The 121,896-nt window shown below is 48.5% G+C and overlaps 3 protein-coding genes and 2 long non-coding RNA genes across 13 annotated transcripts in view; 3 read left to right on the top strand and 2 right to left on the bottom strand.

The window, feature by feature from the left end:
* The first annotated feature begins 1,021 nt into the window (after positions 1–1,021).
* On the top strand, positions 1,022–46,007 carry CORO2B (coronin 2B). 4 transcript variants are annotated; one of them, XM_037394415.1, is made up of 14 exons: positions 1,022–1,270; positions 8,386–8,475; positions 14,577–14,643; positions 23,711–23,914; positions 36,350–36,466; positions 40,566–40,715; positions 41,086–41,250; positions 41,832–41,948; positions 42,047–42,151; positions 42,460–42,556; positions 43,095–43,207; positions 43,883–43,973; positions 44,083–44,222; positions 44,826–46,007. In XM_037394415.1, exons 3-14 carry the CDS (start codon positions 14,593–14,595, stop codon positions 44,955–44,957), a joined length of 1,482 nt encoding a protein of 493 aa, XP_037250312.1. In that variant the 5' UTR covers positions 1,022–1,270; positions 8,386–8,475; positions 14,577–14,592; the 3' UTR covers positions 44,958–46,007. The 4 variants fall into 4 exon arrangements, with proteins under 4 accessions (XP_037250312.1, XP_037250313.1, XP_037250315.1 ...); XM_037394416.1 differs by having other exon boundaries at positions 1,023–1,270; positions 23,714–23,914; XM_037394418.1 differs by lacking the exon at positions 14,577–14,643 and having other exon boundaries at positions 1,023–1,270; positions 23,714–23,914.
* A 7,155-nt stretch (positions 46,008–53,162) lies between these two features.
* Positions 53,163–75,994, bottom strand: ANP32A (acidic nuclear phosphoprotein 32 family member A). 3 transcript variants are annotated; one of them, XM_037394419.1, is made up of 9 exons: positions 75,803–75,994; positions 64,318–64,808; positions 59,933–60,082; positions 59,660–59,782; positions 57,958–58,156; positions 57,653–57,751; positions 55,979–56,076; positions 54,799–54,859; positions 53,586–54,596 (listed from the first exon to the last, which is right to left on the bottom strand). In XM_037394419.1, exons 2-9 carry the CDS (start codon positions 64,399–64,401, stop codon positions 54,535–54,537), a joined length of 876 nt encoding a protein of 291 aa, XP_037250316.1. In that variant the 5' UTR covers positions 64,402–64,808; positions 75,803–75,994; the 3' UTR covers positions 53,586–54,534. The 3 variants fall into 3 exon arrangements, with proteins under 3 accessions (XP_037250318.1, XP_037250316.1, XP_037250317.1); XM_037394420.1 differs by lacking the exon at positions 64,318–64,808 and having other exon boundaries at positions 75,803–75,992; XM_037394421.1 differs by lacking the exons at positions 57,653–57,751; positions 75,803–75,994 and having other exon boundaries at positions 53,163–54,596.
* On the bottom strand, positions 72,510–74,029 carry LOC119151066. The gene is made up of 2 exons (XR_005105290.1): positions 73,945–74,029; positions 72,510–73,619 (listed from the first exon to the last, which is right to left on the bottom strand). It is a non-coding gene; the product is annotated as an uncharacterized LOC119151066 (long non-coding RNA).
* Positions 75,995–76,196: 202 nt separating the features above from the next.
* On the top strand, positions 76,197–108,457 carry LOC119151065. Of its 4 annotated transcripts, XR_005105288.1 has the most exons (5): positions 76,275–76,381; positions 77,305–77,435; positions 77,696–80,070; positions 82,093–94,016; positions 106,768–108,457. It is a non-coding gene; the product is annotated as an uncharacterized LOC119151065 (long non-coding RNA). The 4 variants fall into 4 exon arrangements; XR_005105287.1 differs by having other exon boundaries at positions 76,197–76,381; positions 77,696–82,201; positions 106,768–107,993; XR_005105289.1 differs by having other exon boundaries at positions 76,268–76,381; positions 77,310–77,435; positions 77,696–94,016.
* A 7,635-nt stretch (positions 108,458–116,092) lies between these two features.
* The window catches only part of NOX5 (NADPH oxidase 5), a 9,316-nt gene continuing 3,512 nt past the window's right edge, over positions 116,093–121,896 (top strand). Inside the window, 9 exon segments of the mRNA XM_037393816.1 lie at positions 116,093–116,215; positions 116,749–116,899; positions 117,758–117,968; positions 118,328–118,562; positions 118,937–119,090; positions 120,061–120,236; positions 120,568–120,750; positions 121,249–121,381; positions 121,849–121,896. The exon segment at positions 121,849–121,896 is cut by the window's right edge and continues 194 nt beyond it. Coding sequence (XP_037249713.1) covers positions 116,096–116,215; positions 116,749–116,899; positions 117,758–117,968; positions 118,328–118,562; positions 118,937–119,090; positions 120,061–120,236; positions 120,568–120,750; positions 121,249–121,381; positions 121,849–121,896 — 1,411 coding nt within the window. The 5' untranslated portion in view covers positions 116,093–116,095.

Below are 121,896 nucleotides of genomic sequence, written 5' to 3'. Positions count from 1 at the left end.
AAAATGTGAGAAAACACCTGTGTTTTGTGGCTGGTGCAGGGATGTGCCAGGGTGCAAGGCCTGGTGCCACAGGCCATGGCTAACAGGGATGCTTCAGTGCCTCCTGGTACCCTGTGCTCCTGAAGAATTTGTTTTGAGTTGGTGCCGTCAGGATGGTGGTTTGCTCAGCGGTGAGAAGAGGAAGCAGGATAAAATTACACAGAATTTATTCCCTCATCAGTGACTTGGTGGCAGTTGTTTGGGCCCCAGTCTGTGGAGGTACCTGGGCACCAAGACACTGGAGTCTGAATAACCCTGTGGGTCTGAGCGCCACCTCCAGCCTCGACCACCCTTCGTTTTCCTAGAAAATGGAACTGATGGCTCAGGGACAAAGCAGCGGTCTCTGGTGTTGTCACTTGTCACTGTCTATAATGGAAAAAAGACTGGCTTGTATGTGAAGGGAAATAAGCACATGGATGGGTGTGAAGGGACATAAGCACATGGATGGGTGCTTGTGGGTGCTGTAGGACCCCATGGCGATGCCCAGCCGGGCAGGAGCAGGCAGCAAGGTGCAAAGCCTGCAGCCCATCCCCAGCTCCCGCTGCAGAAAGTTGCTGACAAAACCAGCGCGGTGGGTGCCACGGCCGCGCAGCCCCCCGGCGGGCAGAGCCCCCCGACCCGCCTTTCTCTGCAATCGCTCCGGAGAGCTCTCCGGAGAGAGGAGAGCTACTGCGCTCCCAGTGTGGGTGCGCTGGTTTTACTGGTCCCCCCCGGAGCTCGGTGATGGCCTGCCGGCAGGGGAGCCCTTCCTGGGCCGCCACCATCCCCCTGTGCATCCCCCGGGGGGGGGGGGCAGCAGGTGCCTGCCCGCCTCCCTCCCCCGGGAGGGGGAGTTCGGGTCGGCAAAGAGTTAAAACACGGGTTTTTCTCTCCGCGGAGCTGCGCGGCACCCGCGCCCCCCTCCCCCCGCCCCGCTCCTTGGCTGCCTCCCCGCCTGCCCTGGCCCCCCCGCGGGAGGCGGCTCCGTCACCGCGCCGCGGGCTGACATCACCGGCCGGGGACCCATCGGCTGCGCGCCCGGGCGGGCTGCGGGCTGCGGGCTCACCCGCTCCGCCGCGGGGACAGCGGCAGCAGCGTCCCTCACCCCCCTCCAACCCCCCCGCGGCCTTTTCCTTCTTTATTTTTTATCCCCCCCCCCCCCTTTCTTTTTCTCCACCCCCTCCTCCGCGCATCTCCCGCTCCCGCGGAGCTCTCTCACCCCTCCGCGACATCCCGCATGACTGTCACCGAGGTAAGGACCTGCCTCCCCTGGCTCGGGTGCTGGGCCACCCCCCCCGCTGCCCGCAAGGTGCCTCGCTGGGGACTGCGGAGCGCGGCCGGGCCGCCTCCCCCCACTCCCTCCTCGCCCAGGTTCCTGCTTTATATTTATTTTATTTTATCGTATTGTATTTTATTGTTTTCCTCGCGTTTCCCGCTCGCTCGGCCCCTCCAGCTCGCAGCTGTGCTGCATTTTTAACCCTTGGAGCAGCCGGCCGGGAAGGCCGGGGGGGCTGAGCATCCCCCGCGGGCGCACCCCGCCATAAGCCGCTTTCCGCGGCCGCTCGGCAGATGCTGCCCAGACCTCTACAGGTGGCTGCCGGCTTGTCGGGGGGGGTGGGTGGGGGGAGACCTCGGGAATGGGGCTGGGGGGGATTAAGGAGCGAGGCGGGGGGGCTGCGGGGTGGAAGGGGCTCAGCAGTGGCTGAGCAAACCCACCCCGCACAGAGCTGCTGGGTGTGGGGGTGATGCGGAGCTGCTCAGGTCCCCCGAATGTGCCCTCTAACCTTAAAGCTCGGCTTTCCCAGATGGCTGCCACTGGTGCGGAGGGGAAAGTTTTGCTGCCTGAGGACTGTTTCCCATTCCTCCTCATCCTCACGATCCCTCATGCCTGGGACCTGTGAGTTCATCACTTCCCACTCACCCCATCCCGCAGCAGGTCGGGCTCCCGTCGCTGAGGTTGTACCAGGGGGATGCTGCCACCGGGGTGGCCCAGAGCACACAGCATCCTGCTGAATCAGGGTGTGTTATGGCATGATATGGCAGTGTCCGGAGGATAAGGGGCCACCTCCAAACTGTGGGAGCCACGAGACTTTGGGAGCAGAGCAGTCCAAGCTGGACCTGCTTGGCCCAAGCCCTCCTTCTCGCTCTGTGGTCCTGACATGAAGATGTGGTCGTGACGATGAGTCTAATGGTTTCATACACTGGAGGGAATACAGTAGCCCCCTTGCCTCAGGAAGCCCTCCCAAGCGAAGGGCTGCCTGGCCCTGCGGCGGGCAGGGTCTGGCTGTAGCTGGAAGCGTCTCAGTGGGCTGTGGTTGCCATCCTGGGAATGGGACTGATGGGGTCCCTGCAGGTGTTGGTGCCACAGCACTGATCTGGGCTGTGACACGGCTCACGGGGCTGTAGCACAGATTTGCTGGGGCAGCGGGCATGGTGCCGAATTAACTAGCTTGGTGCAGGCAGAGCAGAAGCAAATGGGACTGAAGCTGTTGTGGTCCTTCTCAAAGTCCTGAGGCGGGATGTGCCCAGGGAGGGCAGCAGTAGCTGTGCTGTTTGCTGCCTTTCACCACATTGCTGGCCTCCCTGGCAGGAGCAGACACACATATTGGCATGAGTGGGGGGGGGGGGCGGAGGGGGGCACCCAAAAAGCCTGAAGAAGCTCCAGAGCCCACATTAGTGTGTGCCCAGGCTCCCCAGTGAAGATGCTGCTGGGGAAGAATCACTTTCTCCCATCTTTGTCCTTAGCAAATAACTTGGATTTTGCCTGCTTGGCTTTGGCTGGGCAGTCACCACCAATTTGTTGTTGGGTATTTCTGCGCGCCTCGTGCCACATCGTGCTGTCCCACAGCTCCTGCCAGCTCCACAAACCCACCAGCACCTGTGTGCAAGAAAAAGTGTTTCCAGCTCTTCTGGATGCTGAGAGAGGGACTGATGGACAGACCCAAAAGGTCAATTGCGTTGAAAGAACTACAAACTCACTGATTTCAAGTGTCATGGTTTTAAGCCAGGCTGACTAATTTGTAGTGCTCATTAACAATTTTTTTTTTTTTTCTGAGTGCAAATGGATTTATTCAGAGCTATGCTGAGAAGAGGCTGCAGGGCTGTAAGGAAAGCACCTTCAGCAGGATGGGGGAGGGCTCTGCTGTTAGTTTTCAGGGAATGGACGTACAAACTGGGAAGATCTATGCCATGTGCACCAAGTATGCTGTTGCTAAAGCACTGGAAAGCTCTAATACACTCTATACATTTTATTACCTGCAATATGGACTATCCTGATGCAAGCTAAAGGAAACCCAAGAGCAGGCTCCTGACCTGCCACAGCATCGGTGCCGGGGTCTTTCCAAGAAAGTCAGGGCATGGACCCCAGCACCGAATTGGTGAACATGCCCTTCTCTCACCGGTCCTTCCCCTGGGTGTGAGGCTGGGACATATGGCCTAGGCTGATGGAGTGAAGGAAACAGAAAGTGGCATGAGGACCTGTGGGAGAGGATATGGGGGTTTTGTGTGGTTTTGCCTGCCAGGAGTCTGTGCAAGGTGGAGACTCCAGGAAGGGTTTGGTAACACAAGGTTGGGGGGAACGGGGGGGTTTGGGAACCGGGAATCAAGTGTGTGTTCCCACAGTGGGGCAGGCGAGGGGGAAGCTCCCCCGGGGACTTCTGGGGTCTTCACATCCTGCCCAGCAGCAGGTGTCTAACTAAAACCAGTAAAGCCCACAGCTCCCAGTGCTGTCAGGAACAGGCATTTATAGCCTTCCTGCAACAACTCCTCCCACACTGGGGCCGCTTCCCAGGCCGTGCTGGAAACAGGAGCCATGGGTAGGATTTTACAAACTTTGCAAATATTCCCGAGCAATTCATCCTTAGAGGAAAATTGATGTGAAAATCAGGTGTGGGTGCATAAGGCCAGGCAGAGCTGTCCTATTGCAAGCTGGAGACATGGGGAGGCACAGAGAGCTTTTCTTGGGGTGTGTGGGGGGCTGGGGGAAGGCAAGGAAGGGACAGAAATATCTGCTGTCAGTATGTGTAACAAGCTGGTTTCATCTGTGTCCCAAGCCACCCCCCTCCCTCCCACAGGAAGAAATGCAAGCAGCTGCAGCATGTCCCCAGACCTCACTCTTTTGGGGGAGTTTGCTACCCGGGAGACTTTAGGCAGGTTAAAAATAGGATGGAGAAAGACCAATTGAAATGCAAGAGCCCATGTCTCATGCCTGGGGAGCTGCCCAGATTCTGTGACACCTTCCTGGCATCATTGCATTGCGTGGCATGGCATAGCATGGTGTTGCATGGTGTGGCATGGTGTGGCATAGCATGGCATGGTGTGGCATGGTGTGGCATAGCATGGCATGGTGTGGCATGGTGTGCCACACCAGCTCTGCTTGTCCAGGACTTTCTCCAGGCTGTGCAGTAAGAGCTGGCAAGGTGGTGGCCTTTAGCTGAGAAGGTGCTGTAGGAATCAGGAGCAATGTCCTCCCTTCTGTAGATCAGCTGGTCCTGTGAGGGTCTGGGGCTCGTGTTTGCTCTCTGTTGCTTGCAAACAGAAAACCAGCCCAAATGCATTATATATAAAGAAAAGGGTCTGTGCTACGAAGCTAAACAAATCTACTTGCAAAAGCAATAGGCAAACAGTCCTGACAGGCCCAGGTCTCGTGGCAAACGTGGAATTTCTTGATGGCTGTCATTTACTGGGGCCGGGTGAGTAATTCCTCACCCCGGATGACTTTCAGCTTTATACCAGCAAGCAGGAAGAGCACAAAGCCAGGTTGATGGCGGGCGGGCAGTGTGGGGCTCGGGGGAGAAGGGATGTGAGTCACAGGATGGAGAACAGAAGCGGGAGGAAAGAGCCCACGGCTGGGCTCTCCGAATTCATTTGCCGTTGAAAGGATAATGGGGTCTTTGGGGATACCCAAGTGGGAATCTTGTGGTCAGGGAAGGGCTAGGCAAATATAACCTCTGAGCAGGGGTTGTGCTGGGTGTATTTTGGCAGGCAGAGGCATGGCAGAAGTCCCTTGGTGCTTCCAGCTCCCACCCATTGCCAGAGGCTGTTTCCAAAGCTCTAAATATAATTAACCACGAGCACAAGTTAGTGGGGGCCTGGGGGCGTGTTAATTTGGGGAATATAGTTTTAAAATGACTGGAGGTTTTTCTAAAGCATGCAGTTTGAAAGAGGATGCCATCTGGGAGGTCCCATGGCATGCGTTAGTCTGAATTATCCTATGCTCTCCTCTGGCTTTATTATGTATTAATTGACATTAGCCATTGAGCCACGCTGCCTAAATAATGGTTCATCCGCATAGTTCAGCAAGCAGACGAAGCCAGAACCAAAACCTAGAGAGGAAATTGCCACTGTAGCCTGTTGTGATCGAACACAGTAAATAAATGATGCCCTAAGACGGGCAAATAGCAATTACTGCAGAGGCCCTTGGGTGGGAGGTTACAACATCGTGACATCCCTGATGGCACGGCGCAGTGTCCTCGCCTCATGGGTAAGGGCAGCTTCGGAGTGTCTGGGGCAAATGCTGATCCCATGGAAATGCTGATACTGGTTCGATCAATAGGAAGCTTGATTGAAGGCACTGGGCCATGATGTCAGGGAAAATGGCTTTGCAGCAATTAGGCTTTGGACAGCACAGCATGACTTTATTTCTGGGGAAATAACAGGTGAAGTCTTCTCTAGGCAGTTGGCTAAAAATAAAGTTGATGAAGCACTGTGTGGGCTCTGCGAACCAACTCCAAATAGCATTAGTAAAACTCATGTTAATGGATTAGGTGCAAGATAACCAACATCTCTAGAAAATAGATGAACGGGATTTACCATTGCATGGGGCTTTGCTCACGCTGTTCAGAACAATCGGGCTCCTTTGCTGCTGAGCCCAGCCAGGGCTGTGCACTGGGGACGGGGGCTGGGTCCCCACGCAGGACCCAGTGTCACAGCGAGCTGCTGGCACGGTGCTGTGACGAAGGGCAGATGCTCTTCCCAGCAGGAGAAGGGCACGGAGGCAGCGGTGAGGGCAGGCACAACCCACAGAGGCTGTGGGAGGAGTGGGGCATTTTCTGCCTCTTGCTGCCGTAAAATCCATATATTTTTAGTTGGGGTTCAGCAATGTGGCAGCCAGAAAAGCCTTGCTCATTTGGGCTGCCCAGACAGATGTTGCTTGGAAGTAATTATGCAAAATGGATTCCTGAGGTGGGTTCGAGGCAGGGATGGAGGGATGGTGGCTCTTGTAGAGGAGCTGCTTTGCAGCACCTGATGGATGGAGATCATGTAATGGTGCATGGTGGCACAGCTGACGGGAGGTAAGGGGGTCGCGTTCCTTACCAGCTGGACCGGGACGGAGCAAGGCAGTCAGTACTGAATTGTTAATCAAGTACAGAACAAGTCCCCTTGTCTCCAGCAGTGTGGATGGTCACTAACCTTTAGCTTTGGTGGGATTGCTGGGGGTTAGGAATAACGGGCCGCTTTTAGTCTAAAAATGGAAGCTCCCTGTTTCAAGAAGTATTACTCTCATCAAAGGCAACTTGTCTGGCCTGCGGCTTTTTAATGAGTTTTAATTGAGATTCAATGCAGCATTAATCTGGCGCTTTAATATTGCCTGTCTGTGGCCAGCAGGCTCGCTGGGCTCTGTAATTCATACCCTGCAAATGCAACGCAGGGTCAACCCCCCCCTTCTTCTCCTTTTCATGGAAATTTTATCAAATGATGAATAGTTCAATTCATTACCCAGCTAGCAGAGAGCTCGAAGGAGTCGAATCCTGGATTCCTATCTCCCGAGTCAGTGTGTAATTACCCAAATCTGGCAGCAGGCAAAATCTACGTGACGGAGCCAGCTGCTAGAGTCCCCCACAAATCTGTGAATCCCATCGTTCCCGGGCCGGGAGGGAACCAGTGCCAAGCTCAGCTCCCAGAAATCCTGCGCTCCTTTGTTCATCACAAAGCTGTTGGCAGAGCCCCCTCGCTGCGGCTCCCTGGCCGGAGTTGGTCTGCAGAGCCTCGAGCATCGCTCTGAAAAGCCTCGGGAACAAAACTGCCTGGGGAGAGGCTGTGTGGGGCAGTGCTGGAGCTGCCAGGATGTTGCTTGAGTTACAGAGAGCAGAGAACTAAGGCTAAAGCCTTCAGACCCGAGCCCAAACCTGCTGTGGCATGCAGCTGGTGAGCACGGCAGAGACCCTGCTTGATGGGAAATCTGGGCATCCTCGAGCAGGGCAGGGTGACAGTCACCTCGCTGCACCAAAAATGAGGCTTTCCAACCTGTCGCTCCATATTTACAGAAAAGCACTGCTGAGGAAGCTCCTGCTCAGCACCAGGATGGGATGTGTGCTTGAAAGCTGCCCTCTCCATCCGATTGCTGACCACAGCCCCCATCCTCCTGATGGGATGCAGACCTGGGTTTTCCCCTCACAGTGCGGTGGTTTCTTCCACCGACAGCCTGCTGTGCAAATCCCTCAAACAAGCTGCTGGGCCTTATGGAAAAATCCTCACCCACCCCCCGTGCTGAAGGGTCGGGAATAGCTGTGCTCCAGCCAAAAAAGCCGTGGCGCAGCAGGGGAAGCTGCTGGGGCCAGCGGGTGGCTGTGCATGTGCCTGCCTTGGGGACAGGGGGGTGTCGGTGCTGGGCATTGCTGTCATAGAGTTAATGCTGTTTGGTTTTGGTAATGGGAGGGACCGAAAAGGCTGGTTCCCGGGGTTGTAGGGGTGCTGGGGCTGTTGTCAAAGCTGGAGGCATTAGCACCTCATGGATGAGGGTCCTGTTGCAGCCCAGCCCAGCCCCGGCTGCCTTCTGCTCTGAGCATCCCTGCTCTCCGCCTGTACAATAGCTGCTATAAATTCCCCAGGGAATAATGGCCTCTCTGTCCGTGCACAGGGCCATTGCTGCGTGCCTGCCCCAAGGCACGCTGGCCCTTGCAGGGCCTGGGTGGCTCTGGAACGATGGGTGCCCCATCCTGGCCCATCCGTGCTGGCAACACTTTGAGCGTGGCCGTGGTGCTTGGCTGTCCCGTGGCTGCAGGACCCACGGCTGCAGGTGTGCTGGGGCCATCCCTGTGCCAGCTGCTGGCACCCAGAGCCTCTGCACCGCGTGCTTTGGGGCTCGAGATCCCCACGGGTGAATGAGGGCTTGCGCAGCCCATGCTATGAAATCCCTGCTCACAGCTGGGATGAGCAGCAGTTTCGCTGTGCGGGGCCGGTGATGGGGGGGGGGGGTCTGGAGCTAATCCTGTTATCACTGGGAATCAGCTGCCCGCGGCGGCACAGGCTGCAGCGGCTGCACCCCGGTTTGGCACCCGGCATTTCTTGAGTGCATTTGGCGAAGTCAAAGTTCAGGCTTCGTGCCTGGTGGTGCTGCGGTAACCAAAGGGTTTCCCTTTCTTCCAGGGTCGAGGAGCACCCACGTTTCCCTGAGCCCCGCGTCCGTTCCTGGGTGTCAGGAGGCACCCAACCAGCCCGTGGAGCAGAGCAGGGCAGGTGAGGACCCCGTGCTGTGCCTGCGCCCTGACGGACCCCAGGGCAGTGCTGGGGAGGGCCAGAGAGGGATGGAAACAGCCTAGGGACATGGTGCCATGCCCAGGGTGGGGGTCTGCCACAGCAGCCCCTCTTGCCCAGCCCTAGTTCCTCTGCAGGTAGCTGGGCAGGTGGCTGCACGGGCAGGAGAGCATTTTTTTATCAGCCACTGGAGTTCTCCTCCTCCCAAAATTTCACCCTGTACCCCTGGTACATCGGGTGAGAACAGATCCATGGAAGACTCAGTCCTTGTGGAAGTGCTGAGTTCTTTAAGCCGGTGGTGAAAAAGCTGAGTGTACAGCAATATTGCTGGGCAGCGGTGTGCAGCGAGCATCCCGTGAGGGCTCAGCCTGCGGGATGCCAGCTCCCATGCCTTCCCGAGGGGTTCACAGCTCCGGGTTGGTTCACTACAAACCTCTGGCAAAGAGAGTCACATTGGCCACTCTTGTAATTATATTAAGTGCAAAGAAACCCGATTCTGGAGCACTGTGTGCTAAAATGCAGGGAAAACCAGGGAAAAGGCAAGATGTGAGGCTGAGGTGAATGCGTGCACATCACGGGGCAGGGGAGGAATATTGCAACGCGTTCCTCCTTGAGCTTCCCTGCGCTTTTGTTTGTGCCTGAATAACAAGTCTCCATTTTGCCTCTGTGGATGGTTTTCCTCTTCCTGGGAGCCGGCACACAAGGCAGGGCTTGTCCGGGCTCCAGCTCCCTGGCGGGCACCTCGCGGGCTGGCAGCGGGGGGGTCGGTGCCTCCTGCACCCCGGCCCCGGCGTCCTGTGACCTTCATCCACCCAGGCTCTGGCACTTCCTCGTGCTGGCCAGGAAACGGTTTTCTGAAGCCTGAAATATTTAGGAGATAGTGTTTGTTTTTCTTCTTCTTTTTTTTTTCTTTTTCTTTTCTTCTTTTCTTTTGGAAAACTTTTGCCCCCAACTGGGATAAACTTCCAAAAAACCCTCGCAGTTTTGTAAGCTGTCCAGGAGCGAATGGCTCCATGCAGGAGCAGCTGGGATGGGAAAGGAGCTGCTGGAGCCTGGGCTGCGGGATGCTGCCCTACACCCTGAGGAGCATCCCGGGGTGCTTGTTTCAGGAGAACATTTTGGGGATTTTGGGTAGAAAACAACAGTGAGAGTGAGGTGTCTGAGCTGCTCACCCATGCGCTATCTCCCTGCCTTGGAAAAGTCCCATTTGCCAGGATAAAGAAGTTTCTGTGGTTGACATCCTGTACAAAAATGGGGCTTTGTAAGGTTTTCTTTCAGGCTATTACAAAAGTAGAAGTGTTAGTGCTCCCAGCAGCCCTTTTTGCCCCAATATTTTTACCCTCACCCACCCCATAGCATCTTCCCAAGCCATTTCTTACCCGTGGGGTCCAGCAACCACCCCTCTCCCTGCTGTCCCCCAGCCCTTTACTGCCTGTGTGTATGGCTTTCCACCTCTTTACAATTGAAAAGCAGGTGAGTTTAGGAGGGGTTGGATTTATGGCCTCCTCCCACTGGAGGCTTTCTCTTGTTATCCAGGCAGCCCCACTTATTCTGCTTAAAACTGCTGGATCCTGGCTGGAAAAAAACTGTTGTAACCAAGTCTCCAGTAACAAGACTCAGTCTTCTTGATGACCTGTGATGTGACGTGAAATAACACTCATGGATGAGTGTCTGGCTTGGTTACCCACTCATCTCAACACATGAAAAGAGACTTTTTTCCCCTCTCTGAGTTTCCTAAAAACTTCTCAAGTTGAGAAAAAGTATGCAATATTTCTGCCCTCAAGGAAACATTATTCCAAGCTGGAGGAGGGTAAAATCCTGTGGTCAGTGACCCAGGGCAGCTCCGGGGGCCAGAAATACTTTGTGCTTCATCAGGATGTTTCCGCCAGCTTCACAGGGTGGGAAGTAGTTGGGAAACAGAGTGGGAGGAAAATTGTGCTTGTTTACAGAATTTATTGATGAGCGTGAGATTTGTGTTTCTTCTCAGCACATGGGTCCAGGAGAGGTTTGGTTTGCCTCCCCCAGAAGGTTTCCTGGGGAGAAAATGGTCCAAAATGGGGCCCCCACTAGTCCCGCAAATGCTGGTGCCAGGGATGCTTTTTGCATTGTTCCTGGGCGGTCCGGGATGTCTGTGGGACCATGTGAAGTGCCCTGGGAGGGCAGGAAGCAGCACTGTGGTCAAGGAGGGATGGGGACTCATGGTGACAGCCTAGTCCCATGGCCAGGAGACATCTGGCCTCGCTTGGTGCTTTTTTCCCAGCGACTTGGGAAGAGGAGAGGCTCTTCCCAGGCAGTCAGGGGTCTGTAGAAAGAAGACATCATTGAAAAGTTGAACTCCAGGGAAATCCCAGTCACTTCCTTCCAGGCTGGAAAAAACTCAGCTGGCAGATATCGCTTCAGAAATGTTTGACTGTCTTTTGTTTAGAACGCGTTATTGGGATTAATCCTTAATATTGGTAAAATCAATCTACCGCTCTTTACAAGTTGGATAACCATGGAGCTCTCTTCGCTTTTTCTCCTTGTCTGTGCACTAAGGACCAGTGGCTTTCCCACAGTGAACTGTGCCTGCCAAAAATCCTGTCTCAGGGCCCCCCTGGTCACTGTTAGGGAGCTGGGATGCACCCCCTGCCCCAACGGGTGCAGAAGGAGAGATCTGCCCTGGCTCTTGGCAGCTCAGCTCCAGTTGGGGAGACTGAGTCAGAGCAGTGCTGGGGGGGTCGCTGCCCTTGGCTGTGTGACTGCCTGCCTGGCGTCCCCAGTCTGTCTGCCTGGACATTGCCCCAGTGCTAATACCATCACAGCATCACACGTGTAATCACAGCATCGTTCCTGGGCGCAGAGTGCTGCTCATCCTATTGGTGCTGGCTGCTGCAGAGCACCCACCGAGGTGCTGGAGGGCCAGCACAGGGCAAAGCTGATGCTGGATTTGCAGCGCAACCTTGAAAATTGGCTTTTGGAGCATCCCAATGTGCTGCTGTCCCTGGCCCCTTTCTCTGGGCTGCTCTGGCAGGGCTCTGGGCTGGGGGCATGTGGGGCAGAGTGAGCCCAGGGGATGCCCAGGCTCCTGCCTGCTCACCTTGGTGTGTGACCTCCTCACGGGGGGACATCACCCCATGGAGCTTCACAGCAGCCCTGATGCTGCTCCCTTGGTGACATCTGGGCATGGGGCAACTCCAATGCATCCCTTGAGCGCAGCCACTGCTCCTGCAGCACTTGTATCTTGCTGTTGTGTCAGCAGGGTCCGACCTGCTCCTCTGCCGTCCCAGACATGGGGAGAGGTTTGATGTGTGGATGCATTGGTGGGGGGCACCTTTCTGGGGCGCAGCACAAGCGGATGGGGCCGGCCCACCTGGGAAGGAGGCAGCCAGGCCACGTCAGCGCTGGTGCTCCTGCACTGCAAGGCAATTGAATCCATCATCTCACCATTTGCTACAGCAAACAGGCAAATGCCAACCCCCGTGGGTAAGGACACAGTGAATTCAGCATCAAACCCCAGATCTGTGGTTTTGTAGTGCAACCTTAACCCAATGTGCGCTCTGGGGGCTCTGCTGGGCCCATGCTGCGGATGACCCTCGTGCCAGCGTACAGCTCTCCGATGGGCTGGCAGCATCCCCTGCCATGGAATAGCCTGTGAAACGGGCTGCTGCTACTAGCAGGGGGCTGTGAGACCTGAGCTACACCCCCAGCCACCTCTGCTTTCCCCTCTGCCATGCAGTCTGCAAGCTCGTCCTCACCGCTGCCATCCAGCTGTGCCGAGTGAAGCCCAGCAGGACAGAGAGGGTGGAAACATGACAGCCTGTTTTGTGGGAACATACCCTTTCCTGAGGCCCCACTCAGTGCATTTATTCCGGTGTTTATTAGAGCCCAAAGGTGTTTCCTGTGGTGGGTGCAGATCTAGAGCCATTCGCTCAGCTTCCCTCTGCTGCTCCAGCTGTTTGTGCCATCAGGCAGATGCACAAATAAGGAGAAAACAAGATTTGCTGCTTACTGTAGGGTTTGGGTCTCCAAAGTGTTGTCAAGAGCAGGATGAAGGGCTCTCCCCTGCTCTGTGGACTGTGGGGTTGATGGGGGGAGGGGCATGAGGTCTCTTGTCAGCAGTACAAATGTGCACGCAACATGGGACAGATGCTTCAGCACCCTGTCCTGTCAGGAGATGCTGAAAATGGAGCTGGTGGGGTGAGATGGGAGCAGGATGACCCTCTCCCTGCATGGCTGATTCTCCTCTCTTCCCGAGAGAGGAGGGGGCCAATGGCACCTCATCCTGCTGCGGGCACATAGCGAGGGATGCTGCCTTGTGCAGCATCAGCTGGCAGGGACGAGGACCAGCGTGCCCGTGGCTCTGTAGGCTGCTGAGCTCTGCCCACATTAGGTCAATAAAGCAAAAATTATGTAATTGTTTATCAGCCCTCAGCTTTTTGTGGGGGTTAAACCTGTATCAGAACCAGGAAAAAAAGTTTCTTCCCACAGAGGAGACTCTTTTCTCTGTTCTTGAACATTTATAACTAGTTTGTGTTATGTATCGTAACTTTTTTACTGGGGGGTTGAAACATGATTGGAAAAACTTTATTTGAAAGAAAAAGCATCTCCAGGTTGCGGATGGCATTTGGGACTGTGCTTCTGGCAGTGGAGCATTGCCAGGTGGTATTTCTGCCTGTGGGCAGCCATGGAGGGGCTTGCATGGGTCTGTGTGAGACCCCAGGGCAGGGACACGGCTGGGCTGGTGCTGGGGGGAAGCAGAGCTGTGACCAGCCCCAGCCCAGCCCAGCAGCCACCGCGCGCTCACTTCAGCGGGAGATGGATGAGGTCCCGTGGCACCACTGATGTTATCTTGGAGTCATGACTACTGAGCCATCCAAACCATAATAGCTGCATGGAGGCTTAATGGGGAGATTTATTCTTCGTTATTGTCATAGTTGTCTGTAATGGGATGTACGGTTTTGCCTGTCTCATAAATACCCATAATCTGCTTTTTAGTGGTCAGTATGCAATCCTGAACTGGCCTCGTACAACTATTAAGTCCCTTCTTCCCTTCCAGCCCCTGTAACTTTCCCGGGCTGGCAGGACTGGGTTTGGGGGCTCTGATTGTCATCGCTGCTGTGCTGCTGCATGTTGTCAGCCCAGTATGAGTGTGCAGGGTTCCGGCCAGTGTCCCCGAGACCTGGGGCTGCTCCTCAGGGGGACACGTCAACAAGCTGTGTCCATCAGCCTGTACTGGATTTCATGCCAACTGCCTTTTTTTCAAAGGGCAAGCAAAGGCTTCTTGCAGAGAAGCACAAATTCTAAAATTGAAGCCTTTGAAAGTGCTCTATTTTAAAAGTTTGCTCCCCAGCAGCGTGTAAAACAGCTTTTCCCTGTGGCTCAGCGCAACCCCCCATTTCTGGTGCTTGCAAAAGCCAGTTGCGCTGAAAATATACAGCAAAAAAGCGTCCCCCTTTCTGTTTCCCCAAGGAAGGGGCTGCCCCTCGCCTGTTGCAGCCACCGCAGCCCTGCTGCCTTCTCAGGCTGTCCCCATGCGGGGTTTGGGGCCAGATCCTGCCCTGGCTGTGGCAGGTGAGGTGCCCATGCCGGTGCTCTGCAGGCTCTGGGCGAGCATCTGACTTGCCGGCAAACTTTACCTGGGTGTATGAATAGATGTTTCTTTACATGCCACTGCTGATCCCAGGGTTTCTGGACAGGCTGAACAGCACGTGAACTGGGTATGAGTCAGGTAATGTGCCGTGTACATAAATGCTTCCATTTGCTAATGGTCTCAGGAGCAAAAACTAGTTCTGGTGGAATTGTTTTGTTCTCTAGAAGAAAGTAGGTGGCAATGCATCATTATAATGGGGCTGGCAGTCGCCAGGGAGGAGGAGACGGGGGTCGGTGTGATGGCTGCTGCCTGTGGCTCGGGGGGCTCAGCCCCGTGCCCTGCTGCTGGCAGTGCTCTGGTTTGTGCAAAAACCCCCCAGGAGCAGCCCCGTGGGGGTCGGATCCTGCCATGCATTGCCCAGTGCTGCGGCGCGGAGAAGCAGGAAGGGTTTGTGTGTTTTATCTCAGCCTCCTGGGTGGTGAATTGAATGTTTTTGCTTTCCCTCTCTGCACAGAGCTCTTGTCGAGTCAATGAGAGACCTCCACAAGTCTAGCGTGCTGGGAAGCAAGCACAGCAGCCTGGTGAGTGTCCCGCGCAGGGCATTTTAATAAGGCTGGGACAGAGAGATGCATAGAAACAGCAGCTGAGCCCAAGCGAGCCAAGAGCCCAACTGGCTGGCTGTGCTCTGAAGGTCCCTTGGCACAAAAGAGAAACCACTTAATTTACACCGGAGACTTGGCCTTTCTTAGCCCGTTTGCTTTTGAGTCAAGCTCGGGCTGCAAACTGGCTCAGGTGCCCCGGCCGAAGCACCAATCCTGCAGCAATGCTGAACCTGGACTTTCAGGCACGTTTGGTGGCTGAATTACGCCTGCACACTGCGAACATGTGTTGCTCTCTGTGGTGGAATTGTTATTAAAATGAAGAACGGGATGTGCCTAAATGTTAAATCTTACCGAGCCTCGTTAGCATGAAAGCCATTAATGTGAACAAAAGCTGTTTTCAAGGTTGAATTGAGAAGCATCAGAGCATTAGAGTGCTGGGGAGATTAAAATCAGCATTTGTTTGGCTCTAATCTAATGTGCATGGAACAATAAGCATTTGATGACTAATTTTGGCAATCCTGGGTATCTTATAAAAATATAGCTGTTTAATTTCAAGCTTTTCTTTAGGGAGTGGATTCCAGCAGCATAAATCGTACATACATGCTTTGCTAACGCACCGGGCATGCACTGAGCAGATCCCATCCTCCGCATCCAGAGGAGCCTGGGCAGGACACATCTCGGGGTGATGGTCCTGCTGCAGCCTGAGCAGCTCTGCCAGCTCCAGCTTGTGCATTTTCCCTTCCGAGTGGAAAAAATACTGGTTTGCTCAAGCAAAGCGAGCGGGGATGGGGTTGGGGCGAGGAGGTGGCTTTGCAGGGGCTCCCCCACCGCATAGTGATCGCAGGGGCAGTGTTTTGTGTTTGCCAGCATTGATTTAGGCTGTGAGCGCAGCCCTGCTCATCCCAGGGCTTCCCAGGCACGGGTGTCCTGCCTCTGGCTGTTGCAGGACCTGGGGTCCCCCTCAAGTCCATGGCTGATATGTACCACGTCCTTTGGGAAGAGGTTTAATCCCCCCTTGGCCACGAGGCTGCTAAATCCCCCAGTGCTGATGCTCACAGGGTGTGGAGGGGCATCAGGACCAGAGCAAGGTTGTACCCACCTTGCAGGGACTTTAGGGGCGACGGCTCTGTCCCGGAATGCACATGGCAGCATGCTCAGGAGTCTGGCATGGCAGCGAAGCTGGTGGTGGCTTTTTCCTCTAAAATAAGCCCCTGGTGAGCTATTTTGATATTTTCTTCCCTGCTGTCTGCAGGAGGGAGCTGTGAGGAGTGTGCTTCGGTGAGGATGGGGAGGGGGGTATCAGGCAGCCCTGCACTTCCTACAGATGAAGCCATCTCCTTGGTTAAGACGTGCCGAAAAGCAGCTCCGTTTTTTGCCCAGTAACACTTTGTTGCTTTAATGGCTGATTGATACTTGAAATGTCAAACTTGAGCACCGCTGACCTTTCTGACAGAAAATAACTCCTGCCCAGTGGCTCGCAGGGATGTGCAGGCTGCAGGTCAGCTCGGGAGCGAAGGAAAATCACCCCACACAGGGCGGGCACAGGGGCAATGAGGGGGTGGGTTTCAGTTGTATTTGGTTTTCTTGATACAAAAGTGTACGTTGAATTTAACTGGAAAGCCCCGGGTAGGGAATGCTCACCAGAACCTCTGCCTGCGCCTGGAGGAGGCAAGACAAAAAGGAATAATGTGATTTTGGAAAGGCACTGTCTCCTGGACTGCCACAAAACCCCTCCTGAAAGCCCCAGATTTTCTAAGCAAAAAAATGAGTGTTGGATTTCCTTTTCCCAACACACTTTTTCATGCAAATATCTTTTTTTTTCTTGCTAGCCAACCATAACCCTGCGACTTAACCACGGGCAGAACAATAAGTCAGAGAGTGGTGATGAAAGAGCACTGGTTTCCCATTAAAAAGTTCTCTAAGGCCATGGGAGATGCTACGTGTCATCGCGGTAACCCCAAGAGCTGCTCTAAGTGCCACAGCCCCCTTGTCACCCTGCCAGCACGCTGCTGGGGGGCACAGGACGAAGGAGAAAGGCCTCCCACCGCACTGGGGCTGGGGGGGGTATTGCTAACCCCCCGAATGACTGCTTCATACAGCTGAAAAAAGCAATCAGATTCTCTGAAAGCTTTCACGACTGAGGCAGATTTAACAGCGCTATATGTAGGATATATAAGATATATAGATTTTTTTAGGGATTACAGTCCACTGTGCTGTGTGACTGCCTATTGCAGCGTTCGGGGCTCTTTGCGCAAGCTCTCCCTCCCGGCTGCTGTTGCCAAGACTCCCGATGCTTGAAAAGATGCATTTAAAAATAAACACATTGAGACAAGAGCTGTGTCCTGCTGCTGCTGGTAGGCAAATGCTGGAGCTGCCAGCAGATCAGAAAAGCCTCCAAAGAGGGGCTGGGTTTTTGCTTCTTGGTTCCTTTTCTTTTTTCCAGGCAAATAGCAGCGCTGTTCCCAGGGGGTGTGGGCAGAGCTGGGCCCCGTGGATTTTGTGTGTGCTGACGGGACATGTGGGTCAGATCCGCCTGCCCCACGGCATCTGCTCTGCCTGGCTGATGGGGTATGTGGGGTGGGTACCAGTCCTCCATCCTTGAGAGAAACCTGCAAAAAAAAAAGTTGCTTTTTTTTTTTTTATTAAAGCCATTACTCATGAAGCTGTTCTCTGCTGTAAAACTGAACGGAAGCCTGAAACACCCACTTAAAAGCTTATTTCCCCACCCTGCAAGAAGCAGGAGCTTGCAGGCTGCCCAGGATGGGGCAGCTCTGATCCCTCAGCAGCCAGAGGGTTGCTTTGCTCCTTGTCCCGGGGAGCTCCCTGCGCCGCTCGGGTGGATGCCTCCATATCTTGCTCATGTGATACATGATGCAATATTGCATCTTCAGCCCAGTGATATGTGATGCAATATTGCAGCTCTTGTGGGGGAAAAAGAGGGGTGTCAGCTCTCTGCAACTGCCATGCATGGGCCAGCCTGCGCTCTCAGCAAGGAAAACTTGCTCATCCCTTCCCTGGTACGGGCTGCAGCTGCTCCTCAGCATCGTCACCTTAATCCAACCCCACTACGTATGGGAAGTCTCCTGCTAACCAACCTGCATTTCATGCTCCTGCCCATCTTCTTCCCATACCTGCTTTTGCAGTGGAGCAGGATCAGAGTAAGACATTAATGCAGCTCTGCAAAGGTGCCAAGGAGGGCAGCAGGCTTCACCTGGAGCTGCAAACCAGTCTCCTTGGCTGTAGTATTGTGCCTGGGGGCTTTCCCCATCTCCATGTCTGTGTGTTTTCCTCTGATTTTGAGGAACAGCACAAAACCCAACGCAATGACAGGCACAAGCAATCCAGCAGTCCTCTGCATTTCTCCTTCAATACTCCTTAAAAATATTTTTGCTAACCGAGGGATGCCCCCCCCAAGGCTGGGTGCCTGGCTCGATGCGGGTGCCCGGCGGTGGCAGATATCATTGCTCTGATTATGAAACCTCAATGAGACGCTTTGTTCTTTTGTTTGGAGATGAGGAGCGGGATGGCAGCGCTGCCGGCCCCCCCCTCCCCAGGGCTGCTGGGGGAGCAGGGGAAGGAGAGGAAGGGGATGAGATGCTCTGCACTGGCCTGCATCCCTGCTCAGGGCTTCCCAGCACGCCTGTTTTCTGTGCTCACTGTTGTTGCCAAAGAGATTTCCACCTTCCAGCTCAGGATTTTGGGACACACTCTTCCCCTCAAGCACTTAAAAAAGTAAAAAAATTGCAATGAGCCTAAAAACACTGGAGCAGAGCAGAGAATTTTTCTGCTTTTTTCATGAGGTTAATGCTGATGCTGAATGTCGTGATTGGGGATGTGATTTATTTTATTGCCGCACTTCAAAGTGCTTTATAGGAGTCTCGTTTTTCATGTAAGTTCTGCTCGACCCAAAACAAGGGAGGAGTTTTGTAATGAAAGGAAAAACCAGAGTCCAAGAATAATGCAGAACTGGAATGAACCTTGGAAATGGTGGCACATTAGTCTGATTCTGGAGATGGATGGAAATGACTCCAATAAATCAATAATATTTTTTAATGCCTCTCAGCCATTGGGAGTGAGGTGATGGAAAAATAAAAATGCCCGTTACCATCAGCAGAACATAGAGAATTACTCAAAAAGTGAGTTTTATAAAAATTATATGTTGTAGGATTGTAAATGCTCTGGATAATAACTTCCAGAATTGCTGGATGTGGCACATGGCGCAGTGATAGGAGCTGGTCTGTCGCTGCTGGGAGTTGGATCTGAGCTGGGGCCGACCAGGGATATCTGTGGCTTCATGCAAGTGCACCAGGGCAGGCGGTTTGTAGGAGCTAAAATTAGCAGGATATTTTCATCTTCCAGCATCTTCTGCCTTCCCAGAGAGCAGCCAGCAGCAGCGTGCCTGTCGGCTGCGGGGTGGTGGTTGGGGTCTCACAAGCATCCCTGAATTCACCCCGAGTTTCTTCTTTGCATTTTTCTCTTCTAGAGCAGAGAGGAGGGTGTTCATAGGTGGGGAATAATTTGTGATGAAAATGATAGGTTCTGAACAAACACAATTTTGCAAAATGTAAGTTGAGTAATTTGTAAGTGAGGCAAAAAAAAAAAAGGCAAAGAGGTTTGGGAAAAAAATCTGAGGAGTTTGAAATGCTGTTCATTTCCACAGTTGCTGAAATGCAGATGGAGAAGGGTTTAAACTCAAGGTGAAGACAGCAAATGCAACATTTCTCTTTAAGTTTTGGGAAGGCCCCATCCCCTGGGTCACGTCGATGCCAGCACAGCCGGGTCCGGTCGCAGCCACCTCTCCCCACATCCTGTGGGACATGAGATGCTCCGGTCTCCGCATGTGAACCCCCATGCGAAGCCCCCGGCCGCTGTCCCCGTCCCCCTGGCAGGAAGCGTGGGGCACAGAGGCCAGCGTGGGACTGTGGCCGGGTCGCTTTTTCCAGCCTTTCCTCTCCTGCTTTGTCTTGCCCGAGTCGAGCTCCTCTGGGGAAGGGGCTGTTTTCCTCCCTGACTGGGAAATGTCACACCACCTGCAAAATACTCGGTGCCGGAGGGGAATGCTGAGCTGCATCCCGCCGGTGTCCAAAGCATCCCCCACATTCCCCCTCCTCTCCATCCCCTCCTTGTCTTCAAAAGCCTTCGTGGGCTCGGCCAGGAAATAGGATGTTTGTCCAGCGCTGAGCTCCAGCGTGTCCCCTCTGAGCCCGGAAACCCAGGGGAGCGAAGGAGCACACGGAGGGAAAATAAATAAGTAAATAACAAAACTATTTCCCATTTGAAACTATACCTCTACCGTGGATTGCAGAGGCTGCGGGATACAAGATTTTCATCCTCCTGGCTAGAAATTCGACTTGTTTTCAACAATTTTCCATCATAAAGTGATGTTCCTTGTGAAATCATGTATTTTGCTGGGAAGACTTCCCACATGCAACCCATCGGCCGCCGTCTTTGCAGCATGAGGGCGGTGTATCACCCTTTGCACATTGGTTTTTCATTGACTTTCTTCTTCCCGGCATCCCTTGGGTCACTTGGTGGCCTCGTGCTCTTGTCCCCATCCTTTGGGAGCAGCCGGGTGCTGGGGATATCTTTCCAGATCAGGGCTGTGGTGTCCCCGGCAGTGCAGCCACAGGCTCAGTGCTTGCGGCCACCATGGGCTACCAGCAGAAACCAAAGGGCTCCTGCTCCTTCCCCCATCCCCTGGGTGCTTCAAAGTGCCATGAGAGAGGTTTAAGCATATATAGTAGGGAAAAATAAGTGGAGGAATAAAGAATAAATTAAAATGGGAAAATAAAGCTAGCATCTGCTTGGAAACTTGAAGTTTTCAGCAAGCCAGAACTGAAACATCACTCACAAGAACACCTAGATGGGATAATGCAATGGGAAACTGGTGATTTTGGGGGGGGCAGAGTATCTTTCTAGGTTTTTACTTGTAGGCAATGCCTCCTGCAACCCAGTGGGCTCTGTGGGGAAAGGGGTTTGGGCTGAGCGTGGCAGCCCAGGGTCGGCAGCACCTCCATGTGCCAAACCTGGAGGTGTAAACAGTGCCGCAGAGCGAGGAGCTGCTTTCCCTGGGATGCTTTCCAGCCGGAGAACACAACCTCTGCCAAAGCCATCCACTGAAGGACCAGACACAGATGATGTGGTGAAAGCGGACTTTTCCTGCACGCCCACCTCTTGAGCACCTTGCTCCAGCAACAGGACAAAACGCCGGCAGGAGCAACCTGCTTCAGAGCCTGACAAAGGGGCAAAAGATGCTGAGCTTTTTATTTTTCAACCCCAAATCCCCCATCAGCTCCTTTTCCACGCTCCTCCCGCACTGCAGCACCCTCTCCACCCAAAGGCTGATGCTCCCTGCAGCTGGTGGGGCTGGGACCCCTGTGAGCCCCCCAAGGCTCTCCCACATGGCGCAGGAGCTATTTCTGGCATGGGAAAGCCTCCGCCAGCTGCAAGACCCAGAAATCTGCAGGGAAGGGCTCAGCCGGGAGCCGGCGGCTGCACAACGCCGGCTCTGGGCAGCCTGAGCCTCTTGCCAGGGATTTTGCCGGCGTTTCCGGCCGTCTGCATCCCCGGGGCCGCAGGGCGACATGACGCTGTTTGCAGGAAATACTGACTGAGGCTGAAGGAAAGAAACTCTGGATTTCTCCAGTGAAACAGGCACTTGGGCTTATTGCTTCCGCCCAGTGTGGCGGGGGCTGCGTGGAGACTTGCCCGTTTTTTGGAGAAAAAATAAAATAGGGAGAGCTGGAAAAAAAAAAAAGAGGGATGCAAAAGTGCTGAGGTCCTGGAAGCAGCATCGCCCTGGGAGCTGGGGACCACAGTGAGTAGGGAGCATCCATAGGACACACGTGAGGACCCGCGTGAAGGGTAAAAACACATTTCCAGGCTGCTTGGAGGTCATCTGTGCTGGCGCTTCATTTGGCAGCGACTTGTTAAGTTGAATTTCTGGATGCACAAAATATTGGCAGCCCCTTTTCGGCTAACCCCACGTGGCAGGAGGGGTTTCTGCAGGGGGGGTGGGGGGGTTTTTTCCTGTGTGGGGATATGCTACAAGGCATCTGAAAAGTTTGAGTGGGGGAAGGATTGAGCAAATGTCCCTTTTGGTAGAGTTTGGGGCTTTTTTTGCAATAGGTCCAGAGCAGAGGGGCACAGCCAGTAGAAAGTAGAGCAAAGTCCTGGGATCACAGAGCAAATCTAGAGCTTAAAAATATCAAAATAATTTTTTGTGCTTTTTGAATATTAAAAAAAAATTAATTTCAATATGAAAACTCATCTGTTCAGACAAAGGAAAATGTAAGACTTAGTGAAAAACTTGAAAGCCACTCCTTAAGCTGTGGTCAGGGTGTTTTTCCTTGCCCTGCCTGGCTCCGACCGCTTGGGTAGGTTTGGCAAAGATTCACAGCGCTTTGTTGGACGTGAGTCTGCATTTCTTCAGAGCAGAAACCTTTCCAGCCAAAAAAAATCTCTCTGCCTTTGTTTTGGGTTAAATCCTTAAGGATCTGTGTCCTTTTTCCTTGCAGCCTGGGGATTGCCAATAGCATTGCATGGCAAACGTGCAGCCGTGGTGCTGCCGTGCATCCCCAGAAGGATGCTGCCAGCGTGTGCTGCTGGTGAGATGGGAATACCGCTGGGATTGTGGGTGTGGTGGGTGGATATGGGGCCAAGGGGAGGCAGTGGGGTCCGTACCCTCGCACAGGTTTCCTGCAGGCAGGCTGTCGAATGCTGTGAAGAATATCAGCACAGCAGAGCTCTGCTGGTGTGAGGTCCATGCAACATGTCCCATGATGTCAGCCCTATAATGCACAGTGTGGGCTTTACCCGCTACTGCTCCTCACTGTCTTCTGCCCCACATCCGTGAGTTAAGCCGACGAGCTTGTTCATACGAGCTAGAAGTGGGAACACTACTGTTTCCAGTCTTAAAGCGTTCCCTTTTCCTATTCAGGAGCCACTGCTCAAACATGCCGTGCTCCCAAACGCATGCCCGTGGCGTTGAGTTCGGGGGCAAGCAGGGACTCGGATTTATTTAGGATTAGAGCAGCCACTGGCGCATTTCTCTGGTGTTACCCCTCGCCGAGAGATGCTCTCAGCAGGTGACCCAGCGTTTAAGGACATGCTTACACGCTCTTGTCAATAGATGCTGGTTATGAAGACGTGAGCGGCTGTGAGTCCTCAGGCGTGTGATTACCGGGTGTGTGGATAGAGCTGAGGGCTTGTGTTGCTTTAAGGTGGCTTAAACGCTTATGCTCTTCCACACACTCAGAGTGCCTTAAATCTTTATAGATTTTATCATGAACACCTGCGCTACCATAAAGATTGTTCAAAAGATGACTGAAATGAAGAAGGCAGTCTCTCTTTCTCACTTAAAAAAAGCAAAGTAGTGAGGACAAGCGAAAGCACGCTCATTTCTGTGCATGCAGCTGCAGCACTTGGACTTGCTCTGGGAAAGCAGGGTGAGCTAGTGAGTCCTTAGGATTCCTGGTCCATCCAGATCAGCTGGTGGGTCCTTGGGAGCATCATCAGCAGAAGTGACTGCAGCTGGCCTGCAGCAAGTGCTTCTGCGGTGTTACGGGTTAGCCCACGCAGGGAGACCTCTGCAAAATAAGCTGAGACAGCTGAACGCAACGTGTACCAGCTCTCTGATGCTCACTCCCTGCCTAAGTGCTCTTATTCTGCCCTGATGCATGCTTTCATGTGGTCCAAACTAATCCATTTCCAAGCCATCGCATTAAAAGCCTTAATTCATTTGTCATATGCACATGAAGGAGTAGTGCTGTGTGTTCTAGATAAGCAGTTCATGCTGAAAAGGAGATCAGCTTAAATTTTGCAACAGTAGAGAGCCTTTTAATGCCTTTTGTGAGTAGTACCTTGCACCAGGGAGACATCTTACATTTTTTCAAGGGTGTTTTATTTGCAGGTCTGGGCCGCCTTGATACTGCCATGCCTCGTCAGGCAAAAGCCCTATTGCAGCACAGGTTGGAAACTGGAAAGCAACTGGGAAACAGACCAGGCGGGGTATTTTCGGGAGGCTAAGACCTCTGTGTTTGCCCAGCAGATGTCATGGCGCCCGCAGTACCGCAGCTCCAAGTTTCGGAACGTCTATGGGAAGGTGGCGAGCCGGGAGCACTGCTTCGACGGCATCCCCATCACCAAGAACGTCCACGACAACCACTTCTGCGCCGTCAATGCCCGCTTCCTCGCCATCGTGACAGAGAGTGCCGGTGGGGGGTCCTTCCTCGTCATCCCCCTCGAGCAGGTAAGAGGTTTGGCCCCGGCAGAGGTGACTCTGATCCAGAGCTGGTCCCTAAGTATGGGTGTGTGGATGCTCGCTCCATCCGGGAATCCCCTCCTGCAACAGGATGTGTTGAAGACTGCTGTCCTTTACTGGGGTTTCCTTGTGCAGGAAAGGGAAGATTTACAGCTGCCTTAGTGAATTGGGTGTTTTCTTTAGGAAGAAAATGAAACATTTGTTAAAAGCGTTTTTGGCATCTCTCAGTGAGCACATGCTGGCAGGGTGGGCACTGGGCACATCTCCACCCTGGCCCTTCGCAGTGGCAGATGCCACTTGGGTTTGTGACCCTGGTATTTGACCGACACAGCTTTCAGAAAGCAAAGGAGTCCCCATGGGGCCCATTGTCCTGCCAAGCAGGTAGCAGGTCCTCGCCATTTATTTGAGCTTGTCCATATCATCTCAGCCCTCAGATGTGATGCCCTGGACAGCCTGAGAGGGAGAGCACAGCTGTGCACCCAGTTTTCCTGTTGCAAAACCCCAGGGCTTTTGCTTTGTGCACTGCAGCAGATGCCACCTCACACCAGATTTATTTTTAAGACTCCATCACCGAGCCGTAGCCCCTTACAAGCAGCCGATGCTCAGGAGCCATGTGCTGTGCAGAGGGCTCTGGGCTTCGCTTTGCGGCTCTACCCATCTAAAGCACTTTGCAGGGGAGGAGCGCACACACCTCTGCACTATTAATCCTGTTTGCAGCACATACCCCTTGTCCCCACCGTGCTGTGCTTTTGCTGCCCCAGCTAAGACTTGCCCCAGCGCTTTGCATGAGTACCCATGTGAATCAGCACATCTCTTGCTCATGCAATTTTAAACTCCCGTAAATTCAGCTGATGCTTCAGAAGTCGCCCCATGGGACCGTGCTTGGTGTGCAGCGGTGGCTCCTGGCTGGGCACTCATCCCCACAGCAGATGCAGAGCTGCCTCTCTTGCAGGAAAAGCCAGACGGCAGTGACCTTGAACATGAAATAAATATTACCTTTGCTTTGCTCCTGAAATTTCAGCGCAGGGCACCACTGCGGGGTACCACGGTTGCACTGATGCTGTTGCTCTCCAGTTGGTGCTCCAGCCTGTGGACTGGCAGCTCTGAGTTGGTACCCTCATCCCATCACCGGGCACCCTGCCCTCGTGCCATGGCTCTTGGGCTGCAGGAGGGGACACAAATGCTCCCAGTCACTCATTCTCAGAAGGATTTTTGACATCGGATAAGCTGCCATTGCTCCCCTTAAGGATGCACCTACTCCATGTAACTTGAAGACACGCCATCTGCACGGGGAGAAGGTGTTGTCTCTCAGGCTCCTGGACAGCAAAACTGCAGCACCAAACCCACTGGGAGGGGAAGGTGACAGAGCCGGCCACAGTGGGATGGAGATGAGCTCCCTTCCGAGCCCCTCTGCACCCCATCTCCCCATGCCCTGGCATTCCTCTTAGACACTTTCCCCATGAAACATTCCCATCTCTTCTGAATTTCTCTTTAATTTCTGGAGTAGAATCGGCTACAGATGGAAGAAATTATAATCAGCGTTTTAATTGCAGCGCACAGCTTGACTCTTATTAATATTCGAAAAAACAGGAGCTTTGTCTGAGCACTTGGAGCGCTCCAGACTCCATCTCTGCCTCCCTCCCTGTGCCACCAAGCCGGAGCTGGGAGGATGCCTATCCACACACCACTTGCTTGTGATCCTAAATCCTGAGCTAACAACCTGGTATTGCCAGAAAATTACCCTTTTTTTCCTGGCAAACGTAGCCTAGTCCCAGTGGGATAAAAGCAGAAGGAGCGCAATGCCATTTGCAACCTGTTTTGGAGGGATCGTCAGCTCCGTGCAGAAATCCTGTCAATATTGCACCCAATAAATCCCAGCCGGAGTAGACCTCGGCACTCCATGTCAAGTGGTTGCACACGCCTTTGTACAATATAATAATTTCATTTTTTTTTTAATAGGGACTGATTAGCTCATTAAGAGTAAACTAATTTTCTTTGGAAATCAGCAGCCCTCTAATTAATTGGCATCCATATTTAGCAGAACATAATTAAGGTAACCTAGATACTGCAGATCTACTCAGGATTTGATTTGCTGCCATCCTTTTTTTTTTTCCTTCCCCATTTCTGCCCTCTGTTCTGCTCAGAAATGTTCACCAGAAACCCCTCTGCTTTATGCTTCAAGTGACAATGCATTTGCATACATTGGGCCATATGTTCCTCTGCCTGCACATCAGAAATGCTGGTTCCTCACTTATTTATGTAACGAACTAGGGGATGTGTAACCACTTCTGCAAGGCTGTGTGGGTTAGAGGGATGGAGCACGGCTGCATTTTGTTCCCCCATCCTCCCTGAGCCTGTCCCCCCACCCTGTGCTGCAGCAGGATCCCAAATTCTGGAGCCTTGGCCACTGGGAACCAGCCTCTCCCCAGCACCGCAAAGGTTTTGTGCTATAAATATTCCCAAAGAGTGGGCGAAGGAGAGCTTGCACGCTGATGCCTGGGCTGAGGCTCAAGGAGTTGATGATTTGCTCCCCAAACCTTAGCAATAGAAGGATTCGGTCCAGGCTTCAGCTGAAGGGGAGAGGAGACCACAACAAAAACCTCTGTGTATTTTGAGTCAGCAATAATCGGTTGGACTCCGTCATCACAAACAAAACCTAGTCCTGCTCAGATGGCATAATTCTGCAGGAAAGCAGCTCAGGGAAGCGATATCCCTGTTTGTAGTCCAGCATGGACCACACTTCTGCTCCATCCACTCTGGACATGCTCCTGGCACCAACTGTCCCTCACGAGCCATCCCTCATACTCCTCACCTCGTGAAGGGATGCGTGGGTGGAGAGGGGCTGAGCAAGAAGAACCTGTGCAGTTACAGGAAAGCCAGGATTTGGGCTCCATTTTTAAAAAATCTGTGCAAAAATCCCAGAAACATCAGGAATGGTGTGGCTACATTTTTTTTCAGCAGAAAATGCGCTTAACTGGGGAGACTGAGATGGGACATTTTAGAGCCCAGACAGCAGTGCTTTCCCCAGCGCTGCACATCCCTCAGTGCCAACACTGAAGCCCAGCATTGCCACCAACGTCATCAAGTCACCTACAGAGAAGCCTTCACATCTTCTAGGCTTTCAAATGCTCCTGGCTTTTATTGGTAGCAATGAAGCATTTCTGCTCCTCTGAAAGGAAAGCCACGGCTCTCACATCTACATGCAACCCCAGAGCTAGGATGAGGCCAAGCAGCCCCAGGAGCACCCACCCTACCCCTCCTAGGGGCTTTTCATCCCTAAGCTGTTGTGTTCAGCTTCAATCTGTTTAATTTCCAAAATGCTTTAGCCTTATGCAAAGGCATGGGATGCCTTAGAGTGCACTAAGGGCCAGGGAAGGAACAAAATACATATAGTACTTTTTGAAGATGCTGTACCTGCAGCCCTAAAGCCAGAGAGCTGTTCTCCTCCCAGTCCTATGGCTGGAACAACTTTTAGCAACAGTTATTAAATTAAAAAAAAACAAGCAAACAAAAAAACCAACAAAAAACCAGCCAACCTGGTGTATTCACGCAGCAGCTCACCTACTGCAACCAGCACCAAGGAAGCCCAGAGAGCCCCAGGGCCTTAAGCACCCCCAGAACTTTTCTGACCCTGGGCTGGCTAAAATAGCTGGGGAAAAAAAAAGCTCCAGCAGCATGTGGATCTATCTCAGCTGTGCCTGATTTAATTAGCTTCATTTAAACCGGGCTGGGGCTAAGGAGGGCTGTTGGGAGCAGCTCTAGGAGGGGAGGAGGTTGTAATGCAGCTTGCTGGGGTCTCTTAGGGCAGTGTTTGCAGGGGATGGGTGGCTGGCATTGCTTTTGCTGCAACAGGAGGAGCTTTGTTTGTAGAGGGGATGAAGACAGCTCCTTTTCCCCACCAGACAGGGTTATCTGCCTGCGTGCCTGGAGGAAGCAGCAAGCAGGAAGGGGGAGTCTCTGTTTACATGCAGGAGGCTGAAGTCCAAAATTGCGTGTGCCAGTGCTGCCTGTTGTAGCAGTGGCTGCCTGTGTGTGAGTTGCTGTGCCCGTGGCATGGGGCTGAGTGTGGGGCAGCCCCCTCCCCCTGCTGCAGGTAGGGCTGCTATGCTGCTGGCAGTGGGTGGTTGTGCCAGTGGTGTGTGCCCTGGCATGCAGAGGTGTGAACAGGGGGGTCCTGGGGGGCTGGAGGGGGAGCCAGTCCCTCTCTGTCCCTGTGGGACACTGGTGCCCATCACTGCTGCTGTGGGGGTCTGTATAAGCCTCTCTGGAGCAGGGACAACCCAGGGAGGTGACAGACCCATTGCTAATCCCTTTGGAGGCCCCAAAGCTCTGCAGCAGCCCTGGGGAGACAAGGACAGGGACAGCAGTTGGGCAAAGCCTGTGCTTGCCTGTATTGCTTGTCCTTTCGTTACCCAGCACAAAGGGGTACAACAGGGGAGCAGCCCCTGCTTCACAAGGAGCAGTGCCACTGCCCCTTGGCTGCTGGGTTGGTGGCTGTAACCTGCTGCCAGCTGTGTGCCGGGGTGGCAGCTGGCGAGCGGGAGGAGTGGGCTGCGTGCCCTGGGCAGCCTGCCCTGGCTCTGGCATGGCTTGTCTTGGCTCAGGGTCCTGGTGGCATCTGCTCTGCCTGTGTGCTCATGGTACCACCCAAGAGACCCCCATGCATGCCCCCCCCTGCCGTGGGGACACCTACTTGCCAAAGGCAGGCAGAGAATGGGCCAGCCCATCACATAGCTGCTTTCCTCGCTTCTCAGAGCTGCTGTGCTTCAAAGTACCTGGAGGTTTTCTGCAGGCAAAAATACAGAATTTGCTCTAGTTCTCTGTACATGAACCAATTTTCATGTCCTTAGAGCTTTGCTACCTTTAAACTCAGGACACAGGAGACTCCCTTGGTCTGTGCTACTTTTTTTGTTTTCTGTGAATTTTTCTCTGATTCTTAGTCTGCAGGAGACATTTGCTTTGACCTAGAGTTGGCCAGGAGAAAAAAAAAAAACCCAACAAAACAGATGACCTGAGACTTACAAAAAAGCTGACACTTCAGTGTTACAGCTCCACATTGGAACACCATCTGATGTCCTTGCACTTATCAAGGAGATAATGTGAGAGCAGCTGCGGGAAGCCCAGACCTGGGCCCTGGCTGGTTTTAAGCACCTGGATCAGTCAAAAAGTGTTGGTGTAAGATTTTTGTGCTGCCCTGAGAGTTGGTGATGGGTCAGAGGAGGAAACAAGGTTTGAAAATGTGGGTCCTTGGGCTTGGGAGGGGAAAATGTGGATTTTGCCCCACTTAATGCTGCTGCATTTGCAGCAAAACCTGGGGAAGCAGGAGCTCAGCTTTGCCTGGGCCAGCACAGTGCAGCCCTGCCTGCAATTGCCTGCCCCCTCTGCCGGTTAAAATAGAGAGAAACCCTGTCCTCGCTGGGGAAAAGTGGCTTTTTGTTACCAATAAACATGGATTTATTTTTCCATGGATTTATTATTCCATAATCCAATTTAACAGGGACATTATACAGGCTTTTGTCTTTTTAATTAACAAGCCTGAGCCTGGCTACTGCTTTTATGGTGCAGAAAAGTACTTCTGCAGCAAGGCTTCAGGGTTATAATCTGTGCAAATTGTTTGTCAAAAGCTGCTGTGCGCCTTGCTTTGTGGGGTTTAGGGCTATAGGGCTCCGTGGGTCCAGTGTGGTTGGAGAAGCTCATCTGACAGTTACCCCAACAGCCCACAACAGTATTTCTATTTGATTTAACACCATTTCTGTCCGCACAGTAGGAGTAACTGATATTTAAACCTTCATCCTGGCAACAATGGCGTGAAGCAATGCTGATTTCTTTTCCCGCTTTATGACTTGCATGGTTTAGTTGTACGACAAAAAGAGTAAGTCTATAAATTGTACTTTCTTATGGCAAGTGACCTGATAAATCTGTGACAGTTCATTCCAAAGCACCCCTGACCATGGGGTTTGCCAGGGACAGCGATAGCATCATCACTCCGGGGGGAAACTGAGGCAAGGGGACTGGTGATGCTCGCTCAGGGAGCGTGTCACGGGGGCTGAGGCAGAGGTGCCTTCCAACTGCACCGCTGGTGGAGCAGCTTCTGCTGGGGCTGGGATGGCTGGGAGTGCTTGCTGGGCAGAGACGGTCACTAAAACCTGCTTGGATTGCAGCCTTCCCCGCTTTCCTCCTCTCCCCACTCACGGCGAGGCTGGCTGGGGAAGGTGCCTGTAGACCCGAGGGTGCGGGAGATGCACAGGCAATAAAATTTAAGGTCTAAGCAGAAATCCTGCCCGGTTCGGTGCACCCCTGCCTATTTGCACTGCTTGTTTAAGAACACAAACACTGTTTTAGCAGGGGCTGGGGGAGCACATCTCCATCTCCCTCCCCTTGCTGAATATCCCAGGTGTTACAGGCTGGGAAAAGGGGCGGCAGCTCTCACTTGGGGCATTATTTTCTTGGAGGTGCACATGTAGCTAAACAGCTTCTTCACTCAAGAGTGCCAGAACAGGAGCTGAGCTTTTAGAATTTGTTTACTGGAAAGTTGGCTCTTGGTTTAGTGTTTTACTTACAGCTGCCATTCACAAGAGCAGTCGGGAAGCTTGGCAGTGTGTTCACCACAACCTGGTTACTCTCTGCAGGACCCAGAAGCACATTCAGACATTTCCAGTGCCTGGAGTTAGTGTTTTGATGAACAGTTTTGTTGATGGCATGCATGGAGTTCTTCAGTGGTTTGGTTTTTTCTTTTTTTCTTGTCTTTTTTTTTTTTTTTTTAAATGGTTTTATATTACTGAGAATCCCTGGACCAGCTTCCAGCCAGGTGACTTGTGGGCCCCATCCCTCCCAGGGTGTGATCCTGCTGGGAACATGTGTGGTTGTCCAATCTCCTCAGCCTTGGCTGGCTCTGGCCAAACTGGGGCCGTGCAATCGCGCCCATCTGGTGGTTTGCATCTGCTGGAGGCTGGATGAGCAGCCTGGCAGAAGGGAGGCTGCTGGGGGAGAGCGGAAAAGCTGGAGAAAGGCTTGAGGTATCTGTTTTTATATTTATTCAGTTGTTGGAGAGAAACATCCCCAGTAGCAGCATCGTTCCACCTGCACGTGGGAATTTCCTTGGGGAATTTTTTTGTGCAGCTGCACAAACTACTAGGGCAGCAAGTGCTGTCTCCTGGTGCAACACCTCTGCTGGCCAGTAACCCGTCCCCTCGCGTTCAGGCTCTCACCACTCTTTGCTGGAATAGCTCGTGTTGCAGATGTGATGCCCAGATGTGCCGAAGCCCTCCTCTTGCCCTCCCCCTTCCCACGGGCTCTCAGCTCAGGCTGGTCCCTGTTACCGTGTGGGGAGATGTGCAGCCGGCAGCGCATTGTGGCAGTGGGTTTTCTGGGTCCCCCAAGGGTTTGTCCAATTTCTCTCTCACTTGGCTGGTTCTGTTACCGGGTTCCTGGTGAAGATGGGTTAACCTGCAGCGATCTTCCCTCGTACCCAAATCAGCCAGGGATCTACTCCAGGTCAGCAAGATCTGTCTAATTTCCTCCTCTTTGGCTCTCAAGTAGGAGAGACCTTCTTTAAAAAGACAGCAGTAACTGTATTTACTCTTAATCTCAGCCACTAGAGACTCGTGTGTACTCAAGGATTTCCTGGGAAACCCTGTAAATCCCCTACGGCTCAGGCAGCGCTTCCCTGATCCCCCTCTAAGAGCTAATAAGGGGTTAGGGAGCATCTGGGGGAAGCTGCTGGGCGGGAAGGGTGGCCTGGCTGGTCCCCAGGGGCTGCTGGTGGGTTTCCCCCGCCTCCAGGAGGTTTCTCACCCATGGACAGGTGCTGGAACTGCTGGTGTCGATGCCAGATGGATGCTGCAATTGTTTATGTAAAGTTTTCTGTGTGTTTGAGGGTAGAGTTGAAGGTTTTCGCCACACTTGCAGAGCCTCGTAGGAAACATGAGGATTTGGAAACATTCTGGGCTTGTAATTCCAGGGAACCTGGTGAAAAGCAAGTTTTATGAAATATATTCAACAGATTTATCTGAGTGTCCTGCTGGTTGGTTGTAAATCAAATGTGGAGTCCTGCCATCACCAGCCTGAAGCCTGTGGTGCTTAGAGGGTTGGAAGTGATAATGCTGCCCATCACTTGAGTCTGGTGATGCCAAGGGGTTCACTGAGATGGGCTCCATCAAAATGGCTCGTGAGCTCACAGCACTCACAGCAATGCTTTGGTTGCTTAAAAGTGGTGCTTCTAAGAGTAAAGAGGCTTTGCTCCTCCCGGCAATGGTGTTCCCCTTCCTGGGGCAGTCCAACCTCTGTGGACCGTGCATCCATCCCTCCTGGGCTCCACGTGCTGCTGGTCCCTCCACCCTTGCTGCTCTTCCAGCTGTTTCGAGGAGAAGGCTTCCTTCTTGGTCACCAAGCTGCAAAATGACTGAACTAAACAGACTTAAAAATTTCATTGTCCTTTTCCCCCAGATATCATACAAATAACTTTCTCCTTTTTAAGCGCTCCTAATTGCTTCAGCGAAGGGAGGGCTTTGAGTGGCTGGAGTTGCTGGAGGATTTGCTCCTTCCAGCCCATGCCGTGCAAAACATCAGAGCTGCTGGAGTCTGGAGAGCCACGGCACGGCATGCTCTCACTGAAGGGATGGTATCTGGGTCACCGAGCTTCCCGTAGCCAGGGGTCAGGGATCCAGTGATTAGGATTCACCATGGCTTAATGCAGAGCTGCTGGCACAGTCCCTCTATGAATGACTAAATAAGAAGCTATGGCATGTATTCCTGATTTTTTTTTCTTTTTATTTCCTTTATTCAGCTCTTTCTCCTCTTCCAGGTGCCCTGAGCATAGGCACAACCCACCACTGCTCCGGCGCAGGGACTGTCCCTTGCCGCGGGCACTGTGGCAGCTCCTGCGTGCTGGCTGCATTCAACTAATTTTAATCAAAACTCTTGATTTCTTGGGCAGGAGCTATCCCTAGTAACCAAACTCTGCTTTGTCCTCTTGAAAGCCTAATGAATTTTGACAAAACCCTTCAAATCTACTTTGCAAAGGAAATCACTCGGCTGGTTGCTCAAAATTAAAGTGATTGCATATTAACTTGTGCCGTTAAAAGGTCTGTCCGCCTGGAATTTAACAGCTGTTGCATGAATTTCTGCTCTAGACTGTGTTAATAACGTCATGCTAATGCAAATACGAAAATAGGGGGAAAGCTAGATAATCTGAGCCATTTGGGTGAGCAATGTCTGCTAGCACACTTATAATAACCGCTAAAGCTGTGCTTTGCATGCCATTAATTCACAGGAGGGTCCTGGGTGGTACTGGGAGGCAGAGCTTCGTGTGCTAATGAGGCACCGAAGCCGCTGTGTTTCCCTCCACCTTTTGTGTCTCACCTTGAGGTTTTCCCTGTCCAAACCTTGGCTGTTTGTCCCAGGGCTGCATCCCTGCAGAACTGTGGGGTTTTTTTTTCCATTTTTCTTCATAGCTTTTCGTGGCAGGGTTTTTGCAGTGGAGTTTGGGTGAAGGCAGGGGCTCTGTGGGTCTCCCCAGGTGATGGGCAGCTCTTGCCCGATGTCCCCAGCATCCATCAGGATGAACAGCCCAGCAAAGGGTGCCTGACTCACCAGGGCCCCGAGGAAACAGCTGCTGAATGTGAACAGTTTTAGATATTGAGATGTTTTTAGTGAAAAGCAATATTTTCCTGAATCTTCCCCTCCACCCTTTTTGGAGAATTCAGTTTAGTGGAAAACTGATTTTTTTGATCAAATCTGTTTTCTGGGCTCCGCACTGGAAAGACTTTATTTAAATGAAGGGTTTATCTCCTCTAATGATTTCCCTTGTGTCATGGCCCGCGTACTCTCAGCACTTGGTCAGGCGATGCTCCCCCTTTGCCTTGCTTTTCCTGGGGACCATTGGCTCCCAGCATGGAGATCTTGGTGTCCTGGGAGGATCCCTGAGATGCTGGGGGGGCATTGCCCCCCCCCACGCAGGTCTGGTGTGACAGTGACTTCCCAAGGGGCTGTCTTTGCCACTGAGTAAAAGAAAAAATTAAAATCCATGGCTGATGCGTACTTCAGTGTATTGTCCTTCCTGTGGGATGCTCCAGTGTTTGCAGTGGTGCTGGATGTAATGTAGAGAAAGAAAAGTCTGCTGGGGGGATGAGGGGCTGGGGGGGATTCAGGGGACTGTCCCTCTGGCCGTCGCATCATCCAGAGCTGCCAGCTGCCAGAGGTTTGGGTCACCCTGGCAAAACTGTCAGAAAGTCACTTTGCTTGTTTTTATCCCTAAAAACCTGAACTGATTTATGATCGTGCTAATGAAACCCAGGTCTGGGGCATTAATCAGGAAAATGCCCTTTCAGCTCTTCGGTAACGTCAGGAACATTCTGTAGGTCAATCGCTGCTGCTTATCTGGGGCGAAGCTGCCAGGTAAATGCGGGGAAGAAAATGCATTAGTGAATGGGAGGAGGCAGTTAAGGGTCCAGGGCTGACGTGGCAGCTCAGATCCGAGCCAGGTTGTTGCTGATGGGCAGAATTATAAAAATTTAGACTCTCTGAGTGAGCCAAAGTGATGCTGTTGGCAGCTGAAGGAGGAGGCGGGTGCAGCTGCCCCATCCCAGCTCTTCCATCCATCCCTGCCCTGACACTCCTGAAATTGGCCCTAATGGAGGTTAAAATCGCACCAGCAGCTATCAGTCACCACAGGGAAAGTGAACCCTGCCCTGTATGGGTAGGAAATCTGCATAACATGCCCTAATTAGAAAGAGGCTCATGAGTTAGAAATCAGTCTTGCGTTAAATGCTCATCACAGACCAGCTAACGGGGATGTGATCCCGCGCCCGTCACACGCCGGGGAATTAACGAGTGTTTGTAAGAGACAGCACGGGGGGCAGAGGGGCAGGGCTGCCAGCCACCCTGTTAGCCAGCCAGCGATGGAGCCGAGGGCGTCCGTTTCTTCACGTACTGAAGGCAGTGAGAGCAGGCACCTTTTTTTTTCTCCTTTACCTTGATACCTGAAATGACCCATGTGACGAGGTCCCCAGTGTTTTAAGGCCAGCCTAGTTCTCATCTTATAGATGGGCCGTGTCCAAGGGGTGGCTTAGAGCTGTTGTGGCAATGGGAGCAGGAGCTGGCTTTTCACTCTCATCATAACGCTTATGAAAAGTCTTTTAAAATTGATAAAGCAGCTGGGGGAGAGTTGTGTTTGCCTGTGTTTCTCAGTGCCTCATGCGATGGTTTTCTGCATCTCCATGCCTGCCGGATCAAATCCAGGCTGGCAGAGCCACTGTGCCCGTGCATCCCGTGCTGCTCCCGGCTGGCATTCACCGGAGCTGCGACTGACCGTGCAGTGCTGCAGCAGGCACCAAGGCTGCCTGGCAATTAGCAGCCACGTCTCCCTGGGAGCAAATTCATTGAAATAACCCTTCCCACCAGCAGCAGCACAGGGGTGAGCCCCTGGGCCTGATCCAGCCACCCCAGAACACGCCTGGCCATTGCCCTTAGCTGCAGATGGTAAAAATGCAGCGTGTTCTCTTTGGTGTGTTTCTTTGTTCATGTTAAATGGAGCCAGGAGCTTGATACGTTAAAAGGTCAGTGCTGGAAGGGCTATGAAATATTTAGTGGCTGCGTTGTGCTGACCTAGTTAGTTTGCACGCTCCAAGTGTGCCACTACCTCCGGGCTGCGGCGAGGAGCCAGAGCAGGGGAAGGAAGGGCAGTGGGGTGGCTGGCCCCGGAGGCATCCTGCGAGGTCCCTGCAAGGAGCAGGGGGTCCCTGCAACCCACCTGCCATGGGAACCTGAACAGGAGGCTCTGCTGCGTGCTGGGCATCGTCCTCTGCTGTGCAGCTCAGCACGTCCTCGCTCTGCGGGGGTGTCAGGAGTAGACCGTCCCTAAAAGTCTTGCAAGGTTTTCCATCCATGTGGAGGATCCCATTAGGTTAGTAGTGTCGTTAAGCAGAGTATTGACGATCCTGAAGTCACTGGGGGCTTGTCCTGCAGAGACCTGTGCATGCCTTGCTCAGCATCACTTTCCAAGTCTGGGAAACAATGCTTCCCAAACGCTTCATGCACAGCCCAACATCTGATCTGCCTAGAGACCCAAGGATTGGCTTGGAGTCTCTCGAGTCCCCTCCAGCCCTTCCACCCATGGTTTCAGACTGTCATGCAACAATTTCCTAGGGAGCTTCCCAGCTGGCGGTGTCCCCTCCTGGGGCTGGGCAGGGCAGCCCCGTGGGGTTGTGTTTGCAGAAACCCCTTTGCATACACGGAGCAGCTACAGCCCCCCCCGTGACAAAACCAATCCCAGACTTGGCTGGGTGTCTCCTCCTGCCAAATATCCCATCCCAGGGTCAGTTGTGGAGCTCACTTCCACAACAAGGCTCCAGCCTTAAAAAGACCAAACTTATCACTAAATTTTTTTGTTTGTTTGTTTGTTTCTGGGTTTATTTTAAATTACAGACAGGCCGGATCGAACCCAACTACCCCAAAGTCTGTGGTCACCAGGGCAATGTGCTGGACATCAAGTGGAATCCCTTCATTGAGAACATCATCGCGTCATGCTCTGAAGACACCTCGGTGAGCTGCAATGCTTTGGGCTGGCACCTCCATGGAGCCATACAGCTCCGTGCACCCCCTGCCTTTAATTTATAGACCCGGGTGATGCAGGAAGGGGCTGCTGGAGGCACTGCGGGTGGGTGATGGCTCAGCTGTCTCAGGAACGGAGAGGGGTAAGAGATTGATGTAGAGCAAAAGGCAAATTTTGCCAATCCCCAGCTGCTGTGCCAGTGGTGCAGGGACTGTGGCTGGTGCCCAGCTCCTCCACTGTCCCCAGTGTCACTTATTGTCACAGTGCTGCTCTTTCTGTGTCCCTCACTGCAGATAAGCTGTACAGCTGTGCACAATGAGGTCTTTTTTTTTTTTTTTCTCCCCTTCCTTCAAACCCAACAGCAATGCTATTATTAATCCTTGCTCTCGGGGACTGCAACTGCTCTTGTGGCCTGATCCATCAAGTGATATGAGCCAATGGCAGTTTTGCAGGCTGGGATAATGAATCAGGTCATCTTTAAGTAGCTGTTCTTTGCATCCTCCTCCTCTTTATTTTCTGAACACAAACAAGTCCATCCCAAAGGCTGTATCATAAAGGGAAAAAACCCTTTGTATGAGGGAGAAGATTTGGGATGATCCAGTTTTTAAACCAGTTACAAATCTGCCTTGCCTGATCTATAGCATTTCACTGTATTATCACCTAATGTCTCATCCTCTCCTTAAGTTCAGTATATTGGCATTTTTTTATTAGCTGAGAGCTTGTCAAGGAAGATATTGAGTGGGGAAAAAGAGTCAGATCCTGGCCATGAATCATGGTGAGCTGTCTCCTTTAAATTGTAACCTTTTATATGCAGTCGCTAGGGAATAGGAGGTGCTGGGAGGGAGGGAGCATACTGGGAAGACTTCGTAAGACATCATTAAACTTGGGAAATTAATTGCCCCTGAGGCTGTCTGGTGTGTGTGGGGGGTGTCCCCCCTGATGAGGAAGAGTTGGAGGGGAGCATCCCTGCGGCTGGGTGGGCTTCTGGCTCCCAGTGCCACCCCATGCCCAGGGTGCTCATGGGCAGGTCTTGCACCTTTGGGCTCTCTCTTGCTCCCAGGGGTTTAACAAGCTTCAGGTCAACCGTTTTGTCAAAGAGAGAGGATGATCAGGTCCTTGCCAAGTCCGAGCTGCAGAAAACAGAGTATTTGCATGACATTTGTCACCTGGGTACACCATCCGTCCCAGGCTGGGGGCACCGCCACTGTGGGAGACACGGAGGACCTGCCACATGCACCGCTGGCCCAGTGATGCTGCTGGCTGGTCCTGCTCCAGACTCATGTCTTTCTTCCATAATGCCCTATGCAGAGAGGATGACGTATGCAGCCTTGTCCCCGGGGCATCACTGTGGGTTAATCCTCTCCAAGGGGTTGATGAGGATTTTACGTCTGGGCAGCACCTGTTATTAATGCTGCCTCGCTGGAGAGGGATCGTTCTTGCAGGCCACCCGGGTTATCGTGCTGCTTGAAACCCCTCCTGTAATTATTCCCTTGCTATCAGACCTGTATCCGTTCATACCTGTCCATCCCCGCTTGGATAACGGCGTCTGTCCTCACCTGATGCTCTCCTGTGGGGTGCCAGGGCCATTAATTCATTATTTGTTCTTGTGGGACAATTAGCAGCAGGGCTGATCCTCTATAGTTCCGGGTCCCTGCCACGGTGCTGTGAGCTGCTGGAATGATGTGAAGGCTTTTTGGGAAGGAGCTTTTAAAGGGCAGGACAAACCAAGCGGGAAGATTAAAAGGGGAATTACCCAATCTCCGTAAGTGTTTCAGGCTCCGCATTTTCTCGTGCCGGAGCTCTCCGTGCACTCGGGCACAGTGAGCTGATGTGGCACATGCAGCTGCGGGGAGGGGTTCGCAGCACAATGTCTTGCTTGCAGGATACAGCTCTCCTTGGAAAGAGGCGTTTCAGGGAAAATTTTATCAAGAGGGTTTCTTGAGACGGGTTGGGAGAGGAAGCCTCCAGTTCCATAGGCTGCATCCCGCGCTGGCTGCTCTCCCTGGTGTCACAGGAGGAGGTAGAGATGCTTCTAGGGCTGTTCCTCTGGGTCTTTTTTTAATGACAATTTTCTGAAAGCATCATTTCCGTCCCAGGGTGGGACCAGGTTGTGAAACGCAGCATTGGATTTTTGGGTTAGCTCCAGCTATGCCTACACTGGCAACAGAACAGCATTAGTACTACAACCAGTTCCAACACGTCTATTTTCAGGTCATAGTGACCGTGGTAATGGGGAAACCTGCCTAAAATAGCCTGTCCCTGGCACTCACCCCTTTTTTTTTTTTTTTTTTTTTTTTCACAAGACACAAAGAATGATGCAACTTCGTTAGGAGCAGACTGCAGAGGTGATGCTGTGCTGCAAAGCCCCAGCGATGGTTCTTGGCTGAGCACAGATGCAGGACACATTTAATAACCAACCTTTAGGCTACTTGCCCAGTGCAAGGCAAGAGGTAGCTCCTATCTGAGCAGACCCTGACAATGCAGGGAGCCCAGGCATCGCAGCTGAGCGCAGGAAGGTTTCCCAGTGTGTATCCCCTGGGTTTGATGACACGTGCCCTGAGCAGCGAGCATGCAGCAGGCACTGCGCCGGTGGGCAGAGCTCGCTGGATGCATTTGTGGATGCAGATCGCTGGAGTGAGGCGCAGCCAGAGGTTTGGTAACAGCCGTTTCGTAACCCACCGCTTTCATAACCGGTTCCTTCGACATCAGGGTTGTGTTGCTTGTTCCTCATGTTGTGCCTTGTTTGAAAACCGCTGATGCTCTCAGAATTGTCCCTTGGAGCCAAACCAGCCTCTTAACCACGTCTCTCTCATAATGCCGTTTCCTCTGCATGCCACGCAACCCAAGAAGCAGCGTCTTTCACCACTAAATGTGCAGGTTCAGGGAGAAAACTGACAGCTCCACCTGTACATCCCTATGCAGATTTTTCACTTGCATACTGCAAATTAAATTTTGTGTCACACACCCCTCCCCTGCTGTAGCTGCTGAGCTGGATGGGGCAACCCTTGTGGGAGCTGGAGTGGGAAGAGCAACCGAAGGGGCAGCAGGATCAGTTCTCTCCAGGCAGCAGCCTCCCAGATATTCCCTACGTTTTGGCAAAGCTTTATTTCAGCTCAGTGATGCTCGCTGGGGCAGCACAGCCCCGGCCACCGCATCTGCTCAAAGGCAAGCTCATCTTTCGAGATGCTGGTGGAGGAGGTGAAAGGGAACGTGCACAGGCTGCATGCTGCATTCAATACGGTTGGGTTTTTTAAAATGAGCATTACTGAACGGTGGTGTGATGTGTCTGCAACTGGTATCAGAGCGGGGGCGAGGCAAGGGCTCCGGGATGGACGGGTGTGCTGGCCAAGGCAGCCTGCCGTGGGGAAGAGCTGAGAGTGCAAAGCTCAGCGGTTTCATCTCTTCACCTGAGCCATGGGGACATGTACACACCACCAAATGCTGCCAGGTTTCGGGTGGCTCTGGGAAGCCGCAGGGCTGGCAGGACCCTGGGTCTTGCTGCTCAGACAAGTGCAGGGTGCTCCGGCACGGAGCAGACTGAGGGTGGGTAGATAAATGCGCCCTGTCACTTTGGCTTCGTACTGGTGACCTGCCGGGGAGATGAAAGCATCTATACTGGCTCTCTGATAGCATTAGCTGGAGCTGTTTAATTGAAGAAGAGACACTATAGAAGCCTTATTCTGTCTCAGTGCATCCCCTCCTTTTGTTCAGCAAGCAGCTTTTCAGGCTTGTTTTTAACCCAGGTTCTCTCCCCTGGTGGGTAGCAGCTCCTGGTGAGGCTGGTGGCAGCAGGGGAGTCTCCCCTGGCCCTGCTCCTCCGTGAGCGCTGCTTCGTCGGGTCCTTCTCCTCAGCACCCACAGTTCGGGGCGAAACCATTGCCTTGTTTTGGGCTACCCTTTCCCCCCAGAGCTTGCTGGTCTGATGGGATGGATTCTCTGTGCCTTCCCCCTGCCCTCACGGGGACCAGATCACCTTGGGACAACCATTAGTGCAGGATGAGGCCGCTGGCGTCGGGACATGGCAGGGATTCAGCAGCTCAAGCCCCCTGGGGCTCCCAACGCCCTCCCGACGCCTGCCCCATCCTGCAGGTGCGGATCTGGGAGATCCCCGAGGGTGGTCTGAAGAGGAACATGACGGAGGCTGTCCTGGAGCTGTACGGGCACAGCCGGCGCGTCGGCCTCGTCGAGTGGCACCCCACCACCAACAACATCCTCTTCAGTGCTGGCTACGACTACAAGGTGAGCTCTGCCCAGCCCCGCTCCTCACACTTGGCTGCTGCCCTTGCAAAGGCTTCCCGGGCTCGTGGCACGGGTGGGAGCCACCCGCATGCAGCCATCGGCGTAAAATGACCCACTGTGTCTGCAGCAGGAGGTGCCTGCCTGGTGCGAGGGTCTTGCACCCGGTTGTAAGGAATTTCTTCATTTTGCACAAACAGCAGCTGCAGGGCAGCCCTGGGAGGAGGGAAGGGGGCTCTGTAAGTGACAAGCAGGGGGGATTTCAGCCCAAACAGGTGATATTAAGACACCTGAAGTGGATGTGGAGGTTGCAGGAGGGGTGGGAGGGTCTTCAGGAGCGGAGACCCCAGCGCAGCCTCCCCACTTCCCACAGGTCCTCATCTGGAACCTGGACATTGGGGAGCCGGTGAAGATGATCGACTGTCACACAGATGTCATCCTCTGCATGTCCTTCAACACTGACGGCAGCCTCCTGGCCACCACCTGCAAGGACAAGAAGCTGCGGGTTGTGGAGCCGCGCTCCGGCAGGGTCCTGCAGGTGTGGTGCTTGTGCTGGGGCAGCTGCATGGGATGGGGGGAGGATTAGAAATAAGATCTTGGGGAGGAATCCTACTGAAACGTGTCAAAATGTTTGCAAGGTACTGTACGTACTTGTGATGTGATGTTTTCCCACATGTCAGGATCCACTGTGCCACTGTGGGGAGCGGCTGGTTGTTTTAATTCAGTGGAGATGAGGAGGGCTCAGCCTCATCCTAAGCACAGGAGTTGGAGGGTTTATTCTTTTATTAATTATTTGCGGAAAGTAGCAGAAATTTGGGGGTGTGTGCACAGAACGTTCTGTAAAGAGCCACGGTTTGGAGGAAGACGGTGCTTTCTCAGTAAAGGTGATATCTAATATTAGGGAGATGGGCGTTTTTGTTCTGCACAGGGGACAGGCACGGGATCACGGTACCTCAGCGCTGTCTGCCGCCTGGCCAGCACAGAGCCAGCGTTCCACTGGGACGAGGCGGGAGGGGTTTTGTGGGGGTGGCAGGTTGGGGTGCCTAGCAAGGGGAGAGGCTTTGCTGGGGCAAGGGCCAGGGAGGGGAGGCTGCCAGCTAGCACAGCCCTGTCTTGCAGGAGGCCAGCTGCAAGAACCACCGCGTCAACCGGGTGGTCTTCCTGGGCAGCACGAAGCGGCTGCTGACGACGGGGGTGTCGCGCTGGAACACGCGGCAGATCGCCCTCTGGGACCAGGTGGGTGCCGGGACCACCGCTCTGTCCCCATGGGGACCCCCGCTCAGCACGAGCATCGGGACATCTGGCCTAATCAGACACTTTTTCCTCTTGCACAGGAAGACCTGGCCATGCCCCTGATAGAGGAGGAGATCGACGGGCTCTCGGGTCTCCTCTTCCCTTTCTACGATGCTGACACTCACATGCTGTACTTGGCGGGCAAGGTACGGGCATCCCGCAGCATCCCCTGGGGAGATGAAGGGGCCTCTCTCCAGCAAACGGCTGTGCTGAGCCCCAAGCACTGCGTTGCGCAGCTCTTTGCCCACGAAACCCTGGTTTGGAGAGGTGCCTGCTGCTGTTGCAGGAGTGGACAGCATCCCACCGGGTGATGCAGAGGGCTGCAGCATCCCCAGCCTGTGTCCCCCCAGCATTCCCCAAGGACGGGGTGCTGGGGGTTGTTCTATGGTCTTTTTTTCAACCTCATGTTTGCCAAAGCAGTAAACAGTCTCCCTCTTCCCTGTGCTCGCTCCAGGGTGACGGCAACATTCGGTATTACGAGATTGGTTCGGAAAAGCCCTACCTGAGTTATCTCATGGAGTTTCGCTCCCCAGCCCCGCAGAAAGGACTGGGTAAGGATGGCTGTGCTGCTGATCCTTCGCTCTGAACATGCAAAAGGTAGATGATGGAAGGTGCTTAATTAAATGCCACAGGCAAATGGGTTTGGCATGGGTTTGGCGGGTGCCATGATGGCTCTGGAGCATCAACACGGGGCTGCAGTGCTTGCAGGGCAGCATTCACATCGCTATGCCGTCCTTCCAGCAGTGATTCAGCCAGTCTGGGTCCCAGCCAGGCACACACCTAGTGACACCCTTCCTGCTGTCACCCGTACCACAGCTTTACCAGGGGACATCAGTCGGTGATCCCCGTGATTTGTCCTGAATAAAAGCTGCTCATCCCTTTCCCGATGTCCCTGCAAACACCCGTGGTGTGGCCCACGTCTGTGCCCCCGGTCCCAAGTGATGGCAGGGATTAATTCAGTAAAGACCCGGGTCTCCTGATGGAGAGCGAGGAGCTGTTGGGGTGTTACCTGCTGGGGAGGTGATGCGTCCCAGCTGGCTGCCCGGGGTTTGCAGCACCCGCGGGTTATTGTCTGCGCCTCCTCCGCAGGAGTGATGCCAAAGCATGGGCTGGACGTGTCGGCCTGCGAGGTCTTTCGTTTCTACAAGCTCATCACCCTCAAGGGGCTGATTGAACCCATCTCCATGATCGTGCCGAGGAGGGTGAGTCCCTCGGGGTGTGGGGGCGAGGCAGCGTCCGGGGTGTGCAGAGCAGGAGTGGTGTGATGGAGATGCCCTCGCTTGCGCTGTTTGCCTGACCAGTCCAAAGGCTGGGTCTCTGCACTAGGCTTAGACCTCCCAGTCTTTACGCTTCCCAGGCATGGAATTCCCAGGGGGCTTTTACCCCAGGCTTAATGGGAATGTTTTAGGAAGTGCATCTCTGCATTGCTCCTTACCTTGATGCAATCGTTCTGTGCAGAATCAGCTCAGTCCACTGCAACAGGTAACCAGGGGCTTGTCTCACCTGAGATTTAGGGACTGTTTCTGGTAAAATACATCTGGGAACCGGAGCAGGATTTGGCGGATGGAAGCAAACCAGGGCTGCGTGGAGGGGCCGGTTCCAGGCTCTGCTGCAGCTCGGCAGCCGCTCGTCCTCCTCCGGCGGCTCCGCTCTGCTGCTGGCCAGCATTGTCCAGATTTGCTGCATGCCCCGAGCAGGCAGCGCTGGCGTTTCTCACCCAACTTAATGGCGCAGACACCAGTTTATTGCTGCCCTGGGCGGCTGCGTTGCTGCATGCCAAAGGAGTGAGCACAACTGTTTGCAGCACGTTGCAACGTGTAGTTAAACTTGTGAGCATATTCACGGAGGCGGTTGCTTCTCTTTCCCCGTGTTTTCAGTCGGAAACGTACCAAGAGGACATTTACCCGATGACTCCGGGTACGGAGCCAGCCCTCACGCCAGATGAATGGCTGAGTGGGGTGAACAGAGGTAAGGCCACTGGTCACGCTGGGCAGGCAGCACGGAGCCCCGAAATGGCTGGGCTGTGGGATGGGGCCGCAGCCCCCCCTGACCCCCTCCTGTGCTCTGCCCTGCTCAGATCCCATCCTGATGTCGCTGAAGGAGGGCTACAAGAAGACATCCAAAATTGTCTTTAAGGCACCAGTGAGGGAGAAGAAGAGCGTTGTCGTTAATGGCATAGACCTGCTGGAGAATGTGCCGCCCCGGACGGAGAATGAGGTAGGGCAGCGTGGTCCTGACATGGGGACGTGAGGGGATGGTCACTGGCTGAGGGGGGGATGTTTTCTGGAAAAGCTACCACTGCAGGTCTCTGCTTGTATTCCCAAACTGAGGTACCTGGGCACTGTGTTTCCCTGTGGCTTGAAGCATCCCACTCTACATTAACCACAGAGTACCCAAAAGGGGCAGCGTGAAGCTCCTCCATTTTATTTATTTTTTATTATTAAAATCCTTCTCCCAGATTAAAACCCTCATCCTGGCCTAATGGTTGGACTTGATGATCTTAAAGGTCTTTTCCAACCTAAGGGATTCTATGATTCTCTGGGAACAACATACGGAGGCGCTGGGGAACCATCAGCGCTTGGACCCGGAAGGAATTTGTTTTGCTGGAGCTGAGTTTGCAGATTGGGTGCTTAGGGCATCCCTGGGCTGGAGGGTGATATATTAAATCCGAGAGCACAGGCAGCACGGCAGATGAAGGCGTGTTGCAAAAGCAGTCGAGTTATGAAACGGCCCCAGCGTGGCTCCGGGGGCTGGCAGGAGGGTGAGGGCCCAGGGGTGAGCAGCCGGCACGGTCCCTCCAGCTCCCTCCTTCCCTTCCAGCTCCTTCGGATGTTCTTCCGACAGCAGGATGAGATCCGGCGGCTGAAAGACGAGCTCTCACAGAAGGACATACGGATCCGACAGCTACAGCTGGAGTTGAAAAACTTACGTAACAGCCCGAAGAATAATTAACTTCCAGGGACGTTTTATAAATAAACTTTCTTTGTTTATACTCGCTCTTTAATTTTATTGTATCCACTTACACAGAATATGAGCCAGAAGTCAAGTGACCTGCCAAGAGCCCACTCGCTGACTGGAAATACGTCCTCCTAGTCTTGCCTAGCACTAAACCCGCTATAACGGAACAGCTGCTGCACGAGAGGTGGCTGGGGCGGCCGTGTGCCCTGGCGATGCTCTTGGAGTAAGTAGACGAGCCGTGTCCCCTCCGTCGGGATTAACCGGCACGGGGGAGCCAAGGCGGCGGTGACTCGCAAGGAGAGCGTGATGCTTTGTTGCTATTAATTTTTTTCCTATGCAAAAATGTGACAGCGGGTGCAGAACTGGAACGGGGGGTGGGGAGGGCTTAGTTGACAAAAGCTCGCTGCGGCGGCAGCAGCCTCAGACCCTTCCCATGGCAGCGGGAAGGCTTTGGCAGGGGCAGCCTGTGCGTGCCCCGGGGGTCCAGCCTGGGGAAGGGAGTTGCTCCACATGTGTGCGTGCATCCACGCACACGCACCTCTATCCTTAAAAAAAAAAAAAAAAAAAAAAAGCTGTGTTTCCTAACTGGAGAGGGATTTTTGCTCACTTTGCCTGGGCAAAGAGGGACTTACCGTCCTCCTGTCCGCTGGGATGTGTGCCAGTGACGTAGGGAAGAGGAAAGGATGTCACCCAGCTCGCCCCGAGGGATGGACCCGGCGGGTTCCAGAGCTGCATGGGCGCTCGATGGGTCTAGCATGTGTGTACAATCACAGATTGTTGTCGATTAGGCCTGTAGCACAGGGAATGACACCAAATACTGCTAGTTTACCTATATATATATATATACATATATATACATATTTTCACTAAATCAAGTTGCTGAACTGCCCAGCACTACCAGTGCAGCGGTTTCTCCTCTCCATTAATTTACATTGTGCCCCGGGCCCACTGCTTCCCCCTCTTTACGTTACATGTGCTGTCATTGCCTCTTATTTATGCTACCACGGATTAGTGATGAAATAAAATGTTTTCAAGATACCAAAACTTTGCCTGTTCCTTTCTTTGCCGGAGGGCTGGCCCCCACCCGAGGGGGGGTGGTGGGATGCAAAGGGGCGTTTTTGGCTGTGCACAAAGTCGTTCTCTGCTTGTGCTGCTGCTCTTCCCCCAGGGTGGGAGGTCCCTGCAGGGCTGAGCGATGATGTGGGGTGGCTGCAAGGGGCTTGGGTGTGCGACACAAGAAGCAGAAGCCCTGACTGTGCAGGGACAAAGTGCTGGGGACTGGGCTGGGCAAGTGGCACCTGGGGAGATGCTTGCTGGAGGCAGTTTACTAGATGGGGGAAGCAGCCGAAGTTGAATCATGGAATCATGCAATGGTTTGCTTAAGAAGGGACCTTTAAAGGACCCCCCTGCCATGAGCAGGGCCATCTCCAACTAAATCAAGGTGCTCAGAGCCCCGTCCAGCCTGAACGTGAATGTTTTCAGCGATGGGGCATTGGCCACCTCCCTGAGCAACCTGTGCTGGTGCCTCACCACACCCATCATAACAAATTTCTTCCTTATATCTACTTTGAATCTCTCCTCCTTTAGTTTAAAACTATCACCTCATTCCTATCGCAACAGGCCCTGCTAAAAGTCTGTCCCCATCCTCCTTATAAACCTCCTGTGCCAAGATTGGACCTAAATTTGCAGGTAAAATGCAGCGGTTCTGCTGCTGCCCCTGCTGCCTGCGGTGCTGCAGTCAGGCATGCGTGAGCAAGAGGGTAGCACGAGGGATGCTGAGATGGAAATAGAGCTGTAAGCTTTATTTCCTTTTTGTTTTCTTATGTTGAGGAATGTGTTATCGTTTGGTGTCAGGACCGGAGTTTTCGGGTTTTATCGTGTCTCATAATTGGAAGGAGAAACTGCTATTTAAGCACATCTCGGCTGCCTCGTGCAGAGCAGCAGTGGCTTGGTCCTGGTTGAGGTTATTTATGTCTTATGGCCTTAGTCAAAGGGGGTGTGTTGGGACTTATTGCATGAAATTATCTCTTGTAAGGGAATAGCCAACGTTTCTCCAAAGCCCCTTGAATCGATGCAAAATGAGCCCAATTACGGCTGCGGGTGGTGATGATTAATGAGCCAGTTAGCATATCTGCAAACATCAGCACAAATCCGGTGGCAGCTGCCGCCTCTGTTGCAGGTGAGGGGGATGTCTCGGGGTGCGCAGGCAAGTGATGCAGGATGCTGCCCCACGGGGTGGCTCTGGGTGGGCTCCAGCACGTGGCATTACCTTTGCAAAGCGCGCTCATGGAGCTCCCGAAACATTTGGGATTTGCCAAAAATCTCCAGCCCAAGTCATGGCCGTGCAGTTTCCAGGTTCTCGCTGCTCCTCTTGCACCTTTCCTCCCAGGCTCCCCTCTCTCGGTAACAGCTCGAGCTTTTCCCAGCATTTCCCCCTGCACCATCTGGGCTCTATTTAAAGCAGAAAAGCCCATTTTTGGGGCACTTGATACATCTGACTTCAGCACAGATTTCCCTGCACTGCTGCAACCTTACGCCTCTCCCATGGAGCAGGGGTCCCGTGCAGCCGGGTGCTATCCTGCATCGCTGCAAGGACCCACTGCAGCACCCCTCATCCCCGGGGTTTTGGGCCACTGGGGAACTGCGAGCCCCGCTCCCACACTGTCCCACATCCTTGCCTTTTGCTCTTGATGAGCCTGTGGTTGTGTTGTGGGTTTTTCAGACGCTCCTGGGTATCTTGCAGTATTTTCCAGGGTCTAAATGAGATCAATGAGTCTGTAACCTCCCAGCTTTTTTTCTTTCCCATCCTTCTTGCAGACATCACAGCATCTTTAAAGCCTCCCAATTCCTCCCTGGTCCTGCACTGGTAGCAGAGCTGATCCTGGGACCAGCTCCTCCAGGACCCCTCCAGGAACTTTATCCAGCCTCAGTAAGTCACAAACATCTGATTTAGCTGCAGCCTTTCCCAAGCTGTCCCCATCCAAACCCAGGCTGGGGTCTCACCCTTCCTGTACTGCTGCTAATTGCAATTACCTCTCCAGCACAGCTGACATCTTCAGGGATAACAGGTTTTAAGCAAAAAGGATTAAAGATCTCAGCTGTCCCTAGCAGACAGCCCCTTCCTTCTTCAAACAGGGCCATGGGGTGATTTCTTTCCTACTTTGTTTTTCCCCTCCATATTAATGCCGTCCCTCTGTGCTCATCCTTATCAACCTGACCTACTTTCTGCTTCCTGGAGATTTCGCTTTGTTTGAGGCTTGGCCTCCTCGTACGCTTCCTAGCTGCAGGATTATTGTTAATTCTCTGTTCCAACATTTTGTGAGTGCCTACTTGAAAAGATTTCTGGTGATTAAAATACCCCTGAATTTATAGCTGAAGATACAAGATCTGGGTTTTGAAATCTAAAATGAAGTAAATGCAGAGGAGAAGCCACTATGTGTTTTAGTTTAATTAAATGGGAGTTTCCCATCAATTTGCCGAGGACGATGCTCATTCTTCCTTAACCTCACATCCTTAAAAATAAGGGGTGCTTTGCACTTACAGAACTTGGCCCCGCTTGGTTCAGCATCTCCAGCCGTGCACTCAGGGACCCTCTGTTGGGAGGGCAGCTCTCTCACAGCAAAAAAAAAGTAGAAATTTTTGCAAGTTGAGTGCATTTTTAGAAATTACACACTGCTGCCTTTGACTTACAGCAAGATCACCAGAATGCAACTTTCCCTTCCCCTCCCAGAGGTTTTCAAACACCAAAAGGGGAATTTGATGCTGAAAGAGAGCTGAAGCCCCATCAGGATTTGTGCAGCAGGCGGCTGCTTCTCTGGGCATCCTGGCAAGCGCCAGCCCCGTGCCACATCGACCTGCTTGCTAGGACTGATGGCCATGCTTGGGCGTACCTGCTCCAGCCAGGTGTGGCTGCTCCAGCTGTTCTGCAGCATCTGTAAAGGCTCAGCAGGGAAACACCCTGTTGCCTGCCCTACTGCCCAGCAGCAGCCAGCTTCTGGACAGGGCTGGCAAATCACAATGAGACCAGGAATTACAGCAAAGCTGGGATGTTTGAAGAAAGGACGGCTGGTGGGCTTTCACGGGAGGGTGTCCAGGGTGAAATGCTCATCTGGTGCTACCTCTGTGGCTGACTCCCTCTTGGCAAGTGCCAAGTGTCACGGAAAAATAAAAACTCCAAACAGAAAGCGTCAATAGCCTTGCCAAAAAGTTCACCGGGTTTATATTGGCTCTAGGCAGAAGGAGCAAAACCAGCAGCGACAGCAACCAGCTGACAGCAGAAAAGTCACTCGGTGACGTTACCCGGACCAGACGAGTGCTGAACAGAGCAGCAGTCAAATTACGCTCAGAGAAGCACCAGTATGAGTTAGTGGGAGATGCTGGGATAGAGGAAGCGGTCAGTTTTCCAGTTAAAAGGGGAGTGATAACTGCACTCCCGAACCACACACCCCTTGTCTGCCTCTAGCCTGTGCCCCCAGCCTGTGCTTACCCCCCGACAGATTAATCCCCCTCCCCATTCCTCCGTCCCCTTGCCCAATGCATGAAGCACAATAACAGCTGAATATTTCAATCCTCCCTCGGCGATCCGTGCAGCCATGAATCAGGGTGCTGCTGCTGCCAGAGCCTTGCCTGGAAGAAGGGCGAGGGCTGCTGCAAGCGAAGCTGTGGGTTGCGCGGGGCGATTGCTTCATCCGCCACAGCAAAGCAAGCATTCGTCAGCGTGAAGCAGAGCAGGAGGGAGGAGGAGGAGAGCTTCCCCAGCTCTGTTTCGGGAGGCAGCAGGAATTATTTGCAAGAGGAGAGCAGTGAGCCGAGATGCTACACTTGCTGCCCTGGCCGCTGGGCATGGGGCAAGCATCGCGGTCCTTCTCTCAGACCCACCTGCCACCAGCCTTCATTCCAATATTCCCAGGCTGCCCACTTACCTGCTGCTACAGCCGAGCTGCCAGCCATGGTCCGGAGGAGCTGGCAGGATGCAGGCAGCAGCATCACACGCTGGGGCATCCTCCCTGGCTGCAGCAGCAGCTGCTGCCAGCCCAAACCTCTGCCCAGCCTGTGCTGCTGCTGCTGGGGTAGGTGCATCAACACATTGGCTTCAGCAACTAAAGCTGACGTGGCCTCCAGACAACTGAGAAAGTTATTTTCCCATCAGGAAGAGCTCCATGGCGCTGGATCGCTAATTGACTCTCATTTTTTAAGTACTCTGCGGTACATTTCTTCCCTTAATGTGGACTAAAAATCCTCAGCCATCTCGTTCCTGATGTAATCATCAGAGATTTCTCAATTTCAGCATGGGATGATTCATTCTTACTGAAGCATAGGATGTGTTTAAAGACAACCGTAACAGATTCTTGGTCGAAGCTGGGATTGTCCTGCAGAGGACTAGGGCAGCGATTTAATACAACCAAAAGCATCGCAGGGCAGGGTAAGACCCAAGACTATCAGTTTCAGTCCACTTTTGGCAAGGATGGTCGGTCGTTACAGCTGGTTGCAGACCAGCAGATTTGCCTCTCTGTATCCAAATCAAAGTGATCTGGAATGTATTTGTGGTCAAGCAATTCACTGGCCCCACCTTGGGCAAGAGGATGAAGGAATAGCTTTCCCCGACTATCACAAATTCCTAAGTTTTAAGGAAATACCATCAAAACGAGTGGTGAAGGATCTGCTGCAGAGTCCAGACAGAGCCTTGGCTTACCAGAGCCAGCAGTTAGCACCTCCTGTTTCAATGGACAATGTTGACAATCATTTGGGCTTAGAAATCCTTCCTGACCTTCAGCAGAGTTCTGCCCCTTGCTTCAACCACCACAAATAGTTCAGGTACAAGAGTGCATTATCAAATCAACCGAGGAGCAGCCGTCCTCGAGGGTGCCAGAAATGCAAACACCTAAGCCGTTATGTTGTTAGGACCATGTGGATTTGCAGTCCTCTCTGTTCAGCTTGGCACATAACGATTTTGACCAAAAGCATCTTGTCCCCGGCTTGCACGTGCCCGTTGACAGGCACTGCACAACCCCGAGCAGCGCAGGAGAGGTTGGGTTTGTGAAGAGGGGGCACAAACGAGGCTGGAAAGCCCCAGCAGCACATTTCAGGCGGTCTGAGTTTTAGAACAGGTTCAGGACAGCAAAGCAACGTAAAGCACCCCAGGAACAAACTCTTGGGGACTTGTCTAACATGGGAGGACTTTGCTTTTCCATGGAGAACCTTTCCCCAGCACCTGTCAAGTTCCAGATAACGCTGAGTTTCATGCTACACTCAAGGATGAATGCACAAAAGAGAATAGTTTTGGTATCCGGAAAACACCAAGCTCCGTCCCCATGGTCCCTGCCCAGGCAGATCCATCAGCCCTAGCCTGCTGCATGGCCAGGGCTCTTCAAATTGCCAGGTAGTTAGAAGGCAAACCGAGAGCAGAAAGAGCAAAGTGACTCAAAAACTTGGCATTTGAACAAGCTGAACTCTCCCACTAGTCATTTCTGACAGTATTTCTACCTGGGTTTTCCTGCTGAACTGTTATAAAATACTGGGGTTTGGGGTTTTGCCAAGGGTAAGTTGCTAAGTATCTTTAGCCAGCACTTCCATACACACAGAGCACTCAGGAAAACAAGCCCTTGGTTCTCAGCCTGACAAGACTGTACTTACACACTACGAAACATGAAATAACAGTGGAATTAACCACACTGGGCAAACCTCGGGTTTTGTTTTCAGTGGCAGCAGGCAGGCAGAAGTCACTTAGTTTCCCCCCTTCCCAGCACACGCAGGCAAAACCTTGCTGCCGATCAGACACCTGCCTCGGAGCTTCCCTCTCATCTCCCGGGATTAGTGCTTCGGCAGAACTGGGCGGCAAACAGGACTCTTCCTTCAAAGGGAAAGCAGTAAATAAAAGGCATGGGTATCAAAGGTCTTACTGCTGCAGTTTTCTTTGGGAAAACTAATTAATTCCAAAGCAAGGTCCGAAACAAATAATGGTATAAAGAGTTGAGCCACTTCGATGACACCTGGGCCACTCACTGCTCACACAAGGTCAACAGCTGAATGGTTTCTGAATGCTTCCAGGGTAAAACTGCTTTGCTAGCCAGCAGGGGCTTGCTAGCGCCCATGGGTGACAACGGTTAAAGCAAACGTCACTTCAGCATCACCGTGTGAGCTGGGTATTGCCGCATCCTCTGCGTGGAAAGGGGATGCTCACCTGGGCATCTTCAGGGGACACAGGCTCATCGTGCAGGAAAAGTCAGGTCCAGTCGCTGCAGATTCCTTCTAGCGGCTCGAGTAAAATTTGTGTCTTTGGAAAACTGCGTTGCCCAGAATAAAGCCGAACTGCAGTCTTAAACTAAGTTGGTTTAGAGCGACGCAAAGGTTGGTTGGGTTGCTGCTCCACAGCCGCAGGCCCTGCCCCGATTTGCTTTGCAGGAGCCTGACCCTGCCCTGCCAGTTCATAGTTTCAGTTTCACAGCAGCAGATCCCGTCTGGGGAGGGAGCAGTTTGCCCAGTTGGATTTCCTCTTAAAAAAAAAAAAACCAAACCAAAACAAACAAAAAAACTCCACCCTACACAAACCCTTCAAAACAGTGCAGCTTCCCACCTACAAAAACCCTTTTTTTTCCCCAGAGATCCAGTTGAGAAGAAATAGGCGATCCTCCACGGCTTCTCACGCTCTTGCACGGCACAGAAACTGAATTTTAAGTACACAGAATATGCTACTTGCTATGGCCTTCACCTTCAACACACAAGACATTCACAAGAGAGGAAAAGGTGGAGACTTTAGCTCTGGACTGGCAGTAAGTCACAGCAGACAGCCCTTGCCTCAGATGACCAAAGCTCCTAGATACACTGACCCAGCACTCGCACACCGCCCCGCAGCACTGCGCTCAGACGAAGGAAATCAAGAACACTTTCCTCCAGGTCTGGATAAACAGGGACAGGGTTACACAGCACACATGGACACGCTTTACCGCAACAATCATACTGGTAATACAGAAGAAACCGGCATTCTGAAAGAAAAATGGCATACCATTATTTGCATTAAAGCCACAACCTCTCCCTTGGTGTCACCCAACCATGTCTACAAGTAGTTTTTATGGAGCAAAACATATCATCAAGCTACTAAAAATATCAGGGAATTTACCAGAATAGCTTAGTAAATGCCTTTTTAAAAAGGTATGCAGTTCCTTCCCAGTGGCCCATTTTACTCAAATAAGCCACAGAAAAAATTGTATAAAAAGATTTATTGAAATTCATCAATGACAAACAGACATAAAACTCAAAAGTTTGGCTCTTCTGGGAAAAAAAAACAAAAAACTATTGCAAATGTATTTATACAGATGAAATATTGACTAGGAAATACAAGTCACTTCTAAAGCTATTTTAAAGAGGGATATGAAAGTAAAACTGTACATTCACTAGGCATTTTCAGTCATTTTACTGACTTCCACTAGGTAAGAAAATACAATTTTGTATTAGTATCTCGTGCTTGAGTGTATGAAAAGAAACCTCCTACCCTACATGCTGAACTGCCTCCTGTATTTAGGTTTGTAAAAATTTTCAAAGTATATAGCACAAGTGGAAGTAGTTTCTCATCACTTAAAATTGACTAGGTGTTATATATTACAGACCAAAATAGTACACACCTTATTTAAAAGGGTTGAAACATTTTTTTATTACAATTGTCAAATTCATTTCACTAGTAACTCAGGAATTAGGAACACTTTTTATATATATTTATATATATATTTAAATGCCTGCCATTTTCAGTGTATTGGCTATACCCTAGCCAAAAAAAAAAAAAAACCAAACCAAAAAACAACCCCAAAAACAAACAGAAAGGAAAACACACAACACACAGGGCAGGGAGGGGAGGGGGGCGGGGATTGCAAATTCACCCCACAAACCAGATCCAAAGGAACACCCCAAAAAAACCAACAAAAACATTTGGTCACTATTTACAAACAGCAAAATAAAAGGTACCTACAAAAGCAGGGAAAGCATTGGCTGAAAATGGCAGTCATTCACGGACAGGCAACAAAGAAATCACTTTATCAATATGCCATTCTCACACCTGTTGCTGTGGAAGGATGCCTTGCCCAAATTTGCAGCATCCCCCAAAAAAATGCTTACGATGTATTGAGTGACTGGCAGTGGTGGAAAAATCCCAACAACCAATGCTATTGAGCTGTCTCAGAACAAAGTATGTGTATTTGGGGTATCATCCACTGACCTGAAACTCTTTTGTCTTTTTTTTTTTTTAAAAAAAAGATGTCAAACTATCCACTCCGATAATAAGAAACAAATTACCACTTGGTTTATACTTACTATTGCAGTTACAGGGACTAAGAGAGGGAACAAAAAGAAAAAATTTAAAATGAATAGGAGGAGGAGTGGCAGTAAAAATAGTATTTTATTCCCTTGCCCACCCAGTCTGCTTCTCCCTCTCGTTCCCACAGCAACATTACAATCAGGAAAAAAAAAAAAAAAAGAAAAAAAAAGAAAAAGAAAAAAAAAAAGGTTGGGGGTGTGGGGAGGGGAAATACAGGGTAAAAACAGTCAAATCACAATAGGAAATTTTCAAAATAGGTTATTCAGTTTAGTCATCTTCATCCCCTTCATCTTCAGGTTCTCGTTTTCTCTTCTGTCCCCGTTCTTCATCTAGAAAATAAAACACAACTTGAATTATATGAGTGTTCCCTCATGCTGCTGAGAAGTTGAACAAGTTCAACAAGCTTCTACTTTAGCTACTGGCTTGCTATCAAAGAGCAGGCATACAAACAGCCTGCTTTTTAGAAAATGGTAATGTAACTTTTTTAAGCAAGTATTATTATGTCTAGCAAAAACTGGATTGCTGCCATACCGGGCTCTTCTTCATCTTCATCATCATCTACCTCACCATCGTTGTAGCCTTCTTCATCCTCCTGGATTTAAAAAAAAAAAAAAAAAGGATTAAAAAAAGTCAGTTTCAGTGCAGCACCTTTCACAATTTGGCAATATCCAACACCATTTTATAACAGAGAGAAAGCCCTTGAAGCATCTTAAACAAAAACCAAACAAAAAGGCAGACACTTCCCACGCACTTATATAAGTGCGGTTTTTTGGTACAGTGTAACTGGACTCTGGCCCAAGTTTCATTGCAGAAAATCACAAGCAATCATAGCAGCCACTTCTAGCTTCAAGCCTTCAGCAAGAAAATGGTTTTGTACTTCACGCTGACACGCTGCTGCAAATTCTGTTGTGATGACCCCAGTTTAGTAAAACATGGTGACTGGTCAGTAGAAGGAGTAGGTGCAGTGCTTAGGGGCACGGTTTAGTGATGGACTAGGCAGTCCTGGGTTAATGGTTGGACTTGATGATTTCAAAGGTCTGTTTCCAACCTAAATGATTCTATGGGTCTAGGGGCAGACAGGGTTAAAACACAAACAGATATCTCCAGAGCCTGAGGAGCTGCTGCCAGTTTTGAGAAGAGGCTGACCATTCAGGAGTGGCAGTTAAGGATCTAAGACTGTTTGGCCAGAGGACAGATAACATGACCTCTTACAGTCAAATTTTAGCCCCATCCCAGTGATTCTGCCAACAGCAAAGTCTCACCAGACTGTAGCTGGCTCAGCACAACTACACACAGAAGCTGGGCTACGCTAAGAATTCCAGCATCCTGAACAACCACAAGGTACATGCCCAAGGAGGAACCTTGCCCTGAGAGCACAGGGTCAGTAATTCACATACCACTCTCGTCTGGAGGAAGGCTGTAACCCCAGCCCTTCTAAGAACCCACAAATTAGGTCTGTAGACATTCCTGATAGTAGTTTTGATACCAGCCCAATAAACAGAATGATTTCATGTCAATGGTCACTAGATGGCAGCTGGCTCATAGACAGGCAAGCCTCAAAGCTACCCCCCACTGTGATGCTTCTCAAGTAAAAAGGCAAGCACATGCCTGAAGTACTAAAAGCCTCTAATATTTGGTCCATTTCTTGCCGAACTATTCCCAGTTACAGCACGTTCACTCCACACCCATTATTAACTGCCTAAATCCTTACCTCTTCCTCTCCGCTCACATCCTCCTCTTCTCCTTCCTCCTCTTCCTCCTCGTCTTCTTCATCTTCTACTACCTGAGCATCATCATCATACTCCTCTTCTGTACAGCCAAACAAGATTAACCACTCAGACATTTAAAGTTTACTTTTTTTTCAGCATGGCCACCTGAGATCTGACCTCCTATCGCCACAAGGAGCAAACTGAAAGCATTGCTTAAGGGCAGTACTGTATTAAAGGCAGTTCTCCAGCTGCTAGGCGGGGCTACTAGGTGCAGTCCGGTGCCTCTTTAACCCAGTGACAGGGTAGTGTGGCAGCTGCACCCATGCTCTGAGCTGCTCTAGGGCTGCAGGGGCCTTGACAGTAAGTCACTGCAGCCTCGAGAGTGCTTTAGCTTCAGCTGCTCCGGTTCCCACTACTCATATGCATTTTTGAGCCCGTAGGATGCTTGCAGCTCTTCATCTGCAAGTGTCCATCTGCTCCCACCAGGGATGGAGCAGAACTTTACAAGCCAACCATGCACTGGGAACCCTCCCCAAGGGACACCCCTTGCCTTTATATACTGCCAGAGCAATACAAAAGGATCACACATCATCCATCTTATGGCTTTGCAATCTCTTTTTCACGAGAGGAAAGAGATTAAACGCAACTTAGCCCAAGCAACAAACCAGAAAGTGTTTTCCATGCTGCAGGAATGGGTTTTTTTGAGCTTTTTCATGCATTTGAATGCAGGCCCAGACTTGTGCTCTGATGAGAACCTGTCCCTGCTGAACCTGTGTGCTGCTGGCTGAATGCACCACTCTGCCAGGCACTGCTGCAGCACTCGCCCCTCTCACCAGAGCTCACTCACATTCAGCACTCGAGGGAAAAGTGCAAGTCCAGCTATTCTGCTTTTGCTGTGCAGCTGGGTTTGAAGAGTCTAGCAAATTCCCCAAACTCAGCCAGATACTCATCCAACTGGTACACTATGCCTCCGAGGGCAGTCTGCTGGGGAAGGCAGAACCGCACCTACTGCACATGGAACCCACCATGTGTTTTCCTAACATTAAAAAGTTGCTTGCTGCTTTGTTAGTGCCTTTCACAGAGCTTGCTCTAGGCAGACTTCAATACGTACACTCTCCTCTCTTCTGCCTTATCTCAACTAGTTCTTCTCGATCTCACAGAGCAGCTACAAACTCCTGTAATGCCATGGCTCCCTCACTTAATTCCTCGACCCAGCTATTTTCTTCTATGCCCAACCTGGCTCTCCACCTCTCCCTTCTCCATCAGGCCCTACACAACTGCCCATGCTGTCCTGACCGTACCGTTCCTGGAAAACTGCAGCGTGTGCACACCATCCTTTCTTACCCATTTCTGCCTTCTGTCCTCACCCCCTGGCATGTACTGTTCCCTGAAGTCTTTCAGTGTCTTACTCCTCCTCTTGGCCCCTTTCTTCTGCCACCCTTTCACTCCCCACCTTTCACTAGACAGAAGACTGAAAAAGTAGCCCCTTCGGGCCCTGCCCATCTCCTCGCCCCTCGTTCCTTCAGAGGGCACCAGGATCTTTCTGCTTTACATCGGTCAGGAAGGAGCTGCTGAGGACACCCTTCTGCCAGCAAGCCAGAGCTGGAAGCAAAACATACCACGCAGCACATCAATCTTTCAACTTAACGTACACCAAGTACCACAAATTCACATACCGTCTTCATCTTCCTCCTCGTCGTCTAAGCCCTCCACGTAGCCCTCTGCATCAGAGTCTGGTGCTTCTTTGTCATCCCGATCTTTCACTAGAGATAAGACTGAGAAAGTAGCTCTTTCAGGCCCTGCCCATCTCCTTTCCCCTCGTTCCTTCAGAGGACACTGAGGTACTTCTCCTTTACATCAGTCAGGAAGGAGCTGCTGAGAACACCCTTCTCTTGCCAACAAGTCAGAGCTGGAAGCAAAATGTACTAGGCAGCATATCGATCTTTTAACTTACGTACACTAAGTAGCATAATTCACATACCATCTTCATCTTCCTCCTCGTCGTCTAAGCCCTCCACGTAGCCCTCTGCATCAGAGTCCGGTGCTTCTTTGTCATCCCGATCGTAGCCATCGAGGTATGTGAGTTGCGGGAGGAGCTTGAATACGTTTTCTCTATAATCATTCAAGTTGGTTACCTCACAATTGAAAAGATCTAGGCTCTTCAGGTTTTCTAACTTTTTCTGCAAAGGAAAAAAAAAAAAATATCTCTGAAGTTCAGTGTTACAATAATTCTCTACAAAGCAGAGAATGCAACAGCAGCCAGGGTTAATGTGGTCAAGAGCTACCCATGACAAAAGGGTCATTTTGGTCTCTTCCTACTAAATTGGTGTGGAACAGAAATCTGCAATGCCTGGCCATTGCTGCTTTGGTATCTGAGAGTGGAAAATCAAGTTCAGCATCTCACAAGTAGAAGACTGAAGTCTAGAAAAAGGCAATGGTGCAAAATCATACATGCTGTGAGGGGGCAAGCTAAGAATAAATGGTAGTCCAGTCAGTTATCCCAAAAGCACAATGCAAGATACCTGGAGTCAGCAATCAGGTATATTTAAACTACTACTTTCAGTAGAAGAAGAAACAGACTATTCTTTGGACACATGTATTTTGCTAAGAGAGATTTTTAAAAATTTAACAGATTTTACCATAGCATTTGGAAAAATGAAAAAAGGCATAGAAACCGAACAGGAATTAAATTCCCAGTTTTAATATTTTTTTGGGTTTTGTTTCTTTTTTGGTTTTTTTGAGGAGGATGAGTTGGTCTGCATTGCCCATGGCATTTTAAAGTACTAACAATAAAAGCACAAGCAGTTGAGGATTTGTATCAAGTCTTATGAAGTACCTCCCTACTGGAGTTTAGCATGCGGAGTGACGGTGACATCAAGAGAACTGTAAGTCTGAAACTGGGAGCAGTTACGATCCTCCCTCTCATCTGTTTGCTACATGCGTTTAAGAGCTCTGCTTTCCCCTTCTGCTGGGGGAAAGGAGATCCAAGATGAGAACCGCTCCTCTAGACATCTTAAGAGGAAGTATTTGTGAAATAAGCATGAGCTAAAACTTCATTTCTGAAGAGCAAAGGGCACATAAACCAAAACCTAGAAAACAGCACTACCAGAACTGTCACTTGGATGCTTCTTGGAACCACCACTGGACAAACTTGACCTCAGCACTTGAAATAAGTAGTATAATGGCCGTGAGCAGGAGAGATAACGGAAACCAGCAGGAGTCAGTTGGAAGCTCAGCAACCTCTGCACAGCTGCCACAAGCCAGCCCAGCATGGAAGCACACGGTGCTGCAGCTGGCCCCTACCACCACCAGCGCGCTCCACGCCCCTGGCAGAAGTGGTGGCTGGTGATTGTAGACCCAGTGCTTCAGGGAAACCACACCGAGCTCAGGAAGAGCATCTGGGGGACAGACTGGCATTCCACGCCAGGGTGGAAAGGCTGCAGTGCCCGTGGGGCAGCCCGGCCCCGGAGCAGCAGCCACTAGAGGGAAGCAGCCGCTCACGCTGCCGGCACAGCCCGGGGCAGCGCTGCCCGACGCCCGGCGCTGGGCTGGGCCCCTCGCACCCCTCCGCTGAGAAGTGGCAAAGACACTCCGCTGCAAGTTCCTTCGGACTTTCCAAGCCCATAATGCCTCCACTCATCACAAAACAGGGGTTGATTTCACCCTGTACGGCATCAACTTACCAGAGGTTCTATTGTACCGAGATCTTTTATTTTGTTGCCGCTTAGATTTAGATGCATGAGGTTCGGACACTTTTCTGCCAACACTTCCAGTCCTCCTGAGATTCTGTTGTCGCTTAGCTCGAGCTAAAAGGCACATAAACATCTTGAGGTTTTAGTGCAAACATGTATCATAAGACAGTTTGGTCAGCTAATTATGTTTTTATACAAACAACTATTTTACACATGTGGCATACAGCAAAGAGGGAGGGATATGACACAGGACATTTTATTTACCTTCTTAAGTTTGTTTAACTTTGGTAAGTTTGCAACTGAGGCTAAGCCTACGTTGATTGTACTCAAGAATTCCAGCTCTTCAAACTCATCTGTAAGGCCTTCGATTTTGCCGTCATATGACCTACAGTTGTCAAGAACGAGTTCTTTAACCTGGAAAGAGAACAATGCAAAAATGTAAGACGTTCTGCATGGAGGATAAAGATTTCACTCACAAGCAAAGGATGACACAGATCAGGCAAAAATGAAAGGTATTCCAGTAAACTGGCAAGTATGCAATAGGTTATTTTCAGTATCTGATCCCTACTTTTGCTGCTACGGTTAGCAGTGTCCCAGAAATACAAATTATTTGGCTTTGCTTGAACTGCTACCTTTGTGTTGTTCTATAAGCAGTGTAAACATTAATAGTGGCTTAACCAATTTGGTTCTTAGAAATAGCATCATCTTTTTTAAACGCAACGAGTAAGTGTTCTAAAAAATAGGAAACCAACCTATTTTTAAACTAACCTACAACTCTGACACTCCGTACAACCCATGTGCTATTACAATGTACCATCAGCTGTTAAAATAGGTTCTTTCTGCATGCAAAAAATTATTTGAGCTTTTCAAGCATGGAGAGATCACTGCTCAGATGCTCCTGAAACCTAAAGTAGGGTACTGGTGATCCTGAAGTGGGTCTTGCTGGAGCCCACCCTCATCCCTCCTCATTAGGGCAGCTTGATGACAGTACTTTAGGGGAAGATATCCATGGATTCTTGGGGAATTAGAAGGGATGTGTCAGATGATGCTGGCAGGGGAGGTTCAGCAAGCACAGCTGCTGCTGCAGCAGTGTGCCCCTTATCTCCCTTGTCCTGCTGCAGCAGGGAGGCTGGAAGGGAGAGAGGCAAAGATAATGTCCCCATGGGCCTGAGCAGCACAGGGCTTGCCTGACAGCCAAAGCAGGGCAGTCCCACGGGTGGGTACAGCAAGTTACAGCCTGCAGGGTTTTGTGGATGGTTTTAAACAGAGCACGGCTCTTTTTGCTGGTGCTATCTTCAACGGACACAAACCAACCACATCAACACAAAAGAGCCCTTAAATATGCCCCACCCTGAATAAAACTGCTCCTTTTCACCCTAAAACCAACTCAGCCTTAGAGGATTCATGTGCCTTAGTAGCCAACGCGAGTTTTCCTATGCTCTGGGGAAGCTTTGCCACTGAGGACTGTGACCCCACAGCAAGGGCCCACCCATTCCGGGAACATCCATACATTTTCACACCAACAAGAGAATTTCTGGGGGTTATTTATCCCCTAAAAAACACCCAGGAAAACCCATCCTTCTGCAGACCCTGTCCTGTGCATGAGGTTTCTTCAGGGGTTTGGAAAGGGAAGGTGTGCTGCTTTACGCTGAGGATGGGATCAAAAGAAGTCTGCAAGAATGGTGTATGCAGAAACACGAAGCAACTCTTCAGTTCACACCAAGGACAGTTAATATGCAAATATTTAATTTTCTTAATTTTTTTTATTACTGTAATCCTGCTGCACAGAGAAGAATCCTATGTAGCTTTATAGCTCCAAATAACATCCCTAGATTTCTAATTAAATCCCAGGCACTGAAGTCAATAGGGAAGTCAGCCCAAAGCAACACGAGAGTACAAGTGATTCATTGAGAGTAGGAGGATCAGCGTTAGACAGGAAATACATTTTCCAAGACTCTACAATTTTCCTAGAAGAATTATGATAGGGAATGACTACACAAAAGTCTTCCAGAAGAATTTGAGGCTAGTCAGAAGAAACCAGAGTGAAATGCTCCTGATCCCACATATATCTATTCCACTGGGGGGTGGGCAGAAGGAAGCAAAACCCGAAAAACTAACTACAGAAAAATCCTCTTTGCTTTGAAATTTAGACAGCAAGAAAGCCATTTTAAAGGCAAACATGCTTATCTTCTTACTGTACCAGTATCTTGAGTATCAGGAACCTCCAGTGAGATCAATATGGGGACAAACACACACTTTTCTCAGTCATCTGCTTCACACACACACAGACACACACAGAGACGAGTTCCCGCCCCACCCCTAAAAAAAAGGAGGGGGAGGGGGGGAGACGAACGAAGTAAAATAAAAAAAGCTCCACCCTAAGCCCGGAATGTATAGCAGCTACATCTCCCCATTATCTGTGTCCTTCCCCAGCAGCACACGAGGCCCCTGCCTCCCCGTTATCTCCCTTGGCCAGCGAGGTGGTTCATCTGAGCATCCACCTAGGGACACGTCTCAGGGCGAGGAGGGCAGAGGAGCATGGCTGCACCACGATGCCGAGAGGAGGTTCTCTGCAGAAAGGGGCTGATCTCCCCATGCTGGGGAGCTAGCGCTTTGCAGAGCATGGGTTGGTTTGTTCTTGGCTTTTTTTTTTTTTTTTGCCTTATTCTCTTTGCAAAGGAAGTTTGCAAGAGCACACGAAGGAAGATGAAGCAAGGCGGGAGGGAGTTTTCAGGGAGGGAAAATGCTCACAGCCGCAGCAGCCAGCACTTGGGAGTCAGCTCTGGCTCCAAGCTATGCAGCAGACAGACCAAAGGCACAGAGTGAAGCAGCACCTAAACCTCACACTGAGAAAGAAACGGCATCTGCCTTTGCCCCAGGAGTTGGGACATCCATCCCTTCATCCTCCCCATGGGCAGGGTGGAGAAGCAGCAAACAGAGAACTGGACAAAGCTTCCTCAGGGGTAGAGAAGAGATTTGACGGGAGCTAGAAATATCACTGGATGCAGAAGAAAAATACTTTAATATGGCAGCAGAAGAGCCAACTGGCTTCTACTTTTAGTTTGCTCTTTTTAGGGCAAGACTGCCGATTCCTCTCCGCTTTGCAGAAAACTTTGATACAGAACTCTTCTTTGCTGTGCCCAGTACAGAGATACTGGGCAAAGGTGCAGTCAAAACAAGTCCATGGGGAAGCTCTCATGGAATAAAACCAACCAGGTTTGCAAGTGGTAGAAAGCTTGGTCGAACTGAGGAGCTCATATAAGAAACAGCAGAGCACAGACTCCTAATGCCCCACAAGCGCAACCGCAGTAACATAATTTTGGTGCTTATGTGGTCAGAGGTATATTAATGCACTGGATTGCTTCTGAAAGAATGTGACTGCACAAAATAAAATTCAAATCAAAATTAAGATGGCTTTATGCTCTTAGAGGTTTTAGAATCCCATAGAAAATACACACGTGCAAAACAAGGATGAACTGGGCTTGTAGGGCTTCTCCCAATTTCACTGCCACGTGCACGCTCACTGCTGCTGTTGTACCCAGTTCTCCTGCATACAGTACAACCAGCAGAAACTACCACCAGCTTAGTCAGTTTTGGTAAGTATTAAAATCACCTGCAGCTATTTGCCCATAGCCTCAGCCTGCAGTCTTGTCCACCCCGCATCCCACTCTCCTCCCCTTCCACTCTGACTTGCCATCTCCTCCTTAAGAAGCTGCTATTTTGCAGTTAACCAGAGAGGCAACGCCATCCCCCCTGGGCGAGGGCATTGCTCCCCAAGGCCCCTCTGGGTTGTTAATGGGGCACTTTTCCAGCTAGCCGGCTGCTGCACAGAGGTCTCTTCTCAAATCTTAGTCCCCTTGTGAGATGTTGGGCCTCATCCAGGCATACTACAACCCTGACAGTTAGTAAGCACATAACTGTGTCAGTATACAGAGAGGGAGAAGCGGAAAGGTGACCTTAGTAAAGCTACATTCCATCTAAAACAGCTCACTACCACAGACGTATGACAGAAGGGCAAAAAACCTATTCCCTGTTTGTTTTTCAGAAGTCTTTGTAATCTTAAGGAAAATTTGAGCTCCTGAATCACTCTCCAAACATCTACTGAACTTCCCTGAAAACACACAGCAAGACTACGGTTTTTACATTTCTTCCCTCATCTTCTGTCACTAAAACACAGAATAAACCTTTGCCTGATGCAGGTAGCCCGGGCAAGCACCCTTTTCTGAGTCTTGTTACACACCTGAACGAGATGAGCAGGCCTCAAGCTGGTCTGAACCAATCTAGTTGTATCACGCTGCAGTCTCTGTAATACTACAGACACACAGGTGAGCAGTGAGAATTAGGGGGGACAATCCGAACACATTTGCAGAGAGGCTAAGGGAGAAAGCGCCCTCAGCTGATTTGTGTTTCACTGCATCAAAGACAAGAAGACACAACTTGCAGAAGTTGTATATTGTTAACTTTATCGCTGTCTATGCCACAATGCATAAACAAATCAAAGCACTAACTGGAGTAAGTACTAATAAAAGTACAAGACAAACCGCATGACCCATACTTACCTTCTCAAAAACCTGCTACATAGCGAGAAACAGTGGATGAACAACATAGCACAGATAACCAACCACCACAAATGACCCCGCAATACTCACCTGAACAGCGAAGGTGGCACCCGCAGGTAAACGTCTAGCAGAAAACCTAACACACAGGTGGCTAGGCTGGTTCCTATAGTACATACCCACGTCTCCGATAGCATTTACGATAAGGCACCGCCAGGTGCTTGGGTAGGGATATTACACATCATACGGCTCCAACTGCCAAGCGTTTCTTGCCCAGCCTGCTGTTCTGCCTTGTCCTCTGCATTCCTGGGGTGGCTCAAGGCTCTGCTGCCCCTCTCCCCCGTTCAGCAGGTGCCATCTGCTCAAGCAGGTGCTTCCTGGTTGTCTGTGTACTTCTGCTTGAGCGTTGCTCCATGGTTTGCTGCTATCAGTCCTCACGTTTCAGCAGTCACACATAAGCAAGTAGAGATTGCTGCTTCTCCAAGAAACTCTTCAGGCCATGCCCCTCGGACCTGTTCTCCTGTGGCCATCTCAGTTTCTATTTCTGATAGTCCCAGACGCTTTCAGCACATGACATCACATCTCTGTTAACGCATGCTACACAGTTAACCGTGGATTACAGCATCCCCTGCATCTCTACATGATTCATGACATCACACTACATTACTGCCTGCTTGATAACCGGGGACTCTTATCTGTTTCCTAGTATGGTTACTACATTAAGCTGTGTTCCCAACTGCATATACAACACCCTTAATATAGCCATGGGGTCTACTGTGAGACTCTAACCTATTCCTAGGGTAAGTACTGGCAGCCATGTGCCAGCAGCCACCAGATTTCCTGGGAGTCCTCAAAAGTGACATCTGGGACCTGCCTGCTGTGCACAGTACCTAGCAGACCTCCTCCTGCCTCCCGTTCCCAGTGCAGGCTGCCTCACTGGAACGGACCCTGCTCTTGAGTTACCAACACATACACAGCCAACAGAATGTATTACACACAAGCAACTATTAAGCCACACATGTTACCACCTTAACCTTCATCTACATTTCCATTGTAACAGATAAAAAGGCCAAAGTCTCTACTTCAGAAAGCCTACAACCCATGGGCAGGGAGATCCATTAACTGGGACTAGGTGCCCAAATCCCAGTCTGTAATTGAAAGCTTAACAAGGTGACAAAAGGACACAGTTGCGAATACAATTTAAAAAGACAAAAGGCAAATTTACATGTATAAATACCATTCTTCTGTCTTTACAAGCAGGAACAGCAAAGGCTGCAACATCTCATTTTCAGCACAAAGAACCAGATGCTTTTGAAGTGTACATTGTGTATGGTACCCTAGGACCGGAATATCCTAGGATGTGGCATTTTTATTGAAAAAAGCAGGTAAAAATGAGGGTGTTAACTCTGTCTTGCACTGCTCCCAACCAAATGATCTGGGGGAGCATGGAGAGACATGCATCTTAACTCAATGGAAACCTCATTTGGAGGAGAGCAGAGCTGTGGGAAAGGGGAAGAAGGGAAGGGAGAGCAAGGGAAGCCTGTTGTAGTATGCGGAAGTGAAGTCGAAATTACTTCTTAAAGCAGAGACAGTTTTATTCTCTCCCAGACGCACAAACAATTCTTGAAGACACTTGGGTTTCTGTCTTTGGGAGATTTTTGGTCTCGAAAGTCCATACAAAGCCCTGCATCACTCCACAGGAAAGAACAACTGTTGCTGTCTACTGTAACCAGACTGTCAAGACCTGTGTCCTCCTAGTTCTTGTACTGATTCTAGATCCATAGGCATGCAGATTTGGGGATCCTTGAGCAGAAATGGGTCACGATACATTTCTATTCCACTCAACTTGTGCAAAGTTTAAGAGAAGCCAGCCCTCCTCCACAGTCACCATGTTCTCATTTGTTGGGGAAGACATGGCTTTGACAAGGCTCAAGATAATGCCCAAGTCTTGAGGGAGCCCATCATTCATGCTTAGCTCCACCGTGATGGTGAGGATATGATGTTCTCCATGCTCACATTACAAGCTTCCTCCAAAGTTACTACTGGAGGATATAAATGTTGCATGAACTTCCATTTCAGATACTATCTGGAATGTGCCTAGGCCAAAAGATGCTTGAACGAACAGCCTACTTAATACCTTGGGCTAACAAAGCTGCTCCAAAGGCTCAAAGACATGATGCAATTTTCTACTCTAGGATGATCACCAAAATGTAAACAACTTGAAGAACTCCATTTTATTTTTTTTTTTAAAAAAAGGATAGCACCACATGCCATTTGCGACCTTGCATCCAAGACACATCTTCAGCTGTGTTACAGCCCCCTGTGCTATAAACACAGAGCAAAGCCAGGCTATGCGAAGTTCAGCTCCTGGTGGAAAACAGCGATGGAAAGAGGAGTGCAGAATTATCTCTAGCCCCAATTAGAGCAGCTGCTGGGCTGCTGTAGATCAATTAAGACGGACCTCAAGAGCTCTTCAGCCTTTCCAGGCTTGCCAGAGCACTGTCCATTCAGGCTGTACCCCCTCGTACCTCTGGCATGCTGCCCACAGGCAGGGGAGGGGAGGAAGGCAGGTGCTGTGGCATTGACTACGCTGGCTTGGTGCCATGGGGGATTCCCCTTCAGCAGAGCAATCCTCTGCTGCTCCTTCTGGGCAGCTCAGCACTGCCCAGTAGAGATGTTCAGGGATGAGGATCTAGCCACAAACAGAATTAAATTTAACAGGGAAGGGAAAATTTCAAGAGCATTGATATCTTCTTCCTCCCCCCAAGATACAGTAAAAAGCAAAGCAGAATAAAGGCACCAACTGCAGGTGACGGCAGGAAAGTTTTTTTCCTTACCAAACAAACATGTGATTCTGGATTTTGATATATCCCTTCGAGGCTTTATTGTAAGTATCTGAGATGAAATAAATAGATCTAACTCATTTGCAGTACTTGTCTTAACTAGTCAGCCAACAGCCATTTACCTTGCACAGGCTCTGGCCATTACCACATTGGGCAAAGAATCTGCAAATCCCGGGGCAGGGAGAAGCGCTATACAAAAAATGGCCACATAACACAAATCATTTCCCTTCAGATATGGGCAAGGTATCTAGCACCCAGACTACTTGAGAGCTGTATTAGCAGAGGCAGTGACCGACGGCTGAGAAGGGACTGGCTGGGATTAACGCATATACCTTGTAATTTTGAGCAGTGCTCCATTACCAGCATTACAGACAGCAGGTACAAGCACAGAGCCTCACCACAGCTGAACGGCAGGTGTCTGTCAGGACTTCAAAGCAGTTCAGGCTGAAGGTTACAGGATTTCCCCACAACCCAACACAGGTGGCCCTTCCACCAGCACTCTGCAACTGGCCCCTTCCACTGCAACCCACAACTGCTGAAAAAAAAAAAAACAGCTTTCAGTGCAACCTGGTTCAACGGCAACCCGCTCCATTGCTAGCTGTTTTGCCTATTTTATACTCACTCAACCGAGCTGGAACTCTAAATTCTTGCAACACGGTCACATGAAACTACTGCCTGACCTCAAAATTCAACTAGGGGTTTTCAAAATGATGCAACCCCACCAAACTTTCATTCTTCTGCATCTCTTTCTCAGAAACTCCCACCAACGCTTTTAAATGCATCAGCGGAAGGTTTCAGAAGCCCAAAACTGAACTTCCAGCACCATGTCGATGTAGTTTTGGTGCCTCTTGTATTTTTCACTACCAGCACCAATACACGTGTGTGTGCACAGATCCTAATACCACCGTCTTTGAACTATAATGACATGGTTCTCATACAGGTTTACTCTGTGTTTGTAAACTATACCCTAGCAAGCGCTTTGTATTTAATGTAGTTGATCCAACAGTCACATGATAAAGAAACTCAGACTTACTCCACTCGAGGGTACAACCAAGGAACTGCATGAAAACATTTGTATAGGGACCAAAAGCAATCCAGTGACAACATGGGCACCTCTGTGCACATCTGTCACAGTCCAGACTCAAGCAGCTTGTTACATTGCTGTACCCAAGTTTAACGTGATGCAGTAAAATAGGAGTTTAAAGACACCTTTCAAACTCCCCTCAAGCTGGGCTTCTGTTTCACTTCATTCTCCCAAGGATGAGCACACTTCGCGCCCTCTGTTTGCTGGCCACTCTGCATGCATGGAGTGGGCCCTTTATCACTTCAACCCTGGCAAAGGGAAAGGGAGCAGGGGAGGAGAGACGGGAAATTTTTGTTGTTTTATTTGTTTGGTTGTTGTTATGTGTGTTGGTTTTTTTTAAATCAAAGCTGCTCTGTGTTCAGAGACAGCTTAAGGCGGCTTGCACAGTTCAGAAAAAAAATCTGGCTCAGTATCAATACATTTACTTTTTTTACCCTCTTAATATTTTACATAGCATAGCTATAAACCCTGAGAGCAATACATATGGCTCCAACTAATTTCATGTTCCTTTGCTCTGTTCTCTGAGTAACTAAAGGTCCAAGTGAAACACATAAGTGGCAGAAGAGACTTGGCAATTCCGACTACTTCTTACACTGCTATCTAATTATGAGGCACCTCCAGTACTAAAAAACTTCCAGAAATAATAATCTGCCATTGCCTTTCTCAAAAAAACAACCCCCCCAACAAAGAAACCCCATGAGTCACATAAATATACTACCACACATTTACAAGGGTCAGTATAGCCATATGCACAAGCAACACACTAATTAATAAATCAAGAACACACTCTAGTGACATGGAAAGCTGTTTCATTCAAAAGCATAGAGCCGGTTTTTGGGTTTGTTTCCCCTGTTAGCATGGTAACTCCGTAAAAACTCCAAATATTTCTTTAGACGGGCTGTTTCAAATACACAATTAAATTGCTTGATCTTTGCATTAAATGCTTTTCTAATATTCACATTAACATTGCTTGCTTCCCTCTTTTCCACAGAGGGTATCGTCCACTGCAGAGCACTTGGCTCTTGTCCTGGCTGGGGTGGGTGACACTGCATGGGTCACTTCAGCTCCACGTCTTGCTTTCTCTCTGTTTGAGAAACAGAGTGCCTCATACCACATTCAAAGTGCTTTTCATTCACTGCCAGCTATTATTAAATAAAACAGAAGCAAAACAGGAGATTGCATTGCACCTTTAATTTAAAAATTTTGCAGTTAGAAAGTTTAAGCATTTAGCTGAACCGCTTAGTTTGTTCAGTTGCACGTACTCTGAATTGCCCTCAGCAACAAAGGACTGATGTAGAGACATACATAAAAAAGAAACACTGCATTTAAATGAAGACTAATTTTAAGAGCTGCATATTTAATATGGAAAGCAGTCTCTGAAGATGTCAGCTGCTATAGAATGCACTGGCAAATCTTACTTGCAAAAGATAAGCTTTTCCTAGCTTTTTTTATGGCTTTGAAGGGAAACTGTTCAATAGACCAAGTCAATGGACAAATGAGTGCTCCAATAGAGAGCACAACTTTTACACACTGGCGTAAAGGCAAACCACTCAGGCTTTTTTTTTTTTTTTTCTTTTTGGAAGTATTTCAAAGGTCATGCTTACATATGCAAGGGCTTTGGGACTGATTTTAGCAACCTAGTAAATTTTACAGGCTGTGTATTTACTAGCTGTTTTGTCTGAAGGATAGCAGAGCAGGAGAGGATACAGGAAAAAATCATATGCAGAACAAGTCCAGTAGTGTCACATAAATAGCTGAGAAGTGTCCATCACTCCAAAGCACAACAAAAACATCACTGCTCTCTATTCCCACCCGAGACTTGTACCTCACTGCAGACACAGAGGGTTTGGTTCATCGAGCTGAACTGTTTGTCAATCAAGACTGCTGAAAGCCATCACGCGCTCCACAAATGGCAAGCCTGTCTCAGCGGGTGGCAAGGAGAGGACCTCCCTTCCTCCTTTCCTCCCTTCACAGCACCAGGGGCAAGTCCTGCTCCTTCCCTGCCACAGCGCTGGGATCCCAGAGGTGCCAGGATCCTGGTGGGCAAACCAGAACTACTCCTGTAACCTTCCCTTACTGTTAATTCACTCTAAACGCATCCAAAACATAGCACCCACATGTTTCGTGGGTCTGGTACTTAATTTTCAAGCTTCTCCAACTTACCAAGACATATACCTTTGTGGCAGGAGGATGGGGGGAGTAATCCACAGAATGAATGAAATGGAAGAATCAAGTAAACATTAACCTTACGGGATGTAAATATTGAAGAAAACAACCACTGATATTTGTGCCACCATTCAATGGTACATTTAAAGATGCATCACTCTCATAGATAAAGTGGTATTTTAAATACAGCAAAAGACAAAATGTTTTAAAAGTCCTAAATCTCTGCAAGAGATTAGTGGTACCTTGAAACAGTCAGGAGTTTTTGCCATACGTTTACAGCAGAAAGGTATGTTCTATTTATTGATACATAGCACACAAATCCTGTGGCAAGGATGGATTATAACAGCTAGGCTTAACCCTAGGAGGTTTGTACTAAGAAGCATTTTATTTTTTCATTGTTTCAACAACTTGTTTCATTTAGTGGGCAGGACAAGATCCTTTGTTTCTTCAGATGTGTTTCTTGACGGACTACAACACAATTACATCAACTAAACCCCAGCTATTTCTCTTAATGTGTTTTATCAAGCTTGTACTTGGACACACAACCTGAATCATACAGAAAGTTTTGTAAGTGTGACTGCACTTTACATATTGCTTGTCAAAAGGGAATTCCTGAAGAGTCGCAGGTTAAAAAAAAATAAAAATCTACCATTGTTACTTTCTAGCAGCATCACTGAGAAACAGGAAAGTTAGGCAACGTTTTAGATCTGTATACCAGTGTTTTTCAGTTTTACATGTGTAGCTCCTTTCATATGCTTAAAACTTGGTCCAGGTTAAGAGAAGAGAATTTGCCAAACACTTTCCTGGTCAGCCCAGTAGTCAGCTTCGAAACAAGTCTAAATTTGAGTGAGGACAGCTCACACATCACACCCATTCTCCAGCCTGATTTTTTAGGGCTGCAGTTCCTCCAAGATGAGCAGCCATCCATCCCACAGAACACTCATTTACCAGGTTTTGCATCTGGAAATTCAGAGCCATGAAAACTAGCTGTTACACAAACCTGAGAAGTTTGCAAAAAAGACAGCTGTTTCTTCGTACACTTACACCCTGCTGTCAGCTACGTAAGTGGTTAAGCGATACAAGTCTGCAAAATTCCACAATACCCTGCACACGCCGCACAGAGTTCGTATGTGCTGGCCTCATGCTGCCCCAGACACAATCCTATTCCACTGTGTTTCAAACCTAGGAGCACATCCCCTTCCCATTTTGAGGTTGTTCAGACTGGGGAAAGTAAAAAAGTATGTATCTGCACCCACATGCAAGACCAAAATACTTTTTTAAACACAGGTCTTTGAAATGACCTGCGTCACTTTAAACTCTTTACTCTTCTTGCAAGTATCACAACAAGGAACTAGCTGGATGAAAAGCGCCTTTTTTTTTTTTTAATATTCTTCATTCGAAAGAAGACTGTATACATGCTTATACCACATTTCCCTTCAGTGTTAAAAATCCACAGAAAACCAAAGAGAAATCAGACTGTCAAATAAGTTTTACAACACAAAGCAAGCCAGAAGAACGGTGAGAAATATTCAATGTTACAGTCAGTATTTTATCACTGTCATAATTTTGAGCTGATAAAGGACTAAATCCTCAGACTAAATGAACCGGAGTGGCAGCTGTAAAGCAGAGATGAGTCTTGTGCATGATTTCAAAAACCTACCTCCGTGTCACTTGGCTCACAGCCTTAGTACTGAACCTGTTTCACAGTCTTTGCATTTTACTAATAGAGTTTACGATGGGAATGAACAAGAATGCCCATAAATGTGCCCAGGTGAGCAGCCCTCTGCGAGGTCAGCAGTTACACCACTACCAGCTGATGGTTCTGGAGGAAACCCATGTGAAATAATTGCACCTGGCCCATTTCTAGCAGGCAGTTAATTATAGTAGAAAACCATGTCGGTAAGATAAGCAAAGTGACACAGGCTACAGCCAGTGCATTACTATGAGTGACCATTAAATGCAATGGGATAAAAGTTGAAATATCTGGGCAGAAAGTAGATATGCAAGCTCAACTCTGGCTGTACAACCCACAGATAAAACAGATTTCAAGCACCAAAACCCCAGACCTCTCACCAACACTGGATTCATATAAAAATGGACTGAATTAAAACCCAAACCAAACCAAAAACCAAAACCAACAAAATAAGAGAGGCTGAGGAAGGAAAGGAAGAGATGGCTCCTATACAATCCACTTCAGGACATTTGCATTATGCATTATTAGTCAACATGTTACCTTACAGGATTATATGACTTAACAGCTCAAAGTAGCTAGCTCAGCTGCACAGTAGCACATGGCCTTCTACTGAAGGACTGTATTAAGCAGATCAAAATATAAAATATTAATATAGGCTCAGAAAGAACCACAACACCTTATCAACATCCTACTATCTAACTCTGATTTACAAAGTTTTGATCCTGTAGGCTCTGGCAACAGGATATAGTAAATGTAAGATGTACCACAAAACTTAAGTACATACTGGGCAGAAGCTCCCAAACAAGTATATTCACAGTTATTTTCACCAAGATTTATTTACATGACACTTATAAGTTTGAAAATAACAATTCCCCCCCCCCCCCCCGGAGGACAAACACTGCCTACCTATCAAAGCAGGGACTAATGGAAACAACTCACGGAACCATCCCCTTTGTGGCCAAAGACTTACTAAAACCTGTAAATAAATGACACTGGCATGAGAACTGCTTCTAAACGTCAGTTCCAAGTGTTTTATCTGAAGCGCTACCTGGATTCAGCTAAATTTTATTTTAACAGGCATTTCAGAGAAACAGACTTCAAACCACACGCTTAATTCTCCACGACACAAACGCACATGTGCACATCTGTCATCAACGTCTTTACAAAGCGGACTCTAAGCAGAGCAGCATTCCCAAATGGCATCTCTATCCCGCTTCATCGGAAGCCAGGAAGATCTGGCTTTGTAACGGAGGCGATTGCCTTCGCTACCTTGGGAGGACTGATGCACTTAACTCACTGACAGAGTCAAAGGCTAGCAGGTAAAAAGAAAAAGCGACAGGTTAAAGCAGCTTTGTTTTACTTTGAACTGCTGCAGATTTCGAGTTGCTGAGGAACAGTGAACCCCCACCCCATCACATCTCTCTCAACTTTCTCCGGCATAAGCTAGAACAGAGCAAAACCGGAACAAAACCCAAGCATGGAAGGAAAAAAAACCCCACACCACCAGTTTATATCTAATACATGCTGGATCAGGTCTTTAAACCGTAGGTCTGTGTTTAAAATGGTGAGTGAACCTCCAGCAGCAGAGCGAGGGGCAAATCGAGCAAAACTAAGGGGACACACACACACACAAAAAAAATTACTTAAAAATAAAAGGAGCCCCAAAAGCAGAGACCTACCTTCCCGCCGGGCCCTGCCCAGGAAGGCGTGCTGCCCGGGGGCGGCCAGCTCCTCCCGCCGCCGCGGGGACCCCGGCCCGGCCCCGCTGCCCCGGGCGGGCGCGGCGGCGGGGCCCGCTCCCTGGGGTGGGCCGGGGGCGGGGGGGGCGGCCTCCCCTGCCCCACAGCGGCACCCGTAGGGTTAAATAAAAAAATAATGACTAAAAGTAATAATAAAAGGGGGGGGGGGGCAGAAGGACGACGGCGCCTTTTTACCCTCCTGGCTCGTCCCGCTGCCGTCGCCACAAGCCTCCTCCCGCCCCGCGCTCGGCGACAAAATGGCAGCCCCGGCGGCTGGCAGTCATGTCGGAGAGGGCGCCCGGGCGCCCCTCCGCCGCCGCCGCCCGGCCCCGCCGCCGCAGCCGCAGTGCCGGCGGGAAGGCCCCCCTCCGCCAACGCCTCATGGCGCACTTCCCCACACCGCCGCTACCCCCGGCCCGCCACAGCGGGAGCCGGCGGCGGGCGGGCCGGGCCGGCGGGGCTCCTCTCACGGCCCGGTGGGGCGGGCAGGGCCGCCAGCCGTTCCCTCCGCCGCAGCTGAGGAGGAGGAGGAGGAGGAAGAGGAGGAAGGGGGAGGGGGGGGGGAGAGAGGAAAAAAACATGGCGCCGCGTCCTACTTGCGGTGTGGCGTTGCCAGCGCGGGGCCGGGAGCGGCCCGGCGGGGCGGGGGGGGGCCGAGCCGGCCGGCCCCGCTCGCCTCATTGTGCCCCCCGCGCCCGAACAATGAGCCCCCCGCGGGCCTCTCTGCGCCGGGCCGGGCCGCGCCTCACCGCCCGCCGGGGCCGGCGGCGTGTGCCGCGGCGGTGGCGGGAGCTCTCCTCCCCCCGCACCCCCCCGTCCTCCTCCTCCTCCTCGCCCAGGAGTTTTTAAACTTTAAAGAGCAGGTTCCATCGACCTGCCCGCCTTTGTCCCTCGGACACCGCGCTTGGCCACCGAAAAGCCGCGGGGCCGCGTCCCGCCGCCTTGCCTCCGCCCTCCCCCCAGAGAGGTACGTTCGCCCCTTCTTCCCCTTCCCGTTCGTCTTCCGCGGGGCCGGGGCGCACCTCGCCCTCCCGGCCATTATGCAAGGGCCTGGCGGGGGCCGGCGGGGCGGGGAGGGGAGGGGGCTTCCCCGCCGCTGCCCTCAGCCTCCCCGAGCCCCGGGTTCGCGCCCCGCCGGAGCGGGCTCAGGGCCCCGCCTGCCTCCGGGCACCCCCCCGCTGCCGACTCTGTTGGGGTGGTCTTTTTTTTTTTTTTTCCTCTCTCTCCCCCCCCCCCCCCCTTTTTTTTTTTTTCCACCCTCGTCCTGACAAAGTTTTTTTTCTCTCTCTCGTTTATTCCGCGAGACGCGGAACAACAACCTGAAGTCCGGCCCCGGGGGAAGGAAAGGGGAGGGGGGGGGAGAGAAAAACACGCACACGCACACATCCAGCCTTTTTGTGCGTGTGTGGGGATGGAGGGGGTGGAGAGTGCGTTTATTTCTTGCAATATTTTTTTTATTCAACGCTCGCGCTACCGGCGGCGATACCCGATCGCCAAAAACGCTAAGCATTGGTTTAAAATTCTTTTCTTTTATCTTCTCAGCATCTGGAGAGAGGGAGAGAGAGAGAAAGGGCGCGTTCATGAGGACTACAAAGTTACAAATATGGCTCCCCAGTCTCTCTTGCCTGATCACTGCAAAGAAATGAAGACGCACTTTAAACTAAACCATTTGCAACTCACTCGCAGTCCCTGTCTGCCTCTCCCTGCCCAGCACCCAGTACAAATATTTGCGAACTAAACACGCTGAGAGAGGAGCACCAACTTATTTTTATTTAATGCACGGCGAGCCCCCTCGAAGGCATCGCACACCGGCAGACTCAGGAGCAGCCTCTAGTTTCCCCCTAGACCATAACGCGTGCGCCTTCGGGCACCCCCAAATTGGGGTGCACGGCCACACACACACACAGGTAGGCACCTCAAGGGCAGCAGCGGCCCCACCGCCGCCGCCGCTCCCCCCGCGGGGCTGGGATGCACCCCCCCGCCCCCCCCCCCAAAAAAAATAATGTGGGATGGATTTTTATTATTATTATGATTATTATTTTGCATTGCTTACATCTGAGGGCGTCCTGTTCCGCAGCTCTAAGTGGATCCTTCTATTCATGTCCATGTCCGTGGCTGGTGGGAGTCGCTCGCTGTCGCCGGCTCCGCTCGTGCAGTGACACCGATGGAGACCCCCCCAAAGCCAGCGCGGTGAGGGACTTTGAGGGCTCAACCAGCTCCGCTCGGAATCCCGAGCCCCAGCACCGCGGCGAACACTAACCTGATAACTGCGGAGGCGGGCGCTCCCGGGGGCTCCGGCCTGACTGACGTCCGTCCCCGCCAACCGCGGCGCCGCAACGCGAGGCCGGAGCCAATGGGGCGGGCAAGGGGCGGTGGAAGCCAATGGGGGAGCGGCGCAGCCGGCCAGGGGGACAGCCCGGCTGGGAGCGGAGGATCATTCCGTGCTGGTGGCTGATGGGGAAGGAGCAGCGGCGGCTCCGCGGTGGGGCTGGGGTGCGCTCTGCCTTCTCCCGCCCCGCTCCGCTTCCCCCGCCTGCTGGAGCCGGGGGGGAGGCGCCGAGGCGCGGGGCGGGGAGCGGCGCTAGAGCCGGAGCCTCCCGGGCAGGGGCGCGCAGCCAGGAGGGAGGGAAAGGTGCGGAGCGGGGCGGCGGAGCGCGGGGAATGGCGCGGGCCGGCGGCGGCGGGGCGGGGAGAGCGCGGGGCGGGCGGGCCGCCGCGCGGGGGAGGGGCGCCGATCTCCTCAGCGCGGCGCTGGCCGTGAGGGGAGGCGAGGCCAGGCCGGCTTGCCCTGCCGGGGAGCTCCGCGGGCCCCGGGCGGGAGGGCGCGCAGCGGGGCCGGGCGGCGAGCGCTCGGTCAGCGCGGGGTGCTGCCGCTCCGGGTGCCCCTTCCGCGGGCGAGCGGGCTGAAGGGGCTTCGGGCAGAGAGGGGTAGGGCGGGGAGGCGGCGCTTGTGCGGAGAACCCCCGGGTCGGTCGGTTCCCTCTCTGGAAAGCTTTCCTGGGGGATGCTTGTCGCGGCTCTGAAGGTGTCACCAGCGCCTTGCCGTCTCTCGGAAGCCCGCTCCTGCTTTTGCTCACGTCCAGTCGTTGGATGAAGCGGTGGGGCCGGCTGGCCTGTGTTGCCAGCAGAAGGTATATTCGTTCTCCTCTACCTTTTGCCAGGCGGGCTTCTGGAACGAGGTGCCAGCTGTGCCCTGGCAGGGCTCGCTGGCTGTGGCAGGTATCGGATCCGCTAGTGCTCTGACAGCGGCAAAACCCCATGCTCGCTCCTCTGCGTGTACTTGTGACTGGTTCTGTCAAACACAGGGCACCGTTTTTGATAGGCGTAGCAGGCGATAGGTAAAATGAGCTTCATTCGCTTGGCGAGACTCCTTCTTGCCCCTTCGTGACAGAGTCACTGGAGTTTTGATGGACTTGTTAACCTTGCCTTCACCTCAGGTGGTTGGAAAAGACAGGGCTTTTAAAAATCCCCAGGAGTCATTTGAAACATTTGATGCTCAGAATCAACAAAAAGATGAGAATTGCTGGAAGACTGACTTGTCAAAATATTTTGCAGTGCAGGATGGAGATGCTTCTAATACCTGTGTCGCCTGCAGATAAGCTGTAATGAACGCAGCTGGCAGCTAAGCACAAGTTTGGTTGAGAGAGTCTGAGCTGGGACAAGGGTCAAGCTGGATCCAGCTTCAGGTAAAAAGTGTACCACTGGTATTCTCTAACAGGCTAAATATTTTTGTGGTGGTTTAGGGCCTCATGATTTAGCTGTTAGAGCCATTGGATTTTGGTTTTGTCTGTGGTGTAGACGGGTCACTATTTATTGTTCTGTGGCACTGATTTCGGTGTAATCGAAGTTACTGCAGTAGTTCTAGAGTGCAAACTTTTCAAAGTGTTTAGGACTTCAGGATCAGGGTGAATTTTATTTTAGCTCTGTTTTAAATTCTCCTTTACAGGTATGGACAAAGGTGGCCCCTGGGCTGAGGCTTCACAAAGGAAGTTTTGGTCTGGGATTTGTTTTCATGGCACAGGTGAAGACCTTTGGAAAAGAACTTTTATCATGGAAACAAAGTAACTAAATTAAAGTGTATTAACTACACTGTTATAACTTTTAAAAAAATCTGAGAATACAGAGATACTTTTTCCTTTGTTTTCTCAGAAGAAAGAATGTCTTGTATGTTCTATTCACATGAAGTTGTAGAAAACGCCGCCCTGAAAACTATTGGGGGAAACTTACTCGAAGTTCGAAACCAAAATTAAATGTTGAAACTCGTTGATTTTCCCTCTGCCCCATTCACATGCGCGCTGCTTGTATTGCAAGGGTTTGAGAAGTCTTGAGAACTGTTTGGAGGACTAAAAATGAATGGAAATGTTCCATAGGCCAAATACCTAAGCATCCTATCACAACGGTAAATAAATTTTAAATAATGTCTTTGTGGAGTACAGCTCTTCTTAAACAGACGGCAACAACAACAAAAAAAACCCTTGTCACTGTACTAATACTCTCAGGATACCAAAAAAAAGTAAGTTGGATTTAAAAATGGATATGATGATGCCATTTAAAATGAGGATCCAATTTTGCTGTTTTTAATAGAGGGAGAAACTGTTTACATTTTGATGAAGCCATACTAGCTCTTAGGTGAGGAATTTTTATTATGTGTTTCTATGAATAAAGCTGTCAACTGTCTGTTGTAGATGTCATTGATTAGAAATACTGTATACTGACACAGTGTATGGAATCCTGCCTTGACGGAGTCCTTAACAGCGGAGCAGCAAAAGCAGTCTGAGCCCTGCTTACAATAGTGGGAAGCTGCTCTATAGGATCCCTGGTCAGTCTCCTGTTGGAAGATGAAAATATTCTCCATCCTTATCTGTATGTTCTGTTTTTTAAAGCTCAAGTACAAAGAAGTTAATATTGTGAGTAATTGTTATAATCACTACAGTTAATGTTTGATTTTTTTGTACATGGTTCACATTTTTGTCCAATTTCTTCATTGCCTAAAAGAGATCTGTTGTTATCTCTATGCAAAGGAGGTTCTAAATGCAGGTTTGCAGCTGAAGCTGATCATATGTCAGAATCCTGGGCCAAAATCTGAAATACTAAAAACACCCGCTATGGAAACTTCAGTTATGGCTGAGCCTGTGTTAGCTTTTCATGTGCTTCTATATGATTATTTTCCAGGTATTTTCTGATCAAGCTTTATAGACTATTTAGTGTAACTGCAGTGTGGCCAATCGGGTGATTTCATCCACACTTTATATTTTGTTATGCATGGTTTATTTGCTTTTTTTTTTTTTAACATGAGTACTGCAGCCTTGCATTAACACAGGTTTTGAATGAAGGGCTCCTATACATAAAGTGTATGCCTCATGTGTGAAATCTTACTGTGTTCTATGAGTAAAATTGTTGAATAGCTGAGCGTTTGCTGAAATGAGCTGCTGATTGTTTTTTGTGGTTTATAATACTCCTTTGTAGATCTGCTGATATCTTGTTTGTCCATGCTGCATCCGGACAATGCATTCCTTCATGTTTTGTGTAACATCGAAGTCTTCAGTCATTTCTGTGTATGTAGATACGGTAACTGGAAAGTGAAAATTTGTTCTTAAATTGTCCCTCTTCCTGCCCTTAACTTCCCCACCTGCCAGCATAGCTGGAAGATGGTCATTAAGGGCAATTTGGAACAGTATTAATTGCTGGTATCCAGGAATTTTGTGGAAAAGGAACAAAAATGAGCATTGGCAAACCATATACATTTTCTGACAACACAATCTTATGCTTTGAGACCCTTAAAATCAATAGAAGAGTGCTATAGGCAAAAAAAAAAAAAAAAAAAGAGCTCAAGACATTGGATGAATAAGCTCTGGAGCTTATGGCCATTTTCAGAGGCTTGGATGTCAGTTGTCAGGCCTGTTGTCTGTTGTTCAGTTGTTTAAATCTCCCCAGTAGTGGTTAGCAAGGTGTAAACTGCATGGTCAAGTCTAAACCCAGAAGGGTTCTTGCTTATTGCTCGGTTTTTAAAATGTAATCAGTCCTTTGAGGGAGTTTTGGCAAGTTCAAAACAATATGTTTTTCAGTGCTTGCTTCTGGGGCTGGTGTATAATTGCTCTGGCATGTGAGTGATTCCATTGGTTTCCGCATTAATTGCTTGTGAATACTTCATGTTTGTGTCACAATATTCTGTTTTCCAGCAGTGTTTCGAGTAAGGGATTGATACTCTACTGGGAAGCTCAGACGAGAAATGAAGAAAAGTTATTTAAAGCAATGCATAGAATGGGAGGCAGCTGTTTTAAGTTAGCAAATTAGGAGGAGAAGAAGAGGTGAATACTTCTGGTATGTCTCAAAACATTTCCCTCCCCCCCTCAGAGTTGAGTGTAGGATATTATTTACCTTTTTATTCACACAATATCAGGCATACCAGCAGAGCCTGGAAATTTGTAAATAACAGAACAGGGGAGGAAATTGTTCCACACATTTTTTGTGGGTCTGCAAGAATAGACTGATCAATATATACATTGATAAACCTTCTAGAACTTGTACACTAATTTTTAAAATAGTTTAAATAGTTTTTTGCAAGTCTTTTGAAGTATGTCCCCCCGCCGCCCCAGTTTCTGTTTGTCAGAGACAGTTGTTTATTTCCTACCAAAACTGGTTGTTGTAGTTGGTGTGCTTCTAGGACAGGTTTTAGATGAGTTTTGGAGGGTGGTTTGTTTTGATTTTTTTTTTTAAACCAGGAAATGCACTGTATATGGTCTCTCTTTGTGAAAAGGATGCTGAAGAGTATTTATTAAGTTTATTCTTTGGTGTTCTTTAGATAATCAGGCAATTTCTCATGTAAACTGGCAAATTTATATGTATTTCTTTTCTGAAACAATCATTTTATTTATGAAGGAGGATGACACCATTACAAACAAGTTTGCTTTTTTATGGCTTTGATATTTGATTTTACTGGACAGGATTTAACAACTGAAAAATAATGGTTCTGTTAGTTCCAGAGGCTTATAATATGTATCACTTATTTTGAATATTCAGCCATTCTTAGTATTGTTGGTCTTCCTTTTACAAGCTGTTTTTTCCATGATCAACTTCAGAACTTCTGTAAAATCTCATTAATTAGACACTGTAAACCAACAATATTATGGATTATCTTTATTGCTAGATAAATCTTTGGGGTAATTTGTGGGTGAAATGAAAAATACCCTAAATTGAAGAACTAGCATAATTTTGAAGTCAAATGAGCAGGCCATGGAGCTTTCCTGAGTACGTTGTAGAGAATCAAAATAGAATAACCTGTTAAGATGTGTGACAAGAGGGAGAATGGGAAATCAGCACTTTTTTTTTTTAACCTGTCATAAATCTGTGAGTGGGTCAGCACAGAAGTAGGAAAAGAACTTCAGAGATTCTTGCAAAACTCCTGATAAAATTCCTTTTAAAAAGCTGACAAACTCAGCTGTGGTATGGCAAAATAAACACAAAATCAGAGGTGGGAAAGAAATGACAATTATTAGTATAAAAAGTGTAAGGTTACATAAAGAATTCAGAGACTAAAAATGTGTGTTAGTGGATTTTGTAACTAGGGTGGAAAATACAGTGAATGGTGGTGTCAAAATGAAACTGTATTAAATGAGGTTTATTGAAAAGAGTTTGCAGGACTGATTTAGCTGTTCCTGAAGATGACGAGAGATGTTTGGAGGACTCAAAATAGAAAATTTGGAGATTCTTGCCAAATCTGAATGTGTGTTGGTATAAATAGAAAGGTGTTTTGGGTTTTGTTTTTATGGCAGTTTGTCTGAGTAACTTGAAGCAACAGTAACACAATGTCAGGTTTTTACAAGGTGTGCACACCAGCAGCATGAATGTAGTTCAAAGTACAGTAACCTTACTGTCCCGCTAGGACTCTTAAGAAAACTTTTGGGACCATTTGACCAGTTCTGCTCTCTTCTGGGGGGGAAAAAAGGAAATGTGCTTGTAGTTTTTATACTTTACAGAGTTATTAAGTTTTGATTCAGCAGAAGTACTTTGGAAGAATGGAGTGTGTTTCTTTCTTGCACTCAAAATAAGAAGCACTTGCTGTAGAAAGAGTGTATTCTACAAAACTTGCTGCAGTGGATGTGGGAGCTTTCAAGTCTGACAGTTTTAAGTAGTGAAGATGAAAGTGAGGACAGTTCTTGGGCAGGGGACTTCAAGAGGAATGTGATTCATGGGACATAGTTACTAGTGTAATTACCAGTGCAGCTGCTGTAGTAACTTCTGCCAGTAGTAAAAAAATCTGTCCAGCACTCTACTGGTCGTAGTGTAAGTGATAAAGGTGGCAGCAGCTGAAGTGTCATACCTTGTTCTGCTTTCCAACTTCAGGCCAGCGCACATGGACGGCGCAGTTCCTGCAAGGTTTCACGCTGTCACCAGAGCTTCCCAGGGTTTCCTAAAGTGTTCAGGCTGGGCTAGAATTTTGGAATTGGAGGTGGTAAGATTTTGTTTTGTGTTTTCTGTACGTAGCAGTGAAAGGGCAGGGATCTGGAGGGACTGCGTTAGTCTCATAATGACTAAAATCTTTTAAATTCAGGCAAGAAAACCCCCCAACACTTAAACATAAATAAAAAAACACAAACATAAAAAACCACCTTCTGGTTTTGCACTTTCATTACACAAGGTTTTGTATCAGTAATAAATTAATTTGTTTCAGTACTTCTTGCTGTGTTAATACCTTCTATTTGCCATTCCTTAAACTGTAGGTCAGACTTTTTGTTTATTAATATGTTTCCAGTTATGTTGAATGGAACATTTCAGATTTGATTCAAAATGGAATTAGGGAGTGAGAAGCTCTTGAAAAATTTTGAGGGACAAGGGATAAGGAATGTTTTGCTAGATCCAGGCTTTTTTTAAATATAAAGTTCTAGTTCAAATGAGAAAAATCTTTCACTGGGAAGTGGGGTACTTCTGAAGTACTAACCCCAAAATATTATTTTTTTCTCACTAATGTGTCATTGAAACTCACTTTCCTAGCACTTGGTAAGTGTAGTTTCAATCCAAAATTGTTGAAGTGAATTGCAAAAGGTCCTGCATCAGTCTAGTGTCAAAGACAGGTCTGGAATTCAGGTACTCTGATTTTTATAGTCAGGGCAGTCTATTTAACTGCCTAGCCCCAACATCTGCATTAGCAGATAATAACATTTCATCTGTGCAGTGGAAATAATTATTTTGTCCTATTTAAGAGAATACTTGGCTTCCTTCCTAGCTGTTCTGCATGTCAGTGACATGTATGGAGACATATGCAGCCTTCCTAGTTTCATTGAGTCTTCCTTATCCACTTCGAAGAACTGCCAGGCTTGCTTTTCTCAACCTCTCATCTGCCTGTTGCTTCCCTTTTGTCATTTCCACCTCCTGTTTCTTAAAAACTTGCCTTCTGCAGCTTGTTTGGCATTCTTGAACAAAGGCTTTCTGGCTTGATTTGGGAGAGAGGTGAAGAGGGAATCAGAAATTCCAGTGCACAAAGTTATCACAAGATTGTTAGCTATTTCTTGAAAACATTCTATAAGCATCCCTGACTGCTCCTGGTGACTGCTGTGGTACAATTCCTACAGCCACAAATTGAGTCCTATAGTACTCCTACTATAGGATTGAACTGTACTACAGGGCAGGAAGAGACGCGCTGTACCGCTCCCAAGCACGTCCTGACAGTAAATGCAGCAATGCTAAGTAGTATAGTTTTGTAGCTTACATCTGGCATGTATATGTCTGCACTGGGGCTCAGCCCTAATAAAGTGACCTTTTTTTCTTTTTTGTGGCAATGTTATGCATATTTTCTTTGTCATAGATGGCTATAAGTTTATGGAATGAGAGTCACATTGCACTTTTGAAAATGCTGTTAAAAATTAACATTCTCTACAACATTTATTTTTGCTTGAAGGTTGTGGTGATTGTTTTGTTTGGTTTTTTTTTTTATAATGATGAAACCCCCAAGCCCAAAAATTGTAGTTTAATGCTTTTTCTGTGCCATCTTCAAAAACCTTTCCAATACGGAAGGCAGAGTGAAAGCTGATTATTTTTTAAAAAAATTAAATAATCTCCTTTTAAAGCCAAGGAAACAAAATAGTTCTAGTGCTAAAATGAAAACTACAGTTTCAGCTGGTGTAAAAGCAGATTAGCAGATCTCTGACTTCTTCCTCAGCAATCAGGTCTTCACAGTTTCCAGAGTAGGTTATCTGAGTTTAATAATCCTTTAGTTTCATTGCTTTCCTTTGTGCTTCTTAATTTTTCTGCCTAATGTAAAGGTATGGTGTGTTGTACCTCCCGCCATATTTTTTTTTTTGCCCATTGACAAATAGTTTCATAGTTAAACTTGGAGGTCAGTCACAGCTGGTGATAGGATACGAAACTCCTTATTTAGCCAGCGCTCTGAAAGAGGGTTTTGCAATTCTTGTAATGGTTAAAAAACTCACTGAGCCAGAGACAAAGCCAGCCAATGGATTGATAACTACAAATAATCATAGCATCATTTATAACTGAATAATGCCCATGAGATGTACAAACTAGTAGGAGGTCTCATGTCCATTTTTAAGGTGGGTAAGTTGAGCTGCAGTAAAGTCACCTTTCCTGCTCACCCAAAAGGACTTGGTCCTCCTTAGACATGGAGGCTAGTCTTCAGGTTTGTGGGGGTTTATGCCCAGTTAGTTATAAAAATAGATGCAGCTACTTCTAAGACACAGAGGCAGAAAAGGAAAAGTTAAATTAACAAATTGAAGACTTGACTTGTATGAGAATACATGGATACTTTTTTTTATTCAGAGACAGAAGGAGGGGAAGAAGAGGGAAGGAAGCAAATTCCATGGCATGGAAGTTGTTATCAAAACCAAATTAATTTTAAAGTAGACGGGCCTTTTTAGAAAGTTACAAAGCGGGGTTCCTTCACTGTTGATGCCTTTAAAGTGGACACGATATACTGGAATAAGGGTGATGCATTGGTGCTGAATAGGAGGCGCACACTGGATGCGATAGCCTGGCTGGTGGAGTTAATGGAGTTGCTGCCATTGGCTTTGTGAGTGCTTTGGTTTTGGCTCATAAGCTGCTTACAGTTCCGCTTCTGCAGGGAGAATAAAGAACAATCAGCAAGTTTGTACAGAGGCTGCTGGTAGACATCAGCCATGAGTTCTAGCCTGGCATTTAATTAAAATTTAATTAAATAAATGTTTCTCTGGAAATAATTGAGAATCGTAATCCCCTTGTGGCGGCATTGTTTTTCCTCCTAGGTGGGTAGGGAGTTTCTGGGTGGCAAAAGCAGGAGTTTTACAAGTAATCCCCGCGCTCTGTCCTGTAAAGCTGTAATTCAGGTACATTTTGTGTCTGCTGATGCAATAGTAGCTACAGGGGTGAAGGAGGACGTGGATAAGTAGTGTTCAGTTTTACTTGAGTAGCCTGCAGAGTGAGGGTCCCTACCTCCTTCCATGAGGAAGGAGGACTTTAAAGCATGGGAAGCGCTTCGTGCACCACCCTAGTAAACGGAGGCCTCGACTGAAAGATAAAACTTGTGTGCTGCTCCAGTAAAACACATTACGTGTTTGTTATTTTCTGGGTAACAGCCAGATCATTTGTTGTCCCTCCGCACACACACTTGATTTATAAAGGAAGTCTTCAATCTTTTGAATGTCATACAAAACTGTTCAAAACCAGATTTGAGCAACTGAAATTCAATTAGTTCAATCAGAGCAATTCAATTGACACAGCTGAGTCCTGTGATCTGAACAAAAGATTTTGCTTTAATTGTGTAGGAATATATAAATGGTGATGTGATTGTCTTGTTCCCAGTCCTCCAGATAGATTTAATGCATTTTAAAGTTTACTGGTATACATCCCATTCCACTGCTTGAGGTTTATGTGATACTTCCACCTTTCATTAAATTATACGTGAAAACAGTCCCCTGGAAAACAAGAAGGTGTTGGTGTTTTCTGTGGGCGAGGCTGGTGAACATTCGGGGTTAACGTGTAGTGTTACGGCTAAATTCAGTAGATGGCTCAGTCATCCGACAGAACAGTCCTGTAACATCCGTTTGCAGATGATAAACCATTTGAGGTTGTGATTCATGAGCAGCTGTAGTGATGCTCAAGTCAAAAACTGAGCTTTATCTCAGAGCGGAAGAGGTTATGATGTCCCATTCTCTTAAATCTACTCAACACTGGTCAGTCTACAATGTATAATGGGGTGCAAAGCAAGTGTAAACATGTTTATTCCCTAACAAGAAGACCAAGATGCTCCACTGGCTAGAAGCAGAGGTTTCCTTTGTCATCTTGCTGCTGCCACTAGCAGTTATGCTCTTGGACTTCATTTTTCCCGTGGCATCTGTGGCTGGTTGCCACCAGTCCTCTGCTCACCCTCTTAGGTGCTTCCTTACCGTGTCATGGTTGTTTTTCTGTATATAATCAAAGACTGTAGTTGTCATGTTGCTTCTTCGTCTCTCACTTTGCATAAGCGTGAAACTAGTGGTCATACCAGAAGTTCTGGTGTTACCTAGTTCTGTTTTCTGTCACAATTTAAAATCTCATTTTGCCTTTCTGAAGGTGGCTGTGTAAATGAGGCATCAGCGTACGCATCACACAGTTAAACTGGCGATAAGCTTCCTCTGCCAGTCTTCCTTCACTGTCTTAGTGAAGCAGCAGATCAAACAGCCTTATTTGCTTATCATGCAAATTAAAATTGGGCACCATCTTTGAAATAAGATTTTTCTCTGAAAACTTCCATATTTCTTTCTACATGAAATCTTAAATGATGAGGTCCTTGGCCATCTGCACATGAGAAAACTTAGGCAGCATCTCATCATTTAATTAATCACTCCTTCCAACATTGTTTTCTCTAACTTGACAAATTTCATCGTGTGTTACATCCACACAGAGTGATGCTGCGGAGGGTCTTGTACAGAATGGTGGTTTGTTATTTCATCCCTTTCTTGTGCTCTGCTCTCTTGCTTTCAATAAGAAGTGTTTTTCCTTATCTCGGATCCTGCCCTGCCTTATTTCTCATCACCTCTCCTTAGTCAGCTGCTAGTTTTGCTTGATATAGTGTGCCCAGCCTCTGTTGACTGCATGTTGCATTTAAAACCATGATTTTCATACAAGGAGGAGTATCCTGTAAAAAAACCCTTCTCCTAAATAACCCTTAATTTTCCTTTACTGTGATGACTGCAAAAGTTTTCAGAATTCTTTTTCGATGTGCTGTTGGGACTGTCACTGGTGTCTTGCTGTTTCTTTGGGCCTCCCTGCCTTGTCTTACTCTGCTGTTGCCTCTTTTATTTCTTTTTTGTGCATTTTGTGGAATTACTGTCACATATTTATCCTATCCCAGGACTAGGCATGAGTCAGTGGCTAGACTTTATGGACGTTAGAGTAAAAGAAATAAATAATGATAGAATATGAACTAATCAAACATTGACTCATAAGTACAGAAGGTGACATCTAGTCCATACTTTTTCAGGGCAGGGTCAGCTGCACGTAACTTTCTTCCTAACAGATGTTTATGTAGGCTGCTGTTGGAAGTAAATAATACTGACCTTTCTGCTCCCCCAGTAATTTGCTCTAGTTCCTTGCCATTCTTGCTGGTCAAAACATGTAACCTGAATCTTTCTTGCTGCGGTGTAAACCCATTTCTTCTCATATGGGCTGGGAAAAGGAAAAAAAGTATTTCCCTTTTCTTTCTTTCTTTTTTTTTTTTTGCCCCCCCCCCCCCCCTCCTTCCCCCTCAAACACTTTATTTAAAGTACTTACAGACTTTGTGGTCACTTTTTCAGGCCAGCCTCCTCTGTCTCTTCAGCCCTTCCTTGTAGGTTATTTACTGAACATCTGATCATTCTTACTGGCCTTCTGTATATAGTTTGTATTAGATACACCCCTTTCTTAAGGCACAACGTTCCAAAGCAGGGTGCTGTGCTCCAGCTGAAACCTGGGCTATATTTGTCTTTGATCCGCATGAAGTGCAGCACTGCTATCAAAATAAACACTGTTGACTCATGTTCACCTTGTAATTTCTCTGCAACCATTAGATTATTTTCTGTAGAGTTACTTAGCTCGTTCTTTCCATCCAGTATTTATGTGACTGAAGTGACAATAATAAGTAGCTGCAGTTTTTTCCCCTCAACGAGGGTCTCTGGATGATAAATGTGTCTGAAAATCTATTCCTAGAGGGAGGTGTGATCACCATGGCAAAGTTCAGTGGCCTCAAACTGGAAACAGGACTGGGGAAGATGCAGAGGCTGTTCAAAAGCCTCTCGTGGATACAAGACATCTTAACTTTTTCATGGTGGTTTGGCTGTATCCTTGGAGTCACAGCATCTCTTAGATGAAATAGCATTGCTGCTCTGATACTTATCCGTTAGGTATGTAGAGGGAGGAATTTTATCCCTTTTCAGCCTTCCTTTCTGTGAAGTGCCTATACACTTGAAGAGATCTGTTACAAAGATAAGTCTTAGCTTTTCTTCTCTGGACTTGTTCTTTACTAACAAGCCCAATTATATTTTTATTCACTTCTCTGATCTCTTTTTATCCTGGGTGATGCAACATAAGGGATCAAGGTTTCATTGCTGAATCTTGAACCTTAAGAGACAACAGATAGAAGCGTAAGTGTATCAGATGGTACATGGAAGAGTGAGTCAGTGGACCAAGTGCCTGAAATACATTTTCCCCATCCACATGGTCCCAGAGTGCTGTAGTGGTTGAGGGGCAAACTGCCAATAGTGGACCCAGCAAAAACTTGCAAGTGTTTTCAGAATGAAAAAAATGCTTGAGGGGACAGAAAAGATTTGAGTAGAAAAAGAGAGGAAAGATTTCTAGTTACTAATTGCTATCCATACTTAGTGCAGTACTACTATTCTAGGCCTTGGGAAATGACATGTTTTTTTTTTTTAAATACATCAAAAGCAAACCTAGGAGTAAGCGGTGGATATTAAATATTGAAATACCAAAAAGGATTTGTCATCTGCTAAGCATAAAAAGACTTCACTTCAAAAAGAAACAGGCTGTCTAGGCCCTGTATGTTTGTTTTTCTTTATATGGATCATGTATTCCCATTTCTGTTAAAGCAACATTGACATTTGGTTAAATGGAAGTGCTTTTACTTTACAGAAATGCTATTACAAAAATAGTGATTTAATCAAATGAGCTTCACAGAATATTCACAGTTCACCCTCTTGTGTGCTAGAGTTCAGCGCTGTACAAACAGAATCAGAAATTCTTTGCTTACCTAGCAGCAAATTGGCTGCTTAGTCAGATATGCAAAACACCCTGTTGAGCATACAATGCTGAAATAAAGTTTTGATAATTTAGCTTTCTTCTATAGTGTCATTTGTTGCGGGGTCAGACTTTTCAGATAATAGCTGTACAAAGTGCCTCAGCATTCTGTGTGTCTTCTGAATGAAGCTCAAAGCACAGATCTTTACGCTGGAATGTGTGCTTGGAGATGAGCTAGGGAAATATTCAGAGGCTCTGAATGTTATTACTGCTTATGTGCTGCATTATTCTTTTTGAAAATTCCCAGAGCTTGCGATATGTTGTGTATATTTAAAAGCCCCATGAGGGGAGGGATAAAATACAGTCTTCTTCTTTCCTCCATACTTCATGAATAGCTTCTTTCTTGAAAATACAAAATGATATAACCTTGTTTATTTTCTTACGTCTATTTCTACTGTTTTTACAGTTATCTTAAAAATGTACTCTTTTCTGTCATTGTTCCTTAAATATTTGCTTTCCTATCTTAGCCTTATGAGTGGAAAGCCATAGGAAATGGATGTTTGTGGTTTATTAACGTTTTAAATTCTTCTGGTAGTTGAGAGTTCTAGAAGTCACTGCAGCATGGGCAAAACAAGTAGAATTGCATTTTCAAATCTTGTTTCTCTATGTGGAAATTTTGTGGCCGCCCTTTGTTTTTCTCTGAGACAGTTCTGCAAGTCAGTCAGACATTTGAAACTCAAATTAATTTGTGTGAAAAATACTAAGAAAGTTAATTTGGCAGTCAAGGGGTATCTTAATACAGGCCTCAGAAAACAGAGGAGTGGCAGTCAGCATAAATGGGAGTGTGTGCTTATAAAGAAAGGTGAGCATTCATCTGAAGAAACAGGTAGATTTACAGGATCAGATCCTGAAAATACATAAGTGCTGAAGGAGCCCATGGAGGTACGTAGAGCTGTATGGCAAATGTACCTGCTCATTTGCAATGGCCATTCATGCAAATTGAGCTTTTATGGATGCAGATGAGCTGTACTTGTTCGTACCGTGCCTATATCTAATTCACACACAGGTTCAGGTCAAGTGATTATGCAAGTGAGAAGTCAAATGACATGAGTGTTTTGTATTAATTAGTATGTTTGTGAACTTTTAAAACACTCTGATATGTTTGGTCATATGTATTTGAAGATACATCTCTGCATTACAGGTTACTTAAGGTTAGTTCTAGTACCAGGAACAGTATTAATACAAGAACAGTACAATAATACAAAGAAGTCACCTTTGGTTTTTTATTCTGTGAGGTAAAATGGAGGGATTCTGATTTATTATTTACTAGCTGGGATGAGTAGTGAGGGTGGCTTTTTGTTCCTCTAAAATGAAGACAGTGGCTTACCAGCTTCTAGTTTTCACAGACACCAGCAAAACATCTTCCCCTTGATTTAATCTTCAGCTTGTTCCAGCTTTCCACCTCCCTTCTGTAAGTACTCACAAACATGTCTTTATTCAGCATCTCTGATCACAAGGGAAACATAGGTGGGACTTAAAACTAGGGATAGGAAGTTAATTTTAGCAAAGGGCTACTTGAATTTTTTTTTTTTCCTACAAAGGGCTGCTTCTGTCACAAACTCACTTTATAATCATGGAGCAATGTTGTACTCCAGAAACATCTAAACTCCACCCAAAAAACGTCCACAATAAAGGAGGAACAGGAGTGTAGAAGTACCTGTAGAGATCATGTTTTGCATTACATTTTTTTTTTTTAAAGGGCTATCTTACAGATTCCTGCCAAAAGGTCCTATTACTGAATCCCGTACATTAAGCTCCCCTTAAGTCTAGATTAGATGCCCACGTACATTGTTCCCTCTGTCATGAACAGTCTCCTTTACCTCCATTCTGGCCACCTCTTCTTGTGGCCTAATCCTGTTGGGAGAGAATCCCCCTGCAGCTAACTTGAGGCCCGACTGAGGGGATGAACCCTCGGATTTACACCACAGTTGACCACATACACAGAAAGCAATTGGTTTTAGTTGCTGGTTAAAGTGTTGAAATTGTGGAAGAAACTTTCTTGAGATCCATAGTGTTGCTGTCCTCTTTGATCTCCTTGGAAAGCCCTCTGTTTAGGCAAGTCAGGTCCTTAACGTCTTGAGGTTTTGATACAGGCAAGTCCACATCGCCACAGGGGTTAAGTGGGTCTGTCCTGCCCTTCTGTCTATAATTTTACAGTTTCTTTGGCAATTCTTTGATCACCTCCAATCTTGGATCCCTGAGAGATGCCGTAGTTTTCCAAGGGGTCCCTTCTCTTGACAAATCAGTTCTCGGTATGTTGTAGTTTACTGTCCAGCTTAGTTCCTTTCGGTGGGGTAATCCTACAGTCAAAGAGTTCCTTTTACTAGCCTGTACTGGTACCTTTTAGGTATCCTATATGAAGAGTAGAAGACATTACACTGAAGAAGGGCCCAAGCAGTCTTTTTGACAGGTACCATCATTTCAGCAGGAGACCAGTAAATCTGAGGATTTCCAGATCACTTCAAGATGAGGGCTGGAATGAGCTGTGCCAAGGGAAAAGGCAGCAGAAAGAGCAGGGTCCATAGCCTTGGTATCGCCATGACCAAAACTGGACCATGTCATCTCCAGGTGCAGGAGGCTCATGAGCAAGTGAAGGTCAGAGTGCACAGTTGTGTATTGAGGAGCCTTTGGAAACAGCCTTTGAATTAACCAGGCTGCTCCGTGCAGAACCTCAAACAGCAATAAAAAGATGACTGATCAGAGAGAGCAAGTAAAACAAGATGGGTGTCATTGCGATTGTACAGACCTGTGGAATCACACTGCTCGGAAGGGCCTACAAGTGGGCTGCAGCCGTGCCACTGCCCTTCTCCTTGCCGGCTCTCCCCAAGACAGAGTTCACAAGAGCCAAACCCTGAGGTGAGGAAAATGTGCTGCTGATGTGAGATGAACACTGGGGAAGCGTTCAAATGAGGGAGGTGGATTCCACTACCTGCTGGTTAATGAGGTCCCATAGTCTTTATTTCATAACTGAAATTGCAGGGAATATCCTGTAATAGTGAGTAGCAGAATAGATGCCACTTGCTTATGTGGTGAAGCTGATAAAAAGGACTGGGTTTGGAGTAACCTACCACTAGCTTGCCTTACAAAGCTTTTTTTTGATGTGATGAACATACCTGCTTTTTATTTGTTCATAAATACCAGTGATTAAAAGCATTAATAGCCTTTCTTTCAAGGCAGAAGAATGAACATTAAATGTGTATCTAGACAGCAGCCTGTCTTCCAAACAACAGCTATGAAGTGCCACAGTGTTTTTAACCTTCCCATTTTTTCTTGCTTCAAGGTAAGTATATGTGACTTGGCTGTCAGTGTGGCTGTAACCTACCACTAAAATGAAAGCATTGCCTGATATACATAGTCAGATATTCTAAAACCAACAACAAAATAGTTTTCTCTTTGCGTGGATGGCTGTGACTGTCTGGTGAATGTCATCTGTGTTAAAGTGCTTTTAACTTGTTGCCCAACAAAAGATGTGTTATTGCAGTACTTTGTTAGCATTAACATTTTTCTGGCCATATCCACTGCCATTTCCAGGGTCTTGTCTTGTATTTCTGGCTCTGGAATTCTGTATTGCTGGATTTCTAGAAACAGAGTTTCTTAATCTTTCACACACTTAGTAAACATACAGCCCAAAGCAGATTTTATTCTGAATTTTGCTTAGGGGCTACGTGCATAAAGCACAGCATAAGTTTTGCTAGCTATACTTGTTTTTAAGAAGTATAAGTAAATAATAAGGTAAAATCCTTATTGTACACGAGTTTGGAGCAGGAGGGATTCATATTCTATGAAATTTGCATAAAAGAAAGGTGTTTCTGGCTGTCTTTAAATGTAACATTATTTTATTTAAACACGTTCCTAAGGCTTTTGTATTGAAATTTCATTTTACCAGTACCCCATGATTTGCTGATTTGTTGTTCCTGAGCAGAAATAACTGGCTTGGCTATTTTGTAACGCTGCTGTTAGAAAATCCAAAAGTAGTATTATTTCATCGCCTTCTACACAATTTATTATTCCACTGGTACCAATCTTCAGTAGATCATAGAAGCAAAAGATTTGAGAATGATAGGAGTGACTAGCCATAGCACTCAAGTAGAAGCAAAAAGAAGGAACAGAGTGATTGAGCAATCTGTGGAACATTAAGAGTTCTCCAGATGTGACTTTGTGGCCTCATGTCCCCAAAAGGGGTTACCAGTATAGATTGGGTGTATGTAATACCTACAGAAGCATTAATCAGCCCCTAGATTCCTCAGCAGCCTGTGAAACACTCTCAGGAACACTCTGCCAAAGAATGCCGATGATCAAGTGATTTGTAACCTGTCTTTCATTGGGGAAATGTGTTGTCAGTCAATATCTTGCCAAGCAAGTTTAATGGGGTGGAGATTCTGGGAAAACTGGTGGGACTGGAAGTAAATACTCCTCCTCTAATATTAAAATTGAGTTAGGCTTCTGAATAAAAAGCGATTATTTGCCTAATTTCCCTTCAGATGTTCTAATATACACATGGGTCCAAAGCTAATTCTCTGACTATTTAATAGCTTTTAGCTGGTTAAGATGCAGACCTTAGAATTGAGGGGGTTGGGAAATGAAGACAACTCATGGCTGGGAAATCGAATATGTAGAAATTATTTTTTTTTTGTTCCTTCTAAAATAATTTCTTCATGGTTCCTGTTATTTCCAGTTCTCTTATTCCTCTGTGATCTGTTATTTCTGTGGATGTTTCTTAAAAAGCTGCTGTTCCTGTTTATAGCATATATCAGAATAGGGAGAAGTGGTTTGTAATATCGTTTAAAAAAATTTTTTTTACCATGATGCCTAAAAAAAGAGGATAGAAAACAAATCCTCTTTATAATTTCAGAAATAAGTCTTGCTGTTTTTTAAAAATCTTTTTTTTTTTTTTTTTTTTTCCTGTTGGGAGAGTGTGAATAACCCAGAGATAGGGGGCTGTCAGCTTTGGAAACCCTTACTTGAAAAGGCAAGCATGTGAAGTCTCGGCCAACATTACTTCTCCCAAGGTATTTGAGTTAATGAACATAAATAGAAACCAGATAATTTTAAGCCACCTGTAGTAAAGCAATTTCCTTTGCAGAGCAAATTTTGCTACAGTCTCTCTCAGATTCTGACCATGCATACCCTGTGGGGGAGAAAACTTAAAAATCCAATGTAACATCTCAGCAGGCAGGAAATTTTTTTCCCCTTTTAAACAAAATGTAACTAGTTACACTGCCTTTATTTTTAGGGTATATAAAGGAAATTTGGGGAATAAAGGAAAAGGGGGAGGAAAAAACCCACCACCTTTGATCTTTCCCTCAAATTAATCAATTTGGAATATTTTCTTTGAGCAGCCTGACTTTTCTTTTAGCTGTGTGTGTCTGTCCTGTGGGCTGTTTCTGTTGCCCAAAGATTCCAGGTATTTAAGGTCTTCATTCCTTGAAGGTACCATGTGTTAAAAAAAAGCAAAACAAACACCAAAAAATCAAAACCAAGCCACCAACCCACCCCCCCCAAACCAAAAAACCCCAACAAACCAAAACCCACCACCCCTCAAAAAACAACAACCCGCCCTCTATTCAGGAATTCCTAGAGTGCCATCCACATTTGAAACTCGTCTCAGTGCCATAAGCATTTTGCATTTGAGCGACTGTTAAGAGAGCAGAGTACTTGTAGTCATAGAATCGTAGAAGGGTTTGGGTTGGAAGGGATCTTGAAGATCATCTAGTTCCACCCCCTGCCATGGGCAGGGACACCTTCCACTAGGCCACGTTGCTGCCAGCCCTGTCCAGCCTGGCCTTGGACACCTCCAGGGATGGGGCAGCGTAGAGATGCCTTATGATTAAGCTATTTTAAGTAATGGTAAGCCAAACTGCCTTGTGACATTTTGAAACAGGTAGTCATAGTTCTGGTAAACCATCTGGTAGTTCTCTGTGGTGGTGTGCCACATGTTCTAGCAATTGCTGTGTTGTGTGTTTTAAGAGTTGTATCAGGGGTAATTGAAATTTGGGTCTTAATCTCAAACTGAGCAACCCCTGTGATGCTTTATGGAACCTTTACTCCATTCTTCCACCTTTTATCTCTGTTTTGGCCAAAGCAGCCTCTCCAAGAGTGTATTTTGTACCATTGTTCCTCTGGTGTAGGCTGGCTAGGAATTCGGAGACCTGAGCAACTTTGTAGCAGTCACCAGCATAGTCAAATAGCAGGGGGAGAAAAGAGCAAATTAATTCTAATGATTAGGTAGAACATACCAGTGGAGAGTCTGGCAGAGGTGCAGCAGCTGTTGGGGCTGACTGACTGCATGTGCACTCCCTCTGCGTCCCAGCAAACCTGTTTCCTAAATGCTGCTAAATACCAGTTGTTTCCTAACAAATTCTTCTGTTTATCAGCGCAGAATGCTCTGTAACACCAAATAGCAAGTGGAGCTGCAAGAAATTTCGAGTATAGGCAAATCGTTAGGCTTGAGGCCTGAGTGTATTTTCTGGAATTTAATGCCATCTCTGTGTTCCTGTTATCTCTGATTCCTAATTTAGATTTTAGATCTCTAAGGGGTTCATTTGAACATACTCTTTACTAGCACTTTAAAAATGTCAGGCATATGTTTGTCAAATTTAGAGCTGGTTTAAGCACAATTATGCATGCATTTAAGCACAGTAGTTAAGTGATTTCATGAACTATATCAGTAAGTTTACACTAATGTAATTACACTGATACTAGCAAGTTTTATGAATTAACTGCATTTGTTTCCAAACAGATCTAGTTAGTTCTATTGGTGCAAAATCCAGGCATAGACAAACACTTATTTTTGCTAATAATACAGTGTTACAAAGGTGCGATGTGTTTTGTAAGATGCATCATAATATTCTTTCCTTCAGCCAAGAGGAAACTGAGAAGTCGGAGCAAAATGCTTTAGTAAAAACTGGGTGTCGATTTTGTTTGGTTTGAGGATTTTTTGGAAAGGGGTTAGGGGTTTTTTTGATTGTTTTTTTGTTGGAGTTTTGTTTGGTTGTTGGGGTTTTTTTTGTTTGTTTGTTTGAGGGAGTAGAGGGCTATATATTTCAAGGAAGAGGCACGCTTGGCAGCAATCCAGAGATTGTTTCAAGTGTACCACAGTCAAAAGAAGTAAAAAGTCAGAATAACATACAGAATAAGTATTGTCAGAATTGTCTTGACTGGTGATGGCTGGAGAAGGACATCCTTGGTGGGTGAGCGCTGGGGCTCTGAGCACGGTTCCTGGGGGAGCTCCCTGCAGCCAGCGCCATGCTGGCAGCAAAGGTGTGTGCTGGGCTGTCACAGAGAAGAATCTGGCGATTCCTTTGGCTGAGCATTCACCAGGTAGACATCAAAAAGGGAAAAAGACACATGGGTTGTGCCTGGGAAGTCGTTTCTCCATTGGATTCCACTCCTGGAATGGCAGAGCTCAGAGGGTTGCAATCAGCGGTGCTGAGTCTACCTGGAGGCCTGTAGCTCATGGCGTTCCCCAGGGCTCAGGGCTGGGTCCAGTCTTGTTCAATGTATTCATCAGTGACCTGCATGGAGGGGCAGAGCACACCCTCAGCAAGTTTGCTGATGATACAAAACTGGGAGGAGCGGCTGATAACCTGCGAGGCTGCGCTGCCATTCAGCGAGACCTGGACAGCCTGGAGAGCTGGGTGGAGAGGAACCTCGTGAAGTTCAACAAAGGCAAGTGCAGGGCCCTGCTCGTAGGGAGGAACAACCCCACGTACCAGGACAGGCTGTGGCTGACCTGCTGGAAGGAAGCTCTGTGGAGGAGGAGCTGGGAGTGCTGGTGGCCAGTAAGTTGCCCATGGGACAGCAGTGTGCCCTTGGGGCCAAGACGGATTCTGGGGTACAAAAGGAGGAGTGTGGCCAGCAGGTCAAGGGAGGTGATCCTCCCCCTCTCCTCTGCCCTGGTGAGGCTGCATCTGTCATGCTGAGTCCAGTTCAAGGGAGACAGGGAAATACTGGAGAGGGTCCAGCAGAGGGCTACAAGGATGATGAGATGATGGAGCATGTCCCTTATGAGGAAAGGCTGGGAGAGCTGGGTAGCCTGGAGAAGACTGAGAGGGGATCTTAGCTATATCTTACGTGCAGGTGTCAAGGGGATGAGGCCAGGCTCTTCTCGGCAGTGCCCCATGGCAGGACAAGGGACAATGGACATGAACTGCAACAGGGAGTTCCATTGGAGTATGAGGGAGACCAAGCACTGGGACAGGCTGCCCAGAGAGGCTGTGCAGTCTTCTCTGAAGACACTCAAAACTCACCTGGACGCAACTCTGCAACCTGCTCTAGGAGAACCTGCTTTAGCAGGGGGTTGGACTAGATCTCCAGAGGTCCCTTCCAACCCTGACCAGTCTGTGATTCTGTGGTCCTACAGATCACGCGGTGCCAGAAACCCCTTCTGGAGCTGGGGGATTTGATGCGTGCAGGGGAACAGCTGCATGGTCTTCAGGGGTTCTCAATGCCTACAGGGAGGACCAGGAGGATGGGAATCCCACTGCAATAGCCCAGGCCCTAAGCTTACTTCTCTGTGTGTGCAGAAGTAGTGTGACAACCTGCAGCCCCTGGTGTGGCGTTCCCAGAATTAAATATTGTAATTAGCCTTTTCCTTCTGATTTCCAGTTCTATAAACCTTGCATCTGTACTGCCATCTCTAGCCCTTGGGAGTACTGCTGCACTCCGTCCGCTGCTGACAGCAGTGTCAAGCCTGATTCATTGCTGAGTGAGACTTGTTTTAAAGGGATGAGCCTATGTTTTTAAATTAGCCGTGTTTTAACTGACCTGAAAGGTAGGCCAGAGCCTGAGCTGCCAACACTCTCAACAAAAAGAAATTGTATTTTGAGAGGAATGCAGTAAAAAGTCCAGCCTTTTGTCTGGAGCGGATGCCATCTTCATTCAAACCGCTTTGCTGGTAGAGGAACCTCTCAAGATCAAGTTCTCACTTGATTTGGTTTAGGGACTAAACTGGAATGGGCAGAAATGTTTGGATAGAAGTTTCATATCAAAGCATCTGTTTTTTTGAAATTAATGTGTTAGGTGTTCCAGTAATGTTTTGGAGGGTGGGGGTGTGGAGAATGTAAAATCTTCAAAAATCAAAAGTATGTTTTGGTTTGCCTCTTCCAGCTCGCTTTACATTTGATAGTGTAAAGGGTCTTGTTTGACTTTCAGACTTCAGACTTCCCTATTTTGAGGTGGTTCTTCTTTCAGCCATTCCAGCCAGGTGCCGCCTTTGGAACAGCTCTGCTGACCCCAGGGAATTGCTGTTTGGTCACAGCTACTCTGGTGTTCCCTTCCCTGTGGGTGCGGTGCTGGCTTGCGGGAGCTACTGCCGGGGTGCTCGTGGTGGGTATGTGGTGGCTGCGGGGCCAGCCCTTGCCCCTTGCCCCTGCTCCCAGCACAGGGCCAGCCCTGCCACAGCGGTGCCCGTGAGCTGGTAGCTGGGCCAGTCTGTTCTCCCTGTTTTGAAATGCAGGCGTCAAGGTGAAAGAAATGGTCAAAACTTGTTTTGAAGCTCTAGAAGAAAACTTTCATTTTCCTATGTGTTTTCGATTTTGTTAGTTTTGCAGTATCAACTTGTCATCCTAATTCAGATATTTTTTGTCCAAAACCAAACAAACAATGTAGCATTTTTCTGGAACAGAAATCCCACTTTCACATATGCGTTTCCGTTGATTTTTGTGGGACTACTCACATACATAAATAGCTGCAGAATCTTATTGAAATCCGAACCATAAATTTTGTAATAGGTTAAAAGCATCCTGTCAAACTGTGGATAATAAATTCTGGATATAGTGAAATTGTTCGTAACTTTCGGGGGGAAAAAACGAGACTGCATTTCCCCTCGCTGATTTACAATGGCTGTGATTTTTAAAGGACCTAAAATACCTTTCTGATGTAAAATTACTTAAAGTCCTTCCCTGAACAAACAGTGATGCTATGTTGGCCATACTGCTATCTAATTAAAAATTTACTACGGTATCTGGTGCCTGAACCAGGAGCACGGAAGTGCTGATGCACACAGCTCTGGAAGGAGCACGGTGCCGGCTGCTGGCCCCGACCTTGGCAGGCTGACCCTCCGCCTCCCGCACCCTCGCTTTGCTCTGGCTACTCTCACCCTGGCACTGTCGCTGCAAGCCTTTCATCCCTAAAGCTCCTCTGCCTTGCATGGATTTTATTTCAAAAAATCTCTTTTGACAGGTGAAAATGTCTTTCTTTGAAGTTCCCTGGAGAGGCAGATTCCCCTTTGGTCTGCAGTTTGCTGCACCAGCGCCTGTGCCTCTCTGCGTGTAAATGTTTCTGTTTGCTCTGTAAGCCTTTTGCCTCTGCTGTGCTCTAAATATTCCTCATTTAATGAAGCAAAGTTCTTTAATTACTATTTTTCTTTGTGGAATGGCTTGTCATCCCCTGGTCTTTTGATACTATCAGACTGGAAGGGAAAAAAAAAAATCCTTTAAACAATTTTCTGACTCCCTCTAGAGGATTTCTTTCCAAGCCCAGAAATAGCTCCACAGTGGGAGAAGCTGAGGGTTCAGTCGCTGCGCCTGCACAGCCAGGTTTCAGTGCAGATTTCATCTTTTCCAGTACCCACAGACAGCTTTTTTCTGTCAGTTGCTGCTAATGTCTCCCAGATTTTATTCCCACTGTTCTTTAAATATAAATGCTCACAGTCCATTTTTCCTTAGGCAATGCAAGCCCAGCATTCTCTGTCAAAGGACCCCACTGCAGTCATCGCTGCCTGGAGAACAGCCGTTCCTGTGATGTGCTCACTCCTCTGGACCAAACTTGCTGAGACTATCAAGTAGAAAGCTTAATTTTAACACCTTTTGCATGCTTCCTCTCCCATTGCAATAGTGAAATTCTAATGTCTGATTTTCATGATGTCATTTTTTTTCCCCCTTCACATAATTTACTTGTATTTCTGTCCTTTCCTATTGCTGTCCATTGTGTCAAGTCACAGGTGATGAAAAATGCCATTAAATTTGGACAAGAGTGGTGTGGCTTCTTTACAAAGGTCACAGGAAGAGTGGAGACCTATTTACTGGAGCATACTGATGCGAATGGTCCTTCTCTGAACGGTGGTAATGTGGTGTCTGTGGTCTGTAAAGAAAAATGCTCCGGAGCACTCTGCATGAAGGCTGGTTCTCTGACATGTTTAAATGACAAATTTAAATTTATTCCTCATATTTCAGATGCATTATCTTATGTAACCGTTCAGTACCATTACCTTATTTAAGCATTTCAAATGTGTTATCTTATTTAACCAGGGGAATAGTGCTAGCTATAGTTGGAAGAAGCAATCCTGCGCTCTTCTTACTACCACTTGTTAGTTCAAAATTCTTTCAGGATCTTCCTTAGCAATCGGCTGTGGATAAGAGCTAATACTGCGTTATTGCTGCACTAAATCATTCTCAATTTGATAAAGGTTGCAGCCACCTCTAATTTACCCTCTTATTTCCTAAAGGAAATGTTAACCAGAACAATCACTTTAAAGGCAGTAGCTAATGATGGGCAATATCATTTGATTCTTTTAACGTACTTAGAGTCAAGAGTGAAGTAATCACGGTGTAACCAACTAAGTTTACTGTTGGTCCCTTGGACAGGGTGTCAGGCATGGGTGCATGCATGGACCTCTCTGCCTCAGCACTCCCTCATCAATCCGTGCTCCGCAGTTCAGCTGGTTTCCTCGGAGAGCCGGGACCTGGATGATCTTGTCTGTGGCAGTGACTGCAGTACAAAGGTGGCGCTGGGTCCCCCTTCTCACCCATCACACCCCTAGCGCGTACTGCTGGGCCATAACCCCCTGCACACCCCAAATGCAACGTACTTGTGCTGTGAGGCGCTGGGACTGCTGCAAAGACTGCTCCAATGTACCCCTTTAAAGGAGCTAAAGGTGTTCATTAACGTGTGCCGTTTACCTACAGGTTACAGGGTTGGTTTGACCCCTTGACCAGAGTCCCTGCAAAAGCACAGTAAGAAATACCTCGGGGTCTGGAAGGGCTGTAGGTGACTTGCCAGGGGGATTTGTGAAGGGGACAGTCCATAGAGGCAGCAGTGGACACCCATGGTGCGGTGGAAGAGGTCATTTCTTGCTGGTCACACATCCTGGCTGCCGCTGTGTAATTCTTTGGCCTAATTGCAGCAAATTGTGATTGCAGTAATTTCATATCTGGATCCTGCATCCCAGAAATGGCTCAGTTTTACGATGTTTCACTTGTGATGGCAGAGCACCCCCAGAGCACCAACATTTAAATGGAATTGTTTTTTCGGTGTGTGGCTGACACACGCCTGGGCCCTGCAGACCGATGGGCAGTTGGCTCTGCCCTGCGCTGGTGCCTGTTTGTTTCTCAGGAACCGCCATGGTTTGTGCTGTATTCGTGGTGCTGAGCATGTGAAAACAGATAGGAAGCATGAGAATTATTTGTAAAGGGGGTGCTGGCCTGCTTAGCTATGTATACAATTCCTCACCAAATTAAAATGTGGAATAGTGAAAAAAAATTTAAAGGGACTAGCATTATACTACTGAAACTAGTGCCATTAGATATATTCTTTTCAATGTTTCCTAACACTTCTTTTTAAAAGGTGGTTGTAAGTGCCCAGAAGCCATGTAGCTTCTGTGTGTTTATAAAAATATATTTATGTCCTCTCCGTTGTAGGTTAAGGGTTCTTACTCCATCACATCATGAGGGGCCTAAAGGAACATCATGTTCACCTATTTACGGCAGTGGCAAGCCGAAATAGCTCTTCTGCAGCGCTTAAAAGTAGCAATCTGGTGTGAACGCTTGAGCTTTTCTGCCACCAAGTGAGGCAGAGCGCAAAGTGATGACTGACTTCTCCCCACTGTCGTCGTCTCCTGTGACTAATGTTGCTTTAAAATTTCATTTTCCTCATTGCATTTGCTATCCATTTCTTCAATTTATTCTCTCGTTTCAAAGCTTGTCATTCGTTTCAAGGGAAGTGTTTGGTTATGCCCCAAACCACAGGCGTTTGCTTAGTACTAGTGCATTAGGCTGTTGGTGCTGGCAGTGGTAATTGTGTCAGGACTCCTCTTCTTGCTTAAGTCAAGGCTTTATCAAGGATGATGTTGCCGGGGGTGGTATGTGGGAGTTCAGGACATGTCCGAAGGGGAGCGAGCAGGACAGGGAGCTGGCGGCGTGGCCGTATGCTGCTGGTGCCCGCTAGCCCGGGCAGTGGAGGAGGGGGGAACACGACAATGACCACTGTTACAGACCTGAGGAAAGATCGTGGATTTATTCCACTCTGAGCTCATGTTCTTCCATAGCGTATCACTTTCTAACCCTCGAAAGGAGCGGGTGCAGGAGGGATGGGATATTTCTGTGCAGAGGGCTCTGCCTGGTGGGTAACTGTCCATGTGCCTGCAGGAAGCCCTTGCTGGCGTTGGTCGTGCTGCATAAACCACCTTTTTCCCTTTGTTTGCTGAGCAATGGCTTATTAGAGAAGACCAAAAAACTTTACGTTCTTGCTCAGAGATTGAATGAACTAGAATAAATCTATGGCCTTTGCACACAGTCTTCTGTGTACCTTTGTACAAAATACATATTTTAAATATTTAACCGTTACAGAAAATTTTACAGAAATAAAAATAACACTAGGCTTTGCCTTCTGTGTAGCAAAAGAACTTTTAAATCGTCTGCACAAGACTCTACTCGAATAAACCGTTAAAACACTCTTCATACCAGAAGGCAATGCAAGGTAAACTTGTTAAAGGGCATCTATTACCTGAAACCTTTCCTTGTTGATGTGTGCTGTTCCCAGCGTGGTAGAAGTTGTAGGGGCTGTTGCTAACTGAGGCATAAGGAACATTTGAAAAGAGCAGAAAGCACCTGCAGGTGCCACCAGAGTTTATAATATTTCTATTCTGTTGGCAGTTTACTTGATAGTAGCATTTATAAATGTTTCCTATTGATACTGAGGAGGGGAAGTGTCTTTCTTTTCTTTACGCATTTCGGAGATCAGCCCATGTGATAGCTGTGCCTTTGAGTTCCCAGCTGACAGCACTTAGTGCGGCAGCATCTTCTGTGGGGTGGTAAGTGCCCTGTCAGTGGATGGGATGCCTCTCTGGTGAGCCTACGGGCGAGAGGATGCGACGTCAAGTCACCGCTGACGGGCCTTCTGCTCCTGCATGAATTGCTGTTCTGGGGAGGTTTGGAGGCAATTTTAAAGAAGACAGCTGAGTACAAATCAATGTTTTTCTTGACAGCCCTGGTTGTCTTCCCCTCTTTCCAATTTACATCTGTTCTCCTGAGATGACAAATCGCGGTTAGGAACGAGAGAGCCTTTCTATCTTCTGGATTACAGTGTGGGTTTGGGGATGGGGTTTTTTTGTGATTCCATAGGCAAACCTAATTAATCGGTATACTTTGTTCACTGTAAACCCTTTGAGATTCCTTAGATTTTCAGATTCTCCCATGGCTTGAATAGGAATGTAACTGTAATTTTTTTTCCGTGTTCTCAGGTTAATTTTTAGTCATTAAGATTGTTCATCTAAATTATGAAATCAGAAAACTTCAGGCACTGCCTGAAAGTCTCTGTAAAACCTCACTGGTTAGAGAACTGATCATGTGAGGAACATTCTTTGTCATCAAAGATCAAATTTATTTTCTTGTGTGGTTTCAGCCTTGTTCCAAACATGATTTCTTGTGCGGATGCTGTTCTGTAAATAAAGTTTTAACTGAAAAAGTTACATAATCTTATTTATTATTGAGGTGTTGTAAAGCCTCATGACAGACAGGAGAAAGCCAGAAGTTTATTTGCATTCTTTCAGCAAAAATCACAGCGTTTTTCACAAATAAATGTTTGTGTTACATTTTAATTTGATTTTGTAATGGTTAGTTGCATTGCAGTTCCATGTTCCTAGCTTTGGCTTCCTGATTAGCCATGAAAGCTTTAACTATGAAATTCTTATTTTACATTGTCTGTCTCTCAGAAAAACATAGAATTAGGAAACAATTTGCAGTACTTTAGGTTGAGCAGTTACTGTAACGCAGCTTTACTATTAAGCTTCAAGGTTCAGTATGGTCTTTGACATTTTTCCTTTTGTGTGCCTTTAGTGCAATTTTTAAATGATCTAGGTAGTAACATAGCCATAGTAATGATCACGTCATGGAAGCGGTTGTGCAAACGCATGCTGATATTTCACTAGTCCTGTTCTGCTGTGCAAGTTATTTAATAGCTGAGGTGGAAACTTGCGTAGCTCCTTCATCTAGCAGTAGAAGATCAGATCTCATTTTTATATTACTTTTCATGTATTTTTTCCAAAGCTGCTCTTTTGTATGGCTCAGGAGGGACCACGAAGATTTTCAGTACTCATGCAGTGTCATACAGGCAAATTGTGACTAGCTTTATTCCTAACTCGCTCTGAAATTGTTAGGATGAGCTGATTATGTAAGGTGGAAGTCAGCGTCCCCCCCAGATAAACCTCTGAACTTTTGTGAACACTTGAACGCTTTCAAATATGTACCTGGGGGATCACAGGAACAGCGTGGCACGGGGAAAAGAGATGCATTGTATTCTCTAAAAGGTCAATAATAAGGCTTTACAGCGTTTCGGTGGTGGGTGGGTGCGGGGGGTTAGACTGTACTGAGCTGTGAGATAGGCTATTTCATGTATTATCTTTATGAAGATACTACGTGGGAAAATAATTCATTTCCCCTTTGTTTTTAGAGGTGCTGATCCTCTGAAGCAAATTCCAGCTTTGGAAGGGAAGCTGTATTTCAGAAAAAAGCTGGACAAGTTTCAGAGGACTCATTGCAAAAAAAGAAACCTAGCTGTGAAAAAGAGACCACTCTCTTCTGTTCTTTCACAATAGAGCTGTGCAGCTTTCCTTTACCAGAACTGCTTATGACATGGCAACTTCTATTCAAAGCAGAAGATTATAAAGCACAGAGAACAGCAAATTCAAGCCTATGTATCAAATTGAGATCACGTTGTTTGTGTTTGTGCTGAGTGACTGATTATGGTTCTAAAAATTTTTTCTTTCTTTTAGCATTGCAGCATAATTTCAGGAGTGCAAAATGTGTAAAGGTAATTTTAACGAGGGGACTTTGGAACGTGGATGTATTTTTTCTCATTAATTACTCACTGTTTTGGTGCTGCTGTGTGTGTGATCAGCCAAATTCTCCTGCTTCTGAAACTGTTAGGAATCTTTCCCATTGATTTTTATGGGAGCAATGGGAAGGGAGACAAAAGGGGATCCTAATAGGTTCCCAGCATGGAAAGACTTGCATGAATTTCATTTTAAAATCTGCAAAGTGGAACCTTTCATAAAGACCCGTATTTATTTCTAGTGAAGAGGATTAATTTCACCAACAGGCACTTTTTATAAGATGTCACTTAGTTTTGATATATCATGCTATTCCAGTGCTAGGTTTTTAATGATGTAGGAATAAGTGTCATACGTTGTTTCCTGATCTCTTATTTTTTAAACATAATAATGTGCCATCTTTTTCAGAAGTCTGTGACATACTATGAGTTTTGTGACATTTTATTGTAGTTGTTAGCGATGACCACCTTTGTTCAGTGTTTTAGAATAGCTCTGAGTGAAGAAACTTTGCTTCTGAGATGCAAGTTATTTTAAAGAATGCCTGGTACTTTTTACATAGTTGTACAGTACTCTTCAAAACTTGTACTTTCTTAGTTGTGCTGTACTGTTCAAAATACTAGGTCTACTGACAAAAGAATATACTGTATACCATGTAAGGCCACTGACTAACCTTCTATGAGGCTTTTAGGCCTGAATGTACATTAATTTATATTCAAAGGCTTGCACATGTGGAAGTTCGTATGTATGTTTCTTGCATTTCAGCATGCAGGCTGGCTAGCCATTTAGAATCTACCTGCTGTACTTTATTCCAAGAACAAAGGTACCAAAGCAAAGTGTAAATTAAAATGTTCAGTTGAAAGTGTTCATTTGCAAGTTGGATTTTGACATTTTTAAACTTCAGAAAGCCTGTGTTCTCCCCCACATAGTGCATCTAGAGGCGAAGCAAATTTATGAGTTGTGAGTATTGTAAAGAATATATTCACGAATGTACTGGCTTTTTTTTTCTTGGCCTGGTTTGATTGCTTCTTTACTAAAAATAGTAGCCTTAACTTTGAGTTTCCAGGCCTCTCTAGGCATAATGTTTTGATTAAAGTTGTCTCCTTCCACCCCTATTTTTTTACAGTAGTTATTCTTAATTTGAACCTAAAAAATTCAGTGTGATAATACAGTGATGAATATTATCACTTCAATGAGCTGGAAGTCCTGATGTGATTAAAGTTAGGGTTTGTGTTTGACAGATGATGGTGCATCATCCGTCCTCATCTACTGAGATTTCAGCTGTAGGCACGGTTGGTGCTATAGTCAATGGTAAGAACTTTCCCCTTGCACAGCAACAGTCCCCAGTTCAGCTGCACGCTGAGTGATACGGCCTTTTCCAAACCAATAAACTCTTGAGGAAGGTGTCCCATGCACATTTCACATGCTCATCAGGACATAAAAACTGCAGTTTCCAAGAGTGGATGGAAAAAAACCCTCTATTTCTCTGCAGAGACGGAGTGAACTGGAGAATTCACTGCATTATTCATCCATTCAAGAAAGCAGGGTTACCATCTAGTATGACAAAACAAATGGATTTTCTGTAAATATGAAGATCATAATTATATTGTTTGTATTAAAGTTTAGGTTATTTGTGTGGTGGACTGAAAGCATAGCAAATGTACACCTGACATCTGCATGAACATATAACTCAAAAGTTATTTAATACTCTTCTGCAGCATCTCAAGTCCCTCTAGGATGGAAGGAGCTAAAGAGGAAACCCTGAAGAACCTTCTGGACGTTCTGCAGGAAGTAACGTGCAGTGTGCCCACGCAAGGCACATGGGCTCAGCCTTCAGCTGTTACACCCACTCTTAACGATGCCATTGATGCTCTCTGGTTAAAAGTATACAGGAAATATGCTAAAAAGCAAACAAACCTAGAAAACATCGCCATGACAAGAAAACCGACCATTACAAAGCCATCAGTTTTGAGACTCCAAACTGACCCAGGTATTTGTGGTGGTTTGTGTGTTTGTGAGTCTGGTCAGCTGTCAACAGCACTGAAAGGGCTAGCCTTAATATTTCAAACAGCTGCTACCAAAAAGAAAAATAAGACTCTTGATCAGTTAACAAAAGGATTTAGTGAAACCTTTGAAGAATGTTTCATAAAAAAGGAACGTTAAATATCACAATGAACTTTGAAAAGCCAAAACCTATCGGCAAAATGATGGTTGCATGAGTCTAAGAAGGTGGAACATCAGGCTCTAGGTTGTCGTCTTGGGAATGATTGGAACGGTACAGATAGCAGTGAAGAGCACACTTGAGAGCTTTAAACAAACCACATCCCGATGGGCACGTTGAATTGGCTGCAATCTAGACAGCAAGAGCTCAAGCACTAGAGAAGGAATAGAGAATTTGTAAGAACAACCATGTAATTTTTCTAATGCTTCCTCTGTTCTTCTGTCTCCATCTTTCTGTCCACCGGGTCTAGGAGAGAGCTCAGCTGAGACCAGGAAAATAACTTCTTTGATAATCTGCTTAATGATTTTAGTCAATTAAATACGTATATTGATAGTTATGTTGAGAAAATATTCTGACTTTTAAGAATGCTGAAAACACTCTAAAAAATAGTTAAATACTAATATCTGGAATATTGTCATTGTCTTTCCTTGAGGTTTAAAAGACTGATTTTCAGTTTTGTTATTCACCCAAACCAGATATAACTATATCTAGCCCAGTAATTAAAAGTTACAAATTTTTAGATATTTTTTCTCATATCTGTTATGTGACAATGATAAATTGGGCCATAGTAATGCTATGTGGCATTAAACAGAGAGTAATGCTCAGTGGCCTCTTCCAAATTTTGCTGTTGCATATGTGCATGTAAGAGATGACAAGTCACTCGTTTCTAGAATACGTTCAGTGTTCTACACTAATGGTGCAATAATAAATTGGCTCAAACAATTTCTCCCTTTTTTTTTATGTGTGTGTGGACATATTCCAATTTAAATTTCAGCATTGGGAAATATGTTCTTACTTAAAAATAGTGCTATGCAATATTTACATTTTCTCCTGCTAGTTGCCAGATTTTTGGAACTCTGTATTTCTATTTTGCTACTGTTTATTCGGATTTTCTTTTGAGTTTAGTTAAATTCTTAGAAAGCTTCTGTCAAATATTGTTCTTTCTTGAAATGTAGCCTTCTGCAGGGGTTGAAAGCTGAAAATGGGAGGATTTTGGGTTTTGACATAAAGATGTTTTTAAATATGTTTGCTTTTATATCTTTAAGTTCAGTATCCATGACATTAATGGAAAAATCAATAAAAATGGGTTTATACCATGATGACACAAGGCTTATATTCAGAGAATTAGAACGTGCATGTTCTTGGTATTTTAATATCAAGCAAATAAAATAATTGTATTCAATTTATTTTTTTTCTAGCATAGTCATTATTTCATAAATTTGGTGTAGTCAGTTAAAGTGTTTTCTTAGAATGATTTTTGTTAGGCAGAAGAAAAAAACAAGAGCAATAGGCTGTTGGCTTTAAACCTTTAACGTATGCAAAAGTAAGGTACAAAAAAATAAAAATGCGACATGGAGATAGCAAAAAGCACCGCAGAAAGCAACGGAGTTTAGCTCCTAACTGTTGTATGACAGGCTTTCATAAACATGGACAACCTTAGAAATGAAGGCTAAAACTGAAGTCAGTGGGGTCAGAACTGAACTGTCATAGGAAAGTTTTGGAATAGGCTGGATAAAGAATCGGAAATCTCATTTGTCTTCTATGAGCAATTGTGATGAATTTTTCTGCTTTTCCACATAGAACTGTACATAAACAAATGAATTTTTTGATTGTGGGGGGTAGTTGCGTACATTTTTACTTAGGAACAAGCGAATCTTCAGTATGCAGTTTATAAATTGTGGACAGTTTTGATTTTTTTGTTTATTATTATTGATGTTCCTTGTTTGAAGTTAATAATTCATGTTCTTTCAGTGGGTCACTGGAACTTTGAGGCAGAAGACTGATGAATAGTGAATACAGTACTCTGAACTACAGGGTTTTGTGCGGGTAATCAGTTCTGACTAGTTTTTTTAAAATTTTCTGGCTTGGCAAATACTCTCACCAGCTCTGGGTAGCTGTCTCAATAGGTATCACTGTCAGTGCAACAGTAAGGTCACAGTACAGGGATATTTCTGCTTCACGTGAATTATGAGGGTTTTTTACTTATCAAGGGTAAGCAGGCAGTATCGAAGCAAATTACGTCTCTTTAGACAATTTTAGGCACAGGATTTTGGATAGTCAAGCGCTTTCGGAACAGATGCCTTATTTTCATGGGCCTCTATCAATATAGGCTAAATATATGTGTGTTTTGGTAAAGAGAGGTATTTAAAATAACGCACTGTACCCTTAATATGTTGGAGTACAACTTTCTTACGGCACAAGTTTGCGGACATAACAACTTGTACTTGTGCCTGTTGACAGTAATGAATTATAAGACTTTCTGCGAGACCTGAGGAAAGATTCATGTCTGAGTTTGCACAGTTTGGATGCAAAATGGAAATGACCTCCATGACATTAGCAAATGTCATTGACATATGCGTGAGATGAGCTCGTGGTGTGTTATCTTCTCTATGGGAGTTTGAAATATGTACAAAACGTGAGACTAGTGTCTGGCTTGCCAGGTTGGCGAACGGTGGTGTCACGTCAAACGCATGACCCTGTGGATACAGCAGAATCCTAATCCAACTGCATCGCCCGATTTGACCCGTGGGTGCTGAGTGCCCTTCCGCCCCTGTCTGAAGACAGCTGAGAGAGTTTTTCTGGTTTCAAAACACTTTGTCTATTTTTCAGTAGCTTGATGCTTCAAAACACCAAAACCTCCCAGGGCTTTAGAGCATGATGGATGGCGATTTGGGAGCTTGGTGCCTCCTGTGGTCCATCCCTCTAGCCAGAGCCCCTCAAAAGCATGTCTGACCACAGGGTTGAAAATCGTAGAATCATAGAATGGTTTGGGTCAGAAGGAGACCTTAAAGCCCATCCAGTCCCACCCCCCTGCCATGGGCAGGGACACCCCCCACCAGCCCAGGCTGCTCCCAGCCCCGTCCAGCCTGGCCTTGAGCACTGCCAGGGATGGGGCACCCACAGCCTCTCTGGGCAGCCTGTGCCAGCGCCTCGCCACCCTCACGAGGAAGAATTTCTTCCTAATAGCTAATCCAAGTCTACCCTCTTCCAGTTTAAAGCCATTCCCCCTTGTTCCATCACTACGTGCCCTTATGAAATACAAACGGACTTGTACTACCTTCTAACTTACAAAATCCAGTACTGCTAGGAGCAGAAATGAGCTGCGGGCTGCTCTTTGCCTGGCTGTATTCGGCGTGTCTCACAGGAGAGCTCATGTACGGAGGTTTCTCCATCACCACCTGGATGCAGGGCTCGTGGCTCCGCCAAACGGTTCCCCGTCGCTCAGCTGATGGCCTGAGATGGTCGCTGTGAATAACTTCTGTACGTGCACTCGAGGAGCCACATGCTCCCTTCTATTTTTCAGAGTATTTAGGCAGGGACCCATAATCCACTTTCAAATTAGTGCTAAAATAACTAGGTAATTACAGAAATGTCACAACCAGATGCTCCTTAATGGTTCAGTTGAAATCCTTTTTTTATCTGACATGAAAAGCTTTACCAGGGCTGACGTAGCTTAAACCTTTAAAAGGGTACACATCTCTGTGGTACAGTCATTTAAGGTAAAGTCATTTAAGGTAAAATCCTTTAAACTGGCATCCACAGCTACCTGAAGAGCACCGGATCTTTGAACAAACAAGAATGAAAGCTGTATCAAATGTCTGATTTAAGGTGAGTTTAAGATTTAAGAATGTTACAGTAAATACTCTTCGAAGGAAGATTATTTTTTTTTTTTTGCCACTTCTAATATAATCTAAACATCTTTAGGTTTTCTGCTTTGTAGAAACATGTGTGTAAAATCTGAGCAGACTTAAGTATTTGTAGTTATAAGTTGATAATTAGTTAATATAGATGTCACCACTTGCCTTAATGCAAATATTCTGATAGTTGGTAAATACAACATTAACTTGATCTTTTCTTTAAAAAATCAAAATAGGATAGTTTGAGGATTCTTTAGATTGTTGTAATTCTAAATTCTGTATTTTTATAAATAATTATATTCATAATTCTAAATTCTTTAGATTATTATAATGTTATATTGGTATAATTTTGTATTGATTGTGCTTAGTTTGAGTATGTAAAGTACTGTAGTTTTTAAAGTTTTTAAAGTATTTAAATTTAAAGTAATTAATACTTTTAAAGTATTTGAAGTATTATATTGCGTGGAATTACAAAGTGATAAAGAATGTTTAACTTGGTTCTAAGAAAAGAAATGGAGCACAGCACTTAAATCACGATGCTTCTGTACGTGTTTTTGACACGAGAGAAAAACTAAATTGTCCTGGTGAACAGGACATTAGATTTTATTTAGATTTTATTTCTTCAGAAATTTTTGGATAGTGTTTAAAAAAAAATAATAATCTAAATAATAATAATCATCATCTACTAATCTGTGGTGATAGGACAAGGGGTGATGGTTTCAAACTGAAAGAGGATGATGGATTTAGATTAGCTATTAGGAAGAAATCCTTCCCCGTGCGGGCGGCGAGGCGCTGGCACAGGCTGCCCAGAGCAGCTGTGGGTGCCCCATCCCTGGCAGTGCCCAAGGCCAGGCTGGACGGGGCTGGGGGCAGCCTGGGCTGGTGGAAGGTGTCCCTGCCCGTGGTGGGGGGGTGGGACTGGATGGGCTTTAAGGTCCCTTCCAACCCAGATCGTTCTGTGATTCCATGACTCTATGAAACCAAAACTTAAGCTGCTAATAAATGCAAGAAGCGATGAAAAATAACTAAATTGTGGCTCATGGCTTGACTGTCTTCCGGGTTCTGCCTGGGGTGACTTTCTTCCTAGAGCAGAACTGGCTTCACCTCTACCTTCCCTCCTCCCTGCAGTGGGATGCTCTTTTCCACCTCCCCCCAAAGATGAGGTTTATTGTCCCACGTCTATGGACATCTAGACTTTCAAGCTCCATTAGCAGGGATATTGCCTTTGGAGGAGTGACTCAGGAAGGCAGGTGCACATTTCAGAGTTGCTTCTTGCCTAAATTATTGCTCAGTAATATTACAGGGACATACCTCTTCTGTATTAATTACAGCCTCTTCGTTCAGGCAGGCATGAGCCTCGCTCTTTGCTGCTGGGGTATTGCCAATTTCTCATCCTCGGCTGTTTTGCTGATTCTAAGGACCTTGAACGTGTTGGTACATTTGATTTTGGTGTGGGAGTGCCGGGCAGTTGAGGCACTGTCCTGTAAAGTTTTACAGATGTATAATTTGACTCCAGAATGTAGTTTTCATTAGTGATTTAAATGGAAGCAACCTGCACTGGGGCTCTTAAGCTTTCTCTAAGCCTGCTCTGGGTGTTGGTAGAACCGGGTCCGTTGCCTTCAGGCTACCTTGCGCGGCGTGGGTTGCCCTCGTACAGCCCGGCGCCGTGCCAGAATTCCGGGTTTGTGGTCATCTTTGAAAGCCCGAGAGGGGAATCTCTGCAGGCACAGAAAACAGAAGTGCTTTTCTTAAGAAATGGACTCATCAGGCTTATTTTCATAAACTTAGATGAGGAATTTAAGAACTGAAATAAAACAGACTTGCGCTGGTACATGCGCCAGCTCCAAGGGGAGTAAATATTCGGGTACCCACTCCGTGCAGTTGGCCGGTGTCTGAAGGCATTGTCGTGTGTTCTTTTTGTGGCAGCCAGACCACAATTTATTAAATAATATTAGCAAGCTTAAGGTCTCTTTTATTCTAGATATCTACAGTACGCTGGTGTAGTGGAGATGCTCTGAGCATAAATGGGGGCTTGTGACTGTGTGATCCAGCACATACTTGATGGTGATTCCTGTTTCGCTCTCCCCTTTCCCTAGTAAACGGTTTTGTGACCTTGGATTGCCACAGGTTTAAAATAAATTCTCCTGGAGTGTGAATTGGCAGTGTTAGTTCAGAATGTGTGCTTGGTTTCTGCTGGATCCCAGTAGGGAAAGCTGCAACTCTGTGTAAAATACACACAGTTGAGAAGAAATACGGCTGCACTGAGAAACAGGGAGAACAACCCCCTCGAAGCTGTGTTACTTTGCAGTGAAGCTCGGTAGGATGCAGCGTCTATAGCACCTATTTCTCAGCTCTTGGTTGGGTTGAAATATATCTTTTTTGTACTTTCTTAAAATCTGCTTACTGTAATATGTTTCAGCATCAGTGCAAATTAAAGCCTTATTGTGGTTAGGGAGATAAGCCCTTATACGAGGAACAACTCAGTCGTGACTCAAGGAGGTGCTTCTTGCCTGATGTATTTGTGTTTCTGTCATGATACTGAGTCTGGAGGGAAAAGGTGCTGACTGCAGGGCAGGTACAGGGCTTTCCTGTAAGTTTGGTTGGACTCTGCTGGCTTTTCCACGTTTCTCCCTGCTTTTTGCCATCCAATCTGTGGGACAGACACCACGGTGACACTGGGATGGAAAGCGAGGAGCGGTGAGGCGGTGGGTGCTCCGGACATCAGGTCTGCGCGCAGCACAAGCCGGGAGCCCTGGGCAATGTTTCCATTGGAGACCTGAGCCACGTCTGCAGTTCCCTGGAGTCCGAGGGGGATTTTTGTACAAAGCTCGGCAAACTTTCCAGTAAACAAGTAAGTAGGTAGACTAAGGGAGCTTTCCAGCTGGGATCGACTGCCTCAGCTCTGGTGATGAAGCGAAACTCTGCCGCTTAGCGTACAAAACATCTCCCTGCTTCCCCGCTTGTTTACTGCCTGGAGCACCCGTGACATCAGCCAGAGTAGTAAAGCCGAAATGGTTTACTACCTGGTTTCTGGTTCTGACATTCCCATGGCAACCTCCTCCCCAGTTTAGTCACAGTTTAGTGCCGTACAAGTAGGATTTGTTCAAAAAGGAATAAAGGTTGCAGTATGAAAAAGACACTTCCCCATGTGTTCCTGACGGCCGGTAAATACGGGTTGAAGCACCGGGTGGATACAAGCCCTTTATTGGATCTGGCAGGGCGCGCGCTTCCCAAGGTTACACTGCCTAATGGTGCAAGAAATATAAAATAAAGGAAATTAAAAGAGTAACGTACAGCAGCTGTGATCAGCTACATTTTAAATATTATGCAGCGACAGAAGAACCAGGTTGCAGCTACAGACCCGATGACAAAACTGGGCGTGATTGTAAGATAGGAGAAACGATAAATTAAAACCGGTGTGAAACAGGAGAGGGCTCGGGAGTGACCTCCCTGCGTGTGAGCAGGAGCCTGTGCCTTGCTCCCAGCTGCATTGCCCAAACTTGCTCTGTCACTGCCTGTTTTCCCCAGGAACACCGGGTCCTCCTGCTGAGACCCCCGTTTTACATCCCACAGGAGCGGGCTGGGGTAATGCAGCATAGACTGGGTCAGAGTTGTAAAAAGGTTCGTTGAATGCAGCAACTCTGTGCTTGATTTCTTTTTTGCTTTCCCAAGATAATGAGAGCCTGTGGTAATTTTGGACTCTGTTGGCGAGCTGCTGACAGATCTGACAGAAGGATGGAGGATTCAAGGAAGCGCGGAGGTCTGGCGAAGGAGATGGAGAGGGTGACAGGGAGGCGAGAAGGCAGGGACCAAATGGGATGGAGCAGGAGGATGGAGGCGAGGACCATCCAGGAGAGGAGAGGGAAGGGGAGCACGGGCCAAGTGCCTGCGGGGAGCAAAGTTTTCCATCTCTCTGCTCTATAGTTTGGGTTTTGGGTTGGTTTTTGTTGTTTTGGGTTTTTTTGTTTGTGTCTTTTTTTGGCAAAGGGAAACCCCAGAGCATCCCTCCTTTCACGCCAGCTCAACAGAGGGGCAGCACCTCCCTACCACTGGGTGCTGAAAGGGTCTGGGAATGGTTCAGTCTGTGAAAATGAGCTCTCAAAAGTTATAGGGAGATTGTAGGATCAAGGTGTGGGCGTGACACATGCTGTGAAACACGTCGGGCTGTGCAACACTGCTCACACTCGGGTGATTAAAGGGATGGGGCAGCACTGGGACTTGCACCTGCTGTACCTGGTTAACCTGACAGACAAGCTACAGAGGCTTGAGAGCAGGAGATGAAAGAGGAGACTGCGCAGGACTGCCAGGGAGCAAGCAGGAAACCTTCCTTCCCCCACAGCCCCTTTGGGGCTGGGCCACCAGCACTGGAGGGGAGTGGGAGCACAATGCCTGGCCATGGGCTGACCCCCCCAGGGATGCTCTGCTCCCACGGCAGCCGGCAGGTTGGGGTGGCCATGTGTGCCTGTGGTCCCAATGCTGCACAGGCAGCTGCAGATTGGTTTAAGGAGGTTCTTTTTCTCTTCTGGCCATCAGCTGCACGGCCCCTGCGGGGATGTCTGCTCCTGCAAGGGCAAAGCAAGACCTGGGAGGTGCCAGATGCTTGGCAGGGGCAGCCCAGCTCCTCGCTGTGCAAATGCATTAGATCTTCTCCTCTTGTGTGTTGGTGCTTGCTAAGTCAGGTCTGTAAAAGCAACCAAGAGTCTCACACAGGGCATGCAGGCATGGGGTGGCTCAGACAGCTGCATCTTTCGGCTTGCCTTGGGAGGAAAGGTCAAGAAGGAAGGAGTTGCCCCTCGTTGGTGCTCACACCGCTGCCAGCACCTTCACGGTGGTGTTCAGTAGCGTGGCAGGTACAAAGAGGACTCAGCAGCTCATTTCTTCAGTACATGGAAATTTGAGGTTGCATGTGATGCAGCACCCACATGCTCTGCAGACATCTGTCATCGCTGCAGCTGTCGTGGCTGCCCGAGTGCCAGGGTAGCTGCTGTGGGACCCAGCTCAGGGCCATCAGCCAGGGATGCTCCAGCGAGCCAGGCAGAGCAGCCGCTCCAGCACGAGGCTGCAGGGAGCCTGTGGGCGGTGAAAGCGTGGCAGGAACAGTAAAAAAAAGCAGATTTTGAAGGCTATGGGGGTTACTAGGGGCTGCTGCCCATTCTGCACTGCACCCTTCCCGCAGGTCCCTGCACCATGAGTGCGGCTGAGGATGCCGAGTGGCTGCAGTGGGTGACGAAGCAGTTTGGGAGCATCGCGGGGGCGGACAAAGAAATCAACTTGGAAGAGTTCAAAAGCGCTCTCCAAGTGAAGGAGGTGAGTGCCGCTGCAGGGAGCTGGGGCATGGAGTCCCTTCTGCCGGGCAGCACTGGCAGCCTGACACCCAGCTGTGGCCTCTCATTGTGCTTAGAGAAAATTAAGTTTAAAAATAGAATTGCATGATGTTGAGAGAGAGAGAGAGAGAGAGAAACCTAGCAGTACGCTGCAGCAAGCGGGAATGGAAAACATGGATTAATCATCCAGAATGCAAAATCAACTGGATATCCACAGTCTGCCTTTGAACACACTTGGCTATTCCCAAGGAATATTCCCTCCCTGCTGCCCCGTCCATCCCTGCATTCCCAGGCGCTCCCTCCCTCTGCCGGGCAGCCACCTCTGGCTGTGGTGCCAATACACCCCTGCAAAAAGCAGCCTTCCTTCCCCCTCCTGTATTCGGGCTGTCCCATGGCTGCCAGCTTTTGCCAGGCAATTCCCATTGCTGGCAGCAGCAGCTTGCTTCGTAGCATCAGGATTTGACCAGTGGAGAGCATCCCACTGCTGCGTGAGAGCGTTTGCCCTCCTCCCTGCAGTCCTTCTTCGCCGAGAGGTTCTTTGCGCTGTTTGATGCAGACGGGAGCGGGACCATTAGTCTGGAGGAGCTGCTGAAAGCCCTGAGCCTGCTCGTACACGGCAGCGAGATGGACAAGCTGAGATTCCTCTTCCAGGTTTATGATGTGGATGGTAAGGTGATGAAAAATAGATGAAGCTGGCTGGTTTTTTATTTGAGCAAAGTTGCAATTTGCAAGGCAGCCCAGCTGTCCTCTGAACATCCAGGCACGGGCATCGCCGCTCAGCTGCAGGGCTGGGGCCATGTCCCCACTTAGGTTATGTACAGCTGGGTAACGGGGCAGATGGGTCTTCACTGCTGGATCTTCATTAAAGGTAAGCGTCTACCTGGCATAACGCCGCTGCCTTCACCCCATGATGGATGCATCAAAAATCCATCTTGAAAGCCAACAATTAAACCGGCCACATGTTGGGATTTCCCACAACGTGCTTTCACCCTCAGACGTGGAGAGGAGCAGTGTCCGCTCCACTCAAATACCAGCTCTCTGTCCCGCTGATATTTGTGCATCCCAGCACGCTCTCTTCTTCCTCCTCCACCGGCTGGGAAAGCTGGGAATAAAAAAAACAAAGTTCTTGAGTTGCTTTTCCTGCCCTGCCTTGTTAGGGCACAAAGTGCTGGCCGAGGAGCCGAGAGCCGAGCCTCTTGCCTGGCTGGTTTGCTCTCATGCCTGGCTGCCAGATAAGCGTGTCTGCATCGCTTTGCTCGCGCCGAGCTCTGCCAGCCAAGCGACAGCGTGGCTGCTGCAGCTAAATGCCTGGTTAGGTCACTTCTGTTTTTAAAACCAGCTGATGTATAAGCAAAGGCATGGTCTTGGTCTGGCTGGGCACGGTTTCCTCCTGTGCCTGCAATGAAGGGTGGCAATTTCTGCATTAAAGGTGCGAGAGGAAGGTAAAACCATAGGGTTGTCAGGGTGCTGTGGTGTATGGGGGTCCCTGCAATGACCCACCACGGTGCCTGCTCACCCCACGCAGGCAGCGGCTCCATCGACCCGGACGAGCTGCGCGTGGTGCTGCGGTGGTGCCTGCGGGAGAGCGCGATAGCCCTGCCCGAGGAGCGGCTGGGCGACCTCACCTTGGCCCTGTTCGAGGCTGCCGACAAGGACCACAGTGGCTCCATCACTTTCGAGGAGCTCAGGGAGGAGCTGGAGGGTTTCCCAGAGGTCATGGAGAACCTGACCATCAGGTAGCTGTGTTGGTGGGTCCCTCCGGCAGTCCCGCAGGGCTGCTGGTTCCCTTGGGAGCACCTTGTGGGATTTATGCTCTTGTTAAGGCTCTCGTGGGGTGCCCAGGCTATGGGGTGCTTCCAGCACTAGAAGCAACACAAGCACCTTGTGGCGCCAAGCTGGGTGCAGGGCTCGGATGCAGGGATGGTGCCAAGCTGGGTGCTGGTCTTGGATGAAGGTGTAGGTGCTAGGATGGGTGTGGGGATGGTGTTGGGATAGGTGCAGGGATGGCCTCACCCTGGATGCGGGACTTGGGTGCAGGAGCACCCCAGCTTCCCCCTTCCTCCGGGCAAGGAGGAATCGATGCCTTTGCTCCCAGTGCAGCAAGCTGGCTGAAGCCCCCACCACCTGCAGAGAAGAGCTGCTGGCCACGCTACCTGACCCAGGTGTACTGGCACAACCACCGCAGCAAGCTTGCCTTCCTGGGGGGCTACGTTGGCCTCAACCTCCTGCTCTTTACCCTGGCCGCCCTGCGGCACACCGGCCTCGGCGGGTGGGTGGTGGTGGCCCGGGGCTGTGGGCAGTGCCTGAACTTCAACTGCACCTTCCTCGCAGTGAGTGCTGGGTCCCGGGAGGGATGCTGAGCTCGCGGGGGGTGCGGGGTGATGGTTACCCGGGCTATTTACAGTCACATTCATGCTGGGACCTTATCCCTGTGCCAGGGGCTCTTTGGAGGGTGCCCTTGGACTTTTGCAGTTGTGGGACAGGGCCATCTCCTCTAAATAATTGAATATAAATAACAGGTTAGGGAGGTTGCGAGCTTTTTGGGACAAGGGCGCTCATGGCACTGTGCAGATGCATCTTTGATTTGTGCCTCTGGGTGCTCTCCAGGCTGACACCCTGTATTAGCAGGGAGCTGGCTCTGGAGCCCCAGGGAACCAGCCCCTGGCTGAGCCCCCCAGCATCTCCGATTGCCCCTCTCCCGGAGGTGCTGATGCTGCGGAGGTGCCTAACCTGGTTGCGAGCTACCCCCATCGCCAAGGTTTTGCCTCTGGACCAGCACGTTGTTTTCCACCAGCTCGTGGGGTACGTGGTGCTGGCACTGGCAGCTGTTCACACGGGCGCCCACGTTGCCAACTTCAGTAAGTAGCAGCTCGGGGGCAGGGGAAGCCCTTCAGCTGCCATGGCCATGGGTTTATCTTGGGCAACACCTGCTCTAACGCACCACATCAACCCTGCAGTGGGTCCCCCCCTTCCAGTCCTGCTGCTAAAGTGGAAAATGCCCCTCGGTGCAGGGGACATCACCCACACTGCACTGACGAAAAGCTGCAGGGAACTGGACTGAGTCCTGAGGTGGGATGCTCATGTCCCAGAGGGGTGCAGATGTCCCGGGGAGGGGATGCTCATGACCCAGAGGGATGCAGATGTCCTGGGGAGGGGATGCAGGTGTCCTAGAGGGATGCTGATGTCCCAGGGCAGGGATGCATGTGTCCTGGGGGGGGGGGGGGGGGATGCGCATGCTCCGTGGAGGGGATGCACGTGCCCTGGGGCTTGCCCGTGTCCCAGGGAGGGCGGTGCAGGGCCTGGAGAGAGGGTGCAGATGTCCAGGGGTGCTGCGAGGCCGCAGGCAGGGTGCAGGCGGCCGGAGGGTGTGCGCGGTGCTGCGCTGCCTGTGCGCTGTCTGTTGTCCCCCTCTAGTGGCTTCCCAGCCGGGCAGGGAAGGGCTCCCCCTCCCCCACGCAGCTCCCGAGAGGGGTCTGCGCCCCACAGCCCTGCACCCCCCCCCTGTGCGCCCCTCGGCCCCGTGGCAGGGTGCCAGGGCTGCGTGCTCTGCACATCGGGGGAGCACGTCTGCTCGCACCTGCCCCCCTGGAGCAAAACGCCCTCCTGGCAGCGGCGCTGAGCCGCGTGCGGGCTCTGGAGAGGAGAAACGGGGCATTTTCAGTAGGTTCGAGCAAAGCACTTGGGTGCTGTTTGGTTTAAAAAGGAAAACAAAAAAAAAAAAATTAAAAAAAAAATTGGCAACAGTTTGGCGAGTGCAGCAAAAATCTGGGTGCAGAGCGGGCAGGTCTGGGGTGCCCCGCTCCCCGTCGTGACCGTGGGTGTGCGCAGGCAGGCTGGCGCGGCGGGACGGGCGCCATGCCCTCACCGAGTACCTCTTCTCGGCCCGGCCCGGTGTGGGGGGCCTGGGTGGCACGGCCTCGCAGACGGGGCTGGCGCTCCAGGGGCTGCTGGCCGCCATGCTCGCCTTCTCCAGCCCCTGCGTCCGGCGGAGCGGCCACTTCGAGGTGGGTCCTGCCGCGGCCCCGTGCGACTGCGGTGCCCAAGCTGCTCTGTCTTGGGGAGCGGGGGAACCGGGGTGAGGGTCTGGTGGGTGGGTGCCCCTCCAGGTGCTGCCCCATGGGTGGGGGAGAAGCTCATGAGCTGGTGTGGTGCCCCCCGATATCACTCTTGGACACCCCCACGCTCCTCAGATTCGCAGTTTTAGGGTTTCCGTGCTTTTCGTCATCATTTGGGCTGCCTTTGCCTGTGGGATGTCCCAGCACAGCCTCACCGTGAAGCGCCATTTAGCTCCACTGCTTTTGATTCATGCTTGGTCCCTCCACTCCCTGCCTGCAGGTCTTCTACTGGACCCACCTCTCCTACATCTCCGTCTGGACCCTCCTCATCCTCCACGGCCCCCACTTCTGGAAGTGGTTTGTGGTTCCTGGCTGCCTCTTCGCGCTGGAGAAGGGGCTTGGCTTGGCTTGGTGGCGTGCTGGGGGGCTGCGCATCGTGGAGGTCAACCTGCTTCCCTCCAAGGTCTGCACCTGCGGGGGTCTCTGCACCCCTTCCCACCTCCCTCCTGGCCCCCCTGGGCCCCTCCTCCTGCGATAGTGGGGATAGAGGTGCTGTGGCTTGCAGAAATACCTTTAATATTTGCAAAGTGGTTTATAATTTGGGGAAAAGCACTTTGCAAGTGACCAGACTGGTTATTTGACACAGGGGAAAAGGAGGAGCAGTGGGACATGGAAGAAATCAGGAAAATGATGAAAAAAATCAGTGACAACTTCCTTGACTCTTAGTTTCCTCAAAAAAATGGTTTGAGGCCAGCCCTGAGATTTTTGCTTGATAGTGAAGCCGCGTAGCGAATAGGAAAACATACTCATTTCTTAGGTCACTTCTGTAAGTTCGTCTCGTGCTGACCACTGTTTAAAATGGGAGGCACAAACCTGGGTGCTCATGGGCTGCAGAAAGACCATCCCCGCAGAGACTGACCAGTGTGATGCTCCCAGCTTTTCTGGTCTCCTTTTCCTCCAGGTGACTCACCTGGTGATCGAGAGACCACAGTTTTTCCACTACAAGCCCGGAGACTACATCTACCTGAACATCCCGGCCATCGCCACCTACGAGTGGCATCCCTTCACCATCAGCAGTGCTCCCGAGCAGCAAGGTGATTGCCAATCCTTCGCCGGCTTTGCATCACAGGGATGATGTTTTGCATCGCATGAGCCCTGTCTGGGTGGTCGGATCCCCCCTGGGGGTCAGGGAGGTGCCCATGCCCATGGAGCTGGGCAGCGTGCGCTCATGCACGCCTCAACTCACCCGCCTCCATCTCTGCCTGGACATAAGTCCTGTATAAAAACAGATACTGGGGTTATTTCAAGCAAGGTGTGGGGACTGAATGGCACCCAGATGCCCTGCCTGATTCCACGGCTGCCCAAGGTTTGGGATTTGGGCTTCACCTGGCTGTTAGAGCAAACCCAGTCCCCTGCTGCAAGCCCGGGGCTGACATGCAGGACATCGGTGGGGATTGCTGCTGGGTTCCCGAGCCCAGAGCTGTGCAGTACCCATGGTGCTGGGGCTGCAGGGCAGTTCCTTACATGGGATGCCCACCCGCTGCTCTGCTTCATCCTGCAGAGACCCTTTGGCTGCACATCAGGTCGCTGGGCCAGTGGACCAACAAGC

This window comes from Falco rusticolus, chromosome 7 (assembly GCF_015220075.1).
Source record: "Falco rusticolus isolate bFalRus1 chromosome 7, bFalRus1.pri, whole genome shotgun sequence".
NCBI lineage: Eukaryota > Metazoa > Chordata > Aves > Falconiformes > Falconidae > Falco > Falco rusticolus.
The sequence above is the reverse complement of the archived record's forward strand: the minus strand, read 5'-3'. Positions and strand labels throughout refer to the sequence as shown.

What these genes read in the sequence shown, in the direction of transcription:
- CORO2B (XM_037394415.1), top strand. Translation starts at nt 14,593, where the DNA reads ATGAGAGACCTCCACAAGTCTAGCGTGCTGGGAAGCAAGCACAGCAGC. An exon ending in GAAGCAAGCACAGCAGCCTG is followed by an intron (nt 14,644 to 23,710) that starts GTGAGTGTCCCG and finishes GTGTTTGCCCAG; the next exon opens with CAGATGTCATGGCGCCCGCA. An exon ending in GCTGAGTGGGGTGAACAGAG is followed by an intron (nt 43,974 to 44,082) that starts GTAAGGCCACTG and finishes TGCCCTGCTCAG; the next exon opens with ATCCCATCCTGATGTCGCTG.
- ANP32A (XM_037394419.1), bottom strand. Translation starts at nt 64,401, where the DNA reads ATGTACTATAGGAACCAGCCTAGCCACCTGTGTGTTAGGTTTTCTGCT. An exon ending in GTGCCACCTTCGCTGTTCAG is followed by an intron (nt 60,083 to 64,317) that starts GTGAGTATTGCG and finishes TTCTCTTTCCAG; the next exon opens with GTTAAAGAACTCGTTCTTGA. An exon ending in TCGGTACAATAGAACCTCTG is followed by an intron (nt 58,157 to 59,659) that starts GTAAGTTGATGC and finishes TTTCCTTTGCAG; the next exon opens with AAAAAGTTAGAAAACCTGAA.